Raw genomic sequence first — 144,179 nt, 5'->3', positions numbered from 1 at the left:
CGCTATGCGTTTCTTATCTACATCTTATTGGTCCAGTAGTGGTTGTTTTAGGCTAACAATATGGGTTGTTTGCTTATCATGGTTTATTTTGAATCTTTGTTGTGTCTTGTCAAATTTCACATTAAACATTATAAAATTCTTGACTTCAACCTTCCCCTGCATTCTTTATAATTGATAGTTTTTATTTCCTACCTGAAAGTTCCTAATTTTAACATTCCCACTTTCTAAGCATACTAATCTTAGGATGACATAAATCTATTTACTTGTCCATCCTTTTTTTGTGATTTTTAATATAGTATATATCAACATATGTTATAAATGTCATCTTACAGTTTCATCATTTTTCACTGAAGTCTTTTGCCTTTTTCACAAATTTTAAAATAATAGTTTTTTATATATGCCAATTTATTTTTGTTTGTACATATACTTGTATATACAAACATACGTGTGTGTGTGTGTGTGTATATATATATATATATGTGCAAATTCATGTGTGTGTGTGTGTGTGTGTGTGTGTGTATTTGCTCTAAACTATTTTTCCTTGATTCATCTCATATGTAAATCTTATACACAGGTCTGTAAGTCACTATTTTTATTCTGGGATTTGTGCCCCTCCTACTCCTCCACCCCTCACCCCTGTTACTCAGATTGCATAATTTCTACTCATCTGCCTTTAAATTTACAGGCTTTCTTTTATGCTGTCTCCACTCAGGTAAATTTTTATTTAAATTATTTTACTTCTTAGTCTAGAATTTCCATTTGGTTTATTGTTTTATTTTATTTTGTTTTATTTTATATTTATCTGGTTTCTTTATTCATTTGTTAAAATAATTTTATTTCCTTGATTTTTTAAATGTTTTAATGTTTATTTTTGAGAGAGAGATACAGAGTGAGAGTGGGAGAGGGGCAAAGAGAGAGGGAGACACAGAATCTGAAGCAGGTTCCAGGCTCTGAGCTGTCAGCACAGAGCCAGCTGCAGGGCTCAAACTCGCAGACCATGAGATGGTGACCTGAGCCAAAGTCAGACGCCTAACCAACTGAACCACCAGGGGCCCCTCCTTGATTTTTAAAATAAATCTATTTAAAACTTGTAGTCTAAGTTCAACATCTGAAGCATAGTGGGCATGATTTCTACTTATCACTGGTTTAACATAAATTGCATGTTTTAAATTTGCATGTCTAATGATGTTAGATGAAATACTGAACATTTTAAGTTACATTTTATAGATATCTCACATTGTGTTTCATCCTCAAAGAGAGAATCTTCACTTTTGAGGAATTCAGTTACCGTTTGAATTATTTGAAATTTGTAAATGGTTAGGGTAAATCAAAGAAAACCCAGAGAGATCTTTCCTGAGCAGGTCTAACTTAGGAAGACAAAAATCATATGGTGTCACCTTCCAGGTCCTAACAGAATTCTCTAATCTAAGATAGGATGGTTCTAGAATAATTATATCATAGTGTGGCAATTCTCAAAATGTAGTCTGCTGCACTCCAATACGCTTTCAGGATATCTGTTAGTTTAAGCCATTTTCATCAATATAATATGTGGGATTTTTCTTTTTTAGCCTTTTACCATGTTGGCATTTATAAAGATGGCCCTTAAGCATTGGCTGATAAATCTGCTGATGTCTTCTCAGAAATCAAAACAGTGGCACTAAACTGTGCTAGTAAGTATATATTCTTCAGCTTTACATATCTACATTAACTTTTACTTGTGAGTACACTGGATCAGTCAGTAAAGTTACTGATTTATTAAATCCTGTAACTTTGAGCATACTTTTGAATATCCAGCATGAGAAAATACACAGGATAGTGCTGAATACTGAAGAATGATAGGTTTTTGGAGAAAATCTTTTGGATACTGAGTTTGAAACTTAACCAGGCACTTTTTAAATTTTTTAATGGAACATCATTATGACTTAAAGTGGCTGAAAGACAAATTATATTTAGTCAGACAAGTAGTTTGTAGAGTTTCCCAAAAATTAACAAAGTGAGCCCATGCTGTCACTCCAAAGAAAATAATAGGCAATATTTGTTTTTCCTTATATCATTTGAGATATTTGAAGAAAAGAAAGAATTTTTGAAAACTTTCATCTTCAACTAGAGGATTGACAAAACTAAGTGTTCTCATGAGATCCATACAGCTTTTAGAATTGTGAGTTTCTACAGTGTATAATGAAATATATCAACATTTGAAAGAGCTCCATCATTCATTGAACCCAAGTGGACAATGCCTACTTAATGTTACAAAACCATATGTATGGAAAGGATCCATTCATTGATATGATCCCAGCTTCCCCTTCACAACTAGTCATAAGAAAAACCAATATTTTATTTGAAATGTAGAAAGGATATCCAAAATTATCAGAAAAATAGATTAATATTTCTCCTTTTAAAACCACACATGTGTGTGAAGCCATATTTTCCTTCAGATAAGTCTATCAAACTTATCAAACATATCAGACCAAATAAAGAAGGCAGACGTAAGAATACAACTAACTTCTTTTAGGCTAGTTATTTAAGTCATTTGCAAAAATGTGAAATACCACTTTTCTCAATACACTTTCGTTTGTTTTGGAAAATATCATTATTTTCATAAAATTATATTGTTTACATTCTTTTTATTTTATTATTATTGCTATTTTAAATGGATTAATAAGTAAACATCCCTGAAATTTTTCAGTTTTAATTTTGAATATGGCAACCCTTTACACCTCAGGTGTATGCTGAGGTGTTAATGAAATGTTAATGAGCATCCCTTCACTGAAAACCAACATCCACTGACAAGGTGCTTCACCAATCCTGCTCAATTTGAAACGTCTCCACTCTGTTCTGATCCTTGTATCAGGTGCTATGTGATGAGTTCTAGGAGGTTGTACCAGCTTATTTAAAACCCAGCCTGCAGCCAAGAACTGATGGGTAATCCCCCTCTACGTGGCTTCCTTTTCTGCACAGCTAACTCCTCTCCAGTGCCCACCATACATACTCCCACTGTTTCAGTTGACCCAAACTTTGATCTCTGCCTCCTCAGCTCAGCAAGATTCCTATTCTCTGTTCATATTCCACTTTTCTGTTCTCTCTTCACCCTGGGTCGGAAGTGGTTCTGAGGCAGAGAACTGAGTGAAATTCTTCCAAGTGGTGCTGACATGAGCTAATATTAGCCACTGGCTAAAACCCAGTACACCATCTATCTTGCCTAGTTTTACAGGTTTTTTTTGGTGAGAAGAATTGCCTGACGCCTTTAGCAGAAATCAAAACTTTTTCATTTAAAAGTTTATGCCTGGTGCATAGCCTCATTCTTGGCACATTATATTCTGAGAATCCATTATCAAATAATACATGTATATATGCATGAATAAACACATAGATAAACAAACAAAAGAGATGGCCAAGTGCCCATATTTAGTAATGAAATCATTTCTCTTGGTCTTAAATTATGACTATCTCTCTCAAACTACAAAGGAGCAATGAGGTGGGGGATTGACGAGACCAAAGGGTTCAAGTTGCTTTTTCGTAATTGATTTTTCTTAATTAAGATAATAACTTTCATACATTAAAATTCATTTTTAAAATCTAGGTCTCTGGATTATAACTAACTCATACAGTATTGTAACCACCAATACAGTCAATACATAGATATTTTCATAATCAAGTTTCCTCATGACCTTTTATAGTCATCGCCTCTCTGTGCCCAGATCCTAAAAAACATTGATCTATTTTCTGTCCTTCCTTTTTTGTCTTTTCAAAACCTAATATAAATGAATCAAACAGTCTCTGATCATTTTATTCTAGTGCTTTTTCTCAGCATATTGCATGTAGTATTTATGTTGTATCAGTGGCTTGATCTTTTTATTAGTAAGTATTATTCCACTGTACAGATGGATCCCAGTTAGTTAATAATACAAATGGAAGGATATTTGGCTTGTTTCTTTTTGTGGGAGATTATGTATGGAGAGCTAAAACATAAAGCTATGATTTTTGTGTATGTGAACATATGCTTTAATCTCCCATGGTTAAATATCTGGAAGTGGAATTCCTGGGTCACATGGCAAGTATATACTTAGAGTTCTAAGAAATTTCCAAACTGCTTTTCAAATTGGCTAGATCCTTTTGAGTTCCTAACAGCTTCTTTTAAGAGTTCAGTTACCCTTGATACTTTATAGCATTTTTATCATCAGATTTAATTTACGTATTTATTGTGTGTAAAGTAGTGTCTAGTTCTGGTTTTAATTAGCATTTTACTTTCTCTTCCCCTTCCCAAGTTGTTTAAGCCCTCCCACAGGAAGAAGATCCGGGAAGGGGCTTTATGCTCTTCTTTGAGGAGTGGCTGATACCCTCCTGCAGGCTTCTAACCCTTCAGTCTCCTGCCCTTTTTCCAACCTTTCCTGGAAATGCATTCCCGCTACTGTAGAAAAGAACCCATGATTGTGTACAAGCTCCCTTTGTGTCTACAGATTCAAGAAGATCTATCCACTCAAACTATATCACACTTAATCTTTAGTGATTTGTCTTAAAAATTAGCTAAATAAATTTTTAAAAAGCAAGTGAAACATGGGCGCCTGGGTGGCTTGGTTGGTTAAGTGTCTGACTTTGGCTCAGGTCACGATTTCACAGTTTGTGGGTTTGAGCCCCACGTTGGACTCAGTGCAAACAGCTCAGAGCCTGGAACCTACTTCAGATTCTGTGTTTCCCTCTCTCTCTGCCCTACCCCACTCATGATCTCTCTCTCAAAAATAAGTAAACATTAAAAAATTATTTAAAAAGGCAAGTGAAACTTTGTTAATAGGAATTAAGGACCTAAAAATGAAGGGATATACTATGTTCATGGATTGGTTGTTTTGAGAGCATTAGGATGCCCCTTATCAATTTGTACTATAGGTTCCATACTATTCTTATAAAATACCAGTAGATTTATACATAAAATTTGACAAAATTATTCTAAAATGCATTTGGGAATGTAATATACATACAATACATACAATAGTAGAAGCATTTTTGAAATGGATGAGTAAGGCTGAAAGAAGTATAATATAAAATGTCAAAACATACAGAAATAGACCTAAACATATACTGTTCCTTGATTTTCAGAAAAAGGGTCCATGCATTACAATTGGAAATTGAATATCACTTTAAGATATAGAAAAACAAAATTATATCTTATGGAAAAAAAAAGAACCTGTATTTATAGCATAAAGGAAAAAAATCAACTGGAGAAGGAGCACAGACCAAAATATAAAAACTAAAACCCTATAACTTGTAGAGAAAAATACAGTAGAATATTTTTAAACACCTTAAAGTAGTCAAATATTTATTAAACAATACACAGAAGTCACAGATAACAAAGAGAAGGTGGGATTTTATAAAAATTTATGCTGTTCAACTAAGGCACTGTGAATTAGGACCTGTGTCCAGAACATATAAAGAGCATTAACAAATCAGTACATAGGATGCAAACAACCTAATGTGGGGGGTGGGGGCAAGGAGCCAGAGACTTGAATGGTCACTTCAGAAATGAGACTACCCAAGGGGTATGTACATGAAAATACATTCAAGACTATTACTCATCAAGGAAATATAAATGACAACTGTAAGGAGATCATTGTGCTCCCATCACATGGTTAAGGTTGTAAGTGCTGGAGACAAAAAAGCAACTGGAATTCTCAGACATTGACTGTAGGAGTTAAAATGGTATGCCATGTTTAGAAAACTGTGTAGCAGTTGTTAATAATGTTATATATAATATATATATATATATATATATGTTACATATATAAAGTGTATATATATATACATATATATATGTCTCTCTAACATTTCATTCCTTCTACTCCTATGTACTACAAACATGAGAAAATTATTTCCAAAATGATTGCACACAAATATTGCATACAAATATCCATGGCATCTGTGTTAATAGCTAAAAGCCAGAAAAAAATTGTTCATAGATAAACATTTTACACGTTCATAAAATGATCTAAAATGTTTTATGGTTAAACTTTAGGAAAGTCCAGATTAATGCACATTTTTGCAGTAAAACTGTTGTAAAATAGTGGCTTTGATATAAAGCATGAACAGTAGGGTCACCCACACACCCCTGAACTGCAAGAATGGCAAGGCTGAGAATGTGGAAAAGTAAAGCTTAGGGATCACGACATTTGTCATGATTGGTGAAGCAAAAGCAGTATCATTTTGGGTTAGTCGAGGAGACGGAATTTGATATTCACTGGAACAATGCAAAGGATACGGAAAAAAAAAAAAAAAAGACTTGACCAGTTGAAAACAAATCTGAGTTAATTATGTCAGAAGCTAGTATAAGCAATATGCAGAGCAAAACTAAATAGGGCCATGTGTTTGTGGGAGTCTCGAATTACTTTATATATAAACATGGATTCTTTGGAAGTAGCCCTAAGATTCTATGGGTAATAAGTAAAGAGAGGTGTTTCTTTTAAATAATTCTGAGCCATAGCAGTACAATGAGCTCCACAGACACAGTGCCAGGGCAAGTGAGAGCCAGTCGAAGACTGGGCGACCTGTGCCTTGTGGGGGAAAGTCATTCAACATGGACTAAGGCGATCCTAAGAAGCTGGGAAGCAAAATGTCATCATATGCATTCTTTGTGCAAACTTGCAGAGCGGAGCACAAGAGGAAGCAGCCAGGTGCTTCAGTCACCTTCTCTGAGTCGGTTAAGAAGTGTTCAGAGAGCTAGAAGACCATGTCTGCTAAAGAAAAAGGAATATTTGAAGATGTGGCAAAGGTGGACAAGGCCCACTATGAAAGACAATACTGAGAATCCCCCTAAAGGGGAAACAAAAAAGGAGTTCAAGAACCCCGGGGCACCCAAGAGGCCTCCGTTGGCCTTTTTCTCATTTTGTTCTGAGCATTGCCCAAAATTCAAAGGAGAACATGCCTACCAATCTAAAGGAAAGCCTGACGTGGCAAAAAATTACAAAAAAAAAAAAAAAAGAGGTCATCAAGTCTGAAAGAAACAAGAAGAAGAAGGAAGAAATGAAGAAGAGGAAGATGAAGAGGAGGAGGAGGAGGAGGAAGACGAAGAAAGTGATGATGAACAATCTGGCTTTAGCACAGTTTTTGATCCATAAAACATTTAACTGCCCTGTACACAAGTCACTCCTTTAAAAGAAAAGTTATAACGTAAGGCTGTGCAAGATTTGCTTTTAATCTCTCTGGTAGCTTCTTTTGTTAACACTCTACCCTGTGTGTCTTTGGGTAGCCCTAGTCTGGTGGTATTTTCCATAGCTGCTCCCTCTGCCCAGTACAGTATGGGGGTTATATATTGGCCTGGGAACTTAAAGCAGGTTCTGGTTGGTGCACAGTGCACATGGGTTCTATACGGGGATGGTAATTTGTCACCTTCAGTCACCTCTGATGCAGCTTATGCAAAATCATTGTTGTTCTTTTAACTGAACACCATTCTGTAATTGCAAAAAAAAAAAAAGTTGCAGCTGTTTTGTTGACATTCTGAATGCTTCTAAGTAAATGCAATTTTTATTAAGATTGTTTTTCAAAAACGATCCTACCTTTTTAAGTCTATTATTATTTTGAATTCTCTTTCACTGACGTATAAGTGATAGAAAACTGTGGGAATGCATTTGAAAGTCTGAGGCAATTTATATGGTAATTTATGATTTCCAAATACACCCCTAAATATTTTTGTATGTGTTCTATTATGAGAGAGCAACTACTACTTTACAACTGCTTCTGGAAGAATGTCAATAGCACGCCCTCTTTGGAAACAGGCTGAACGAGACGCATGGCAGGACTTTAGGAACACTATACAGAAAATTCGCCCCTCCTAAGCCTCACAAGCCTACCATGTACTCTTGCCAAAACCCTGCCGGAAATGAGTCACGACTGTACATCGATTCGCCAGGTTTTTCATGCCATTCTGTAGCGTCATCTCTTGGTTTCTCTTCCTTAGCCTTCTGTCGTTTGTCTTGTATTTCTCCTGCTTCTCTATCTTAATCTCGCTTTTTTACATTCCTGTGCCTCATCTAATTTTTCATCTTCTCTCCATTCATGTTGGAAGTGATGCATTGCTATCCACATGCAAATGCTACTTTGAGAAGGGAAAAAGTGAGTTGACTACAGTTCTGATTAATATACATACACAAGAAAGGCAACTATTATTCATGGAGGACAATGTCCTTTTAAGTCCTCACCACTGCCCCCAAACAGCATTATATGATGACAATAAAGGGTGACTGCCAGCGAAGAGAGAGAGAGAAAGATATAGAACAGCTGGCAGTATGTTTTTCAATTTTCTTCCATGAAAATGACTGGATTTTCATTCACTTTCTTCATTAACTGTAACCCTTTTCACTCCGTGGAAAAACATGTACTTCAAGAGTCAGTAACTATGGAAAAAAGATTAAAAGTAATAATAATAAAAAAAAGACAGACTAGGTTTCCTGTTCAGATAATTTTGAAAGCTTTACTCAAATACTACATTAAAAAAAATAATGAGGGGTGCCTGGGTGGCTCAGCTGGTTGAGCGCCCAACTTCAGCTCAGGTCATGATCTCATGGTTTGTGAGTTCGAGCCCCACATTGTGCTTGCTGCTGTCAGCGTGGAGCCTGCTTCTGATCTTCTGTCCCCCTCTCTCTGCCCCTCCCTTGCTCATGCTCTTTCTCTCTCTTTATCTCAAAAATAAGTAAACATGTTTAAAAAATAATGATGTGAAACCTGCAATGTATTCATTAGTGTCTATCCATTGAATGTCTCACCTTAATATACATTCCTGGATGGATTATTTGGGTTTGGCCAACATACACAGGGAAACATGTGACAGGCACTTATGGTTCATGATGTCTCCAACATGTATTTTAATATTTGTATATGAGATACAATACCTGACAAATATGGCATTATATGTTCACTGGAATGTGTTTTGTATCCATAATATGTACATCAGCCTTTGTGGTCGATATGGATATTTTTTATCCTAGAACTCAGTCATGCTCTATGAACAATGATGTCTTCTGAAAAAAATATTATGTGTCTATAATTGACGCTGTGTGTTTCTAGTTCATTCATTTTCAATAGTGAATGCTACTCTGTCCTTTGAGTGTAGGAGAACATATTCATTGACTCTCATTCTAATGGACTTTTGGGATATTTTAAGTTCACAAAGGCTGCATGGAGTGTTCTTTTGCCTCCTCACACTGCTGTTGCACAAGCGGAAGCTCCAGAATGTTGACCCTTCCTCTTGTGAAATGGGAAGCGTTTAGAGAGTTTTAAATAGAGGAGCTACATGATATGCCATATTGTTTAAAAGACTCATTCTATCTACTAAATTGAGAATAGACTGTAAGAAAAAAAGAGGCGAAAATAGTTTGGGGGTGATTCTAGTACATGGGGAAGGACATGCAATGGACAAATATCAAAGAGGTAAAATGAATAAAAATTACCAGGGCTATAAGAGAAGGAGGTACGTAATGTAGTTGCAAAATGGTAAAATCTCTGTCATTCTGGGTCCGTGAATTAGTATGAGGAGCAGGGCACATATAGGGGGTAGATTAGTCTGTTTTGTTCATCCACTGGACTCTGAGATTTCTTTCTTTCTTTCTTTCTTTTTTTTTTTTTTCCTTTCTTAATGTGGCATAACCTGGCCTATTCTGACAGACGTAGTCATGGTTAGTATTGCCAGGATTATTTGGTAGCCAAAGGGGTAGAATTCCTTTAGTATTTAAAATACCGGGTATCTTGGGGCTCCTGGGTGGCTCAGTCGGTTAAGCGTCCGACTCTTGATTTCAGCTCAGGTCATGATCTCAAGGTCGAGAGACTGAGCCCCACGTTGGCCTCCGCGCTGAGCATGGAGCCTGCCTCAGATTCTTTCCCTCACCCTCTGCCCCATCCCTGCTTGCAAGTGCATATGCACGTGCTCTCTCTCTCAAAAAAAATCAAATAAATAAAATCTCAGGTGTGTTATTGTAAGGAGTTGTGGTAGGTAGAGTTCTAAGACGACCCTCAAGAGTTGCACCGCTTGCTGTATACTCTTACACAGGTGAAACTCTGCTGTAGTCAGGGTTAGCTCTGTGGCACAGGTAAAGGGGTTCATTTTGATGTAGTAAGTGCTCCAGATCAGTTGGAGCCAATTCATCTGTTGGTCTTGAGTTCAACAAAGGGAAAATAACATGAGTTGGCCTGACTTAATCAAGTGACACCTTTAGAGAGGAACCAGACCCTAAAAGAGACATTCTCCTTCCCACCTGATGGAAACAAAGGTTCAAGCTGTGACGCAGATGGTCTGAGGTCTTTAGGAGCCAAGGGCCCCAGTCCTACAACCACAAAGACCTGAATTCTGCCACAGGCAAGGGGTCTCAGAATTTACGTTAAATGGCAGCTACTTCACTATAAGATCTAAATGGATTAGTGCCATAGGTGTATGGTGGCACTGAAAAACAAGATGTGACACCAAACACGGAATGTCAAGAGACAAAAATGTAGCCTATTAATGGCCATACTAATTTTGTCTTTGGCCAGTTGTTTGCTTCCTCATTTTCTATTAATGATCTAGTTTATGGCCACTTATTTAGACTAATTAGGCTTTAAATCATATATACTTAGATACTGTTTTTTTTGTATCTACCCAGGCTTGGATTTATATAATTTATTTGGTAGTGGAAATGAATCTAATTGTACATTATTGTAATTTCTTAAGGACTAAAACGCACTACTGATCCTTAAATTGCAAAGCATGTGGTCTTAGTTAACAGCCCGTTGGGGATGATTTGAATATTAAGTTCAATGAATTATATAATATGTTAAGTAAGGGAGAAGCAAAACAAACAGTCGAGCAAATTGCAATTTTAGCATGTCACACCCTCTACAAAATTGCAATTTCTCACTTGGGGATACTCTGTGGGACACAATACAATATCTTCAAAGATAACCCCCCCATAATGTTTTAATCCACATGATATAATTAATTTATAGTATCTGAGTTAATAAACTATTTTTGAAATATAAGCATAGTGCTTTAAACTTTAAAAAACTCTTGCAGGTTGGTAATATCATCTTAAGTCAAAAGATGGTTAAGGTAAGATGGTTCGTGAGTTCGAGCCCCAAATCACACAGCCAGTGCGAAGCCTGCTTGGAACTCTCATTCTCTCCCCTCTCTCTGCTCCTCCCCTGCTTGCGCTTTCTTTCTCTCTCTTTCTCAAAATAAATAAATAACCTTAAAAAAAATAAAACAGGGGCACCTGGGCGGCTCAGTCGGTTGAGCGTCTGAGTTCCGCTCAGGTCATGATCTCACAGTTTGCGGGTTCAAGCCTCGCATCGGGCTCTGTGCTGACAGCTCAGAGCCTGGAGCCTGCTTTGGATTCTGTGTCTCCCTCTCTCTCTGCCCCTCCCTTGCTCACGCTCTGTCAACCTCTCTCTCGAAAAACAAATAAACATTAAAAAATTTAGAACAAATAAAATAAAAACAGTAAAAATTTTAGTAGTGTACGTGTTTATAAAATTGTTAATATTGGCTTTTTGTCACTTCAGCAAGCTGGTAAGAAATTTACCCTCGATGAGCTTCAATTTTCTCACACCAGTAAGACAAATGAGCCCAATCTCAGCATAATTGTTAGGTAAATGTGTGTAAAGTTGAACATAATTTTACACACTGAACATAAGAGGCTGTTCAACCCCCTGACATGATTTCTCTAGCTTTCTTTTCCCTCCTTCCTTTCTCTGTTCTTGTCCAAGTCAGGGCACAGGATCATCTGACATGGACAATCCAAACACACGCAGCAAGCCAAATCCTCTGTCCGTGGAGTTTCACTGTGTGTCAAAATAGCAGCCATTTCTACAAAGTCTGGAAAAAAAGTCTCCCTACATTTCTAAAGGTAAATGTGAAGGCATCATAGTTGCAAAGTTAATTTTATAATAAAAATAGTTATTATCACATCTGACTAATAACTGAGAAACAGATTATTTGAAAATTGTGACAAAACAGTATGTGTCTCCTCGTTGACAGTTTATCAACCTAAATTAGCCCAGGCAGAATAAGAAGATCACAACTGTTTTATATATCAGGAGAGAGTTTAGTAATACCCATACATTAATTTGGCAAAGTCTGTACACTAATTCCTGCAGGCAGAGAACATAGCTACATGTTAATATTTTTCATGAATTTAAGTATTTGGACTATAACAAATAATAGGTTGTTTAAAGGATTTAGATCAGCTCAACCAGCATCTCAGAAATATCCGGACTGCACATTTTCACCTGAGAATTCACTTTGTGAGTGCTCTAATACAGACCTTATCAAAATCTGGCTGTGAAAAAACAATGGAATAAGTGTTAAGAATACATAACGTGTTTCTCACTGAAGTTCTATTCTTTTGTTAATGTGAAAAGAAAACCAAAATGTTTTGTATTCTGGATATGTTACTGACTTCTCGGTAAAATAAATAAATAAGTAAACAATAAACAAACAAACAAACAAATAAATAAAATATTTTTTTAACTGCATCCATATCAAAATTAGTTGTGTGTCATTCATTTCCAACAACTTCAGGGAACTGGGACATATTAAGGACTAATGCCTGCAGAAAAACATGTAGGCAGAACCCTACTGACAGTTCCAAATGGGAACCAAAGCCTGGCTCCCACTGTCGAGGAAGTGTTGAAATAGGGGGTATTAAAGCTATTAGAGCAACTAAAGGAAAGCAATGTCTGTCTGGATTGAGTAGTGACTTTGGGAAAGGGGGTATGTTCCGAGGATGAATTGATCTTTGGATAGTCTAAGAAAGAAAGGGTAGGAAAATATGTGAACTCAGTTTATTGTTAAAGCAATGTTAAATCACATTTTATATATTAAAAACAGGAAGAAAGATAAATACAGCAAATGGCACCAGGGAGATGAGTTGTGAAGTCGAAGCTAAACACACAATATTACCCTGCTACTACTTTCTTCTCTATAACTTTATTTTCTTCTGGCTCTTTGGAGAGACTCAGTGGGCACTAATCAGTCACTGGCCACTGGAGAGCTCATGTCAATCCACCGCTGTGGTTTCAAAGAAGCAAAATTTCAAAACCTATGAACATGCCCCTTATGTAATTTAGTAGAACTTTAAAGTTCTAGGATGCGGTTAAGATGTTGAATCCTATCTTACTAGAATGGAATTTTCCTGGCTTAACAAAGACTGATCCCCAATTTTCAAAAAGTGGGCAAAACATTTAAGAGACACGTCATCAAAACCATGTATGAGTGTAATAAGCCCATGAAATGTATCTTACTTCTTTAGTCATAAGGCAAATGCACATTAAATCACAATGTGACATAAATATTCACATAGTCGAGAATAGTCAACATTGAAGACTGGCAAATCAAGTGTTTGTGTGGATACTGGATGACTAAAAGTCTCAAAAGTTGCTCATGGGAATGCAAAATAGTATAATTACTTTAAAAATCTTTGTGCCCATTTTTATAAAGATACGATTCCCATAAGACCCAGCAGTTTTACTCCTAGATAATTACTGAAGAATAATAAAAAACGTATATGTTCACATAAAGTCACATACTCAAATATTTTTTGCAGCATTACTTAAGGTAGCCAAAAATAAAAAGAGAATTAAAAAGGCAACTAATACCATCAATAAGTCAATAGCTTCACAACAAAAATAAATTCTAGAAAAAGTAGAATTCTCAAAAATATGAAATGATGGTGACAGAAACCATCAGAGATGGTGCTAGGGTGGGACAGGTGACTGGCTGCCCAGGTGCACAGGGGACTTCATAAGTGACCGAAATATTGTCTTATGATGGCAGCCTCGTCTGATTGTATATTTCAAACGGTTGACTTCTATTTTATGTCAAATCTAAAAATAATAATAGGGCAAAATTGTACAGGCTAAAATCAACATGCAGTAACACCTAACAGAGAAAATTAAACTGTTCTCTTATGTACTTATTATTTCTAATCAGTAGGTTAATAGAAAAGTCCACTTCTAGTTTATTCATGCTCATTTCCCTCTTATCATCACTTTAAGGATTATGATCAGTAATAAATCCCTATCCAAAGTGTATTCCGATCAAGACCCTAGGCTAACTTCCATTAATCAGAGGCCCTTTGAAATGCAGAAAAAGAAACTAGTTTAAAAGCCACTCACCAAACACCTGAAACATGGATCAGTTTAAGGTTAGCGTGCTGGGTGTAGCTTTAACAAAACGTTATAAGCATGGAAATTGTTACAAGTGACTCTCAAGTCTTCTTTCCCCAATTACACCTACCCTACTGCAACACCATACAAATTATGTAACTGTGATTATAACTCTATACAAATGTGCACACACACAGATGCGTAAATGTGCAATGTAAATATACATTATCTGTATGAGGCGGTGATGGTGATGGTAAACTCACTTCTTACACCTCCATGTGACCCTCTGTAGACAAAAACAATTCTCCAATGTGACCACAGGGACACAGTGTCCCTCAAAAGACAGAGAGAAGGTTGTACAGCGAGTCCAGGAACAAATAAAAGACAACGGACACACTGAGCAGGGACCTAAATTCCATCTTTGAAGTCACATCTTAATGCAGACACCACACTTGGGTTTTGGTTCCCCAAGAAAAGCAGCAGAGTGACAAGATCACTAGCTATCAAGAATGAAAGAGAACTATTAGTGATCATGCAGGAGGGAGCCTTGGACCCACAGGTGCCCCTTCTTTTGACAGAGCTATTAATAAGTCAGTGCACAGAAAGAGGCAATCTTGAACTTGAGTTTAGAGGTAAATCATGGAAAGAGATGAACTGCGACGCAAAACTAAGTGGCAGGGATATTTTTGCTGTGGCTCCAAGAAAGTAATTATACTTTGGAGAGCCTCCAGGGTGTCAAGGGGTGGTGAGATCTAATATTCAGTTTAGCTGACACTGTCGTTTGCTCATTGTTGTTAACCACCTGTGGGAGATCATGAGAAGACATTTACGTTCAAATTCAAGTTGATACAAGAAAGAGACGGTGAGCGCCTTCCATGACAGATGCGATAAAAGTGACACTGAGAATCAAGGTGAAGACAAAATTCCTATCCGGAATCATCTTTAAGAACATGAACCTCCTTAACTATGGAGATATAATGAGCAGGATGTGATTTAGAAGGCTTGCATTAGGATATGTTTTTGAAGTACTGTAGTATGCATGGACAGAGATACAGTTTTCATTGAACTCTTGGTAACACTAAGCATCTTTTCAGTAGCAAGTAATCATTAAAGTCCGCAAAGCACTTACTGATGTGGCTCTTATGACAGACAAAATCATTTACATTTAATATTTAATCAAAAACTTGCTTGGCATAATTCCTGAAGGGTACTTTCAGGCAGATGAGTAAAGAATGATTTTTAACTGCATAATATGGTAGAAAGAATGTTGAGAGCCTTGCTTGTAGAAATTTCGGAGAGAAAATGAAAGCTTAGTCAAAAAATTTTTTTGATATAGTTTACATCAGAATAAAATATCTTGAATTTTTATAAAATATGTTTTATATTCTAGGATTGCTTTAAATATTTTTCTAGTTATTCTGAAATTTATCCCTAAAGTTATATACTGTAATTCCAACTGTAGTATTTTATACCATATTTCCAAACCTAAAACAAATTTCAATCCATAGAAAGGTAATGTATTTATAATCTGATAATTTGATTTTGTGATCATTCATATCATTATCATCATAAGAGCATTTTTCCTTTTAAATTATTTTGAAAATTTTTTTCAGATTCTGTTATTTAACAAAGTGAATAACTTTATTTCTACAAATCAGCTGATGGAAGTTCAAGGATTCTTCTAATTACATAGTAAATAAAATACATTGATTCTTTTCTGATTTACATCTGAGAATACTTTGTGCTGAATCATTCATGGTGAGCTTTCTTACCATGTAGCAATGAAATTGCTTGCTGATAGATCTATTCATTTAATAATTAGATGACAATTTCACATGTATTGTCTGATATTTTTAATGTGAATTATAAGTCACCCTCTTGTTGACTTGTGAATAATCTACCATAATTGGGTGTGCTGTTGCTGTTCTTGAATGACAGCACCCGTCCAATTTGCACTAGGATGTATGGAATATAGAAGAGACACATTTTTAGAAATGTTAAATGAATACAAGAGTGTTTAACAAGCAAATTCAGATGACATTTTGTGGATTTCCTTATAAGAAAGTTTACAGAGTCTGACCGTGGGGACAAATAAATTTTAAATAAAAAGAAGAAAAACTCTTTTTCAAGAACGACTGAACAATTAATATCCCAAAAAATTGTTAGGATATTTTAATAGTTCCTATGAAAGGTCAAATGCTAACCTGTGCTGTTATTTTAAGGAAATAAAAGGTGTTTCATAGAGGAAAATCAACTAAGGGAGAAATATATCATATTAACAGGGCATTTTATTTTAGAAATAAACATAACGCAGTAATGTGAAATATTCTTTTATTGTTCATAATCAACTACGTTAATTTAGTGACTAGCTAATAAATCAACCTTTTAATATATGAATATATAAATTATTGAATATTGGATTTTCTACCATAAAAAGATTTTACCTTTTATGAAAATAATTGGTTTCCTTATTATATATAACTAAATTTAAAGAAGCTACTGCAGTGTTTGATACTTTTATAGTTGTGATTGGTCTACTCTATCTCAACTTGTAATAGTAGGAGTAACATCATAATCAAATAACAATTAGACCCGTAAATTAATATCTCACAGTGCTTACTACATGGAAGATATTTGTTAAATGATACACTCCTTTATTTCCAGTTTCTCCATTAATAAACAGGTCTCTTTTAGCTGCAGTTTATATTCTCCTCTTTGTTGGGTAAGGTAAGGGGTATGATTTCCAAATGAAAAGAAAGCATTTCAAAACACTGCTCAATATAAGAAAATATTACTTAAACTACATAGCAATGCACAGCACTTAGTTTCGTATGGAATAAGGGAAATCTCATTCAAATTTATAAGCCATTTGTAACCTCTGATTTAATGTGTTTCATGTTAGTAGCCTGTAAACATTATAAAATTTGAATGATTCCTATTATTTCAAAAGTCGATTTCAATTTTATAGGCTGAAAAATGAGATTTAAAGCTAGGGCTAATAGAGTATTGGAAAAAATTCAACTACTTGTGATACGCAAATTTATATAAAAAAAGAGACATTTTTTTCTTATCAAAAAATGGATAAGAAATAAAAGGTAAATTAGCAGTTTAATACCAATGGGTTTCTCTAAAACTATAAAATATTTAAATTATCTGAGTATCTGCATGAACTTAGTGATAGAGGTATAATATGCTTTGTGAAATCCAAAGAAGATCAATGCCCCAAAAACAGTTTGTAAAGGACCATGTTACCGCAGGTGTGACCAAACCTGCTTTGGATTCTGTATCTCCCTCTCTCTCTGTCCCTCCCCCACTTGTGCTCTGTCTCTGTCTCTCTCTCTGTCTCACACAAATAAATAAACACTTACAAATTAAAAAAAATAACTTGAAATAAAAAAGAAAACTATATGTAATTGGTAAATCTGAAAAAAAACGAGAAAATTTTAAAATAGAAATTAATCTGTTTTAAAGTTTCAAAAGAAGTTTTAATGCTTATACGATTTTAGAATGGCCAATTTTCTCAGTCTGAATAACATGCATTTCATATGAAACTTTTCTATCAGTTTCTAATGTATAGCAAAGGAAAATACTATCCAGGGAGCCAAAATATAAACCCATTGTATATAAATAAGTGAAAGTATAGCAATTTTTGGTGATAGAAAAGTCAAATTACCTGTAAATAATTTGCATGTTACTGCAAGATATAAAAACAAGTTGATAAATATAGGAAATGTAACATCTTGGTAAAATAATTCAAATTATCTTCCTGTGGACAAGTAGCTAATCCCACAATTTACAGGTATGTAACAGAAAAGGATTAATTTCTTTTGATTTTTTTCAGATCAGTGTTCAGATAGATTCTGGCCGCCATTTAAGATTCCCACCACATGAGTGTTTTCTGTGGTATGAATACTGGATCTTGGGGAAATAAATTAGGCACTCAGAGCTTTATCACATATTTTCACATAAAAGATGCATACTAACTGTTTCCTATTATTGTGACTTGCATTTGTCAACAATATAGTTTTCTTGCCTTATTTAATATTTGTTATTAAACAACTTACCTTGATAAAGACTGGGAATTTTGCCTTTTGTTACATGTATCAATAAATTAATTAAAAAGTTCAGAATTTCACATGCCTATACCTCCCAAAGAGGTGAGGAGGTAATTCAGAGATGTTTTAAACTAGAAGACAGGAGTGATGACACATATATATAAACTCCCCCAGAATGTAATTAATGCATGCGTCTTATAAACAAGTTGAGAATTAAAGTCCCCTAAGTGTTAGTGAGACACTTTATTTTTAATTTATTTATTGTTTATTTTTCAGAGAGACAGAGAAAGCCCATGAGTAGGCGAGAGGGGCAGAGAGAGGAGAGAGAGAGAGGGAGAGGGAGAGGGAGGGTGGGAGGGGGAGAGGGGGAGAGGGAAGGACAGAGAGACAGAGACAGAGACAGAGACAGAGACAGAAAGAGAGAGAATCTTAGGCAGTTCTACTCTCAGCACAGAGCCCAGTGCTGGGTTTGTTACCACGAACCATGAGATCATGACCTGAGCCCAAATCAAGAGTCGGACGCTTAATCACCTAGATGCCCCATTAGTGAGACATTTTATAATAAATCCACAATAATTAATAAAGCAACACAGATTGCAAATGGACAAAGGTTTTTATGCTATGATGTTTCAATAAAAGATTCAGAACAATTTAACATGTTAGTTCAAAAACAGACTTTCTAAATCACTGTAAAATGACTTAGTTCATAAACTTCAAAAAGAAATGTATTTTCTACTGTTTTCCCCTGAAACAACTGTTGTGGAAAGGAGAATGTGAAACAGAATTACATAACGGAAATGGGCAATATCAAAATAGATCTGCAAAAAGCTTTTCTGCCGGATCACCTTGGCAATATTCTACATAAATTAGGTGTCCTTTATTTTCTAGTATTCCAATGCAAATAAAACATGGACCTTTTGTCTGCCAAAAATAATTTTAGAATTAATTCACAAAAGTAAGCAGATTTTAAATAAACAAGAATTGTCATTGACTATCTCTGTAACATGGAAAAAAGTTCTTCCCGTCTCCCCTTCTTTCATCTCTAACCTTCAGGAGAGTCACCTCTTTACAAACTGTATGGTTTGAGGGGCGCCTGGGTGGCTCAGTCATTAGGCATCCTACTTCAGCTCAGGTCTGTGGGTCCGAGCCCCACATCTGGCTCTGTGCTGACAAATCAGAGCCTGGAGCCTGCTTCCGATTCTGTGTCTCCCTCTCTCTCTGCCCCTCCCCCACTCATGCTCTGTCTCTCTCCAAGTGTCAAAAATGAATGTTTAAAAAACTTTAAAAAATTGTATATGAGAAATAAGTGATTACTGTTTGTGAATGCGCTTTACAAACTTGAAATTGGTGAATATGTGTTTTATTTATTACATAGTTATTACTTACTATTGCATATGTATGCAGCAGAATTTGGTTGTTTTGCATCTGTTCAGTAAATTTATGTTAACCTAACCCCAAGAAAGGGGACACAGACATCTGTGCCATCCAAAGTAAATAGTAAGGTCTCATGCAAAATAAACCAGAGATTACTTAGCCTTGGACAGTGCAACTTCCTGCTGGATCCTTCAAAAAAAACTTGAGCAAAAAAAAAAAAAAAGTTTACAGTGTAATGCTTTAGAGTCGTATAGTTTGTAAGGCAGTTTAAAGTCACCGGGATCTAAAACTACTTCCAATCATCAGAATGGTCGATCTTCAATAATTGCTCTTGATTGAGTCATGGTTGCTCAGACTGGCCGGCCATTCTGTTCACGCCACAGCTAGTTGAAACTTACATGTCTGTAACTTTCACGTGCATGTCTGTAATCATAATGTTGGCACCTGTGTCTTTTCCGTGGGGTCGGAAAGAGAAAGTGCGGTGCAGGTACCACATCCAAAAGGCATTAACTAACAGGGGGACCAGAGGAAGTAAGTCAGGACAAAACACTGCCCCCTGGAGGTTCCAAAATGTATGTGACAATATTTTCCTCTGACAATTTTAGTTTTTCAGGGTCCTTGACAAAGTTTGTGGAAGTCTGTATGTAGCTCGTTGAGCTTAGCGTGTAAGCAATTTTCATTCATAGAATCGCAGGTTGTGAAAGGTCAAAAACAATAACACATAATCTAATATTCTTCATGGTAGTCTCCACGCACTATCAAACACAAATATAATTGAATACGGTTTACGAACTACGCGGACAGCTCATGAGCTCTTATGTGCGGGGTGGACTGGGGAAACCACGTAGGCAATGTTTCAGGTAAGTGCTTGGTCTCACAATGTCCGTAGAGCTCCCCAAACTGACAGGTATGGAATCTGAGGTGGCGGCAATCCATTTTGGAGAGGGGATCAAGTGGATAGCAAATTCAGTCATGCGGCTTTGCTTAAAGTGTTAAAATGAGAGAACAGTCAAGTGAGCGTTTTCCATGTAATTTTAATCAATTCGGTAAACAAGCAAATATGTAGCAGGTACTTCAATAAGGGCTGGAGTAGAGAAGTGAAAAAAAGACAACTTTTCTGCCCTCATCGAGCTTATCTCCTAACGGGAATTACATATTAGCCGTAAGAAACGAAAGAACATTTATGATGGATCAGCGTGAGGAGCCGACAACAACAAAATCAGAATGGGGAATTAGTAAGCTGGGCAGTACTGAAAATTTTCAGCCGTCCTTCCTGAGAAGGTGACGGGTGTATGGAGTTGAATGATGTTAAAGAGCTTTCCAGGCAGAAGGAAGATGGCCCAGACATTGAGTTCAAGAAATGTCTTGCGTGTGGCATAAACAGCCGAGTAAGTAAGGAGATTACTTTGCCAAGGTGAGCTAAAAGAGGAAAAGTATCATAGTACACACAGACATGGAAGATAATGTAGTCATATCAATAGCTTTGGCTTCAATCTTTTATGAGTGAATTTAGGAGTATTTTGAACCGAGACGGAACATGATTTGGTGTATGTTTTAAAATGATCACTTTTAATGCTATCTTGAAGAAATAGAGAGGGAAAACAGGTACTAAAGGCAGGAATACTCTTTAGAAAGGTCTTAGAATGTTCCAGCAAAAGCTGCTGGTGACTTGTACTGGGTGTGGGCAGTGTTGATAGAGATGCGTTCTGATTCTGGGTACACCGTGAGGGCATAGTCAAATAAACTGTAGGACAGATATGAAGGAATCAGAAGGAATCAAACATAGGAGGGATATGAAGGAATCAGAAGAGTTGATGTCTGGAGATCTAATGTACACAGGGTCACCATATTTAATGACACTGCATTGGATACTGGGAATCTGCTAAGAGATTAGATTCCAGGAGCTCCTATGCCACTCTCCAAAATAATATCTCTATGAGAAGGTGGATATGTTAATTAGCTTGACCCTAGTAATCATTTCACTGTATATATGTGTATCAAATCACGTACTGCTTAAAAATATGCAATTTTTATTTTAAAAAAGACAGAAGTCCTAACAACATTTCGTATACTGGTTTGAATAATTCAGTGAGAGGTAAATTGATAAACCCAGAGAAAAAGGAGTTTTTCTCAAACAAGAAAAAGTGGATCTATGCGTAAGAAGAGATGCAGATGTCAGCTGGACGCAAGAAAAATTTACCCAGGAGAGAAGGTAGAAAAAGTGGGCTCAGATGCAGGGGGTGACTTGCTTCTCAAAGTTTTTTATTTTAACTGCCTTCAAATTTTTAGAGGAGCAGGAAACATGATGCCATCTGAAGGTAGGAGTAGAGAGTCTGAAGGAAAGCTGAAATCCTTAAATCCTCACCTGGTAGTGTGAGACAGAAGTGCTGTGGAAAGACCACGGGATAGCCAGGGGACATCAAGTGCCCATTTGAAGTCACTGACCACAAATTAAAACAGCAGACAACAATAAGGAAAAAGTTACACTTAAAAGACTCGTGGCTTCTTCAGAAGAACGTGGTAGAGGAATGAAGGAATAAACCAACCTACGTTATTTACATGGGAGTGATTATAATGATGCCCATGGATTTTAAGCCTGGAAATTTAGGGAATTTCGAATATGAAGGGTATTTGCGATTTCTGGGCTGATAGGCTGTGACAAGGAAAATAGAAGTTATGATGCAATTGAATTTGTGAAGGTGAGCTGCCAGAGAAAGTTTACTGGAAGTTTAGCAGAAGATGAATGGAGAGCGAAATGTCTGAAACAGGTTATACAGGGGTCCCCGTTATTAGTAATGGAGAGCTGGATTGTGACCAGCTCCTCATTACGTTTAGGGTAGGTTGGAGGACACAGTCTTTAGTGGAGAAGAGGTGAAGGAAATGAGAAACCAGTGGAAGGCTTCTCTAACTAGATATGGAACACACCCACACACTCGCATGCGTGTTCTTACACACACAGATACTCACACAATCCTTCCAGGAGGGCCAGCGTGGCTGGGAGCTTGGAACTGACCAGTCTTATACAGTGTAGTTGAAATTGAGTGTTTTTATGAAGAGGGAGCATGCAAAAGAAAGAGAATTCTTACACCCCTCATGCCCAGTTAAGAAGGTTGCATGGGAGGGGGGGGGGGTGGTGGCAGGGAAAGCATCAGTGGGATGCAATGAAAGTAAGAAGAGCGAGTTCACAAAAGTGGTTGCGGGGAATTGAGATCCTGAGGGAGGAAGAAGATGAAAAGGTTTCAGAAGCTGAGGAAGTGTGAAGGGTGGGCAATATGGACACATGTGAAGGTTACAGTCTGAGAATGAAGGGCTCACTGAGGACCCTCAGTGTCCTAGGGTCGTGGACAGGAGCAGAAAATAGGGTGAGATGAGCTCAGTTTTGGAACTGAGTTTTACCATCTGGAAGATGGTGGAGCAGCTGTGTGTCCTAAGAGGGCAACTGGCAGGTGGCAGTTCTTCCCAAAGCAGGTAAATTTCTAGGACTGCTGCTTCACAGTTGCTTATAGAATTATGGAGTGCAAAAATCACTTATTTCTAGTTCTCACATTTCTACTTCCTATGACTACTCATTCTTCTTAGATTTAGAAACTTAAGAGTTTTTCAGGTTTAATGTATATATATTTATTATTTTTTAAAGTTTGTTTATTTATTTTGAGAGAGAGAGAGAGAGAGAGGGAGAGAGAGAATCCCAAGCAGGCTCCATGCTGTCAGCACAGAGCCCAACTCAGGGCTCTATCTCACCAACTATGAGATCGCGCGACCTGAGCCAAAATCAAGAGTTGGTTGCTTAACTGATGGATCCACCCAGGCACCCCAATATCTACATTTTTAAAACATATATATTTAAAGATATATTTAAATCTAAATGTACACACACACACACACACACACATATGGTGAGTAGGAAAATTACAACTGTACTTTAGAAATAATTAACATCTTTAAAATATTTAGTTTTTCCTTCCAGTGTCCTACTAAATGTTCCTAGTCATTTTCTCCTTTTGTAATAGGACATTGCAAAATGTAAGCCAATTTACCTGTAAGTATAGTATAAGGTACAAAATGTTTCACTTTCAGTAACGACACATGAACATGAACACGGTTTCAGCCCAGGTTCTTCCTAGAATACCGCCTGGGATATCACTGAGAATATCACCTCCCTTAGCAGCTCCCAAAGGAGGGGTTTTCACCCACAACGTGCAGCTGGTTGTATTCTACAATCTGCTGGGCATACATGGGGGGAATGACCAGCTGTGGCTGCCTGTGTACCAGTTACCCCAATACTCGGCGGGATTATGGGAGATGCATAGTTTCTTCACCCTTAACAGTCACCCTGGCATAGAATAGGTCAATGTCTACTAACTAAAAAATCAAACAAACAAACAGAAAAACTAGGAGTGTTTCTAGAGAAATAAACTGATTTTCTTCTCTGAGAGTTTGTTCTCACAAGCATGATTGTCCCAAGGGTCTGGGCTGAAGTCCCTGTATTCTCTCTGATTTATTTTACAATTGCTAATACAGCCTACTAACAAAATTCGACTGCCTTTAAAATCACTGCATAAAAGATGATAATGAAAATGAATATTTATAAAACTCAATAGCATATTTTAAGGCAAAAAGACACAAACTACACCTGACAGTAACTGACATTTGAAATAATTTTCAGGTTTAGATGGTGTTGGTCTCTTTGCAATTTTTGTCATTTGCCATCTTTTTTGAAAAATTAAATTATCCAAACTGTTATCATTCCAAAATTAGGTACTGGATGTTATCTTCTGCTATAAATTTTTGATAACATATTAAATTAATCACAACTGCTCTTTATGAATGGTGAATGATAAAAACATACATATAAGCAGAACACTTAATTATCCTCTTTTTCATATGTAGTGGCTGTGTCTTTTATAAAATTATAAATAACAACCTACAACTATTTCTAAACAATTTTCTGATTTTCTAAAATAAAATAAAATAAAATAAAATAAAGTAAAGTGAAGTAAAGTAAAATAAAATAAGACAAAATAAAATACTTTGACCAGGACTCTTTGGAAGAAATGCCTGATGAACTGACTTGAGCAGGGCAGATAAAAGATGATAGTGGAAGGGGGGTGGGGGTGCCTAGGTGGCTCAGTCGGTTGAGTGTCCGACTTCAGCTCAGGTCATGATCTCACAGCTTATGAGTTCGAGCCCCACATCGGGCTCTGTGCTGACAGCTCAGAGCCTGGAGCCTGCTTCAGATTCTGTGTCTCCCTCTCTCTCTGCCCCACTCTCACTTGTGCTTGGTCTCCGAAAAATGAATAAATGTTTAAAAATTTTTTTAAAAAAAGAGATGATACTGGTTTATTCTGTTATGTCAAAAGACAATTTGGTGTCCCCCAGAAAGGATGGGGTTATGCCAAAGGGACAGAGGATGGAGCCAGATCTGGGTCAATGTAAACAACCCAGAAAAATTAATTATAATAATAGATTATAAACTATTTAACATTTTGAAATCCATGAACCTACAGCTATAATAAGTCTTTAAATACATTTAAATAAAAGATTTTAGGATGCTTACTTATAGTAAAATGTGACTGCCAACAAGAAAATTCATGGAGAATACTTGAAATAGGAAAACATTACTTTGTGACATCATTGTGAAGGTTGGCTCAAACCCATGAATGAATGCTAAATTCAAAGGAACATTTTGGTGCAGATATGTAGATGATCTTACAGTGTCTTTCCTCAGACTGTTAGTTATATGGAAAAAAAACCCTCAAAACTCTCTAGTGGGTAAATCTAACATTTGACCTGATGATAAAAATTAACATCATCAATGATAAATAGATGGGTATCAGATGCCTCAAGGTATGCTACGCTGAAAAGAACACAACATGGCTTAGGAGTATACAAACCTGTAATGCATAACCTACATTTAAACATGAGGAAACATCAGTCAAACTCCCAATAACATTTTATTTAAAAAAAATAAAGAAGGGGGCGCCTGTGTGGCTAAGTCGGTTAAGCATCGGACTTGGGCTCAGGTCACGATCTCACAGTCGGCTCAGGTCATGATCTTGCAGTTCATAAGTTCAAGCCCCTCCCATGATGGGCTCTTCACTGACAGCTCAGAGCCTGGAGTCTGCTTTGGATTCTGTGTCTCTCTGTCTGCCCCTTCCCTGCTCACACTCTGTCTCTCTCTCAAAAATAAATAGATATTAAAAAAATAAAATAAAATAATAAACGAAGCATGATTAGATTTTAAATAATATCAGAAAAGATAAAGAAAAAACTTTGGGGATGGTTCAGACTAAAAACACTATAGACAGATGGCAGTTAAATGCAATATGTAATCCTAAATTGGATCCTGTCTTGAAGGAAAAAAAAAAGCTACAAAGGAAATTATAGGTCCAATTGGGAAAAAATGAAATATGGATGGTAGATCAAATATTCTATTCGGCAGCTGGGTGGTTCAGTTGGTTGGGCATCTGACTTCGGATCAGGTTATGATCTTGTGGTTCATGAGTTCGAGCCCCACATCAGGCTCTCTGCTGTTGGCGTTGAGCCCCCTTCAGGTCCTCTGTCTCCCTCTCTCCGTGTCCCTCCCCACTTACGCTTTCTCAAAAATAAATCAACATTAAAAAAGTTTTTAGTAAAATAAAATAACCTATCAATACTACAATTATTGAGTTGATATATATATTGTAGTTATGTAACAAAACTACATATTAGAAAACTCTACCTGATGATAGTATGTTCCAAAAAAATGTTCAGTTGCAAGCTATAATCTTCTTTCCTATATAAGTCCAAAGAAGGATTATATTTTTTGCTACTCTAAATATACACTGAAGTGTTTAGAGGTAAAGGGCCAGGATACATGCAACTTAATCTAGAGTGGTTCAGAAAAAAATATATGCGTTTGTATTTTTTTTAATTAAAAAAAATAAAATTTTTTTGAGATAGAGAGATAGAGAGAGAGAGAAGAGGAGCAGAGAGAGGGAGACACAGAATCTGAAGTAGGCTCCAGGCTCTGAGCTGTCAGCACAGAGCCTGACACAGGGCTCTAACTTGTGAACTTTAAGATCATGACCTGAGCTGAAGTCACCCGCTTAACCTACTGAGCCACAGAGGCGGCCCTGTATTTATATTTATATATACATGCAGACATATATACACATGTATAAACGAAGGAGAGAAGGAGAGTACAGATAATAAAGCACACAGTAAGATTATAATCATTGAATGGGGGTAACGCGTATATGGCTGTATGACCTAGTCTTATTCTTGCAACTTTACTATTAGTTTAAAATTCTTTGAGCATAAAATGTTACAAAAAATGTTTTTAAGTGACTTTTGCATGTGCCCTCACAGAGGCATTAAAATTATGCCAAAAGTTGGAAACTGATATTTCATCTGGAACTATGTATCTTTCCAAACCAGCAAACTTGGCCTTCCAGTAGATCATCTCAGGAAAAAGGAGGACTCGAAGTTGTTGGGTGACATGATTCAGCATTTGTCAATAGGTCAAAGTTCAACTCCATAGTCTTTCCCCTCCTCAGCACGCTCAGAGAGTATCCCTATCAACAAGCATTAGCAGTTTTTGAATAGTAAACATTTGACATAAAATTATTGAATTTTGCATGTTATATGCAAACACTTTAATTTTATATGATAGTTCCAAATAATATGATCTGAATGTTTCCATCTCCTATGTTCCATTATAATTTTAAAGGCAGATATGCAATATTTTTACCTGAAGTATTTACTTCCCAGTGGGCACCTGCTATCTATCATCGTATTACATAGTGGAAAACTCCCTTGTGTACCCTGCCCTCTACTCATGATTTTCCTAGTTAAACTCATTCAGGTCCATTTAAACAGACTCTGAATTGTACTATCATCTTCTAGTTAGCTCTCTGGACCCTTGTCATTTGGATAATATGTTTTTCTCTTTTCTAAAACATTTCCCCAAGCATGCCTACAACTTTGCATGTTAGAAAACTCTACCTGATGATAGTATGTTCCAAAAAAATGTTCAGTTGCAAGCTATAATCTTCTTTCCTATATAAGTCCAAAGAAGGATTATATTTTTTGCTACAGTTCTGCTTCTTCTGAAAGCTTTTATAGCAATAGTTTTACTCTCTTTTTTTGTTATTGTTGTTGTTTTTTTTAAATCCAATTCCACGCCTCACATTTTTGTGTTTTCTAACACATTGAATAACATGCCTGTGCAAGGTCTATCTGATTGACTGGTTGATTGATTGGAGTTCCTCATTATCCCCGTATCCAATTTCCAGTTACCTATTTGCCATAGGTGACTGATTTAGTGCATTTGGTATGTATCAGTGAAGTTATGTTCTGGGTAAATAGCATAATGTTTGCTCAACTACTTTTTAAAATCTATGTATGCTTCTTAGCATATGTCTAATCTGATATTTTTAACCTCTGAATAGTATCCCACAGTGTATATGTGCCTCATTGTAATTAATTATCCTAACAATGATGGACGCCTGAGTTGCCACTTTCACTACAACCACCACCACAAATATAAAGATCAGTCTTCTGGATGGTTCCTCATGAACCCATGCCAAACTATCTACCCATAGAATGTTAAATATAGTAAACATTGGATTGGGACAACTTGATCTGTGAGTGCTCTGGAAGATGAGCAAACATTTCTAATACTTGTTAAAGGAGTGATGTCTTGCAATACGAGTAGTTTATGACGCCAAACATCACATGATCACAACTGAACCGATGGTTCTTGCAGTTTGCTTTGATATATGAGTGCTTTGGATTACAGACATGTTTCTGGAATGAGTAATGCTTGCATACCAGTGTTTTACTGTACTTTAACTTGGATCAGCAAGTAACCATGCAATGCAGACTAAGTAAATAAGAGCAAAAGGCTTACCTCCCCCCAGCAAAAAAATAAATAAAGTGAGGGAAAGAAGAGCATTAAAATTGGAAGCACCTGAAAAATTTTCCCCAGAAATTAATATTCGAACAATGTCAAAAACAATGTTCAGTTGTGAGCACAACCCACAAATCAGAAGTTTAGTCACAATTCAAAAACCTGAAATCAGCTTTATGACTGTAAAAACTATTTTTAAAAGTCTCATTTAGCAAATACTAATGATTGGGTAAAAATGATCTTACTTAGCAAATACTAATGAAAAATCAATTACCTCTGGATTAAATGTCTATTGAAGACATCAGTAAAAATGTCTACACCTTTATGGAATGGTATGGTGGTTATAATTTTACTGTAAAATTTATTTTAAACTTTTTAATGTTTGTTTATTTTTGAGAGAGAGAGAGAGAGCACAAGCGGGGAAGGGGCAGAGAGAGGGGGAGACACAGAATCTGAAGCAGGCTCCAGGCTCTGAGCTCAGCACACAGGCCCCAACTGCGAGATCATGACCTGAGTTGAAGTCGGATGCTTAACTGGCTGAGCCACCCAGGCGCCCCTGTAAAATTTATTTTAATAGCAAACCTATATATATATTTCTATTCACAGAAATTTAAAAAAGTAAATTCTCAATTTGTAGAGAAATCAACTTTAAGTATGCTTAATCATAAAAATAAATGGATAAAAATGTAAAAATATAGTGTGAACACTATTTGTTAATGTCAACATTGGTTTTTACTTTCCAGAATGTCATTTAAACCTAAAAATTCTATCAGATAATGTGTAGATACTATAAATTTTGCACGTCACCATATAATATGCATATTCTACCCATGATAAACACTATGGTGGGCATTTTAAAATTGTGCTATATAATTCCCACACAATTATGCTGCACTGACATATTGGAATAGTATGTGTGGTGACTCAAAAATGCCTAGTTATGGCTGCAAGAAAAAGAAAAAAAACACTTTATCAAACTTGTCAGAAATATTTTTTATGAGACTCACAAAAAATGAAGAGTTTGACATTTACCCATAAATTTTAGAAAGGACACAAAATATTTCTCAAAAGTAAAATTGTCTTTTCTCCTAGAAGTGCATAGACACTTTTGGATATCCAACAAGGAAAAGGCAATTAGGAGCAAGACAGGGTCTTTTTCTTAAAGTAAATAACAAACTTACCCAATGTCTTCTCTTTTGGTGACCTTATCTGATGGATGGAAGCCACTTTTAGATTTATTTAAATATGATTTTAAAATATTCAAGTAATATATATGTATATATACACATATATATTATATAATATAAATGGAACATATATATATTACTTGAATTATTACTATGAATATATATATTCAAGTCATACATATATATACATACATATGTATATATATATATATATATATATATATATATACATATGTATATATATAACATAAATGTTAGGTGTGAAAAATAACATTACAAACAATTTTGAACCATTTACCAAGCTAAAGAATAGGACATCACCATACATTAGCTATTTGTATAGCATTCTGTAATCATATGTTCCTTCATCCCCCAAATCGTCACTATTTTGTGTTTATTATTCTCTTGCTTTTCCTAATGGTTTAACTCTACGTGTATTGCTTTATGCAATGCACTGTCTGGTTTTTAGCCTTATGCAAATATTATTGTATGTTTTCTTCTATGACTTGTCATTATCTTTCATTAAATTCTCATCAATATGTTTGACAAATTAGCCCATACTGATTATTTTTGCATATTTAGTACAATCTGTACTATGTTGGTTAATAAAGAATGAACATCTGTTCAAATCTGTACTTTTCGTTTTTGAAATATTCTGATTTTTTTTCTTTGTTTTTGTAGGGACCTTTTTTATTCCTACTGATTTATAGGAAATGTTTATTCCAGGGCCTCAATAGATGAATTGTCAAAACACACTCATGTGAAACATAGAGCTTACTCAACATAAACATTACTAATAAGTCATGGGATACAAGCTGGAAGCAAACACAGACCCAACATCCTTCACCTAAGGGAGACCAATCCATCAGGCGCAGGGTCGAAATAATGTCCATTTCTCCCATGCTGTGACACCTTTCGGTTTTCCAGTGACAGGTGAATATAGAATACTGCTGGTGAAATGTTTTCAAAGAGATCTTGCTTGGTTTGGAGGGCTTCCTCGTTGTACACCACATCAATCCAACAGATAGGAAATATATATGTGACTGAACATCCATTGTCCACACAGTCAAATCCACAAATTCCATAAAACTCCCCTCCAAATCCATAAATTATGTTTTTATAATAGACAATCTAGTCAGACCAGGTATCACATCATAAAAAGGATTTGATTTTTCGGTTTTTTGTTTGTTTGGTTTGTTTTACTTTATTTTTGTTTTTAGATAAATTTTGCCAAGCGATACCATTCTGCTAGTAAATATTACATTTACATGTTTCCACGAATGTGTGGTCCAGGCTTGTCATTGTCTGTGTCCCACCAGGAAAAGAAGATATCATGGGTTGACTCTTTCCTCCTACTTTACATTTTAGGTTAGCGAGATTTTGACATTCATACGTACTGAAAATATGTCTTCAAGCATTTTGGTAGTGTATTTTGATGGACAAAAACTCTTACTCTCAATATAGTTGAAACTATCAATCTTCCCCCTACACACATTTTGTGAACTTGACTTAACACCTATGTCTTCTTATGATGTGAAAGGTTTATTCTCCACATTTGTTAATCTACTTGCAGCTGGATTTATGTATTCTAGCAGAGGAACCCAAGTGTGGGTGCACGGTGAGTTATTTGAAACAGCAGAAGTGAGGACATGAGGTGTGTGACGGCAAGGTGCCATTGGGTCATTCCACAAGAGGCTCGGAGGACATGGGGACAAGGAGCAAGTTCTGTTGTGCCAGTCGTGCTAGCCGCCATGGCACTGTGACCCTTCATGGAGTGTCCTTCCTCATTAAATCCATATGGCACCTGAGTGCTGTCTCTCTAACAAAGATAGAGGTCTCCTTTCTGATGCCTGCAAACCTACGACTTCTGTCTCCTTTGGAGGCCATCATTAGCACCAGACAATTAACCACTGGGCAACAAAACATGTCTGCTATAATTCTCAAACTCATGGAGCCCAAAAGACTCATTGGAGATTGAGAAACTCACCAGACTCCTGACCTAATATCATACAGTATGTATTTAAATGTGCTCTCTTCCGAATATCTTACGCTTTATATTTTAACTCACAAATCTTAAGCTTATTTCTATAGTTAGAGCTGGACTTGATGCAATAGTGTTGGCATTCCATAATGGAAACATATGTGTTATTTTAGAGTGTTCTTATATTACTCAAAATAACGCACTTGAAAACCTTCATAAAGCATTGTGCTTGTTCAGTTAAGGTCCACTCATTACCATTTACAAATGATCTGCATCCGAATTCCTGCCAAATATTTCTGTCTCCCTGAGCCTGTCTCCAACTGTGCTGCACAATAACACTGCTTTTATAATTAAATATTCTCCTGGAAACATCAGCTAAAGGGCATTAATATTTAATTACTTCATGCCCTATATTTTGTATGTTACAAAAGCACCATAGGAGTCCAAGAGGCTATTTTTTTCTTTACTGGAATCTCAACCAAACTTCCAAAGCTATCTCTTTTTTTCACAGCTTGGACTCGCTTACTTCTTCTGTTAAACCCTTCCATTATTTTGACATTTTCTTGTAAATCAGAACTACACTTCCCCTCCTAGACAAGTTCTTTACCGAAGTGCAAGAAACTGTTTTACTTTTCTCATTTCTCACTCAACTCACCGGCAACGCTCATTTGTTCTTTTCAGACAAAAGAGTTCCCCACCCAATTGACCCAAGGACAGGTTGCCTGCAATACGGCCTGTGCCTTCCAACACAGCCTCTCCTCCGGCACCCAGAGATGCGGTGAAGCCATCACAAGGAAGGGAGCTCCTTGCACCCACCTCATATCCCAGGAAGACGTGTCGGAACCACTGCAACTACATTTGATTAAACACCTGATTACCGGGTGGCTCCTACGTGCAAAGCGTGTACCTTTGAGGTCTCTGCTCATGCCCAGTGTTGGTATTTGTGGCCCAAGGGGCACATTTCAAGGGATTACATCTAATATCTGTAGCCCAGCATCAGGGAGAAGGATGAGTCCTGTCAATTCCTCCCGGGCACTAAGAGGGATATACTTGATTATTAATTTAGGTAATTGTCATGTCAAGTAGTGTCCACGCATCCATTTTCACTTCAGAGAAAGCTGTAGTAGAGGAAAATGTACTTGTAATGACAACTTGAAATTGAGAAACAAAAAGAACCTTGTTAACTAGTTGGAACAGAGATAGAAATAAACTTAATGAAAAGTGAGTGTAAGCTTTCCAGATATAAGATTTTAGCATTAGGGCATTTATTCGCCACGAAGTCAAATAAGAGACCTGAGAAACTTCACTTCCGATAAAACGTGTTGACAATAGTAACTTTAAATTGTTATTTGTGGAAAGCACCTTTCAGTCATGGAGACTCAATCAGAGGAAAGACTATCTTTTTTTTAATGTTTATTTTGTTTCTTTTGAGAGGGAGAGTAAGAGAGAGAGTGAGCAGGGGAGGGACAGAGAGTGAGAGAGGGAGAGAGAGGATCCCAAGCAGACTCTGTGTGGCTGACAGCAACATGGGGCTCAAGCTCAGGGACCATGAGATATGACCTGAGCTGAAATCAAGAGTCAGACACTTAACCGACTGAGCCACCCAGGCACCCTGAGGAAAGACTATCCTTAAAGGAAGACTGTAGTTGCAACTCTCAAAGCACCAAAATGCAGTTCTTAAAAACGGTGGTATCCCACAGGCAAAGCCAACAAACTCTGCAACAAGGGGCTTCCTACAAGGATAGAATGTTCCTTAAACTGCATTTGGCATGAGTTCATACCATGAACTAAAAGGGAATATAGAGCTGAGTGAGAAAATGTACGCTCCTTTACACCCGGCAGAAATTTCAGGAAATAATACAGAGATCTAGAGTTTTAATTGTGAGAAATCTTGTTACAGTTGGTTTGTCTTGGCTGAGAGAAGTATGACTATAATAACACACACACACACACACACACACACACACACACACACACACACCCCTTAAGATACCAGTAGATGCTTCACTGTGACACAGAGAATTTCTATTAGCTGATACAACTATGCCCATCTTCTCCCTGATAAAGGGATCACCTTTTTCAAAAAAAAGAAAAGAAAAAGTCATATTGAATCCATCAAATTATATAGGAAGATAAACTCTGGGGGAAAAAAAGAAATAATTTCCTGGGGGAAAATGCCATAAATTGTCAGATTCAAATTATGGAATGTGTTCAAAGATCTTGGCGAAAGTAGCAACATGCTGGGGGCAGAAATGTAACAACTGTGTAAGAGAAGGCGGAGCTGAGGGGGGCATGTGGGGCAGGGAGGCTACAGTGTGGACAGTGGTGACTATTGGAAAAGAAAAACAGCAAGAATAGAGTCTTTAATGAAACCAGGACAAAGAATAATCAAATATACTGAAATCAGAGTAAACAAAACATACCTAGCACACTTTCTTAGAAAGGAACAAGACAATTCTCAATCCCATCAAAGAATGCAAAAAGTAAAGTAGTATACAATAAGGATATCACAATAGAATAAGATCAGATGTTAAATATAATTGGAGAAAACATTTTAGTAAGAAAAAGGCCAAAAATTGTTAGACAGGCTAGGGATTTTTCTTCCAAATAGCACCTAAAAGCTGCTCATGGGGCGCCTGGGTGGCTCAGTCGGTTGAGCTTCCAATTGCGGCTCAGGTCATGATCTCATGGTCTGTGAGTTTGAGCCCCATGTCAGGCTCTGTGCTGACAGCTCAGAGCCTGGAGTCTGCTTTGGATTCTGTGTCTCCCTCTCTCTCTGACCCTCCTCCGTTCATGCTCTGTCTCTCTCTGTCTCAAAAATAAATAACATTAAAAAAAATTTAAAATAAAAAATAAAAGCGGCTCATAAGTAGATATTAAATGTAAAATGCAAGAAAGTTTTTAAAAAGAATGAAACATATACAATGAATACACTAACAAAAAAAGTCATTGTCACTATATTTGTAGTAGACAAGGCAGTCTTTAAGATTAAATAATAATGAGACACAAAGAAGAATATTTCCTTATGACAAAATACTCAATACAAGAAGTTGTAATTCAAAATTGATATGTTATGAAATGACCAACGATAAAGGTAAAATTTTAAAAAGGAACAGAGAAATTCAAAATCATATGTGAGATTATTAACATACTTGTCCCAGGAACAGATAGAACAAGCAGTGGTTTATTTGTTTGTCTTTACCTAGAGTTAATGAGAATTTTTTGGAAGGTTTACACTTAAGGTCCATGATATGTTTAAGTGATAACTGTTGCTTTATATTCAACCTAATAATTTCTTTGTATACACATATGTCAAATTATGGTTGTGGATTATATTAGTTCTTATGGCTTTTCAGTTGATTAACTTGAATAAATATTCTTGATAGGTAATCATAAGGATATATGCATATATATCTGGTAGACAGATTTTATCAAGTTAAGGATAGTACTATCTTGATAAACATTTGTTTCCTGTTGTAATTCAAGAATGAGTGTTACTTCCAATAAATGAATTTCCAGCAATTATGAAAGTGTTCCTGATTGCTTATGTTTTAAAAATATCTAGTTAAGAACGTTAAATGTTTCCATATTTAATCACCTTTCATTTTGAAGAGTAACTCAACTTAGTCATAAAATAATCATCTCTGTTGTTTAACCCAAACATTGTCTGTTGTTTGGATATGATTATACTAATGATCTAGAATGTGTTAACATGATTTGCATGTTTTTATGTTTTTTTATAATTTGAAATTAAAAAGAACAATTGAGATATAAACAGTGGAGTAAAGCCAGTTTTTAAAATGTCTTTACTCTAGTTGAAATATATACATTTCTGGGGCACCTGGGTGGCTCAGTCAGTTAAGCTTCTGACATTGGCTCAGGTTATGATCTCATGGTTCATGAGTTCGGGCCCCGCGTCGGGCTCTGTGCTGACAGCTCAGTGCCTGGAGCCTGCTTCAGATTCTGTGTCTCCCTCTCTCTCTGCCCCTCCCCTGCTCGCTCTCTCTCTCTCTCTCTCTCTCTCTCAAAAATAAATAAAACATAAAAAAAATAAATATATACATCTCTGTACACATTTTCAAATAAATAAGCAGCAAAAGATTACCAGGTAGGGGAAGACAGATTATTTAATAAAAGGACATGGGGCAGTCAAAGAAAGATTACTAGTAGGTATTAGATAAAATGTTGATAGACAAAAGAAAAAACATGAGTAAATTAAGTTATGCACAACTTGGTAAATAACTTTGGAATTTAACCCCTTTTTTTGAAATACAAAGCCTTAGGCCTGCCTGATTTCCATACCTCCAGAAAAATTACACACACACACACACACACACACACACACACACACATTCCTTAAACTGTAGCATCACAGAAATAGGTAAAAAATATAGGATAATTTGGGAGAAGTAAGGGGGATTCATATATAATCCATCAGCACAACCAAATGGCATGAAAAGCAATGTACGTTTTCCATATTGGGAAGGTACGAACACGACTGGTTTGGCATTTATGCAAACATATCAGGGCACGAAGGAAGGAAGGCAAGAAGGTAGGAAGGGAGAGAGGCAGGGACAGATGCATAAGTACCAGGGTGTAAAACTAAGAACAAATCACACTGTGCCCAAAATGAAGAGCATCATCCATCTGTGCTTCATACTAAAGAAAACTTAATATAGGTTTAAATATGAGATAAATAAAGGGTAGAATTTAATGATCCAGAAATTGCAGAGGAGGGAAACACACTAGAGCAAAATGAATAGCATTATAGGAGGAAAAGATAAAAAGGGGATTACACAACAGAGTGAGCACAGCTGAAAACCTCATTAATGACATAGAGGAATGGCCTAAAATAACCACAATTGAATCCATATGAAAATAACAAAGCCTTTGGGCCAATTAGAGAGAAAACCCTAGAATAACAAGACAGACAAAGATAATCTAACCCAAAGATAATTGGGAACCTTGAGGTAGCAAGCCTCACAAAGTCAATGGAACACTTCTCTATAAACATAATAGCATATTTATTTTTTCTAGAAACATAGTGAAACAAAATTACATATTAGAAGACCAGTCAACAATCCTAATACATGGAAAGAGAAAATCAGCTATGCTCTAATTAATTTACTTAATGTGATGAATTAAAAACTCAGATATTCAAGTTTAAAACCTGGGTCACTGACAAGACTGAGGCTTGGGTAATGAGGAAGGCGCAACAAACTATTCTCAAAGTTAGCAAGAAACTTAATCTAAAATAAAATGAAGCATTTTTGTTGTTGCTGTTGTTTAAATGAACCAATATTTACAGTGCATGGAGTGGAACACCAAAGTAGCAATTGCATATTTATTTCGTTGTCAACCATGCCGCGTAACATCGCATCAGTGTTATCCCTGTACTGATGGAAGTACTCAATATATGCACAATGAGCTCTGAATAAAATATTTGCATTTTAAATGAGCTGTTAAATCAATTTATAAGTGGAGGAACTAAAATGTCAGACAATTAATTATATAGTATAGATACACAAGAGAATCTTTTCAAAAAAATTGTTTAACATTTATTTATTTTTGAGAAAGAGACAGAGAGCATGAGGGCGGGAAGGGACAGAGAGGGGGAAACACAGAATCCAAAGCTGGCTCCAGGTTCTGAGATGTCAGCAAAGAACCTATGCGGGGCCTGAACCCATGGACCTTGAGATCCTGACCTTAGCCAAAGTCAGACGCTTAACCAACCGAGCCATCCAGGAGCTCCCAGACAATTTTTTAAATGTTAATTCTCCCCACTTTATCTACAAATCAGGGCAACCCTAATCAAAGTCACAGATTTTTTTTTTACAGAAATTGGAAAGTGGATTTAAAAATGTATGTGGAAAGCAAAGAATCAAAACTCAAAGCAATTTTGATGCAATAGAATGAAAATTTTTGAAAAAAGAGAATGCTTTAACCTATCCAGTTTCAAATGTATTTCAAACCTGCAGTAAACCAGGACATTTGAAATTGGCCTAAGGTTAAATTTGGAAAAGTATAAGAATTCAGATATCTTCTCCTGTTCAGTAAATTGCCTTTTGTTTTGCTGATGGTTTCCTTTGCTGTGCATTATCTTCGCTTTTTATTTTGATGTAGTCCCAATAGTTTATTTTTATTTTGTTTCCTTTGACTTATAAAACATATCCAGACCAATGTTGCTATAACCAATGTCAGAGAAATTACTGACTGTGTTCTCTTCTAGAATTTTTTTATGGTTCCAGGTCTCATATTTAAGTCTTTAATTGACTTTGAATTTATATTTGTGTATGGTGTCAGAAAGTGGTCCAGTTGTTTTTTGTTTTTTTGGGGTTTTTTTTGCATGTAACTGTCCACTTTTCCCAGCACCATTTATTGAAGAGACTTTTTTCCCCACTCTATATTCTTGTCTCCTTTGTCATAGATCAACTGACCATATAAGTGTATTTTACTTCTGGCTTCTCTCTTCTGTTCCATTAACCTACATGTCTATTTTTGTGCCAGTACCATATTGTTTTGATTACCACAGCTTTGTAATATATGCTTAAAGCTGGAATTGTGATAACCTCTTGTTTTGGCCTTCTTTCTTAAGACTGCTTTAACTAAAGGCAACCTACAGAATGAGAGAAGATATTTGCAAATGACATAGCCAATAAAGGGTCAGTATCCAAATACATAAAGAACTTACACAGCTCTACACTAAAAGGACAAACAATCCAATTAAAAATAGGCAGAGGAACTGAATAGACATTTTTCCAAAGAAGATATACAGCTGGCCAACAGACACATGAAAAGATGCTCAACATCACTAATTATTGGAGAAATCCAAAACAAAACCACAATGAAATATCACCTCACACCTGCTAAAATGGCTAAAATCAAGAAGACAAAAACAAGAGTTTGTGAGAAGGTGAAGAAAAAGAAACAGTTGTGCATTGTTGGTGGGAATTTAAATTGGTAGAGCCACTGTGGAAACTGGTATGGAAATTCTTTAAAAAAAAAAGCTACAAGATAGAAATGCCATTTATCCAATAATTCTGCTACTAGGTGTATACCCAAGGAAAATGAAAAGACATATGCAAATTTGAAAAGATATATGAAGTCCTATATCTATTGCAGCATTATTTACAATAGCTAAGCTATGGAGGCCACCCTATGTCCAGCAACAGATAAAAGGATAAAGAATACACAGCATATGTGTATCTACAAAAAGGATGAAATTTTGCCATTTGAGAAAACATGGATGGACCTAGAGGGTATTATGCTAAGTGAAATAAGTTAGACTGAGAAAGGCAAATACCATATGATTTCACTCATATGTGGAATCCTCCAAAAAGTGAATAAACAAACACAAAGTGGAATCATACCTATAAATACAGAGAAGAAGCTGATGGCTTTACGAGGGGAGGGGGTGGGGGATGGGCAAAGTGGGTGAGGGGGAGTGGTCAGTACAGTTATGGAATGAATATGTCATAGTAGTAAAAGGTATAGCATAAAGGATAGAGTAAACGACATTGTAATAGTGTAGTATGATGACTGATGGTAGCTACACTTGTGAGTACAGCATAATAAATATAGAAGTTGAATCACTGTATGAAACTAACATAACATTGTGTGTCAACTATACTCAATTAAAAAGTAATTTTCAAGGTACAAAAATGTAGATTCCAAAAATTGTCCTGCACCTATATGATCATCTGCTTTTTGACAAAGAGTCTATGGGAAACAATTGGAAACAATTGTTTTTTCAACAAATGCTTGAAAACTTTCCCCCTCTGTCTTCTCTACCACCATTTTCTATTCAAGATCCTCTTACCTCACTTTTCTCAAAAGTGTGCATCCTCTAAGTTTACATCAACTCTAGAAGCTCTCGTCTCCTTCAATGTATTCAATAATAATTTTTATGGTGAACCTCAAATCCTAAATTCTGGCCTCAAGATTCCTTTATGTCGGGGTGCCTGGGTGGCTCAGTTAGTTCAGCATCCAACTTTGGCTCAGGTCATGATCTCATCATTCGTGAGTTCAAGCACCGCATTGGGCTCTGGGCTGACAGCTCCGAGCCTGGAGCCTGCTTCGGATTCTGTGTCTCCCTCTCTCTCTGCCCCTCCTCTGCTGGCACTCTGTGTCTTCTCTCTCTCAAAAATAAACACACATTAAATTTTTTAATAAGTAAAAAAAATGTCTAAGTAGTTTGGATTTGTTTTTTTCCTTTATTATTTGTTGGTTTTACTTGCATGTTTTCATGCTGTGTTTAGGATTGTCATGACTTGATGAATTAAACTTTTTTTACCATTATGGAATAAATTCTTTAACCCTGCTTCTTACTCTGAATTCAACTTAGTATTAATATATCCACTTCAGCTTTAATTTAGTTTTTATTTTATTCTATTTTAAATTTTATTTTTATTTGAGAGTGAGAGCAGGGGGGTGGGGTGGAGGAGGGGAGGGAGGGAGAGAGAGAGAGAGAGAGAGAGAGAGAGAGAGAGAGAGAGAGAGAGAGAATCTCAAGCAGGCTCCATGCTCAGTGCAGAGCCCAATGTGGGATTTGATCCCATGACCCTGGGATCATGACCTGAGCTGAAATCAAGAGCCAGATATTCAACCAACCGAGCCACTCAGGAGCCCTAAATTTGTTTTTATGCTATATCTTCTTTCCACCCTTTTACTTTTAATCTATGTGTATTTTCATATTTGAAGTATGTTTCCTCTAGAGAGTAATAGAGATATCTTATATTTTTGTACAATCTGATAATCACCATCTTTGATTTGGTAGGTGTAAACTATTTAAATTTAACATAAATACCAATGTATTAGACTTGGATATACTTTTTTTTTTGTCTTATACTTGTCCTATATGACCCATGTTTCTTTATTCCTGCTTTATTTTGGAAAGAGTTCAACTAATTATTTTTTTTAATATCCACTAGTGGCTTATTAGCATACATTTTACCATTTGCAATTCTAACCTAATACAATCTATGTTCAAATAATATTATACCATTTCATCTGTACTACTGTTGTTACATTTTACTTCTAAATATGCCATAAACTCCCTAAAATATGATAATTATTTTTGTTTAAAATAGTCAACACTTTTTAAATAATTAAAACCGAGGAAACGATCTCATTTTCCCTTTATTTACAATTACGATCAGTTTTTGGGGTGCCTGGGTGGCTCAGTTGGTTCAGCTCTTGATTGCTCTGGATTTCAGCTCAGGTCATGATCTCATGGTGCAAGATGGAGTCCCACATCAGCATCTGGGCTGACAGCGCAGAGCCTGCTTGGGATACTCTTTCCTCTCTCTCTTCCCCTCCTCTACTTGTGCTTGCCTGCTGTCTCTCTCTCTCTCTCTCTCTCTCTCTCTCTCTGTGTCTCTCTCTCTCAAAAAAAAAATACTTAAAATGAAATACAATTACCATCAGTTTTTATTCCTTGTGTAAATCCAAATTTCCATCTGGTATCATTTCTCTTCTGTATGTAAAAACATACACTTCAGTATTTTTTTAACTTTATTTATTTATTTTGAGGAAGACATAGAGCATGAGCTGGGGAGTGGAGGGGGGTGGGCGGAGAACCCCAAGCAGGCTCTGAGCTGTCAACCAGAGCCCAACATGGGGCTCGGTCTCACAAACTGTGAGATCCTGACCTGAGCCAAAATCAAGAGTTGGACACTTAACCAACTGAGCCACCAGGAGCCCATACTTTAGTATTTTTTTAATGAAGTTTATATAGATATATGTTTTTCTTTTTCTTTTTACCTTTATATTTGAAATATATTTTCTCTTGGTAAAGAACTCTAGGTTAATCAGTGTTTTTGTATTTTCTTTTATTTTATTTATTTTATTTTTACTTTAAAGATGCCACTCCATTCACATATGATACTAATAATGAAGTTACACCTGAGTTTGACAGAGTCTCTGGGTTGAGTAGAAATTGGGAAGAAACAGAACAAGTCCTTTACCTGTGCCATTATATGAGGTCAACAAAATCAAAACACGAGGAAACCCTATAGCTCAAATAACACAGGTTTTTAATGAGAGAATTATAAGGAAGAGATAGGAATAGAGGGAAACATCGAAAGATTTACAGTTGAAAGACAACCCCTCATTCCCCCTTGCCCCAGACCCTGGCAGCCAACATTCTACTCTCTGCTTTTATGCATTTGACTATTTATTTAGACACCTCAAACAATGAAATCATACGGTATCTGCCTTTCCAAGATTAGTTTATTTCACTTAGCTAAATGCCCTTAGGTGTCATAATGTTGTTGCACTTGGCAAGATATCCTTTGTTTTTAAGGCTGAATAATGTTCCATTATCTGTATACACCATACTTTTTAATCTATCAATGGACAGTCAGGTTTTGTCTATATCTTGACCACTGTGAGTAATTCTCCATAAGTATGGGGTGCACATATCACTTCAAGATACTGATTTTAATTCTTTTGGATATACACCCAGAAAAGGGGTGGCTAGATCATATGGTAGTTGTATTTTTAATTTTTTGAGGAAGTTTCATACCGTTTTCCATAGCAGCTGCCCCATTTTACATTCCCATCAATAGCATGTAAAGGTTCCAATTCTTTTGTTTGATGTTTTTGATAATGGCCATCCTAACTCATGTGAAATGATTTTCTTCTTGTGGTTTTAATCTCATGTTGAGAGTTCTTACCACACATGTATTTATACAAATGTAAAAACAGAAAAGCAAACAAATAAACAACAACAACAAAGGGATACCTGAAAACATTTGGAAAGGGTCTATTAATTATTTAACTAATTAATTATTTCAGGTCTATTACCTTAATTGTAATAATAATTTTATGGATGTAGGCATATGTCCAAACTCATCAAATTGTCCACATTAAATATGTGTACTTTTTCACACTTTATCTCCATTTTAACAAAGCCAGACAACTTTTTTTAAAGACTGACAAACGTCTGGGAGCCTGGGTGGCTCAGTTGGTTAAACATCTGACTTTGGCTCAGGTCATGATCTTACGGATCCTGAGTTCAGGTTCCCTATAGGATGTGCTTGAGCCCCGCTTCCAGTGAGCTCCACTTCTCTCTGTGTCTCTCTCCCTCTCTCTCTGCCCCTCACTCACTTGCACCCTCCCTCCACCCCCCACCAAAAAAAAAAAAAAGACAAAAATGTCTGGGGTTTTATTTGTTGGTGTTTAACGACAAGAAAAAAATGGTACTTATTTTGGGTTACCAATGTATTTAATAAGTAAGGAAAGAATTCCACTAAAGTCTAGGTAATAGTTATATGTAAATTAAAATTGTGTTGCACAAAATGGATTACGTTTGAGAAAAGTGAAAGGGCATTTTGCACTATGTGGCACAACTCTATTTCTCCACCTGGTGGTTATGATTTTTTCCTTTTTTATCTCTGTTTTATCTTCTAGTTTTATAAAAACAGCAATAATAATATTGACGAGAAAAATCGTTTAGGCTGTTCTTTTATATTATTTTTTGAATAATTATATAAGAAAAGATTGTACATAAAGCCTTTCAAATAATGCCAGCGGAAAGCTTTGCTGAAAAAGTAGATAACTGCATTATTAATAGATGTTTTTCCAACAACAAATATTTAGTTTAAGTTCAAAGCGAGAAAGCCAGAATTTATGTGTATAATTTATGTATATATTGGCTTCTCAAGATATAATTTTAGTTGAGATGAATGATAGATGTTTGACAGATTATTTATAGATGATAGCTAGTTAGCTAGCTGGCTAGGTGGTATTAGGTGTCTCAATTTGCTGTTATTCTTTGCAAAATTAAAGGCTGTAATTTTTGGTTAAAATATAAGCAAAACTTCCAATTAAGTGAATATGTTTCCCTTTGAATACTTGGGTCCCATATTCTTGTTAGTAATTAGACTGATTAAATTAATTAGATTAATTAGGCATAAGTCTCTGCTATCAATGAGAGTTTCCAGTTACTCATGCTACCTCTGACTTCTTGCCCCCACTTGGTATACCGCTACCTATGGCTCCTGTTTCAGACAGCAATTTTTTCTCTGTCCCACACCGTCAAATTTTACTTGTTCTTGGCCCACTCCCCCTTAGATGTTTTAATGCCACCTGTTTAATATAAAAACAATTTACATTGATAACAATAATAGCTATAACTTTTAAAATGTATACTCAGTGTTTAGTACTCTCAAAGGGCTCTGCATGTACTATATAAATTATATAAATTAATAATCAAAAAAGTACTAGACAACTAAATTCAAGGGGCTTACATCACTGCCTGAAGGGGAGAGAACCAGTAAGTCACCAACCATGTCACTCTTACTGCAAAGCTGCTGTTCTTTCAACCATGCTGTGTTAATGGATGATGCCTTAACATTCTGATATGAATATACACGCCACCAGCAGTGATATCCCTATTACCAAGGCTAGCCTAAGGCATTTACTCAACTTGGAACAACCTCATTACATTTGATTATATTACAGATTTTGTTATATTCATTTCTTCAACTTAAAGACCAATCACACTAAAGCTAAGGACACAGGGGAAAAATGCCACTTAAATACCCGTCTCCATTTTCTGAAGTTCCTCCTGGAAGGACTCCCACAGAGAAGATAATGGTGGTGTTTACTGGGTCATCTTATCTCAACCCAGGACTGGGACTTCACTTACTTACCTTAACTTACTTTCTCTTTCTACTGTGTGTGTGCCTGGACCCAGGATCCTTTATATTATCTCATTTCCCTTATGGATCCTTTCCTCCACTCTCTTTGTCCCAAGGCTTAGGATGAAACCTCCCAATATTAAAGTTGAGTTATTTTTTAAGCTTATTTTGTTCTCAATTCTGTACCTATCCTCCTGAAATGTTAGAACTTGGATTTTACACACTGTCAATTCCAATTTTGCAGCTGAATTCTTGACTTTTCACAAACAGTAGATAATAGAAGGATCCTGGGATATTGGAAGAGGGAATAAGGGTCATGTTCTCTCCAGTTGGCTTTCCATCCCAGTCAGCTCTGGATGAGCAATAGTGTTGTTCCCCGCAGTATGAGCTGTACTTGTTTCCATCAGTGCAATGGTGTCCATTTACCATCTCACCTTCTCATGGGGGTCATGGCGATGACCCTACACCTCCCACAGGGTGCTCACTCTGGGCTTATAGTCAATGTCCTGTATCCCTTGAGACCCCCAAATGCTTCTTGCCTCTGTGAGAATCTCAAAAAATGTACTGCTGATCAAAAACTTGCTATCATTTTTACTGAACTTTGAGTTCCCATGACAATCCAATCTGGAAAATTTGGAGTCTATACGCCTCTTCCTGTATCTCCTGAAGAAAACCAGAATATGAGGCTGGAACATTCAGTATCAAAAGCCAAATGTCTCTTGACAAATGTCTCTTGACATCTGCAGTAGAAGTATGCAAAGGTCCTAAATAATGGATTCCACCACAAGATGCCATTTTCACTAGGGTTTGCCATGTAGGGCATATAACCTTAGGGATTTTAGATCTGGGATAAATTTCAAAGATTTTCAGGTGAGCAGATCATTGTAGAACCCATTTTGCCAGAGAAAGTAAGCATAAGGGTATACATATACCTTGTAAAATAGTTACCAAATTCTAGGATGTTGCTAATTCCCTGAGGATCTACGTAACATATGAAACATAAATTGTGTCTTCTTTCTGAACCCATAGAAAACACAAAGGCAAAGCCTGGAGCCTATAGTTCATAGCGTCTTCCTCAAAGACTTATCAATCCTATGTAAAAATTATGCAATATTTCCACCTTACTCATATATCCACTCTGCCAAGACATCGTATATTTTTCTAGTTTGGGGCAGGGAATTTTTGCCCTTGCTTACAATGTGTTATTCCAAATCCTTGCATGAATCTTTCCTTTGATTACACTTTTCTATGTAATATATATATATATATATATATATATATATATATATACATGTATATATATATATACACACATTTTATATTATAAATATATATACATTTATATATATAAAATATTTATTTTAAAAAATTTTAATGATTATCTATTTTTGACAGAGAGAGAGAGAGAGAGAGACAGAGCATGAGCGGGGGAGGGGCAGAGAGAGAGGGAGACACAGAATCCGAAGCAGGCTCCAGGCTCTGAGCTGTCAGCACAGAGCCCAATGCGGAGCTCAAACTCACAGACCGTGAGATCATGACCTGAGCTGAAGTCGGTCGCTTAACCGACTGAGCCACCCAGGCACCCCTATAATATTTTAAATTTAATACTAAATATTATGTAAGTTAAAAAATAATATTTAATGTTTATTATATTTTATTTAGTATTTGCTAATTTAACATATATTTAAATATTTATAAACAGCACATAAATGTAAGCTTATATAAATATAAAAATATACATTTAATATATACATGCATATAATTATATATATTATATATACATATGTATTTTATATACACGTATATCCACGTATATTATATACACACAAATATACATAGGTGATGTTACATTCCTTCTCTGAGAAAATAACACACAAAGGATGAGCTAAAGACGAGGGAAAGGGCTAACAGGGAAAGTGGAACTATGACTAAATATATATTTTTGTCCTTTCTAGAAACTCTTCAATAACTTCCTGTTGTTCTTAAAATAAGGCAAAATACTTAGCATATATGAGTAGGCATGGCGTGGCCTCATCTTTGCCTACTTCTCCAGGTTTGTCTGGTCCCTTGTGTCTCTCCCTTGTTGTACTGCAGCCTCAGGGATCTTTAGCTCTCAGGATGTTCCTTGCACTTGTAGCACATAATTCTCCCCACACACCCTGGCCTCCACCTGGAGGGTCTCTCCTACCGACGCACTCTTACCTGCCACACACATATGCACTCTCCACCACATTACTATCTACTAACCCTCCAATGCAAGCGTTTTTCTTTAGTAAAAAAACATTGCCCCATGAGGTCAGGTCCCTACATTGATGCTTTTCCACAGTGGATTCTAAATGAACGTTCAAATGATAATATTGTCAATGTCACTAAATGACCAGTGTTTTCCTTCAATGCTTCATGGGATGCCCCAAAAGGCAAGGACAACATCTGTTTGCTCACTATTTTATCTCAGCCCGAAGTATAATGGTTAGTACTTAGTCACATGTCCAATAAATCTATATGTTGAATGAATGAGTGAATCAGGGCATCAGTGACTAAAATGACTGAAGAAGACCTTGGAATAAAACCTCTCCAAGTTTTTTTTTTTTTTTTTTTTTTTTCCTGGAGAAGGAAGAAAATGTTCCTGACAATTTTATTATTGGAATAACAGCACAGAGCATGTTTGAAGAACACAAAACTATTTCTGATATTTATTTTCCTACTAGCCCCTTTAATTTATGACTGTAGACATGAGTGCTATATGGTCACAATTATCTTGTATTCAACATCCATAATAATTTCATTATGCCATTCAGTAATCTCTTGATTGTTTCTGAGAGCATTGTGTTTCTCCATTTTTAAACAGCTTTGTTGAGATATCAACATTATCAAATAATTCACCCATTTAAAATGTGCAGTTCAGGGGCGCCTGGGTGGCTCAGTCAGTTAAGCGTCCGACTTCGGCCCAGGTCATGATCTCACGGTTTGTGAGTTCAAGCCCCGTGTCAGGCTCTGTGCTGACAGCTCAGAGCCTGGAGCCTGCTTCAGATTTTGTGTCTCCCTCTTTCTCTCTCTGCCCCTCCCCCACTCACGCTCTGTCTCTCTCTCTCAAGAATAAATTAACATTAAAAAAAGTTTTAAACTGTGCAATTCAATGATTTTAACAAATTTACCAATTTGTACAATCAAAAACACAATTTCAGAATACTTTCATACCAAAAAAGCCAAAAAGAAACTATCAAAAAGAAACTCCCGAGACTCAGTAGTCAAAAAGAAACCCCCAAATAACCTGAATGCCCATTTGCAGTCATTCCAATTTTCCCCACCCCTCCCAGCAGCTCTCATCAGTCACTACTGTACTTTCTATGTCTATAGATTTGCCATTCTGACATTCGATATGAAGGAATCATGCAATATGTGATCTTTGGTGAATGGCTGCTTTCACTTGGATAACTTTTTTTCAAGGTTAATGCATGTTGAGGTATGTGTCCACAATTCATTTCTTAATATTGCTAAACAATATTCTATTCTATGGATATACCACATTTTGTTAATCCATTTATCAGTTGATGGATATTTGGGTTGTTTCTATTTTTGGCTATTATAAATAATGATGGTATAAACATTTGTGAATAAGTTTCTGTCACATATGTTTTCATTTATTGTTGGCATTTACCAGGAATGTATTTGCTATGTCATTTGATTATGCTGTGTTTACCCATTTTGACTTACTTATATTTTGTTTACTCATTTTTAGAAATTGCTAGATTGAGTTCTAAAGTGGCCATACCATTTCACACAATCTCACACAAAACACGAAGTTTCTAATTTCTTCACATGTTTGCCAGCATTTAAAATTATCTCTTTTTTATTATAAGCATCATAATCATCACGATGTGGTGTCTCAAGGTGGTGGTGATGAACATATCCCTAACAGCTAATTGTGTTGAGCACCTTTTCAGGTACCTGTTTGCTCTTTGGATGTTAGAGAGATGTCTGTACAATTTCTTTGTCCATTTTTAATTGGGCTGTTTGTCTTTCAATTTTTAAGCTGCAAATGTGCTTTGTGTAGTCTGGATATAAACCCCTGATTAGCTATCCAATGTAATGTCCTCCGCACAAATACGTACCCCTCGTAATTCTTACAACCTCTGAGTATGTTATCTTATGTGGAAAAGAGACTTTGGAAATGTGACTGACTTAAGGCTCTTGAGATGGGAAATTATCCTGCATTATCTGCCCGGGACCAATGTAAACACAAGGGTACTTATGAGGAAACAGGAGTTCAGGAGAGTAAAAGAAGGAGATGTGACAGAGCAGAGGTTTGAAATGATGCAATTTCTGGCTGGAAGGGGTTAACAAGTCATGGAATTAAGCGGCCTCTGTAAAGCTAGCTGGAAAAGATAAAGAAATGGATATTCCAATACACCCCTAGGAATACAGACTGCTGAAAACCAGATTTTACTCCAATGAAGCCCATTTGGACTTTTAGCCTCCAGAAAAGTAAGATAAAAAACTTGTGTTATTTTAGCACCTTCAACTTGTGTTAATTTGTTACAGCAGCAACAGGCAACTAATATATATGATTCACAAATATCACTCCCATTCTATTGGCTGCCTGTCCTCTTTCTAGACGGTTTCTATGAAGAACAAATTTTTTTCATTTTGATGAAATCTGGTTAATCTATATTTAAAATTTATTTCTTGAGCTTTTAGTGTTGGGTCTACTAAGGCTTTCACTAACTGAAACTGATAATGATTCTGTCCTACATTTTCTTTTAACAGTTTTATAATTTTAGCTTTTAAAATTAGCATAATTTACTTTGTGCAAATATTTGGGACATGGTGAGAAGCAGGAATCCAAACTCATTGTTGCTACTGTTGTTGTTGTTATTATTATTATTATTGTTTTGCATGCAGATAATCTTGCATCACTTGTTGGAAAGACTATTGAGTTTTCTGGATTTTTGAAAATCAATTAAAGACGGATATACGAGTTTATTTCCAGTGCGTATAGCCTTTCTTTGATCCATATGTCTCTATGGCAGCACCACACTGTGTCAATTACAGCAGCAATATAGTACATTTTGAGATAGGAAACTGTTAGTTCTCCAACTTTGCTCGTCTTTTTTAAGATTATTTTGGATAGCCTATGTTTCTTGAGTTTTCACATTAGTTTTAGAAACACTTGTCAATTTATACAGAGAAGTCAGCTATATTATGACACTGATTTCATGAACTCTGTAGATCAATTTGGTGAATGCTGCCATCTCAATATTTTAAGTTTTCTTATACATGAACATTAGACATATTTTCCTTTATTTAGGTCTTTCAAAAATAATTTCAACAATGTTTTCTGTTTTGCTTTGTTTTGTTTTGTTTGAGAAAGAGAGAGAGAGAGGGCACAAGCACAAGCTGGGGAAAGAGAAAGAAAATCTTAAGTGGGCTCCATGCTCATTGCGGAGTCTAACATGGGGCTTGATCCCAAGATACTGGGATCATGACCTGAGCCTAAATTGAGTCAGACACTCAAGCGATAGGAGCCTCATGAACAATAATTTGTACTTTTAATGTACATAATTTATAGATATTTTCTTAAATTTATTCCTACGTATTTTGTCCTTTGTTATGCTACTGTAAATACAACGATTTCATAATTTTGTTGACGAATTGTTCATTGTTAGTTCATAGAACATTTATTTTTATATATTGATCTTGTATCCTATAATCTTGCTAAAACTGCTTATTGATTGTAATAGTTTTTAATGGAATCTGTAGATTATGGCATCTGCAAAAAGAGAAAAGTTTTAATTTTTTCCTTTCCAATATGTATGCTTTTGAATATTTTTCTTGCCTAATTTCCCTACGCAGATATTTCAGAAGTGGAGAAAACATTTTGGTCTTGCTCAGATCTTAGAAGGAAACCATTCAGACATTTGCCTTTAAGAATGATGATAGCTGTGTACTTTTTCTAGGTATCTAGGTATCCACCTTAATCGTTTATGGCTCCTATAATAAGTCACCATGAACTGGGTGACAGATTTGATATCTGGTGAAGTTTGATTTCCTAGTTCATAGATGACCAACTTATATCCCTGTTTCCTCACATAGTGGATGAGTAATAGCTCTCTGGGTCTCTTTTACCAGTGCATTAATTTATAAGGGCACCTCATCACCCCCTAAAAGCCCCACCTCATAATATCATCACACTGGGGGGTTAGGATTTCAGTATGTGAAAACTGGGGGGAGGAGGGAATAAATATTCAGTCCATAGCATTCTACCACTCGCTCCCCCAAATTTGAATCCTTCCCACACTCAAAATATATTCATTCCATCCCAACAGCCTCAAAAGTCTAAAATCTAATTCCAAAGTCTTATCTAAATATCATCTAAAACATATATGGTTGTGACTCAAAATATGATTCATCTCAAGGCAAATTATTCTTTAGCCATAAACATGTGAAGCCAAAAAAGCTATATGCTTTCAAACTACTCTGGTAGGACATGTATAAGGTATACATACCCATCCCAAGAGGATGAAATAGGGAAGAGAAAGGGGGTAATGGGTAATGGCTGATCACACCACACTACCTGTGCCATCTGTGCCTTGCCCATGCCATGGCTTTCTGCCAGGGCCCCAAAGCTCTACGTAGCGTGTGTGTTGGCGGGGGAGGGGCACACCTGTGGCTCTCTGGGGCTGCCCTGTCCTTTAAAACAGGCAGACAATCATGTCCTCTATAATTTTGCTGTCTGGGCCTGAAGTGGGAGCAACAGCTCTGATGATCTCTGAGTCACCTTCCTGGTCATTCTTTCCTTGTCTTGAAGAATAGCACCGGGCTTCTGTCCACTCGGTTGATCCATACTAATCTCCTTATCAAATGTTTCCTTGGACACAGCCTTTGTATTCTCATTTAATGCAATATGGATAGTTTGAAATTTTTTCCACGTCTTTTAGTTCTGCTTCCTTTTTTTGTACCAATTTCATCTTTAAGTAATTTGTAATTTCTCACATTTTATTATGAGTAGTCAGGAGGAACCACGTCTCATTTTCCCTACTTTGCTAGAAATTTCTTCAGCTAAATATCCATTTTCATCATGCACAAGTTCTATCCTTCATAAAACACTAGAATGTGAACACAATTCAGCCAACTTCTTTGACACATTATGACAAGGATGACCTTTCTTCCTGTTTCCAATAGCATGTTCTTCATTTCCACGTGAGACCTCATCAGAATGGCCTTTACCAACTATATTCCTACCAATGTTATAATTGTGAGATACTTTATACTCTAAAAAGACAGAAGCTTTCTCTGCAAGTCTTTCTTTCTCACCAGAATTGCCCTTAACAGATTGTTCATGACAGTACAGGTTATTTTTCTTAGCATGCACTTCAAAACTCTTCTATTCTCTACCCATTACCCAGTTCCAAAGCCATTTTCATATTTTTAGGTATTTGTTACAATAGCATCTCACTCTCAGTACCATTTTCTCTCTTAGTCCATTTGGGTTGCTATAATAAACCACCACAGACTGGGTGGCTTAAACAAGAAATGTTTCTTTCTCAAAGTTCTGGAGGCTGGAAAATCTAAGATCAGATTCAGTATCTGGTAAGAGATGTTCCTCAGTTCAGAGATGGCTGTCTTCCCACCCGTTCTCACATGGCAGAAGGGATTAGAGAGCTCTCTGGGTCTCTTTTCTAAGAATACTAATAGTAGTCATGAGGGTGGAATCCTCATTACCTCCCAAGGGCTCCAATTCCTCATACCATCAGACTGGGGGTTAGGATTTCAACATATGAAATTTGGGGGCACACAAACATTCAGTACATAGCAATACTTTTTATCAAGTTGAGAAAATTCCACTAGGAACTAAATCTAAAGAATGTGTGTAGACAGGACGCCTGGGTGGCTCAGTTGGTTAAGCATCTGACTTCAGCTCAGGTCATGATCTCCCAGTTGGTGAGTTCAAGCCCTGCTTCAGGCTCTGTGCTGACAGCTCAGAGCCTGGATCCTGCTTCAGAGCCTGTGTCTCCCTCTGTCTCTGCCCCTACCCTACTCATGCTCTATCTCTCTCTGTCTCTCTCTCAAAAATTAATAAACATAAAAAGAAAAAAATTTAGAATGTGTGTGGAAATATTCTAAGCTCTTTGATTAGGTACCAAGAAAATTGTGTTGAGGACAATAACAGATACACTATTTTAAGTAAATTTATCCTAACTAAAAATACTCCCTATTTTTTTTATTACACTGATTACAGATTTGTACATCTCTCAGAATTGCCACTTTTATTAATCCCTCTCCATTTCCCTTCACCCTCCAGTTTACTCAGTCTCACCGGAAGTAAAGAAAAGGGCTCAAAAGTAATCTTTTTCTGAAATGTTGCATATTGAATGAGAGATAGGCTTCTAAATGTGGCATACCTACAGATAGAGGGAAAAATAACACACTAGTGAGAGTTTCAAGTGAGCCCTCTCTTTATGTTAGCACTTAAACTATTGAATTGCAAATGAAATTCCAGGCAAGATGTGATACCTCCAGTTTCATTTAACAAGATTCTTTAATACTCATGAGATTCATAAGAAATTGGATGCTATCCGAACAGCAAGGATTTGTAATAATGGCCCAGGTATTATGAGGATTAGAAGAATCTGAATGAACAATCCCTTAGCTCATAACGAAAATGATAAAGGATAAAAGGTAGCATTAAGTGTTCAGTGATGTAGGATAGTCACTGTAGGTACAGCTGCATCAAATTAAAGTCACTTACTTGATTAGTTAGCTAAATAAAATAGCTTTTATTTTGTACCTACATAAATAATTTCATAAGTCACTTGGGGCCTGTGTATTCTAAGAATAAAGTTTTTAATGTAGTTACAATTTTTATTGAAAAATATTATTTAATATAGTTTCCTATACTTCCTCCTTATTCATTGTGAAAGAATTTTATGAAAACAGTGGATGTGTGTTCATCCTGGGAAATTCAAATCAAATGTGTAGTCAAAATTTTATTTGCAGGCATATATCTGATGGAAATATTCACCATTATCAGTGGACAATGAGCCATTTTTAAAAGTTCCTCTTATGAGTTGTTAAATGTTTCAACTGTCCTCCTTGGGGAAGTGCTTTCAGTTGCTGAGTGGTAGTCTACATTACTTATTATTCATGTAATTTAACTAATTCTATCTAAAATAACCTTTCTATTTAAAATAACCATTTCTTTTGGTTGTTGGAGCTGTTGAAGGCTATTGATGAATTAACTTAAAAATCCAGGAATCCAGTCTTACATTTGAAAAGTTCAAGTAACCTAAGGTCTTCTAATATGTTTCTCACTGTAGTATGGGATGGTATATGGGTTATACAGTGGCAGAGAGAAAGTATTAATAACATACCAGGAGCTACTTTCTGACCTCTCCTTTCCAAGGAACATAGTTTATCTTGTGATTAATAAAAGACAGACTTAGGAAGACACTCTTTGAACGTTAGGGACTTTAAAATATTTTGAAAGTTTTTCTAGTACATATAATTTCCTTTTATTTAGCACATTATCTAATTCCATGAGACTCTGGACTGAGCATAAGTTTCTCTGAACAACCCAGCCTTTGTTTGTAATGACCTTTGAATCCCAAATACCATAGGTGTAAAGAGATACTCTTGACTCCATATTATTGTGATGATGAGAGATAGAAAGCCCAGGAGCCCAACCAGATGAACCAAGATGTATGTCCTTCACTTGAAACAGGACTGTGGTTTAACCCATTTCATCAGGTTCTGTCACTCATGGTTTTTATCCTTTGGTTGCTGCTACAGAAGCAATGATACAAAGCCTGGTGTGGGAAAGGACGAAGGGACAAGGATAAGGTGCTATAAGCTAGTGATCATATAAGCTGTCTAGGAGGTCAGATGGGAGGATCTAGAAATCCTCCAGAGATCCAAAATTTGGAGATCCAAAATGGCTGGAAATCCCGGAAGTCCCCAGAGTTTGAGGCTACTTTGTGTTTCAAAAGCAAACATCATTTTAGTGTTTCTCTAGGAGACACAAATCCGTCAATAACCAGTTTGCATTAGAGGTGATGATATATAGAAGGGATCATGCTTTCTTCAGAAGGCATCACAAAGGGGCATCCAGGTGGCTCAGTTGGTTAAGCATCTGACTTCAGTGCAGGTCATGATCTCACGGTTCATGAGTTGAGCCCCACATCAAGCTAGCTGTTGTCAGCAGCAGGGCTCGCTTCAGATCCTCTGTTCCCCTATCTCTGCCCCACCCTGCCCCTGCTTTTGCTCTCTCTCTCTCTCAAAAATAAACATTAAAAAACATTTAGAAGGTATCACACACAACTATGTACTGAAAAAAATGCACAAGTATGATCACTTATACTCAATCACTAACTCCTTCTCTCTCTATTTGACATAGGAAAAACTGGACACCCAAGATGTTAAATTTCTTCTCAAAAGCAGATAAACCAGTAAATGGTAAGGTGGCTTATTAAGTAAGTCTAGAAACTGGTTATAGACTATTGAGGTCACCATGCCACAGCTACTACAGAGACTATCATAGAGAATTCTGTGCATGATTCTATAGGCCCAACTCATTCCCATTCTCATTGCAACACTAAGGAAAGAACAAGGTATACGAGAAATCAGCTGAAAATGCTCTTCACATATATAGTTCTTTTGGCTTCTATAAATGTATCTTAAGTCTAACAATAGCTATTACGCAAATATTTAACACTACCCATAAGTTCTATAATTTCAAGTTGTTCTGGTAATTATTCATGTTGAAAATTGTTATTCATCTATTTCAGATTGGTGGAGATTTAAGCCAACTATCATTGGATTTTTATCATTCACTCCATCTGTTTAATGCAAATTCCAGGCTTCTACTTAAAACTCCCGATTTTCAAGGTAATATAAGACAGCGGAAATTCTAATGTTCTCTGGAATGTTTTTCAAGGCATAAAAATCAAATCTGAAAAGAAATTGTTCTTAATTTATTTTCTCAATCTTCTCAGTAGAGGTGATAAAACTATGAGCTAGTTTGCTAAGTACTGTAAGTCTGAGAAAGGTGTTGAAGGGTAGTATAGAATCCAAATTAAGGCATGAGGACGATAATAATTAACTATAAAACCACTTAGGAGAAAATCTTCCCAGCAGTATAAAAGTGTTACATGGAAACAGCAGCACACTTTGGGCCAAACTGCAGTCATTAGCATATATTACAAAGAAATGTTCTCACCTGTATTCTTATTAGTCTAGTATCACTTTCGTGTATGTAAAACATAAAGATAAAAAACAGCTAGATGCAGAAAAGCTAAATTCTTCCCAATATTGCTCGCATTTTTCAGTCTGCAAACACCTCAGTCTAATGAATCTGGAAATGGAGAGGAAGCTATCGTTATAAAACAGTAAGCATGGCTATCAGGAAAACGCCTCAGATAAAGATCCAAGGAATTGCATCTAGTTTATCAGAAGTCTCTGGATAATATGAAGCAATGAGGCTTCCTTGGTTCTCATCCCTCAGCAAAAAAATATTTCTGAGGGCACTACATTCCTATTTATTACGTGGACTATTCATTTGCCAATACTTTAGGGAGGGTCTTTGAACTGTAAAAGAAAATTGGCTCTTTTTTGGAATCAACTTGGTTTAGCAGGCATGCTGTTTCTCAATAGATATTTTGCATTGATCCCGAGAAAGACATTCTAGCCTTCAATCCTAGAGGAATCCAGCTGGATGCCATTTCTTTATGAAGAGAGGCAAACCAATAAGTGCATCTTTAAAAATTACAAGTCCTTTAGTCACTTCTGTTTTTTCTTTATAGAACAATTTCTTCAGTGATCTATTAGGCAGAGGGTTAAACACGCTGTGGAATGCCATCCACATCTTTCCTAATCCACAATCAAATAAAAATATATACTGCCCTCAGGGTTCAACTAATCTTAAAACAATCTAGACTCCGTGGGGAGACCACGTTACTAAAAACAGAAATATGACCATCTTTTTACAAACGTCTTACATTGTGAAAGCTAAACACATATGTAATAAATACATAGCAAGCAGCTTTGGCTTTCTACGGCTGTCTAGCTTGTCTCTGCGTCAAATCCACCTGTCCCTCCATGGAAAGACAAACTTGAAGTCAGAGTTTACTCACTCTCAGCAGTATAGATGGGGATTCCTAACTCCAAGAAGTTGGTTTTACTAGAATGTTGGTGGTTTGTTTATTTTTTTCCCTTCTGGCTGAATACAAACACATTAAAATATATTTCCTTTTAAGTTTGAAAAAAGCAATCAGAAAAACTTAACCACTTCCTTATCTAGTGAACTTCATTGCAATCTTAGTTTTAATGAGACATTTTCCTTCCTGATCTCAGTCACCTGAGGTGATTCTGCTCAAATATGAAACAAAGTCTCATGGTATTTAATACACATATATTGCAATTATTAATTAACTTGCCCACCTTTCTTAATCACCTAGAAGCAAGTAATTGGTGTTTTTCTGACTGTATTTCCAGTAACTAGCACATTCTTGGCATACAGTACCAAATGTATGTTTCTTCTTTAAACGAATGATTGAATAAGTGAATTAATTGGCATTTTTATACCTTAATTTCTTCAGATGATTTATTATCCTAATTGGCAAACTTAAGTCAATTACACTGTTAGGAGGAGAAAAGGAAGTATAGAACAATTAGCCCTCAATAACATCAATTTATACACAAACTAAGAGTATGCTTTCTCAAAATCCTTTAGTTGAATTTTTATCTTCTCAAGAATATACTGGTCATCAATAATTCACAAATTCATAATAACAACGATGTTGTATTCTAAAACACTCCTAAATAATAAGTGTTTAATAGCTTTAATAATATTATTTTTGAAAAACAGCTAAGTTACTATATGATACATGAAGTTTTATTGGAGTGAAACACTACAGTAATAAACATGTACAAATTTAATAGATACAAAAGATAAAAGATAACTAATAGCACATTTAACTATATGATCATTTTTTTTCCAAACGGACAAATATGTCAGAGCATAAGAACCACATGATCACATCATTAGTGCTGGGGGTCTTGTAGCACTTTGTAATTAAGATAGAACAAAATGCTATATAAGCCGTATTTACTCATATTTATTTAGCTAAGTAGGTAATGAAGCATATGCAAAATATAAAGAGCAAAATTTAACTCTGTGGCAAATCTGATCTGTATTTAAATATTTGTATTTGTAGGTAAATATATCATATATGTGCATTACATATATGATACAAATTTAATTTTGTGTCCATTTAATCTGTATTTGTATTTTACGTGTATGAACATCGTGTGTATGTTTATTCAGTATGGGTGAGTATGACAGAATTCCCACAAACATACCCTATTATTGCTGATACCTGATCACTCAGTTAATTCAATTAGTAAGAACGAAGCTCTTTATAGAGAAAGAACGGACAGTGTTTGAAAGGTAGCAGAATTGAAAACATGATGTATCAATATGATTCACAAATATAAATTAATAAAATTTAATGACTGTCATCAAAATAGATCTTGTTTGAAAAAAAATCTTCATTTCTGAATTATTTACCAATGGGTCTATGCTTTCTTCTTTGCATGATGTGACTTTGTTTCAGGTTACATTCTCAACAATACTTGAAAAAAGTCATAATATTTTTTGTTTAAGCCTGGGTGAGTTAATAGCCAAAAGGAGCTGGTGCTTTCTAAATCTCTAGAACAGAATTTCACTTGTTATCTTTACAAACTTTGCCAATCCAGATTAGGTTTTCATCACTGTGTATCAGTATTATTAAAATGACATACTACTAAGGTTATGGTAGTATTTCAGTGTAATGTCTTTCATCCCAGTTTACATTCCGAATCAACTGAGTCCAACATATCTGAAACAATTTTAGATGATCCTTCTTTATGAAGCACTCAATATAGTTTAGGGACTATAAAAATATGCATCCATTTCATCAAGTGCAGACATTTTGGAATCTTAATAACTGAATGCGTATATTTCACTAGAGAGTAAGAGAAGGCTAAGTCCCATAAACACCTTACATAAACAATGATGATTGACTTCATATCTGATCAAGGCCAGTGTCACAGGAGGAGGCCTCAGACTCACAAAAGCCCCACGATTTGAGTTTAATGTTCTGGGTCACTGTCTTGAGTTTTGAAGGTGAAGTTCAATGGGACAGTGGAGGATTCCCTGCGGCTTGGATCCTTGGTTTGTGCATAGTGTCCCCTTGTGCAATCTACCTGGTATGGGTTCCAGCCTGCCTGCTCCCAGATCCCAGATTTCCCAATGACATTGGACATCCCTTTTCCTGCTAGAGCCACATGGCCACCTCTACCTGCACACGCCTGGGGAGGCAATCAGGTCACTAGGGGCTAGGGAACATTTCTACCACTGCCCTTTGCCCTGAGGTGGGTCTCGGACAGACATACAGGGAACGTTTAGAGTTAGGTGCTAGGCATGCTCTGAGTAGAGGTGGGAAAAGTAAATACTTGTCCCTGCCCCAGGATACGAATATCACAGCACAGTCATATCCATGAAAATGACTCAGTGGAGCCCTCATCTACCACTGATATACTTACTGGTGGTGGCATTTCTGGCGTGAAAGTTGCAATCCCATGGGATCCTGTCTGTCCTGGGCTGGGAACAATGACTTCCTTGCCCTGCCTTGTGTCCTGAATTTTTATTTTGCTCTAGATCCTGAAAAATATGTTGCTGTCCCCGAACTAATGTCAGAATAATATCTACTATAAAGCACAGGTATATAAAATCTGACCTCTACACCATGAAGTAAACTATGCCCCCCCCCGAGGGGTGGTATCAATTTTTGTACAAATAACATAAGGCAAGATATTTTAAGGACATAGAAAGTGTTTAACTGGTTACTTAAGGAGACTGAGGAAATGAAAAGAGTTATTGAGCAGAGAAGATCAAATTTGAATCTGGCCTCTTCACAGTCGAGTCAAGTTTAATAGGTAGAAACAACACAGAAAAAGTTGTGCTAGGTACTGGGAGCAAAAATGGGTATCATTAAGAAAGTTGGAAATCTGACAAGTATGTCGTACATCTGCCTGGTTGGGAGTGGAGAATGCTGGACAGTATGAGCAGAAGTTAAGACATGGAGGCTGTAGAGAGTTGGGACCATCAAGCCATTACGTACTACAGTAACCTCACAAATAATAGTCACTATCAAATATTTAATAGAGGCACAGCACGTCAATCATATTTATAGCAAATATTTCAAAATTGGATTATAATTGCTGGCCCGAATTCCCAATAGCATACACAGCTTTTAAACTAATCTTTTGTGATTAAGCGTAGAACCACCATTTTTCTCCTCAATATCAAGCTCTCAGGAGCCCTAGCTGAGCTAGAGATCTAAGAGATGAATGGAATTTAGCAGATGAACTAGTATCTCTCTGGTCTTCAATGACTTCAAATTTAACTAAATTTCTTCCCCCAAATGAGGTATGTCAGATGCATGAATTTGTCGAGAGAAGGCTGCTCATGAAGAATTATCTTTTATTCCTTACCGATGGTAAAGAAAATAAGTGGACTAAAATTTCAAGTGCCATATACTTGATCCCTGGTGAGTCTGGATGCAAGGATTTTTTATACACAGTTGTCTGGCTGTAAGGCAAACTTTAAGTTCACTAAACGTATTCTAACATGGCTGCCACATAACAGAGAATAGGTAAGAAGAAAGGTCTACACTAATTATAAACAAGGACACCTGAATGTTTTGATTTCTTGACTCAAAGACACAGTAAGTAGACCATTTGGATTCTGCTGATGCCTTAATGTGACTAAAGCCTATGGAGACTTCTGAGGTAACATATTCCACATTAAGAAAGTCATTGGCTGTGATTGTGTTGAGTTTGTGTCTACTCATACACAACTGGCAGTGCCATTAATGAAGTTATGGAAATCATTTGCTATTAAAGGATCAAGAAGAGGCCCTGGGTATTCAGTTCACTCGAAAAATTTCCTGTAACCCAATGATCATTGGAGCTAAAACTCAGATACTGACTAATGTCTCATTGATTTTTAATGACACTGAGCTTCATTTTTCAGTACAGAGTGGAGTTTAGGGTGCTGGAAAAACCCAGTAGCACAACTCACCTACTCAAAATATTGATACAGATGCTTATGGTGTTATTTTATGAAACTACAAAATCTCAGACCAGTTGAATCATTCAAGCCTAACGGAAGTCATGTATTACCTAGAATCAAGGGACTTGATCTCCACACTGGGGTGTGAGAAGCAACTGTTTAAGTCATAGGAAATTGTTCAGACATTGTAGAAATCTGGCTTGGCAAACACCAGACTGATTTCATTTGAGGGGGAAAAATACTTCTTGTATTTATTTATTTACTTTTTTTAAATTATTTTTTTTACAGAGAGAGTGTGTGTGTGAAGGGAGAGAGGGGCAGAGGGAGAAAGAGAGAAAGAACTTAAACAGGCTCCATGCTCAGCAACACAGGGCTTGATCTCATGACCATGGGATCATGAACTGAGACAAAACCAAGAACCTGCTGTTCAACCAAACTGAGCCACACAGGCACCCTGGGGGGAAAACATACGTCTACACGTTCTACTGTTAAGCATCATTTAAGTGCTCTGCCTAAGGAATTATTTCATAGAACATTGTCAAGAAAGCTATGATACTGGAAAGTTTATTTAAGTTCAAATAGAAGGAAAATTAACTGAAATCTTAATTTGTGTCTTTTCCCTCCCCAGAGGCTCAGAAAGCACTTTTCTCTGCCTATAACACTCTTCACAGATGCTCCAGTTGAGATTTGGGAAGGAAAACAAACGTCACTCAGGTATTCCAATCGGACAGTTTCAATGCAGGCAACAGGAGACATTACACACGATTAGAGTATCTTTGAGTCCAAATAGAACCACTGCGATAAGTAAACATTTTTAGGATTTCACAGTGATGCTTCTGTGAAACTCAAGAATTTCAGTGATGGGGGTGTTGAGGAGTTAGATGGTGTCAAACTTAACGCCCTGCTGTATCAAAGCTCACAATCTTCAAGCATTTCTTATCTGCAAATGTGTTGCCTAAAAATGAGATCTGAAGATAATGCTTTCTCCATCTCTTCTGTGATAAATCTCCTGTGAATCCCTCTCACTGGCAGATTCTGACTTGGAACTTTACTGGAAATCAGAGAAAGGTCCTTCCTAGAGTCTCCTCTGATGAGCCAGAGAGATTCTAAATGGATGCGTTAGGGATGCTCAGGTACCCACAAAAATCCCAGCTCAACTATGTCTTTGTCAACTCAGCATCCATACATGACCTTTTAAAGAAGTGTGAACTACTGAACAATTACAAATTACATTTTCTTTCTGCCTACCATGTTCCAACTTTTCCTCATAAAATCAAGGTTCACTCCCACAAGTCTTTGTACCCCTATCCAGAGTCATCCTTATTCTTTTCTACCTCACTTAGAAGGCTCTTCGGGATGCCCGGTAACGCAAGGACAGCAATGAATGTAATCGTGTTAGAAAAGAGAATCTTCTAGAAAAGAGAAGAAGAAAGTGATTAGAAACATTGATTAAAATATAAAGCTGGTAAAATATACTCTATCTATGAATAAATATTTACATGCATATGCGCATGTGTGAGTGTGTTTGTATAAGGAGAGAAATGGGTTTACTGACTGCAGCCCTGTTCTCATCTCTGCAACTGTTCTCATGGTCCCCTAGTTCCTCCAGTCAACATTTCTTTTAGTTTTGGGAAGTGGGTTGGCTTATAATATTTTCATTACCTAGCAGACTGACCTCATACTTTTGTTTCTCATGGGCTAAGTCATGCATGTTTCCACCTGTGTTGGTTTGCTGTTGCCTTCTAGGAAGATTTACCAGTGAGCACAGGAATACAGTGAGGGGTGCCCTCAGGGAATGCTCCGGTCTGCAGCTATATTCCAAACCTTCTCCTTGATAATCAAATCAATTACTGAAGTCTATATCATAATTCCTCTCATTTTTACTTTTGACACAGCAGCATGAGGGACACCAATGACAAGCTAGCAATCTCATCTTCCAGCGCAATTGTACTATTTTTGGCCCTCTGATGGAAACATCTCTCCTTTGATCACTAGGATATTTAGCCCAGTGAACCCCAAAGCTGAAGGGACAATCTTGCAAATGGGAAATGAGGGCTTATTGTAATGAAAGGAGCTTTCACCCTTTGATTTGCAGAACCAAGTGTTCTGTCACTAGGAATAATGGCGCTGCATATGGGCCCCAAGGAGGATGCATCTACATCATCTTGTAAGCCAACACCTGAGCCAGGCAAGTTGTCAGCAGCATATGGTGCATGGATGATGGGTGATGTGATTTAGAAGAAGCCTTATTAGATGTCCAAAAGGAAGGTGAGTGGTAACATGAGCTGAGCTGAGCAGAGTGGAGAAACTGGTGCCTGGACACACAGTGGAGCCAAAGCAGGAGAGGGAGGAGAGGAGGACTCAGGATCACTGGTTGGCAACGGAGGGACCAAGCAGCATCTGGGGGAAGGAAAGGCCGGAAGAAGGATAGATTTGTTGGATGTAATTGATGTTTCTGTTTGGTACCTACTTAGTCCAGGTGGGGATATCAAACAGTCAGATGGTAGGTTATCACTGCTGTTTATGTTCACACTCACAAGTTGACCATAAACTCAGACAGTCCCCTTTAATTTTCTTTAATGTATAAGTAGCATAATAGAAAGCCCTTGATGAAATACACCTATTTCATGAAAAAAGCATCCCCTGTATCCACAGCTAGAAAGTCTTTTTTAAAGTAAAGAGATCTAAAATCGTGTGGTAGAACAGTTTTCTATTCTACGTGGATAGAAAGGATTTTAACAATTCCATTTTATATTTTGTGAACTCAGAAATATTAAAAACCAAGTGAGGCTTTTCTTACATTATACTCATTCCAAAGAAACAAAAATGCTATATTAGAGCAGTCTAAGTATGTTAGTGAGTATAATAGATCTAGGATATTATGACTGAGAAATGTCAGAATTAAAATGTAGAAAATGTCTTCTTAATATATGTGGTTGTATCTAAAAGTTTTAAAGGGCTCTATTAAATGCTCCATTTATTAAGCAAAATAAATATATTTCATTTTTTCCTATCACTCTACTATTTCATAATGTGCAGGGAAAAAAGGCAAAATTATTTTAAATTTATATACATGTATATCAGTACATGTATTCATTATCCCCAGGGAACATGAAAAAGAGTAGGTATAATAGAAATCCAAACAGATAAGAAACAAATCATGATATATCATACAAAATTGTACAAATCATACCTATCCTGTATATAATTGGGTTTACATTTGCCTACACAAAAAATTATGACATGAAAATATCACCAATATATAGACAAAGCAGACAGAACACTTCACTAGCTACTGTCATTGGTCTAAATGAGAAAGCTTGTGCTTGTAATCTGGTATATAATTCAATATGTCTCCTCTCCCATTCCCGCTTCCCCTAGGGAAAAATGAGACTTGGATATTTGTTACAATGCCCCTAAAGTGTCATACTTAAACAGATGTTATGAAGAGCTTCAGAGTCTCATGATACAAGTATGTCCCATTCATTATTTTTCCATAAATAATCTCACATACTCAACTACCTTCTTGTCAACAGATCTGGCAAGACTCTCTGGATCTCCACCTTTTCACACAAGTTTCCAGGAACCCCAGGTCCTTATATTCCAAAAGAGGGAATTCTCCTTCTCCACCCAATCAGCTTCTCCACCAAGTAGAGAGAAAGGAAAGGTTTGATTAGTCTACTGCTGTTACTACTTTTCTACAGGGCTGATAATTGGCCCCAAGCGACTCCAGTCCGGGTCCAAATGCAGCTGCACAGGACCTCAAGGGAATATGAGCCTCTATCAGGAAAGGGGACTCCAAGTCTGCAGCCATGCAGGGTATGCTCAGTTCCCCAACCGGTTTCCCCATTAACCTTAATAAGAATGGAGTAAGCATTTTAGACGGCATTTCCCTACTTGTTCTGGGATGCTAGACTTTGGGGTGGTAAGGATATTTTTTTAACTACTAAAATTATCTAATACTATTTGCATCTACTAGGCAATGTGACTGTGATTACTTTACTTAGTGAGGTTCATCTTATGCATCAAAACTTGCTGAAGCTCGCACAAGACTACTGCCCAAATGGTTCTAAGGGGTTCACAGCTGAACTCTGATGGAGGAGTCGGGTGGCGGCAGCTGAGTGAGATCTATGTGCAGTGACTGCATTAATTATATTCACAATGTTGTTCAGCTTTCTATTTCCAAAATTTTTCATCACCCCAAATATAGACTGTGTCCTTCAAACACAATAACTATTCCTTCTACTCTCCATTCCTAATAACTTCAAATCTGCTTCTGTGTCTATGGATTTACATATTAGTTGATATGAAGGGAATCAAACAATGCTTGCCCTTTTGTATCTGGCATATTTCACACAGCATAATGTTTTCAAGTTTCATCCACTGTGTGGCATGTATCAGAAACTTCTTCCTTTTCATGGTCGCATATCAGTCTGTGTGTGTGTGTGTGTGTGTGTGTGTGTGTGTGTATTCTTCCCACATTTTGTTTAATCATTTATCTGTTGATAAATAAGTCTTTGAATGTGTGTGTGTGTCTGTGTTTAGGTATGCATTAAAAAAAAACAAATTACACAATAGATTAGAAAACTAATGTGGAAGATTAGAAAACTAACTATGGAAGGGGGTCAAGAAAAACTTTTTTTTTAATGTAGTAAAAAGGGGATGAGTGTCAGATAAAAAAAACACTATGCACAATATTCCCTGTGAAATAGACTGCATTCTAACACACATACACACAAATGCACGATTAACATAATTGATATTCATTTAGATGATAATCTGCAAACCTCCCTTAGAAAAAATATCTTGCACAATAGACAGCATGATTCATAAGTCCTCAGATGCACCTAACTTTCTCAAAATAAGGAGATTATAAAAATTCAATTAATTGGGAACTTTAAGACAAATAGCAATGGTAGGTTATGGAGTTACACCTCCATGATGGCACTGAAATATGAAGACTAAATTTGGTGAGTTGTTCCTTCAATAGTACCAAATTTCAATTTTGCTAATTCTCCAGGAACTTCTATTTCGAATTTTTCTGACATACATACATACATACAACACACACACACACACACACACACACGTGCGCACACACACTAAAGATGCTAGAGAAATCGGTTTCCTCTTAGTCCTTGGCTTCCAGGGTAATATTTCCAGTTGTAAATGACAGAGAAGTACAGATGAATGTCTCTTGTAACCACTTCAGTCATCTTGTGAGAGCTCTGTCTGAATCAGCTGTGCAGAAAACCATCCACTCCCAAAATGCATTCAACCAGATGGAATTCTACTACTACTTGGCTGAACATGTTCTTCAGAAGGCAGAACTGATTAAATATATCATGTTTTCTGACATTAGAAGAGGCATTCTACCCAGTGGACCATGTAGGGGGAAAAAATCTATTTCATATAAAGTCTTGATCTAAATAAGTGTCAAAAATGCAATAAAATCTTCTCTACCAAAAGAAATGGGGGCTATAAATAGGGATTTCTGTTCTTTCTTTTCTGTTCAGGTCAATATGGAAGATGGTGAAAATAAAATATGGTGATTTTTCTCTGCTACAAGAGTTTTGCAGTTTTATGATATTGGAATTGGGTCTTGCTCTTTATGTACCTGCTTTAGAAAATCACCATGCTAACCTACATGTTAAAGGTATAATTTGCACAGAATTGTCCTTTCATTGACTTTCCATTTCGTGTTAGAAAATGTTACTGCTAAATCATAAAAGTGAGCCAAGTGTCCTTGACCTTCTGCTCTGGTTTTTTCCTATATTCTCTTCTTATGGAGTTGATTCTAACTTTTGACTACAGTTTTCACTGAATTCAAAGTCAATGTTAACAACCATAATTTACCTCATAAATTCATTTTCTTCTAGTCAGCCTGGAATGATTCAGTTAATATTCCAAAGGAGAGTCCTCGTTCCTTTCCTTAACCTTCATTTCTTCCTATTCTGACTTCCGTTAGTTTGTACAATATATTTTTTCAATTAGTGTTCCATATGTTCATTGGCCATATACAAATAGTCCCAAATTCTGCCAACATTGCCTTATACATAAACAAGAAATTCAAAATAGATGATCTTTGAACTGTATTCTAACTCAAATATGACTTTGTATTTTCCTTGAAATAACTCCTCTCTCTCCCTATCCCGTCATTTATCTGAGGTTATAGTCTTATCAATTTTTCATCTGTCTCCTCCTCCTATACCACCTCCCCTAAGTACAAAACCACTGATGTATTTATCATCCTGAAATTAAAATTTATCCATTTTTATCATACAAACAATCTTCACATAGCTTCACAGATTTCTATAGGATTAACTTCAGAAAATATAACCTGATTCTATTTTTCCTATTCCCTTCTTATGCCCACTTAAAACAATCAGTCCTAATTCCTTATTCTGTCTTTTCTTCCCAGAATGTTCTCCCACGTAATTCCCATTTCTCATCTGAAAGAAAACTTCTTTGAATTTCTATTATATGATCATTTGCCCCATTATTTTGACTATATCTATCAAGATATCTATCGATATATCTATAGATATCTCTCTCGAGATATCTATCTTCAGAGATATATCTATAGATAGATTAGATTAGATAGATATCTTGTCACCTAAAACTATAGGTTCCTTGCTATTAAAAATATTTTTATAGCTCCAACTGCATCTGGGTCAGTTTATTTTTCAAGCAAATAGCACTAAGATAACCGAGTATCTACCTAACTAGTCCACGTATGTATATCTTATCCACTGTACTGGATCTTAATTTCTTACATGGTAAATAGTGACCAAAACCAAATAGATCCTGAGAGGATAAATGCATGACCTACTTTTTTTTTTTAGTAGAATTACCCATATTTAAATGAGTTTTGGGATAGAAAATGTTGTTAACTCTTGAAGTAGATTTACCGGCTCATATGGGACATGCTTTCACGGGGATGCCTTTAAGAATGGCAAACATAACAGATCCATAATGTCCCTTCACAAGTATTCTTGCAGTCTTAGCAGACAATTCTAAGACTCTTATTACATCTTGGCACATGAAAGATGCACAAGCATTTTGGAGTCCCACTGCAAAATGTCCTGATATTAATGTTACTGTTCAGTACAGACTTCGATAATGTATTAAGAACTGTATTGGGTAATACAATAATAACAAAATACAATGCTAATGAAACTTGATGAATGGACTCAAAACTTCCCCTATTGCTTTAACAGTATATTAAGGACACTATAATACAATAATGATACAGTGTGATGGATGAGATCCATGTTATTATCCACACTTACGTGTATAAAAAGAAAGTGCCTTCATGCAGTTCACACTAAGTTGAATATATCAAATGCTGTCACTGTATCAACCAAAATATATGTGATCGTTTGCTGACTTTCCCTCCTTACACTCATTACTTGGCATGAACCTATTGTAAATGAGCCTGAAATCCTTTGCTCTTTTATAGAAAAGCACGGACATGAGAGATGCCATTTGAGATGCTTTCCTGGGATAGATTTTAGAGAGTATCCTCAATCCTAAGATTGTTTGCTTCCAGTCTTCAGAATTGCTTGTAATTTTGGTAACTGGACTTGAGCAGTAATAGGCCTCTTTTTAAACTCCAAGTCTCAAAGTCTGTGACAAGAAATTCTAAGAGAAAACTTTGTTAGTGAATTGTGTTGGAGTCAAAAAGAATGAAAATAAACATCAGAATCATTTATCTCCAACACAAATCAACCCTTTCTTCTGACTTTCTATTAAAGTTGATAATATCCATCAGACACTTAATTTCAAAAGCCTCATATCAGCCTTTCACTGAGCCCTTTGTACTACCCACACCTAATCCATTGCTACTTTCTAGCATATAACCTTGCAATAGCTCTCTCATTTGTGTCTTCCTTCCTGTCTCATTCCAAACCCTGCCCTTATTTTGCAGCCTTTTTCATTTTTAAGGTTGAATAATATAAAATTGTAAACAATATAAAATTTATTTTAATCTAAAATAAAATAAAATATATATAATATAAAATGTTATATAGACTATAACATTATATATATATATATATATATATATATATATATATACACACACATATATACATACACACTTTCTTTTTACTCATTCACCTGTTAATAGAGATATATAGGTTGTTTCCATATCTTGGTTATTCTGAATAATGCTGTTACGAATACAGGAGTGTATCTCTTTAAGATCCTGGTTTCAATTCATATACATATCCAGAATTTCTGGATTATATGGTAGTTCTACTTCTAAATTTTTGGAAAAATTTCCAAACTGTTATCCATACCTGCTGCACCATTTTACAATCCCACCAACAGTGATCAAGGGTTCTAATTTCCGTACCTCCTAACACTTGTTATCTTTTGTTCTTGTCCTTGTTGTTGTTTTTGTTTTGGTAATAGCCAACCTGACAGATGTGAGATGATGTCTAAGGTAGTTTTGATTTGCATTTCCCTGATAATTAATGTTGTTGGGTACTTTTTAAAATACTTGGTCCCCATTTGTATGTCTTCCTTAGAGAAATGTCTATCTAAGTCTTTTGCCCATTTTTAATTGAGTTATTTGTTCTTGCTATTGAGTGGTAGGAGTTTCCTATATATCTAGGAAATTATTATTTTATGCCATATATTATATGCATATATTATACTTCATATATATATATATAATTTGCAAATATTTTTTCCTTTTCCATAGGTTGTCTTTTCATTCTATAGATTGTTTTCTTTGCTGTACAGATGCTTTGTCGTTTGATGTAGTCCCACGTGTCTATTTTTGCATTTGTTGCCTGTGCTTTGAATGTCATATGCAAGAATATACTGTCAATACCAGCGTCTAAAGGATTTCCCCTGTGATTTCTTCCAGGAGTTTTATGTTTCAACATAATCAATGGTGAAAAATTGAACGTTTTTTTTTTTTCTCTAAGATCAGGAATAAGATAAGGATACCCACTCAGAACTTCGATTCAACACGGTACTGGAAGCCTGACCCAGAACAATTCAGTAAGAAATAAAATAAATCAAAATCAGAAAGGAAAAAGTAAATTTATCTCTGTCTGCTGTAGACATAATTGGATATGTAGGAAAGCTTAAAGACTCCTCAAAAAGGTTGTTGGAAAAATGAACAAATTCGGTAATGTTGCAAAACAGAAAATAAATGTAGCAAAATAAGTTGTGTTTCTATATGCCATTGTGTGTGTGTGTGTGTGTGTGTGTGTGTGTGTGTGTGTGTGTGTGTTTGCGATAGTCATTTTATTGTTCAAATACCTAGTGGATTTGTTTGATCACAAAGTCATGTACAAACGTCAGGTCCCAAGACTCAATGACTTCCACAATATTGCTGGGATGATCTTTCAAGGTTTTGTTCTTTTTATTCCCTTAATGCTTTATTCAGACACTTAAAAAAAAAACATATATTTTACCTATTTTTTTATGGTATCTCCTACAATTTGAAAGACTCTCCCCAAAAATTTTCATTTCTGGGAATTCTACATATCCTTCAAGCCTCATTCAAATAACTAATTCTTATTCTCTCTCTTTCACAGGCTAACATATTATTAACATCTTTTTTTGTTACTTAGGCTGCTCTTTCTTACATTCTGCCCATTTAATTCCCTTAGTGATATCTCCTGGTATTGTCTGCCACCAAATTTTAAGTCCTTTAAGGATAGACAGTGTGTATGAATAAATAGTTTGGCGTGAAGTTCATAGTTACCTAGAGTATTTGAGTGTTATTAAATTATGCCTATGGTATAACCAAATGTTTTATCCAGACCATAATTTATAGTACCACATATAAAAGCTTACTTTCTTCATATATCTAAACTCTACCACCTTATAAAGGACGATTCTGTTATTTTTTCCTTAAGAAATATCCTTAAATGAATGACCACACAAAATGCCTCTTTTTTAGAACTGGTAGTTTTCTATAAAAATTGGACTACTGATGTGAGCCAGTAGATGTGTCTTTAGTCTTCTAAATATTTGTGACTTGTATCCACATTTAATCTATATATTCTCTGTTAGTCTCAACCACCAAGTAGTATATTTCTGGCAAACAGTTGCTAAATATTTTGATCATTTTGTTTATTTCAACAAATGATAGTCACAGAAGAGCAAAAATTCTTCCAGTGTCCTAAGATAAATGGGTTACGTGGTTCAGTGCTGAATACGTAGTTCAACTCTCTAAACAATTATGGCATTCCACAATGTTTTAAGTGTCTATTTCTACTGTCCATTCAAAACAGAAACAAATTACCAACAGCCCTGTAAAAAAAAAAACAGTCTCACAAACAGTAAAATACGTGCAAAGCAAAACCACAATAAAACATAATATTGCACTTCTGAAATTAAAAAAAAAAAAAAGGATGATTAAGACCAAGCAGTGATCATAATCTACACAAATCATGATTCTCATGTTTGTTGTTGGGAATGTAAATTGGTATGGCATATTTGGACTGCATTGTGACAATATTCACCACAACTTAAAATTAGTGCCCTATGAACCATAAAGTAGACTCGCAATGATAGAGAACCCACTGAGGGCTGCTGGAGGAAAGAGGGCAGGCAATGGGATGGGCTAAATGGGTGATGGGTATTAAGGAGGGCACTTGTTGTGATGAGCACTGGGTGTTGTATGTAAGTGATGAATCATTAATGTCCACATGAGAAAACAATATTACACTGTATGTTAACTAACTGGAAATTAAATAAAAACTTGGCTAAAAAAAGAATAATTGAGAAAAAAATAGTGCCCGATAACTGAGGAAGACCACCATTGGGTATATATTGTTATGAGATTTGTGAGCCACGGATTCAAATAAAGATGATCCCTGCAAAAGTATAATTTATCAGAGCATTTTAATTAAACTATGTGTTTTGTCTCCCATCTAATATGTATGTGTGGTTGACTCTGGGGCATGAAACATACAGGGTACAGATTTTGTTTTAACCTTCATACAGGACTGGTACATTTTATGATTGCTTCTATTTTCTCTCTGATGGAATTATAATCCTTGCATCATGGCCTTTTGACAAGTTGAATGCACACTCAAGTGGTATTTGTGATGTGTGAGAAGAAGCTTATAACTATGTATGGTTATGGATGTCCACAGACTTACTGTCGTGATCATTTCATCATATATACAAATATCAAATCAAATCATTATGTTGTGCACCTGAAACTCATATAGTGTTTTATGTCAATGTACTATAGTTTAAAAAAAAAAAAAAGCTCAATTCTGGTCCCAACAGTTATCTTCTTCCCTCTTCCATGGGACAGCTGTGTCCTTTGTAAAAAGTCTACTCCTTCAATTGGAATTGCGTAACAAGGGAGACGTGCAGTTTATCTACATCAAACCAAGCACTATAGAACATGAATAAAAAATAAAAAAATAAACTTTTTTTTAATCTATTGGGGTTTATGAGTTAGTTGATACTATAGCACCACCTAGTTAAAAAAGGAGACATGCGATATGTAGTACAAAAAACGAGGTTTGTAAATTGAGTCTAATTGGGTCTAAGATATGAAGTCTACTCTAAAAATACTGTGAATTTACTCAATTCATTCAAAGGATTCTGGTAAACAGAATCCTTGGTAAACAGATGAGCATAACACAAATGATTTTCTCCTGGGAAGTCGACCATTAGACCCCAAATGGCTCAGAATGAACCTCAGATCTGTAACCACAGAGTCTTATATCCTTTTTTATTTTGCTGTTTAGTTGACCTCTCCAGAGAGATGCTTTAAATAAATTATAATAATCTATTTTCTGATGAGCTTGGTAATGATGTAATTTTCCTTTCTCTTAATTTGAGTACCTCTTGTGACAGTAGCTTTCTGAAAATATTTCCATCATGAAAGTTATTTACTCTCGCATAATTACTCATTTAATTGTGTTTAGAATAAATTGACAGCGAATTTGTTGTCAAATGACACCTTATAGATCTGCAGTCACAGTGAGAATTTTCCAGTCGCCTTACGTTTTCCCAGGCCAAGAAAAATGGTTGTAAGTTTGGATTCTAGCAACGGTTGTATCATTTGCCTTATTCTTTAGACTTTCATATCCCTTGGAAGATATTTGTTAAGATGCATATTTTATTACATAGACTGAAAATTTAAATATGCATATATGGCTGCATCAAATTTTGTCATATTGTAAATATCACTTTAGACTGTTTTATTCTTTTGTTTTTCCCATAAGGCATTTGGTTTCAAAGTTTTCATTCATTACGTTCAGGCTTTACTTGTGTTTGGAAAATTTTGTCTTTTTAAACTATTGCTTCAAAAATCTATAAAAGTTCTGATGAAATAACATCATGTTTCCAAATCTTTCTTGAGAATCCCCCAAAACGTTTAAATACACTCATATCCTCGCTCTAATGGATAAATATATATTTAACCTAAGTTATTTGAGGAAAAGGTGAAATTATCCATCATGAAACACAAGTGACCAAAGAAAAGGGCGTCAAATCACGACTGTTTAATTTCTATTTCACTGCAATCAGACAGAGTTCTTCATAATCAAGGACAATGTGTTTGCAGTGACACCATGCATTTGGATTCTCCACCTCTCTTGAGCTCTCTTACTTGAGCTCAAAAGTGCATAAAGCCTTATTGGATGTAGTCTGCACTCCTCACCCTCCCCTCCCCGCCCCTTTTCTTTTTCTCTCTTTGTGGTCTCTCTAGAGGACCTGCCTTAGCAAGGCCTTGCTGCAGAATGAGAAGGGCAGAAAGGAAGCTCCCTCTTGGGTGACTGTCCTCTGAGGAAGCCTTGGCGTTGGCTTCAGTGCTCTTTTTGAGGTCACGTAATCTATTAATTACAGCGAGATGGCGTGAAAATAAACTGGCTCAATGTGTTTGAAAATCAACATTCTCGGGGTTCCCCGGGTGGCTCAGTCGGTTGAGCCTCTGACTTCAGCTCGAGTTCGAGCCCCGCGTCGGGCTCTGTGCTGACAGTTCAGAGCCTGGAGCCCCCTTCAGAATCTGTGTCTCCCTCTATCCCTGCCCCTCCCCTGCTCACATTCTCTGTCTCCCCCTCTCTGCCCCTCCCCTGCTTGTGCTCTGTCTCTCTCTGTCTCAAAAATAAATAAAAACATTAAAAAATTAAAAAATTAAAAAAAAATCAATATGCTCTCTACTAGTTATACTGTATTAATCAAAATGTTAGTCCTCACTCTTGTCAGCCAAGACACCCTGAGGCCATGTAGGAAACCACTCCCTTGATTTTTGAGAGAATCTGACTCAGATTCCTGGCACGGAGTCATGTCCTTCCTATCATGTCTTTGATTTCAGCATTTTACATGGCCCTGCTTCTCACTGAATCACATTCCTTCTGAACAGGGATTCTTAATTTTTTTTTCCTGGCACATTAAAAACAAAACATTTTCCTGAAACAGCTTTCTTAGTAAGTATGTTACTTCTAGATTTTTGCAAGTTATTATTCAATATTTTGAATGATTTATAAAATTAAAAAGTACATAATTTACAGAAAACCTATTTACAATTCTAGAAAATATACATTTAAAATGTATACATATATATATATATATGTGTGTATATTATGTGTATATATTTGCCAGCCTCCTATTTAACTACACCTGTACTTTTCACCAACCCTACCCTTCTCCTGACTTTCAAAATAATTTTTTGTTCATATTCAGGTTTCAGAGATTATCAAGGGATGAATCCACACTAGCACCATATACCGCCTAAAATAAATTCTGGCAAATGCAGTTTTACAACATATGCAAATCTTTTACATAGATAATTTACCTTTGTTTTAGGTTAAAATCAGATCACATTATATGCTTTTTTCCTGAGCCCACACACATTTGCCTCCTACTTTGTAAGAGCTGATGTGAAATTATTTTTATAAGACCTTCAGTATTGTTTTCTGGAATCCTCTAAGATACTAATAAGTCAGGACAACCCAGGGAGTTGCAGCCAAGATCCACAGGGGCTTGTGTTTCCAAATGGGGTTGGTTAAAAATGACAACTCCATTGGTAGTTGATTCATAGGAGAATCATGGGAATTTGATGAATAATTCACAAAATGCTGCATATATCTGGATCTATTTTTTTTATTTTATTTTACCTAATTTAATTTAATTTAATTTAATTTAATTTAATTTAATTTATTTTATTTTGAGAGAGAGTACAAGCAGGGGAGAAGGGCAGTGAGAGACAATCTTAAGTAGCTCCACACTCAGCACAGAGCCCGATAACATGGGATTTGATCCCACAATCTTGGGATTGTGACCTGAACTGAAATCAAGGGTAGGATGCTCAACTTACTGAGCCACCCAGGCACCCCATGAATTCTGTTTTGAAACAGCAACGAACTATTACATATTGGAAGATTTAATCTCTTCTGGGTTACAAATGCCTCAGGGAAATTGTTGAGTGTGGTCCAAATTTTCTGTTTGTTGGGATTAATACCAAAGTCATGTCCAGTATATCTACAAGGGCCAACATAACAACACTTCTTTTCCCCAAGTCTCAAACTGCTCCTCAAGATTGTGGATCTTCTATGTTTCCACCAAGTAGGCATTCATTGTGAGTTTTATTTTGATGCTTTTGAGTTACTTCCTAAATGAGGATGAGGGGTATAATATAAACATAAATATAAAACAAACAAACTACTGTCCTGGGCCACATCCCTGTCATTCTTCTAGGTAATTCTCCTTATATTCCAATCTATTGCAGTCTGTCCTTCCATCTCAAGCAGCTTAATTTGGAGTTGTGTATTAAGAAATATCCCTACCTTTCTAAAAGTAACTGATAAATATATCTCCCTGTTTTTATATGATTATCAATAAGTTGTTACAGTATCCATGTAATCTTAAACGTATTTCCTTCCTTTTTTTGTGATAGTTTTTTCATTTATATCAAAATACAAATTAGTTGCAATTAACAAAATCTCGCTGGTCACTGTACATTGTTACCACATTATCAAAGGCCATGTAAGATCACCATACCAAGCACCAAAAAATGGCAGGTTTGGTGCCTACTGGGTGATGAAAAAATCATGAGTGATAGGGTTATAGATCAAGTGACAATATTGTATATGGCTTTAGTATGAATTTTCATTTGTACTGTTACCCTAAGCTTTGCCTCCTAGACTGCTTACTGTACCGTAGAGAAATTATGCATAAATGTACCAACTAGAATTATTATTTCCCTTTTCCTTTTAAATTCATGCTTAAAATCAAGGACCAAAGACAATCAACTCTAGTATATTCTGACAATTATTTCTTGGAGCCTTATAAGCTAATATAAACAACTCACTTGTAATCAGTTCACAAAGTGAGTTGCTTAGAGTAGTTAATGAGTGCTTTTAGCTGTTTGTGTTTATAAACCTATTATTAATCCATTTCAATAAAATTATATAATCCCTAACCCTATTAAAGAATATCTTCAAGAAATCTAGTGAAAATGTTTTCCTCTTGGTGAAGATAAACGGGGGTTCTTTTGCAACACATGCTGTTGCCAGTGACTCAGGTGTATAGGGCTCATTTCCAGGTCTAAGCAAAAAAAAACAGCTTTGCTTTCTTCTGAAGTGTAACTACCATGGATTTCAAACACCTAGAGATATTTTAATTAGATTTCTTTTTATTTTCCTTTTTCTGAAAGGAAAATGATTAAAATTCAAGAAATCAAGTTGTTTGTTTTCATTAAGCCATAATGACATCCTGAGGACATTTTATTCTTTGTGTCTCTCAGATGTACCATATTACCCAGAAGTCAAAGAAAAGGAAGACGAATACAGAGTGTTTTTTGTGTATAAAAAATTTCTTCCCAAAATGTTCATTTTTGAAAGTTTTGATACTCAATGAGGAGAAAATATGCTGTGTTTTTCATTACTGGCAAGAATCTGCAGGTCACTTGAAATTAGAAGCATTCAGATAGACAGTTACGTAGATGTATAAAGTAATATTCTGTTTTGTGTAGCCTCTCTTGGAGAAAAAGATGTAAAACTGGGAAAGAAAAAGAGATTTCAGGAGACAATATTCTATTCTCCATGTTGACAATGAGACAATTGTAAGCCTAAGTAAATGAATCCTAATTTCCATATGATTGAGTTTTACAAAAGCTGGATATCTATCTATCTGTGTCTCTATTTGTGCTCCTAAAAATAAAGTTGTCTTTAGGTTAAACCTGTTTGATGGAAGTACAGGAAAACCTTGGTTTGCAAGCATAATTCATTCCAGAAACATGCTTGTAACTCAAGGCGCTTGTATGTCAAAGCCAGTTTCAAGAACCGTTGGTTCAGTTGTGATCATGTGACATGTGGCATCATGTACTACTGTCACATTGAAAGACATCGCTCATTTATCAAGTTAAAATTGATTAGAAATCTTCACTCATCTTGTGGAACACTCACAAACCAAGTTACTCTCAATCCGAGGTTTTATTCTATTCGCCTTCATTTCACCATCACATTCAATAAGCCAGTGCTATAAGCAGTATTTATGGCGAATATTTTTTACAATTTTTATTTAAATTCCAGCTGACATACAGCGTAATATTAGTTGCAGGCGTAGAATTAGGTGATTCATCACTTACATACAACACCCAGTGCACATCACAAGTGCCGTCCTTAATACCCATTACTCATTTAGTCCAAACCCTACCCACCCCCCCTCCAATAACCATCCGTTTGTTCTCTGTGGTTAAGAGTCTGTTTCTTGGTTTGCCTCCCTATCTATTTCTCTCTTTTTTAATCAAGATTCAAGTTACTTAACATACAGTGTAGTATTGGCTTCGGGAGTAGAATTAGTGATTCATCACTTACATATTACACTTGGTGCTCATCCCAACACATGCTCTTTTTAATGCCCATCATCCGGTTAGCCCATCCTCCCACCACCTTCCTTCCAGCAACTCTCAGTTTGTTAACTATAGGTGAGAGTCTCTTACGGTTTGCCTCCCTCTCTGTTTCTATCCTATTTTATTTTTCCTTCTCTTCTCCTATGTTCACTTGTTTTGTGTCTTGAATTCCACATACAAGAACTTTAAGAGACAAAACAGATGAGCATAGGGAAGGGAAGCAAAAACAATATAAAAACAGGGAGGGGGACAAAACATAAGAGACTCTTAAATATAGAGAACAAACAGGCTCGCTGGAGGCATCGTGGGGGAGGGGTAAATGGGTAAGGGGTATTAAGGAAACTACTCCTGAAATCATTGTTGCACTATATGCTAACTTGGATGTAAATTAAAAATAAATAAATAATTTTTTTAAAATTCCACATATGAGTGACATTATATATTTGTCTTTTTCTGACTGACTTATTTTCATTAGCATAATACATTCTAGTTCCATCCACGTTGTTGCAAATGGCAAGATTTTTTTTCTTTTTTATCGCTGAGTAGCGTTTCATTGTATACATAGACACCACATCTTTATCCATTCATCAGTTGTGGACATTTGGGCTCTTTCCACACTTTGGGTATTGTCAGTAGTGTTATTACAAACATAAGGGGACATATGTACCCCCTTCAAGTCAGTATTTTTGTATCGTTTGGATCAATACCTAGTATTGCAATTGTTGGGTCGCAGGGTAGTTCTATTTTTAACTTTTTGAGGAAACTCCACATTTTTTTCTGGAATGGCTGTACCAGTTTGCATTCCCACCAACAGTGCAAAAGCATTTCCCTTTCTCCACATCCTCACCAACATCTGTTGTTTTCTGAGTTGTTAATTTTAGCCATTCTGACAGGTGTGAAATAATATCTCATGGTGGTTTTGATTTATATTTCCCTGATGATGAGTGGTGTTGAGCATATTTTCATGTGTCTGTTAACCATCAGGATGTCTTCTTTGGAAAAGTGTCTATTCATGTCCTCTGCCCATTTCTTCACTGGATTAGTTAGTTTTGGGGTGTTGAGTTTGGCAAGTTCTTTATAGATTTTGCATACTAACCAATTATCCAAATGTCATTTGCAAATATCTTCTTCCATTCCATCAGTTGCCTTTTAGTTTTATTGATTGTTTTCCTTTGCTGTGTAAAAGCTTTTTATCTTAATGAAATCCTAATAGTTCATTTATGCTTGTGTTTTCCCGGCTTCGGGAGACATGTCTAGTGAGAAATTGCTATAACCAGCAACAACGAGGTTGCTGCTTGTGTTCTCCTCTAGGATTATAATGGTTTCCTGTCTCACATTTATATATTTCATCCATTTTGAATTTATTTTTGTGTGTTGTATAAGAAAGTGGTCCAGTTTCGTTATTTTACATGTTGCTGTCCAGTTTTCCTAACACCATTGGTAGAAGAGACTGTCTTTTTTCATTGGATATTCTTTCCTGCTTTGTCAAAGATTACATGCCCATATTGTTGTGGGTTTCTTTCTGGGTTTTGTATTCTGTTCCATTAATTATGTGTCTGGTTTTGTGCCAATACCATACTGTTTTGATCACAACAGCTTTGTAATATAACTTGAAGTCTGGTATTGTGATGCCTCCAGCTTTGCTTTTCAAGATTTCTTTGATCATTCAAGGTCTTTTCTGGTTCCATACAAATTTTAGGATTGTTTGTTTTAGCTCTGGGAAAAACGCTGGTGGTATTTTGATAGAGATTGCATCAAATGTGTAGATTGCCTTGGGTTGTATGAACATTTTAACAATATTGTTCCTCCAATCCATAAGCATGGATTATTTTCCATTTCATTGTGTCCCCTTGAATTTCATCAGTGTTGTGTAGTTTTCAGAGCACAGATCTTTTACCTTTTTGGTTAGGTTTATTCCTAGGTTTTTTGGTGCAATTGTAAAGGGGACTGATTCATTGATTTCTCTTTCTGCTGCTTCATTGTTGGTATATATAAATGCAAAAGATTTCTGTATGTTGATTTTGTATCCTGTGACTATACTGAATTCATGTATCACTTCTAGAAATTTTTTGGTGGAGCCTTTTGAGTGTTCTATACAGAAGTATCATGTTGTCTGCAAATAGTGAAAGTTAGACTTCTTCCTTGCTGATTTGGATACGTTTTGTTACTTTTTGTGGTCTGATTGCTGAGGCTAGGACTTCAAGCCCTACATTAAATAATAGTACTGAGAGTGGACATCCCTGTTTCGTTCCTGAGCATAGAGGAAAAGCTCTTAGTGTTTCCCGATTGAGGTTCAGTTTTTCATATATGGCCTTTATTGAGGGTCTTTATCATGAATGGATGTACTTTGTCAAATGCTTTTTCTTTATCTACTGAAAGGATATATAGTTCTTATCCTTTCCTTTATTAATGTGATATGTCACATTGATTGATTTGTGTATATTGAACCACAGTTGCAACCCAGGAATAAATCCCACTGGATCATGGTGAATGATTCTTTTCACATACTGTTGAATTTGATTTGCTAGTATTTTATTGAGAATTTGTGCATCCATGTTCATCAGGGTTATTGGCATGTAGATCTTTTTTTTTTTTTTTTTTTAGTGGAGTCTTTGTCTAGTTTTAGTATCAGGGTAATTCTGGTCTTAAAATGAATTTGGAAGTTTTCCTCAATTTCTATTTCTGGCAATAGTTTGAGAAAAATAGGTATTAACTCTTCTATAAATGTTTGGTAGAATTCTCCTGTGAAGCCATCCATCCCTGGACTTTTGTTAGTGGGAGATTTTTGATTACTGAATCAATTTTTTTGCTGGTTATCAGTCTGTTCAGGTTTTCTATTTTCATTGGTTTCCATGTATTTTTTTTTTTTATTTCTTCTTTGATTCCTTGGTTGACCTATTGATTCTTTAGTAGGATGTTCTTTAGGCTCCATGTATTTGTGGTCTTTCCAAAATTCTTCTTGTGGTTAATTTCTAGTTTCATAGCATTGTGGTCAGAAAATGTTCATGGTATGATTTCATATTTTTTTGTACTTGGTGAGGCCTCATTGTGCCTAGTACATAATCTATCCTGGAGGCTGTCCCATGTGCACTTGAAAAGGATGCGTATTCTGCTGCTTTAGGATGAATATATTTGTAAAGTCCATCTGATCCAGTGTGTCACTCAAAACCATTATTTCCTTGTTGATTTTCTGCTTAGATGATTTGCCCATCGATGCGATTGCTGTGTGAAGTTCCTCTACTATTACCTCATTATTATCAATAAGTTCCTTTATGATTGTTATTAATAGTTTAATATATTTGGGGCCAATTATGGGCATATAAATATTTACAATTGTTAAACCTTCTTGTTGTATAGCCCCCTCCATTATGATATAGTGCTCTTCAGCTCTTGTAACAGTCTTTGGTTTAAAATCCAGTTTGTCTGATATAAGTATGGCTACTTCAGTATTTTTTTTGTTTTGTTTTTGATGTCCATTTGCATGAAAACTGCTTCTCCATTTCCTCACTTTCAATATGCAGGTGTCTTTAGGTCTAAAATGAGTCTCTTATAGGCAGTATATAGATTTTTTTTTATCCATTCTGACACTCTCTATGTCCTTTGATTAGACTGTTTAGTCCCTTTACATTCAGAGTATTTATTGCTAGATATGTATTTATTGCCATTTTATTACTTGTTTGTGGTTGTTTCTGGAGATTTTAACTGTTCCTTTCTAGTCTGTGTCCCTTTTGGTCTTTTCTTTCTACTCAAAGATTCCCCTTTAATATTTCTGGTAGGGCTAGCTTAGTGGTCATGAACACCAGTTTTTTGTTTGTCTGGGAAACACTTCATCTCTCCTTCTATTCTGAATGAAAGACTTGTTGGATAGAGTATTCTTCGCTTCAGATTTTTCCCATTGAGTACATTGAATATACCATGCCACTCCCTTCTGGCTTGTCAAGTCTCTGTTGACAAATCTGCAGCTAGCCTTACTGGTTTTCCTTTGTAAGTTAATTACTTTTGTTGTTTTTAATATTTTTTTCTTTATTAGTGTATTTGGCAAGTTTAATTACAATACGTTTTTGTGTTTACCTGCTTTTGTTGATTTTTTAAAAGTTTTTATTTATTTCTTTTGAGAGAGAGAGAGACAGAGACAGAGACAGAGAATGAATGGAGGAGGGGGAGAGAGAGAAAGAGAAAAAGAGAGAGAGAGAGAGAGAGAGAGAGAGAGAGAGAGAGAGAGAGAATCCCAAGCAGGCTCTGAACTCCCTGCTGAGCCTGACATGGGGCTCAATCCCATGACCACGAGATCATGATGACCTGAGCTGAAATCAAAAGCCAGATGCTTAATCAACTGAGCCACTCAGGCACCCCTGGTTTTGTTGACTTTTATAGGAGTTCTCTGTGACTCCTGGATATGGATGTCTGTTTTATTCCCCAGATTAGGGAAGTTCTCTGCTATTATTTTCTCAAATTAATTTTCTGTCACCCTTTTTTTTTCCTCTTCTTCTGGGACTCCAAGATATGAATGTTATTACATTTGGTGGAGTTACTGAGTTCCCTAAGTAACTCATAATCCATAATTCTTTCTCTCTTTCATTCAGCTTCATTAGTTTCCACTATTTTATCTTCTATATCACTTATTCACTTCTCTGCTTCTTTCATCCTTATGGTCATTACATTCAGTCTGTTTCAAATTCAGTTATTGCTTTTTTCATTTCTGACTGATTATTTTTTAACACTTTTATCTCTGTCTTCAGGGCCTCCCTGAAGTCCTCCATTCTTTTTTCAAGTCCAATAAGTATCCTTATGATTGTTGCTGTAAATTCTCCATCAACCATATTACTTACATGTTTTGATTAGATCTCTGTCCATGACCTTATATTGTTTCTTTGGGGATGATTTCCTATGTCTTGGCATTATGTCTAGGTCTCTGTCTTCTGTGTTTTAGAAAAGCCTATTCTGTTTCCTGTTCCTGAGAGTAACTTATGAAAAAAGGTCATATAATGTCCAGGGACTGGTGCTTCAGGGAGTGTCTCTGGTGTGTGTGTTGTGTGCTTCATTGCTTTGGTTTGGCTGTTCTATCATTCAGGTCAATCATCTGCAGAGGCTCTCCTTGCCTGCAGTGGGCAGTGTTTTGATGTTGGCCACAGTTTGGTGAGTTTTAACTAAGTGTTCTGTGATCTGCTTGTTAAATGAGACCGGATGTTACTTCTCTAGAATTGAAGACTTGCAGAACTCTCTAGTTGGAGATGTGGTGTGTGCAGCGGTTTCTGCTGGTCTTCTGGGGAAGGGACCCACTTTGCTGGAACTGAGGCTAACTTGACGGAAGAGGGCAGTACCAGAAGAGTGCAGGGGGACAGAGCATGGTGTAAGCATGTTAGGCAGCCAGTGCTCATGCTGTGCTGTTTACTGACACGGTTTATGCTGAGGGGCAATGGAGGGAAATAGCGCCAGCCAGCTCCTTTTTCCATGGAAAGGGATCTCCCCTGCTTGCTGCTTTCAGGGAAGGAGTCCCAGAAGAACAAATCATTCCCCCTTGTGCATCCCCGGCATTTTTCAGATCACCACTTTCATGCTGTCTCCAGGCTGCTTGCCTGCCAGAAAGAAGCAGCACAGTGCACTTTGGGCTCTATCCTAAACAAGCCAACTGACTTGTAAAACTTCCGAATTTAGGGATGTGCTGTTGTGGGGAGCTGCACCGATCTTGCACTCGATCGTGTGGGATTGAGCCCTGCAACAGGCTCCACACTAAGCCTTAAGATTCTCTCTCTCTCTTCCTCTTCCCCTCTCTCCCATCACTCTGTGTCTCTCTTTCTAAAATTAAAAAAAAAGAGGGGCGCCTGGGTGGCGCAGTCGGTGAAGCGTCCGACTTCGGCCAGGTCACGATATCGCGGTCCGTGAGTTCGAGCCCCCGCGTCGGGCTCTGGGCTGATGGCTCGGAGCCTGGAGCCTGTTTCCGATTCTGTGTCTCCCTCTCTCTCTGCCCCTCCCCCGTTCATGCTCTGTCTCTCTCTGTCCCCCAAAAAATAAATAAACGTTGAAAAAATTTTTTTTTTAAATTAAAAAAAAGAAAAAGAAAAACAAACCAAAAAAATTTATCTCTTTTTCACAGGAATCTTGATTATTTCAATCATTTAGAAAAACACCTTCTAAATTAATTATATGCTCCAGATCAGGAGTTGGGAAAATATAGCCTGTATGCTATTTTATAAATAAAGTTTTATTGGAATACAGCCACACCTATTCATTAACTTCTTGTCTAAGGCAGTTTTCATACTACAATGGTAAAGGTAATTGTACTGACAGAAATCCTATAGCCCATAAATATCTGGCCCTTTGCAGAAAAAAGTATGCCAACTTTTGCTATAAAGATCATGAATTTTATATATTATTTTTTTCTGTTTTCTGAATGGAACTTTTTACTATAATTTTGTAAGGCATTGCTATCAACAAAACTACCTCAAATTCAGTGGTATGAAACAACAATGTGTTACTATTGTTCATGGTTTTGCATTTCATTTAAACTTTATTCTATTGTCAGAAGAACTCAAGCATGCAGATGTGGGCTGAGTCAGTGTCCCTTAATCTGTAAGAGGCCAGGGATCAGCAACTTTTCTGTGAAGGACTAGATGGTAATTATTTTAGGCAAGGCTCTTCTGGGCTTTTACAAGATAGAACAGAAGTGTGCACATCCCCTTGGGTCTAGGTTTGGGTATTGATGATGAAAAGTTGGCCACATTCTTTTGGCCAAAGCAAATAATAAGGGCAGCCCATATTTGAGGGCTGGGAAAATAATCTTCAATTCTTGATAAGAAGAGCTGTAAAATCCATTGCAAAAGTTAGATACAGTAAGAGATTTTTTTTGAGGGGCTATTTTTGTAATTCTTGACTGTCATACTTTTCCTATTCTCTCTCCTTTACTCTACATTTATTCACATACCTTTCAGCTACATGTAGTAAATACCTCAATCAAGATGCAATAAGGAGTACTTGCACATACAGAGTTCATGAAATTGGAACTAAACGCAGTAGCAGCACGTAACTTTTCTCATATCGCAGAAGAGTGAGTGGCCTTTTTCTTTTTTTTTTTTAATGTGTATTTATTTTGAGAGAGAGAGAGAGAGAGTGAGCATGAGCAGGGGAAGGGCAGAGAGAGAAGGAATCTCAAGCAGGTTCCGCACTGTCAGCACAGAGCCCCACGTGAGGTTCAATCCCACGGACCACAAGATCACAACCTAAGCCAAAATCAAAAGTTGAACGCTTAACCAACTGAGCCATCCAGGTACCCCATGAGTGGCCATTTCTAAAATCATAAACTTTATTAATGGGAAGAAGAATGAGAGTGGATATTTGGCATCCTCTGGTATAGACACTACACGTCTATTCTATTGATGTTTGACACCCAAGTTCAAACCCCACTCTCCTCCCACTCTCTTCCATTCCTCTCTCCAACTTTACCAGACATTTGTAAGGTATTGACCTTTCTCTATGAAACCCTGTACTTGAGTGGGGGCAGACTGGGCTAAATCCCCAGGGGTTAGATACTGGCTGGCCTAAGCCAGTTAAGGTCCTGGCACTATTCTAGTTAGTTATTTGTTAAGGGCAAGGGCATAGAAGACATTTTCTGGAGATTGAGGAAGGTGTGCTGGTGTTAATGGGAATAGTTTTATAATAATTGAGATGAGAAAGAGAGATGATTTATCTTCTGGGTTTTGCTATGTCAGAATATGGTGTCTTGAGCTATGACAGCCATCTTCTGGAAATTTAGGCTGAAGACATTGCCAACATAAAACAGCATAATTGACAGATTAAAAAAATAGTCTGAGTGTTAATGATGTCACTGAGCTATGCAAATGTACAGGTACCTAATTCTGTTCTTATGTACACGTATATTAATATATTATTATCTGATTAGTTAAGAAATTATGTTTTTTCATACTTGAATTCAAAAGCATTCTAACTGAATTCACCTTACTCAAAGCATAATAATAACAACAACGACGACGATGACGACGACGACGACAACAGTAGCAACAACAAAAACTGGATGTAAAGAAAGTCTGGTCTATGAATACCAAGTACTCAAAGGAGGAAAAGTATGTTAAAAAGGGATAGAGTGTGGGATTACATGTTGGGTGGGGTGGGTGACGAAATTCAAAGATGAAGCTAGACGGAACTTTAATTCACCATTAACACCCATGACAATCCAAAGCAACATCTAATTCTATTAGAGTTTTCATGGAAGTGAAAGGCCTAGAGTAGAAAAGTGTATCAACAAGTTGCACAGAAGGATGGAGGGATAGACCTTGTAAAGAAAGTTCATGCCTCTAATCCAAAAAATAAAGTGCACACAATATTTCAAAAGCAAGACAGCTTTTACAACTGAGACAAAATTTTGGTCAAAATCAGACTATCCAAAAATGTAACAGTGAATTACATAGTAAGGGCTAGCCTTCTTAAATCTTCACTATGCAAGGTCAGATTTAAAGAGAGGCTACAGTTTCATGTGAAAGTCAAGCCTGCCCAGCTGGTAAGACAGGAGGAATTCAGAGCGGGGGCACCAAGAAGACTCTTGAAGGTGGTTCAGATCTAGAGCACGTACAGTGATGGCCCTTGAGAGAATGCCTACCATATGTACAGGTGAATGTCAATATCTCTCAGGATAAATAACCAAGCTTTTAAAGACTGAAGAATAATGGAGGCATGACACAAATATATTAGAAAACCATGCTAGTGTATTCCCACTCTCAAATGGTATAAAAATATTTTAATATGGGATTGAAAATCCCCCTTTACATTTTTTTTTTAAATTTTTTATTTATTTTTGACAGAGAGAGAGAGAAAGCACAAGAAGGGGAGGGTCAGAGAGAGAAGGAGACACAGAATCTGAAGCAGGCTCCAAGCTCCGAGCTGTCAGCACAAAGTCCCACATGGGGCTCAAATTCATGATCCGCCAGATCATGACCTGAGCTGAAGTCGGACGCTTAAAAGACTGTGCCACCAGGCGCCCCTGAAAATCCTCCTTTTATTTAAACCCATTATATGTTTCAGTTTTCAATATTTTTGACAATTACCATAGTATGTATTTTTGTGGATATTTATATGTTGCTTAATTTCTATACTAGACTGTAACTTTCGTAAGAGCAGAAAATTTACTTCCCATATAGGGAAGGGTCCCTAAAGAGTTCCTTATGAATGTGAAATTTTCTCCATTTCATCTTAAGGAAGGGGAGGAAACAGAACTCTATTTTACATAAAGCTCATACATAAAAAAAATTGAAATTGTGATAGGTAAGTAAGATCCAGAATAACATTTTATCTGGCTTTTGCTTTACTCTGGAAAAGGTTAAATGTGGCCTAAAAAGACGTGAATTAACATCCCATCAAAATATTTTAAAAAGGAAAACAAAAGGACTTTACTTACTTCGAGAAAACCAGTGGCATCTGGTCTAGCGTGATATAAAAACGAAAACTATAGAAAGCCTGGGTCTCCAGGAAAAAAATAGCAATGTCTAAAATCAATAGGCACTTGCCACATTGTAACAAGGATATTGTATTGATTTTTCAAACGTCAGTCTGTGCTCATTTAGAAACTTACTATTTGGTGTATGTCTATAGACTTTTATTAATATATATGTAATATAATATTCAACTTGCCAGCTATCCAGATAAATGATTTGTAACTGTAATGATCAGCTATACGTCCACATACCATATGAAACAATGGGTTTCTCTTACAATTGCTGTGAAATCTTCATATTATGATCCACTTTGTTACCAATAGTGCAGACACAGAAACACACACACATTAAGAGTAAACCTCAGAATTTTAAAATATGATCAAGTGTTGCTTTCAAGGAAGCTTTGACATAAGCATAGATCTTCACAAAATATTTTGGGCAAAGGTTACTGAATATATCATTGGCTATCCTTACTTTCTTTTATTTTTAATTTTTTTTTTTAACGTTTATTTATTTTTGGGACAGAGAGAGACAGAGCACGAACGGGGGAGGGGCAGAGAGAGAGGGAGGCACAGAATCGGAAGCAGGCTCCAGGCTCTGAGCCATCAGCCCAGAGCCCGACGCGGGGCTCGAACTCACGGACCGTGAGATCGTGACCTGAGCTGAAGTCAGACGCTTAACCGACCGAGCCACCCAGGCGCCCCAGCTATCCTTACTTTCTGACTAAATTTAATAGGGTATTTTGAGAATTGAGTGTCTCTGCTTACATGGTCATATAAAACCAGCAGTTTCCTTAAAAGTCTGAAATCATGATTACAGAAAAAGATAAAATTAATAACTTGATAGAAACCACTGGGCCATGTCAAAAGTACTTCCTCTCACGAAATCTGGTTTAGAAATTTTAGATAAGATTGAGAGAATCCATTACTATGATTCTACTGCGGTACTGTGGATACATATTATAGAACTATTCAAAATAGCTATCTAGAAGTTAAAAGTTATCCAACATTCAGTCGCATTCATTTTTTCCTTTTTAATTAGATAAGCCATATGTTTGTACCATAACCATTTAAAAAATAAATTAGAATAAAAGCAATAAAGAAACATTAACTGAGATCTTACAACCTAGATATAACATTATCATGGCAATATATTTATAGATACTTTCCTAGATATATGCACACATACATAAACCCATAAAATTCAATGATAAAAATATGATTAAAAAATCCATTTGTCTCCATCTATATCATAAATACTAAAAGAAACTACTAACTGCTACTGTCTAAACTGAGAAAGGCAACACACTTTCTTCAACTCTACTCATTATATGATTGCTAAAAGAACAAGAATCACATTAGTTAAAAGAACAGAATAATATAAGTATTTTACAGCATTTATTATTTAGTTTTTTCAAAGATGTTTTATCCTTTGCACTATGGTAAATTTAAGCTAGAAGAATGACCTAAACTAATTTGAAAGATTACTAACTCTTGATCCTTTCACAATTTTGACTCCCTTTTATTCAATTCTTTATTTTGACAAGTCTCTCAGAAGTCTACAGTTACATCTTTAAGTAATGTTTTATCACCCTTGTTATCTGAGTGTGTCTGGACACAGTGAGAATGTCTAGAGTCATCAATATGTGCATATGTTGGGGGTATTTTATTCTTTGGAAAACTATATTTTCTATTTTTCCTTATTCCCATTCATAGGTAGCTCTTTTTTGTTTTTCAAATACATACATGTGACCTTGTTTCTTCTTTTTATCCCCGTACCATAATTTTTTTTAAAAAACCTGTGTCTGCGTTCTTTCCACTTGTTTGACTGGTATGCTGGAATTCTCTTCACTTTATGCACCAAAGGGAATTTCTTACCACACATTTTTGTCAGCTATGTTTTTCGGTTCATCTTCAGTGGCAGTTACTAGAAGAAAGGATCTAAGATCATGTCCTGTATTACATGTACTATTTTCAACTATATTAAGTGATATGAGTTCATACCAATGTCATCTAATCTAATCCAATACTACATGTTAGCTTAGCCTTATCCCCTTTGCTTGTCTGTAACCTCCCTCAATAACAAGACACTTCTATTTGGATATTAAAGGAAATAACCCCTCACCAAAAACAAAACAAAACAAAACAAAACAAAACAAAACAAAAAGACAGAGAGAGGGAGAGAGAGAGAGAGAGACACCTAACTTTCAACTTCTGTCATTCATTTATGTAAATTTCAATTCCACGAAACATGTATATGGATTCAGAATTAATACATAATCCTTCAGGAAAAGACATTACCTATTTGAGTACTGTGCTTATATACAATTCCTTTTGCCTTTATACTTACAAAGTCCACTTATTTCTAAAGTTACTTAGGTCAACAACTCCCCCACACCCTTCAGTGAGCCAATTTAATATATTTATAAACATTAGATTATCTTCTTGTAGTGTGCATTCTGTCCTAAGATCCCCCAAACTCTTAAGTGTTTTGCATACTTTAAGATTCAATTTTGTGCTGTAAAGTTTTATGAATTTTGAAAAATGCGTAAAACATATCTATTGGGAAATAATATAAGTGCATATGAATTTTAACTCTATTATCCACATTATTATTATATTAGAAAGAGAAAATAAAATAAAAATTTTATTTGCCTCAAAGTAACTATCCATTGGGAGATTCTGTTATTAATTTCATATACATAAGTATAATTAAGTATAATTATAAAAATTAATTTTTAAAAAAGTTGCCAAAGTGCAATAAAACATGTGTTCATTGGGAAACAGTACTAAAAAATCTTGGTTTATTGTCTGTGTTTTTCCTTGCATCTGAAAAATAAAGATCTTCTTTTTAATTGAATTAGATCACTATTTTTGCATAAATTGCCATATTATGTAATGAAACATCCATATTTGAACTGATATAAATTTTATAGATATATCCTGGTGATTATTAACATCTCAAGAGAAGAAACCTGTAGTGGATTCAAGTTACTGTTTTTTTTTTCCCAAAACATCATAGATAAAATAGTTAAGTATTACACTCATTAAGATTAATCTAGTATATTTGTAAATAAACGTGATTGTTTCATACCACTACTCTATCTGTTTGAACAATTTTTCAGAAACAAAATTGATCTTGGCATTTACATTCAGAGTTATTGGCATTATGTCATAGAATAACACTGCCTTAAAAGATGAATCACATACCGTATTTCTGCTGTGCTTATTGATTATCCTTCAGCATATAAAGAACTTGTAAGGTTAAAAAGCATTTAAAGATTTATTACCAGTATTGATCTACTTTTTTTTGTGGTGCTGAAAGCAAATATAAGTCCAGTTCAGGCAAAAGATACAGTAAACATTATTGTTTAAACACCAGAATTTAGCAATTTAGGGGATGTTTTCACTATATCATAAAATGTATTATTTGCTACTGGTTACATATATGGATTCTTATTTCATTATCAAGATTTATCACCTTGTTGGTGCTTATTATTGATTTAGTAAAAACTAAACAAATCTCAGCTCCAGCCCATGGAATGTTTCCTTGATTATGGGTACGCTATTCTTAATTCAGCTTAACCAACCCAAAACATGATATGGATAATCTTTTAGAATGGAATAAAAAATACTCTTTAGCTCTATCTCTACTTCATCTATATCTATATCTAAATATTTTGTTTTCTCTTTCAATACCTGTGTATTATATTTAATGAAACTACAATGTATCTGCATACCATATTTTATCACATTTATCCCATGTATATACTATATATGTACCTACATACATATATGTATATATATTTAAAATAATTTTTGTGCATAAAAACACATACTTCCCATATGCTCTAGAGGGCTAAAATTTTAATGTGATGTTTTAAATACATCTTTCTGTATATCTAGCTTATATTTTTTATGTGAACATTACAATCATTACTCGAAATTAGAAGTTGAGTTAAGAGAGCTGAAACACTTTCCCTCCGTAACTCTGGACCTAAGACCAATGGAAAATTGATATAATTTATCACATTAGCACATGTAGGGTGTGGGTACAGACCACGCTTTTAGTTTTTCTTCTGTACCAAATATACAGTTCTCATACTATATGGATTAAGTAGGCCAGGCACAGCGTTTTAATCAGGAAGCTAGACATTTTCATTAGATAATTGATATTTAAAATTGTATCATGTTCTCTAAGAATAGTCGTCTTAGAGATGACAAAAACACATCTGTACAAACAGAACTGGAAGTTGCTTCACGCATTTGTAATATCCAAGCTATTGAGTGTTAATGGCCTTCTCTGAAAGAAGTACATATTTCTCTTAAACATGGCAATGTTATAATCATGGATAAATGGTGTTTATTATGCACTTTCACACAACTAACGCTTGATAGACATAAAGAAAATGTTCAAAAATTCTCTAGACTCGACAACCAAAGGAATAGTGAAAATATTTCCAATTTCTTTTATGTAAATGCATACCCAACAGGAAAACTGGAATATTTCTGAAAAGCAGTCATAACATATCAATTGAAAGAATTGCAAATCAAACAGACATGGATCTAATCTGAAACCAACATCTGTAGGAACGAAAAGCCAGTATTTTGAGATTACTCTTTAAATGTTGTAGCATATAAGATCACTGCTTTTTGAACTCTGAAAATAGGACCTCCACCTATGACATTTTTTTAATATTCTTTGAAAGGTCAGATAAATGTCATTTCATATTTCAGACTAAGTGCAGATGACCAGCTGTATCTGAAAAGTGATTTCATTACTTTCCCTTATCCAGTGCTCACATTCCTTCACACTCACCAAGATGTGGTCTGTAGGCTGTTCTCACCTTTCCTGTTTGTGGTGGAGTCCACTTCGACCTCCTCTACCTCTCTGCCCAGACCATTTCATGGTCAGCAATTTCATGTGCTTAAGAAACCCATCTCGGTCATTCTGCTGTCCCGTGTCTTGGCAGCTGCAGACTACGGGTCGACTGCCATTCCCACTTCTGCTTCCAAAATGCCAGAATTTGTGAAACATGTTGCCCTCCCTCACACACACTTTTTCTTTTTTACTAGAAAGTAATACAACCTAATCAATTAGTCCCATAGTAATGGACTGAACATGTGATGTCCTACAATGGTTCTATTTTTTTCTAATCAGCCTTGTTCTTAGTTCCCAGTGTACTGCTTCTAGACCTTTCTCAAGAGCTGCTTCCAAATCTCTTCAGCTCATTAAGCCCTGAGGATCACGTGTGTTTTCCTCTTCCCCTTTTAAGTCCTTTCTGCACACTTTCCTGAGAAGATCAAGAACATTCAATGTGCTCTCTCTCAACTTCAATTATATCTCTTATATTATGTCTTTGTGATTTCAACATTTTTTTTCACTTTTTTTTTCTGTGTGGAGAAAAAGGAGGAGGAGGACGGGGGAGAGGGGGAGGAGGAGGAGGGTGAAGGAGGAAATAAATTTACACATATATAATATATACATTATTTATAATTAAATATATATAATATATAATATATAATATAATTATATACACACACATACATACACACCACCCACATAAACACACACACATGCACGTGTGCATATACACATACAGGTCACTCCTGTTTTCCAGAGAGAAGCTCTTCGTTTGAGCATTTCAATTCCTATCTTTGCTCCAAAGCTGTGCTCAGTACTTCTCTCATATTTTCACTTCTTCCTCTCTACTGGGTCCATCTTTTGTTAATATTCCTACCTTTGCTCCCAACATTACAACAATGAAAACAAATAACATACTCCTAAACTAACGTTACTCTCCTAACTTATGCTACCCTTTGTCATCACACATTAAAAGAATCATCTATATTGATTTTTTTCTGTGACTCCTAGTGACTCTCTTCTGCTCACCATCTTGTAAAAACTGATGTCACCCTGATCATCATCGCAAATTTATATGTTGCAGTACTTTCTTTGTAATTTTCTTTAGTATCAAAAAACAACTATTCCTTCCATCACTCTTCTTCCACAGACATTAGACTCGCTAGTTTTCCATAATGTATTTTCGAGGTTTTTGTTTTGTTTTGTTCTTTTTTCCACTGATGTCTTCTACTTTTCTTCCCACTCTTTCTCTCTGAATGTAAATGCTTTAGAAAGGTCCACCTGTCTTTATTATTCACAACTCTGGCAATTTTCTCATCATAAATCCTACAATCATCTGTTTTAGAATAACCAAGGGAATTATGGACCTGTAGAGTCCTGATTCAGATCTACCAAATCAGAAAACCTGGAGAAGTGCCCGAAATTCTCAGTTTCTAACAAGCACTCTTAGTGGCTATTATTTACCCCATGGATCAAGAATTATTGCTGCATATATTCATCCCTTTGATTTTATTTAATTCTGTAATTTATTATACCACCTCTATGAGGACATCTCTAGAGTTTTATCCACATGCAGACCTTATTTTTTAAATTCTTGCTCCATACTTCCAGCTGCCAGATGGCTATTATCATTGATAGTCTCTATCAATAATCCCATCATGTCATATATACTCAAATTCCCCCATTTGAGATTACTGTAGAATTGATTAAAAAATTTCATTGGAAACCAATATAGATGTATTTGTAGAATGTAGTTGTGACAAGCTGATGACAAGACAAAGAAATAGCCAGGTTTATTTGCTGTAGTCTTGTCCTCAACATGAAACAAGTTCTGTTTTGCTTTGTTTTCATGATCATGATTTCTTCTCATCTGCTTTCGTAGAATTTAATTACTTCTAATCTTCAAAATATATGGATAATGGGCTTCTCTAGATTTATTACACATTCCAAGAATTAAAGAGGGCTCAGATAGTGCTTGAGTGTCTATAGTGTATTTGTGTATTTATAATGATAATTGAGATTTCAATTTAATTTATGGTACAGGACACTTTTTAGTCTCATAAAATAGTGACTTTTAAAAAACAGTGACTTATTCAATTAAGCTCTTGATCACTTAAAGAAAAATAACATCTTTATATGTTGCTGTGTTTTGAATTTCCTGAATACAATACTCAAGCAACACATACTGCATATTAAATAGCAACTTGCCTCAGGACACACAGTGTTAGATTCATATATTCTTACATATTTTCGTTATGTTTGAATAGAGTCCAACATTTTTATAAACCTTCACTGCATACAATGGCTAGAGAGATAAAAGAATTATTTAAAATTACCATAACTGAGGGTGGATGTACTTTGAACATCACTATCAAAATTTTATACGCAGATGTGACATTCATCTGTCCATTGTTATGAAAAGAGAAATTTGAATTTAAGGAAATTTTGCACACTAAAATTATGGCCTCAAAATGTGTATAGTAAAAAATAACCTTTAAACATTTTCATGATATATAAGACAAATTTTAATGTTCTGTTACAAGGTCATTACACCAAAAATGCATTAGAATTCAAAGGACAGTATGTGCAACTTTCCCTTGCAGTGTACCCTACTCTAATTAAGAATACTTAACTTTAAAATTAATAAGAAGAGAGACATTTGCATCTTATGTCATAGTCCAAGTCATTCAGTAAGACAATACATTTAGCATCGAAATTACTCACTATCTCCATGCACAAATTGTGCACAAACAATAGAGCTGTTATTTGTTTCCAGTAAAATTACATACAATAAAAATGTGATGGATACGGAACCATGCCTTATAGCGGAAAAGTTTTATTGGAAATTGTAAGTCTTCCCAATGCACATATGGCCATTCTACGGTCCTTGTTATCTAATGGATTTCTATTCCAATATGCAGGTTAGGCTCACAATACACATCAATTTTATTAAATTGTTGCTACATTCTGCTAAAGAACAATATAACTATTATTACAAAATGCCTATTCTACATGTTATTTTGTCACAATTGGTGCAATAACTTCATAAGTATTAGTATGCTCTAATTAATAACTTCAATTTAAGCTGAGACACCTGCCAGAGGTAATCCAATATATCTAACCAGATCGATCTTGCTCATGAACTGCTGATAAAATTAGAACCTTAATAAAAGTGAGAAAAAAAAATCTCTTTTCCTGGACTTCCTAGAAGCAGTGAATACAAAACCATTTGAAACCAAATGCTATTAAGAAATAGTTTCACGAGATTGCAAATAACCATCATCTGACAGTTCCTAATCTTATGTATAATAGGAAATTTATTTCTTGTGTATGTACCTGGAAAAAATATAAATATGCAGAATACATTGTAGCAAGGCTAATTGATCAATGAATAGACTTCCCAACAGCAAACACTAAATATACCAAAACAGTACCTGTCTGGGCTACTTTTTCTCCTCAAAAAGAAGCCATGTCCATCAAGAGGGAATGTGGTGGGTTAAACAATATCTCCTTCCAAAAGATGACCATGTAATGGACAAAAAGATGTCAAAAGAGTCCTTGAAATACGTTACCTTACATGGAAAAGGGTACTTGAGACGTTATGTTAAGGATCTTGACTTTGGGAGATTATTATGGATATCTAGGAGGCCTACTAGAATCACTGAGATGTTATAAGAGGGAAGTGCCTTGATTATGGAATCAGAAGGCACAGAGAGATTGGTATTTGAAGACGCTAAACTGTGGGCTTGAAGATAGAGCAAGGGGCCAAGAGCCAGTGAATGCATGAGGCTTCTAGAAGTTGGAACGGACAAGAAAATGCATTATCTCCCAAAGCCTCCAGAAGACACGTAGACCTGCTGACACTCTGATTAGCTCAGAGATATCTTGTCTTTATTTTAGCCTCCGGAACTATAAGTGAATACATTTCTGCTGCTGTAAGCCATATATTCTGCCTCTCAGTAGACCATCGCCAGAAAAATAAAATTTGATGTAGAATAGAATAGTTCAACTTATTATTAATTTAATTCATGTCAAATATATGGTCCCTGGAAACACACAATTCCCTGGATTTGTGGTGTGTGTGGTCATTATTTGATTCTGCTTATAGCATACATACTCTAATACAGAAAGGCAAAGATAAATATCATCATCAATGCTTTACTTATGGGTTTAATTATAATGTATTACTGATATGTGATACATTGCACATGCATTCTAAGAAACCCTACTCCGAAAAAGCAGGGAGCAGAATTTTATAGTCACAAGATAAATATGCCCTGTTCTCATGATCCACACTAGTAAATACGATTTGACTTTAACACTAAGTGAGTTATTGTTCTGTATAGCATCTGATAATCATGGCCTCCTGAAAAAGCACTGCCTGGAGAATTTAGAAATTCTAATGTTTTTGTTTGCTTCTGAGAGATCCTCACTGCATAATCTTTGAACACTCACTTCACCTCTGGACATCTCAGTCTCCTCATCTACAGCATTAGAAAGTAAGACGACTCCTGTATGATTCTCCATGAGTCAGATGTTTACAATATGATGAGGCAAGCCTAACAGATCCAGAAAGAATGGCGGCGCTCGTATTTTTCTCCCAGTACAGGGCACTACAATACGTAATTGAGGATGTGAAGAGTTAGTTGTTTGCTCCTCAAGGTTCAGCACAAGTGAACTGGAAGATAAATCCCAAACTATTTTGCTTAGAATCACAACCTAACTTTCATTTGGTTTATAATATAACCAACTGTTGGTGCCTTATTTGACTACTGCTTATATTATAATTGTCTAGTGGTACAATTTTGTTACGATTATTTAGAAGAGCAGTCAGAAAACCAAGAAAAACAAAATTTTGAGGCTTAACCCTCTACTCGATCCCTCACATCAATCAATATGTCCTCAAATTGCTGCTCTCCAGACCTAAGAGTATACTGAGGATGATATAAATTATCAGGAACATGAGTTAAACAATAGGCAATATATCCATTTAGCTTTATAGCATATACATAGAAAAATGTCAGATGTAGACAGAAAAATATGACCGATTTTGACATCCATGAGATCTTTTTCTCCCAGCTTCTCACGTCTTCCCCAGAGTGTGTAATTAAGCACTGTGAACTTCCCTTCCTTCCTTCCTTCCTTCCTTCCTTCCTCCCTCCCTCCCTCCCTCCCTTCTTCCTTCCCTCCCTTCCTTCCTCCCTCCCTTCTTTAATAGAATTACAGGCTTTGACATCAGGCAGCTTGAGTTGTCTCTCTCACTCTCTCTCTCATCTTTCTCTTGCATCTCTCAATACATGATAGACAGACAGATGTGGAGGCAGTGATGGAAATAGATACCTTTCTGACTTTCTCAAATATGGCGCGAGCCTGAAGGTAACAGCTGAAGAGTAGGCATATCATTTACTGGGCTAAGTCTCCTGTGAGTTGCTGTGAGAGCAATTCTTGGGGAAATGAAGTTTATGCTCAGACCTGAGGGATGACAGGGGAAGATGGCCAGACAAAGTGGTGGAGGAAGGAACGGCAACAGGAAGGAAGAAACTTCTTGGACGTGGTGCTCTATGTGCACAAGCGAGAGTGCCAGAGAACTTGGCATGCCCAGGAGCTGACTGTTACTCTCTTCCTCCGGAGTGTAGATCATGGGAGAAATGAAGGTGGCAGACGGGACACATAGGAACAAAATAATAGCAATGCAAAGAAATAACGACCCATGATAACAATGAACTTGTTCTCTTTAGCTGAGATCCTACACTTTCTCTCCAGCATGTGTTCTCATAATTCAGTCAATTTCTTGCACCATCAGTGCTCGGTCCTACCTGAGACACCTGTACTGTCATTCTACCAACAGTCCTAGTGGCTACGCCTGGGGGGAACTGGAAACCAGATTGACTGGCAATTAGTACTAAACTTTAATAATCCCCAGAAACTTTAGGGAAGAGAAAAATGATGTAAGTTTATTCAGTTGTTATGAAAACATGTACTTATGTTTCAGAAGCAGGAACTTTCAAGCAAGTTAGTCAATAAAATTAAGACACAATGTTTCTGTTTCATGAACTTTTGTCATTAGAGTCAAAACTTGTTTGTGACGTGGTGTCTATCGCGTATCCTTAATATTCCTTTTAATATTTTGTTATGAAAGTACTATTTGGTTATGGCAGATAAATTGGGTAATAAAGAAAAATAGTATTATATGATTATGCCCTCCTAAATTATTTGCCTTGTCCTTTTGTTTTTTCCTTTGCCTTTTTAATTCAAAATAGATTTCTGCATTTGAACTGAAATGTTTTGACTTATGGAATATATTTTATTTTAAAAGTCAGAACCTATTATATACATTTCTATATTTTTAAGGATTGTGTGCACATGTGTATGCATATTCTGATTTCTCTATAGAATATAAAAGTATTAGCACTTAGTATTTTCAATATGGTCCATATTCAGTCAAGAAACTACTGTCAAGAACTATCAACATTATAGAATTTAATTTCTAAAATTGTATATTTTGGAAGTGATTTACTTCTAAATATTTATAAATAGATGGCTTGGGAAGGTACTAAATCAAATGACTTCAAAGACAATGCCTCTTATCATGAGAAAAATTTTTCCTTCGAAAAATGAACATGATTCAGAGAGAAAAACAGGCATACAACAAGCCTATAACAAGAGAGAAAACATTGTGTTTTCTCTTAAATAAAAATAAAAAATATAGCGTATAAAGAATGTAGGAAAATATTTTTTTTTATTTTTAATCTCACCACTGTTGGATTTCCATGAAACTTAGAATAAGAAAGTACGATTTTGCAAATTACGCATTTGACTTGTTTTTACCCTTAAAAGAACAACTTAAAATACCATTTATTGCTCATTAATAATATTCAGAAGTGACAGATAAAATGTGTATATATTCTCCAAAAGGATTTTGCCCTTTTGTGATAAAGGTTCTAAAATTGAATATTTGTGCCCTGGAATTCCACAGAGCATCCTAAGCTATGGGAGGAGAGGCCAGTGTGTTCATTTTAGCCATCATTTTTCCAAATAAACCCCGGTGCTTCTTTCTGTTAACACTTGAATAATGCAGAGCCTTGTATAATGCATTCTGTCTTCAGAGTTTTGTTCTATTACACCGAAAAGAATCACTTATATGAGTTATTTACTGGTGGCATACTTAGTCACGATACATATGTAAAAGTATTTATGATTTGTATATAAATGTTGCATGTATGAACACAGACACTTGACTTCTGACATACACACACATGTATATGTGGGGCTCCTCCTTGTCCCTTGGACCTAACATGTGTCCCACAGATTTACAGCTGACATTCTCTGTGTTTCTGCGACTGTCACGAACACCGCTGTCTCACGTACCGTGGGCCAGGGAACTAACACATCTCGGGAGCTGTCCTCCAACAGTAACTCCAGGAAGCTGGTGAATAAATAGCTCAGCCTTCTTGCCCCATGAGTGAAATAAGTCAGAGACACCTGTTTTAGACAAATCTCCTAATTCCAGCCCTGTCTCTCTGCCCCAGTATGAGAGTCCAAGCATCCACCAGTGGTACCCAGCTTCAAATCACACCTGGACTGCATCTCCCTACTCTGCCCATGTTGCTTGCTCCTCCGGACAAACTCCTCGGTGGCTCTGTGTCAGCTGTGGCAAGATGCAAAATTGAGACCTCATGTTTGTCTTTTTAGCATGCCTCGTGAATAAGAGGTTTCCATAGACCTCCTCAAGGTTTCTACTTTAATGGTGTCTTTCTCTTGTTCTCTTCTCCATCCTCAGGAGTTTACATTCTCCACCTGCCTGTGTTCTTTCCTCCCTTCCCTCACCCAGAGGAAGAGTTAAGTGTATGTAAACACGCACACACACACGCGCACACACACACACACGCACCCACAGGCAATATATGTGATTTATCATATATACAATATACTCTAGCTGTCATATGTATAAGCCTATGTGTGCATATATCTGTATCTGTTTACACTTAAATAGCTGTACATAATCTATGTTCATCATGACAAGTCATATACACTTTTTACACTATGTTTCAAATCACGCAAGCCTAAAGAAACGGTTGTGAATTTCTGCTATGTGAATTTAGTCTTTCCAAGGTATCCCTAGTTACTCACAAGGCTTTGAGAAATAAGTTGTAAAATCAAACACTTTAAAAGTCACCAATTTTGAAGGATTAAAAGTTGATACGTTGTGAAAATATTCATTGCTATACATCAGTGACTCTAGCATGGCATTAATACAAACATAAGGGATCATATTTTTCCATCAGTGGGGTTGTTTTAATACAAATATATTCTCTGGAATTGCAATATTCTCTGGAAAAAAGCATATTTGTTTTTCTTTTGACAAATTAATACGGCATAAAAGACCGTAACATTTTCATAAAGTGTACGTTTAAGTGATATGTTAATTATTTTATGATAAAAATAAATTAATTCATATGTTTAAATAATTTCATCTTTCAACATCGAAACATAAATTTATTCATACTTTATGAAGTGTACCTTATACTTCCTTAAAGTTAAATAGGAAAAATAATCTTGCACTGAAATAAGTTAATTGGTTATAACCAAACACTGGTTTAATCTTTCTCAGGAATATTTTATGTTTATGTAGACTTACATAGGTATTATATAAACTGTTACTTATTTGTTGTTCCTTTCAATGTTGAAATTAATTCTTACATTAAACACAGATCATTTGGCATATTAGACAACTTACTGACTCAGAACATAGAAATTTAAGATTTTAGAAAGCAGGGAAGAATATTCAATAATATAACATTTTTCTAAACTGCAAAGAATCTTTGTATTTATATCAGGTTTCATCTTTTGTGGCTACTTATTTTTACAATGCATTTTTTAGAGCTGTTGTACCTGACATTGTTATATTCACTGCCTACAATAGAGCATTTTAAATTCCCTTGTTCAGAAACAAAACTATATCACCTCTAAATGACACAGATTCATGAGGATAGATGACAAATGTACAAAATAGGACTGTCAATTGGACCTTTGTCCTTTCACAAACAGCAGATAGATTAAACCTACAAAAAATGCTTTCTGTGTTTTCGAAACACAGAATTGCTTGGAATATTTGGAAAGTGCAGAATTGCCTTGGGGATCATATTTCTCTATCTATAGAATGACATTCTACTACTGTGATATTATTTTACTTTATGCAAAATGATCTGTAAATTCTGAAAAACTCACTGATTTGAAATGTTTCTCTGCCAGACGTTTAAGCCCTTGGATGTCCTTAAATAAGCAGCTTCCAAATTTTGCAAGTTTCTTGAGTTTAAGTACACTGGGAAGAACATTTAATCTCTGACACATACACACAAACAGGAAATGCACATTCAAAGAAAAGTATGAATCACTTTTTCTGTATCTACAGGAAATAGGCTATTTTTTAGTTCCTGGAGATTTAAAATAAGTAATGCCAAATCTCAAAATATTTTAGCATATTATAACCATCACTGTGTTAGTAAAATTATTAGGAAATGGTCTAGGGCAATTTATGTTCATTCAGAGTGTAGGTGATGATTGGAGAGCTTGGCAAAGGAATTCTTGTACAAAAACTGATAAAAATGTTATTTTGCCCATCTCCAGGAAATATGTGTTAAATATGGCTTTTCAGTCAATGGGAGGTAATTGCAAGGGATTACAGATCAGGAGAAGTGAGACTTGTGGATATTTCAAATCTCTTCTACTCCGTTGAGGGCAGTTTGGTCAATGATCTTATTCTTCTACTGAAGGCCAGCTAGCTTGTGGTCACTGCCCTCCACAATAACTCCCCTAGAAATCATTGTATGTCTTGCCCTTGCCCCTTCAGAGCAAAGCATTTTCACAACTTTCTTCTGTGACTAGTTCCTGAGTCCTTAGCTAACCCTTCTGTTCCCTTATCCTTATCCAAACTCTTAAAATAATCACTTTAAACACTCTCTTCAATTACTCCCTTAGGAAATTATTCATCCATTTCCTGCCAAGAACATCATAATACACATTATGTTTTCAGGTTCTATATATGGCACCATGAAAAAGCACTCACGACTGGGAAAAGTTAAAACCTCTAGGCTAAGAATATTAAGAGTCCTATTTCCTTTAAAAACATCTTGTAATAAAATGAAAAGTGACCAATAATGTAATTAGATACTCAAACTCAGAATGCTGGTTTACAACGACATCATTTGATCATTTAACAACCATCCAATACTTCTGTGATGCACTACATGCAAAAAAAATGAGGTGAAGAATAAAAGGATGTTTTCTAAAGCATATGTTATTCATATTTCTTGTCGTATAACTTGAGATTTGGGAGTTGTGTGTCTTGACTTTGAGCTACCTAACCAAAGGACTTTTATTTTTATTGCTTCCATTTTAAGAAAAGTGTTATCAGTATCTTTCTATTTGACATGGAAAGATATCACTGCAGGTCAATGACTACAAAAGTAGATAATAAATGATGAATCTGACATTTATTGCCAATACTAATAGTGGTCATTGTTACACTAAAATTTTGAAACATGCATTTCACTTATCAGCACTCACACTGGCTATAACAATCCCATCATGAAAACTGAAATGTGGGATTAAAATTGAATAATAACGAATCAATGAGTATTCTCTACAAAACACCTACTGAAAACTTAAATGATAAATAACGAATTATATTATGGTTCTTCTCCACTGTATGTTTTAGAGTTTCTTTTCAACAAAATGACAGGTACTAATTAGAATTACAAGAGTATGAGAAAGAAACGTGGTTTTCAGGTACTGATTAATACACATATTGTTACTGAATTTTTCAAAACTTAACTGAAATTGAGCAGATGGAATATAATTTTTTGAAAACAAAGACTCATGAGTTTCCCCCAAATCTATAGCTGAACAATTTAACTAGACATTTCAAATAGATCCCATAGTGATCCTATCATGATTTTGTCATTAGAGACTCTCTATATAATTAAAGTTAATTTGATTGTCTTAATAAATTATTTGATTCATTAAAAAATATGATGAATTAAATATTAAGAAATCAAAAATGTTTTGGCATTGTGTAGAGGCAACTTAATTTGTTTGTTCCAGGTAATCTGAGTGGGAAAACAAAAATGTCTACTGTGAGAATTCAAAGCCCACCTTGGCTAGGCAGCTGAAATCTACATATCCATGTCCCATGCCATTTCTTTCAGAAATAATCTTCACCGGGGTTTAGTTTGCTAAAGTGCATGTTTTAGTAAATGTTCACAGTAATTGTTTTATGTTATTTCATTCATGTCGACTATTTTTTTCTATAGTCATAAGAATAATTTTCACATATTATTGAATCAGAAACACTTGAGCCTGGGAAACTCAACCATCTAGATCTATTGACTTCAACCTATTTTATTGTCTTAATATTTAATTATTTTGGAAAATGAAGAAGGTCTCACATATTTTTATTAGAAACCTGAATTTTCATTTAAATAGTTGATATGCTCACATAATTGCTGAATGTAATGAATACTGCTATATGTAAGTAAAAAAAATCCAACATTCTTCTAATTTTATCTAGCTGAATCCTCTACATACAACAGCAACTTGATTACTGCCACCATCCATTATATGTTTACACACACACTCCACACATACCATGTTTAATAGTCAGGATTTTGTGTTAATCCACCTTCTCTTTCAACTTCTGTTTATATTTAATCTCCTCCCCCAAAATATATTACAAATTGGGTTAGCTAATTATGAAACACGAAAGATAACTGTTATTTGAAATGCATTTCTATTTCTCAATGAGACAGATGAAAGATTTTTGCCTCATGTTTTTTTTTATTGCTCTGAGAACAAGACAGGTCTCAGCACCTATTATCTAAATTCATACATTGGTTTGCAAGTTTAGAAAATTTATTTACATAAGTACTTTAGAATTGAAGGAGTATTTTATAGCCATATAACTTTAATTTTTAAATTATTTTTAGTTTATACAACACACTTGCCCAATGATATCTGACTCCTGATGAGTCCTTTAGCTATAGTTTTAATATTGTTGAAAACAATGATTTTAAAGCATTATATCTGCCATAAGACTTGTTACCTAGACTTTAGAATATTTTTCTTCACATTCTGGGAAATATATCCAATAGTTTTTATTTGTAAGTATAAAATTATTATTAATTTTACATTTACGATATTATTTTGGGACACTTATTTATCCCAATTATACCCAGAACTGGGGGAGACAACAAATATTGTTAATTTGCTGTTGTTGGTAATATGTTTGTATCTTTTCATAAACTTTAAGAGCATTTTCTGTAAAATTTTAAGACTGAAGACTTTCCTCATTCAGTTTATGAATTAGTGGCAAATTTGAAAAGATCTGTATTTCTAGTTGTTCTCTGAGTCTCTTCTCACACCCTCTGTCAATGCACCATAATAGAAGTCAGGATGGATAAGGAGTATGTCTCAGTTAAAGTCAGAGAAGTATGCTCATGAAAAGCAGAGCGGGAAAGAAGAGTTAGCAGTATATCTTTGGCAACAAGAGTGTTTCCAGGCAGGCCAGTGGTGAGAAATTATGCTAAAGAAAACAAAAGTTTGTCCAGTTTTCCTTAAAGCTATACATGCATGTGTACCCTTGGAGAGATTTTGTGGGCATCCAAAGTGATGCATAGCCCAATGTGATCTCTAAAAGCCACTACCTGAATAAATAGGGGTTGATTTATTGAATCTTTCTAAGCAACCATGTACACAGTTAGTATCAAGATTTGAACATTCTAAGCTTGCTCCTTTCAGACCCTTGACCAACTGGATAAGTGCTTCATCATTATCCAAAATGGACAACCAGGTACGTTGCCTGAATCTCTACCCAATAGGAAAATATCTCTTCAGCCCTGTCTTTCCAGATCACTTCTGAAAGAGACTTTGTTTACCCGCAATTTTTGGTGTTTACTAATATACTGAGACCATAACTCTATGAAACATTACATTAGAACTACCGTGAGAGGGATATATGTGTCTGTCCACCATTAGATAAAGACAAGGACTTCAATGATTACCTAATTCTCATTTGCTCCTACAATTTACCCCTAACAGGAGGCTCATGAAGACTTTGTGTCTATAGAGATCAACATCAGCTCATGCCTTATATACTACAGCCCTCAAAAATATGTATTTTACTTTCCTCAGCATAATGCTATATGGCGAAAAGCTCATAGAGCTCTTTTAAGGAAGACTGGAGTAACCACCTTCACTATGCTTGCTGAGGTAATGTAAGATGCAATTCAAATCCACTCCCCTGTCTCCATCCCACTACCTCCACTTAGTATCAGATTTTCCTCAACTAAGCTTCCAAAATGGAAAATCATAAAATCCTCCATTGGTTTCCCATTACTCTGAAAAAAATAATCAAGATTCCTGGCACTGTGTACTAGAAACTTCATAACCACTTTCCCCGTAGCTTTGTTCCTGACTTACCATTCATCCTCTACTCTCCATGCAGGGTACATGTTTTCTGAGGCCTCAATGAAGGCCTCAATATCAAGGCTTAAGACACTGACCCTTCTACCTGAATTATTCCTTGTTGCTCCTTTTTTTGTTAATTTGCCATTAGAAACACTCTCCCTGTCCACGTAGCATACAATGCATAATCACAAAGTTCAGTACATTTTCTCTCTCATCCTATGCTGCAATTTGTAGGAATGCAGAGATGTGTCAACCATATTAACATTTTGTCACCAGCTTACAACACAGAACCTACCGTGGAGCCCCCCCCCCCCCACCATTATTTCATTTAGGAATTGAAATAATGAATGCATTAATCACTGTAATCACTGGTATTGATTGTATGGCAGCAGATTTTATCAGTGGTTTTTAGTTTTCACATCCAAGTGCAATTTTTCTTCTCAAAATTGTTTGTCATTTTGGTCTTACTTTTCAGCTGTCTAATAATGTTTTACAACAGGGAGGAAAAGTCCAAATCACTCCCTTTAAGCGTACCCTAAAGTATTCAGAGCTCCAAGCCATTTTAGCCATTTGAGTTCTGGCTCTCTAAGAATATAGTTTACACTGCTACACGAAATATTTTATCCCTGGAAAAACAGAAAATGGAAAGTACAAAATGCATGTTTCCCTTGCCTATAAACAAAGAATCATTTTCAGTAAACCTTGTGCCTTCTTTATTCAATATTTTTTCCAGACATTTGTCAGAGTTCAATATTCTACAGCATCTTTGCACTGGAGAGCTTGAGTGATCTAACATTAAATCAATGATTTTATGGCTGTAAATAAAAGAATGATTTAAAGGACAAAGTACTAAAGTGATTTTTTTTAAATTTCTCCATCTTACTCCATAAAATACCACTAGATATTAAAATAATTAACACAATAAAATTATAAACTGTTCTTTGAAGCTAATTTAGAATAATAGTGAAGTTCTGATACTAAAAATTACATCTTAGTAATTGCTATTATTGCTTATTACTAATTGCTTAGTAGTAAATTGCTATGATTCACAGTAAAATGTATTTCCATTTATTATGTTCAGAGACCTAAATTCTACATGATGGGTAATTCTATTTATGTTTATTTTTACCGATTGGCAGAGTTAGCAGCTTACAAGATATGGGACATAAGTGAATGTGTTTCTACTATTTATTTAAAGGTATGCATATCCAAATGTCAGCTAATCTTTAAATCCATAAATATCCTTTACTGTGTGCCTCAAATCATGTTTATAATCATCATGCTTTAGAGATATGAAGATCACAGAAATCCTACTTGTTTTTCCTTATGTTTTGATTAAATTAACAAACATGTCTGTGGATGCGGATATGGACTTTGGATTCACGGAAACATAAAAGTGGCATTAGTTGATAAGGACCTGGCTTTTACTCTGAGAGGAATGAGAGGCCATTGGAGTATTTTGAGCAGGAAAGTGACAAGGCCTTACTTATATTTTGGAAGAATCTCTCCAATTCTTATGTTTTTTTTTAAATTTAAAATATTCTTTAATTTTTTTTTATTTCTGAGAGAGAGAGAGAGAGAGCAAGGGAGGGGGAGAGAGAGAGGGAGACAAAGAATCCAAAACAGGCTCCAGGCTCTGAGCTGTCAGCACAGAGCCCTACGTGGGGCTTGAACTCACCAACCATGAGAACATGACCTGAGCTCAAGCTGGAGCCTACCAACAGGCACTTAACCGACTGAGCCACCCAGGAGCCACTGATTCTTATGTTTAATGCAGATAGAGGAAAGACAAAGTCCAAAGCATATCTAGGAAGGATCTATTGTTAACAGGTCAACTAAGACACATTAGTGGTATGAACCAGGGTGGTCATGGCAGAAGTTTTGAGAAGTGATGACTTTCTAAAAATAGTATGGAGACAGAGACTCCAGGATTCGCTGCTAGTTTAGTTGTGGAGTGGGAGAAAAAGAAGTGTGATATGGATAATCCCAAACTATTTTCATAGAACAAATGGAAGAACAAATTTTCCATACATACAATGGGTAAGATAGATAGAAGAAAAAAAAACGTAGTAATTAATCAAGATTTTTATTTCCACTATGTGAAATTTAAAATATCTATACTACATCTAGTTACAGAAGTCATGTAGATATATAGCATTTATTGGGAAGTCAGGGCTGAGGATATACCTGTAAAAATTATTTCATATAGTAAAGGTTATGTACTATAAACTCACTCCCAAAGTATTATTAAAAATTTATTTTTATCCATTCATCTTCATTTACCCATGTATCCATAAATCCCATTTAGGGATTAAAATGCTGTTACCATGGGGCACCTGGGTGACTCAGTCGGTTGAGCGCTGACCTCGGCTCAGGTCACGATCTCGCGGTTCACGAATTTGAGCCCTGTGTCAGTCTCTGAGCTCTGTGCTGACAGCCCAGAGCCTGGAGCCTTATTCAGATTCTGTGTCTCCCTCTCTCTGTCCCTCCCCTGCTGCTACTTCTCTCTCTCTCTCTCTCTCTCTCTCTCTCTCTCTCTCTCTCTCTCTCTCTCTCTCTCAATTAACACACACACACACACACACACACACACACACACACACACACAGGCGATTACCTTTAGTCAAGCCTTGTAATTTCTGATTTAAAATAACAGATTCTTAGGGCACTTGGGTGGCTCAGTTGCTTAAGCGTCTGACTTCAGCTCTGGTCATGATCTCATGTTTCGTGAGTTCGAGCCCCACATTGGGCTCTCTGCTGTCAGTCAAAGCCCACTTCAGATCTTCTGTCCCCATCTCTCTCTACCCCTTCCCCACTTGCATTCTCCCTCTCTCTCTCTCAAAAATAAACATTTAAAAATAAATAAATAAAATAACAGATTCTTCCTCATTCTTCATGTTTCTGATCTTGGGTCATCCAACTTAACATCTAGTACTCACCATATTTATCTTTATGAAGTAGAAAGTTAACTGTCATATCTGGGCCCTTCACAATCCTTCATTACTCTTCTATCATACTTGTATTGGATTTAGAAGTCTCTAAAAATTCAAAGTGCTCTTCAGCCTGAACATGCATTCAAATAAAACGGTATTAACATAATCTCGACCCATGATTAGAGTCCAGCTTACGCCAAGCCAACCTGATGGAGGATATAGACACCAGATGCACTTACAGTTCCTGAGTGATGCCGACCAGCATTCAAGGTTGAGGCTCACTGTCTGAAGCTCACTTCAAAGGCTCTTCATAACTTGGCCTCATCTTGTGGAGCTCACAAATCATGACTCACTTCCTCAAAAACTCCCCTCTAACTGTGCTTGACAAGCTTCCTCATTCTCACACACATCCGCACATTTCCTTCTTCCTAGAAAATTCCCTTTCCCTGTTTTCACCAACTTGACTAATTCTTTTCTTTCTTTTTTCTTCCATCTTTTAATGTTTATTTATTTTTGAGGGAGAGAGAGAGAAACAGAGCATGAGCAGCGGAGGGGCAGAGAGAGAGGGAGACACAGAATCTGAAGCAGGCTCCAGGCTCTGAGCTGTCCGCCCAGAGTCCGACGTGGGACTTGAACTCACAAACTGTGAGATCATGACCTGAGTTGAAGTCAGAAGCTTAACTGACTGAGCCACTCAGGTGCCCCTTGACTAAATCTTTTCTACAGGGCTCATCTCAATCCTTTATTCTGACTGGTCCTCCCAACTGCATTCCCTCTTACCCATAAGGCACCGCAGACCTGTTGTGAGCATTTCTCCCACCTGTATTGTAAGTCCTTTGAGGATAGAAGACTTTTGCCTTACTCACGTTAGTATGTAGGACAATACTAGACACACAGCAGAGGCCCAAAGTAGTTGGTATAATGTCCTCCTTCCTGAAGATGGCCCTAATTACTGAAACATATGAATCTCACCCTATATAGCAAGGATGGACCACGCAGATGCAATTATGTTAAAACTTGGTGAAGGGGAGATTTTCCTGGACTATGCAGATGGGTACAATTTAATGAGAAGGATCACTATAAAAGAGAGGACGAGGGTCAGAATCATAATTAAGGGATGTGACAACAGAAGCAGAAAGGGGAGTGATCTGGGAAGGGGCCCAGGAGGCAATGGATGGGGTCAGTCTCCAAAAGCTAAAAAAAGGCAAAGAAACAGATTTTTTCCCCCTAGAAGCCTCCAGAAGGAACCAGCTCTGTCAACATCTTGACTTTCACTACAAGACCCATTTTGAAATTCTGACCACCAGAACTCTGAGATAAATATCTGTTATTTAAGCTACCTAGTTTGTAATTTGATACACAAGTAATAGGAAACTAATGCAATGCTCAAAAGTTTATGAAATTGACTAATTTTTGTCAATACAATAGGCTTCTATAAGATTTGTTATACATCATTTGCATTATATAAATCACTTGCAGGGCTATGAATTACAAGTCTACCTACAAGCTCAAGTTTAACAACATCTAATTAGGTGTGTTGCTCATTTTTTAAAGCAGTATATTATTGCCATTAATGGACCTTATGTAAAGTAGGGGCCATGACCTATGTGCTACGGCTGATCTTTACACAGATGAGGCTGACACGGAGCCATCCTTGCTGTATTGCTGCCTTAATCTTTGGTTTTCAAGCATGCCTGAAAATAACAATTAAGCTCAATTTTAACTTGTCTCCTCTCTTTGATCTTCTGTTCGACCCTGAAGGACTTTTCCTGGCCCCTTTCTTTTGACAGCAATTGTCACACAAGATGGTTCTCAAGATGGTTCTAAGATGCATCGTGTTAAAGTATGTGATTTCAAATAGGAACCCAAACTGCAAAACCAATAAAGACAAAATATAGGCTGTGTCTCTAACGGACTAAGATTCAGAAATCCTTTGGATAGAGGTAGGGCGACTTAACAATAGTCTGGAAATAACCTCTAAGTGTAGACGTATTTTACTGTATGAAATTCTCAAAAGTTATGAATCCGTGAGAGCTTAATTTCTATTTACTTTGAATTTTCCTGAAAAAAAAAAGTTTGTTAAGGCAAAATGTTATGGAAGAAATCAAACGAGTCTCAAGGGTTAGCCTCAATTTATAAAAGGAAATGCCTATAAAATTTATTATATATCACCTTCCCGTGTCTTCTGCAGGATCTTTCAATCTGCTATTACGCACACATGATTTCCATAGTACCAGAATGGCAATAAATACTGCTGGAAAATCTATTTTCTCACCAACTTATTGAACCCCTTTCATGATTTATGTTCAAGCTGGACCCACCGAGGAATGACAACAATAAAATCTAGCCCAGAGTAATGGAGTCACTGGGCCATGGTTTCCTTCACATCCTCTGTGCATGAAAAATCTGAGACTTGCCAGGTAAAAATCTAGATCGGGATTTTTTTTCCCCAGGTCTGTCTGTTGAGTTTTCCAAACATTTACAATTACTGAGCTATATAGAGGATCACTCTTCCCAGGGGGTCCTTTTCGTGGTCCACGGGTCATTTTATGATTTGGTATGTAGCTTTGTGTTTTGTGTCTCTTAATGATAATGGTAGAAGCTAGTACTCTGAACTTTGTTCAGTAACTGACATTTGAGAGCAATATTTCTGAGATCCCTTAGTCCTGACATATTCACAGATATCACATGTAACTATTGTACTTTTATTGAATGAGGATAAAACATATTGCTTTAAATACTTCACACAGATATGTGTTCCTTTTCATGTGCAAATTTATACTTAATGTGCCTATTTCTAAATTGTCTTCAATCTGCTATTTTATTCTTATTTCTTTTAACTGGGAGCTTATCCAGTCAGCTTAATTGCTGTGGATTCTAACATTGTCACCTCAAAGCCCTGTAATTAAGGCAAGGGATGTATGAAATGCTCACACACACACACACACACACACACACACACACACACACACACGTAGAGTAAAATCATCCTCTATGACACGTAAATGAAGGTAAAAGCATATCAATGTTTTCAAAACCAGTATTTTATAATATCTTTACACACATACCTAACCTTTAATAGCTAAGTGTTTAACTAGCATAATTGGTTTTCATTACTAGATATGGGTGGTATTCTCAATACAGCATTATATGTTAAATATTTGTTAAAGGAAAGCTTTATATATAAAACAGAATAGCACTCTAAGCATTAGAAAAAGAAGATTTAGAAAACTTTCAATCTCTATCTCTTCTGCGGCATATAACATTTTGTTTTCAAATAGCCTTTGATACAGATCTTTTATACAGGGTTTTTTTTTTTTTTTGGTGGGGGGGTGTGTTTGTGTCTTACCTTTGTGAGCTGTTGATAGGAAACATATATGTTATGTTTTGCAATGACAGTAAAAGCCACTTTGCCCTATGAACACATAATACATAACATAAGACATAGGAGAAAATTGTAAAACAAAATATTAGCTATATTTTCAGATACAAAGAATATGTGTCCAAATTCTGTTTACAAATGTGGAAGGTGACCGGATCAGTACTCAGGTGAAATATTGTGGTTAATATTTAATTTAGATAAAATAAATTGAGAGTCAAATAAATAAGTTTTTTGATTAAATGAAGAAAAAATACTTTATCTCCTTTCCCAAATATATAAGAACATAAGCATAAAATGGTTCAAAGATGAAAAGCAACACAAAATTCACTTATAGTCCCCAATTAAAGGGGGTAAGCCAAAGCTTGAATCATAGAATTTTAAGTAATTAGTATTTAACTGATGTTGGGTACTCTTGAAACCCCTTTTATGTATTGTTTTATTTAATCCTCAAAATATCCCTATGAGGTAACTGCTATTATTATTACCATTTACAGAGGATTTCACTGGAGCAGACAGCTTAGGGAACTTCCCATAAGAATTACAATCTTACCCAAACCAATGAGAAAATAAAAGGAAGGCTTCATTGCAGTGGAGATTAAACTATATTTTAAGTCATTGAAAAAATATGCTAGAATGTAGAAATTTACCCAATTATTTTATAATGATTTTATTAAGATGCTATTATATGTGATTAAATAATAGCCTATTCAATAAACATTACAGATGAAATTGGCTTCTCAGAGGAAAATGCAGTTAAATTCTAGCCTCAGAACATATGTCAAAGTAAATACAAGAGGGAATATGATAAAAGTAAAACCTTTCATGTGTACAGAATATTTTTAGCAAGAAAGAAAAATTCATAATTTACAGATTTGTAGGTATAAGCATTAAATATTTCAGTTTTATGGGAGATACTATATTTGAAATCAAAGGTCAAATTTATACTAGTCAAAAATGTTTGAAAACCATTGTTTACTTTTTAGAATATGTATATAAAAACTTCAGTAAGCTGATAAGAATAAGGCAGAAATAAGAGAACGAGAGAAAATATTAATAAAATAAGAAAAACAAGAAGTAAAAGATAGTGTCAATCAGAAAACAGGCAACTCAAAGGGTTCATAAAATAAGGGAAGGTACCTACCTGGCTAGTAATGTATCACATACAGATTCAAATAAGAGCATAAATGATCATTTTTGCCCCCTGTATTTGGGTAGCGGGGTTGAAGGGGTAGAGATAGAACACAACGGTAGAAAAGAAAACCAGTCTCATACACTGATGATGAAAGTATGAATAACCATCATGTTTTCTAAAGTAATTGGGCATAGTCTTATCAACATTATAAATTCATAGTAGATTTGCTTTGTAAGCCCCACGTTTGGAGTCTATTTCACAGAAACAAAAGCACTGATACATGACTGTGTATGCCATGTTACGTCTGGAAATATCTCAGTCCAGGACGCCTGGTTCCTGTTGTAGGACAGACTACATCTGCTAAATGGCTAACAATTTTTACCCAAAATGTCTGTGTAATATAAAGTAGCAGGAATAAAGAGTGCAGATACTAGTAGAATTTAATGAAGTAAATGCAAACCATCTGTGAGAGTCTTAAAATCTTTTGGAACCTATTTTATTGAAAATAACAGATGGCCAACTATAAGCTAAGGCAATATTGAAAATTAAGTAATTTTGAAATAAAGAAGATCACAACCAAAATTTTACTCTGTAGAGTTATTCTGAAACTTCAATATGGATATTTACTTCAATAAGAAATCAAAGGGCTGTTGGCCACTCCCCATAGACTAGCAGAGCAATGTTTGATTCATGAGGCAAAACCTGGTGCATATATATATATATGTGTGTGTGTGTGTGTGTGTGTGTGTGTGTGTGTGTGTGTGTATATATATATAATCACACTATATTTTGGACTGTTTCATTTCATAATTGTGTTTTTACATCACATTCATTTTATATGTTGTATTGTCTTAATCATCCTTTAATAAGATTTCCAGATTGATAGCCTTAAATGTGCCCAAATTAATTTGATGACTGGTTGGTAAGTGTCTTATTTAAAGCATTTTAATATATAATACTAATCACTGGACATTTATTATGGGCTTGGAATTGTAAAAGCTTTACATATATAAAGTTTAACCCTCTCAGCAGTCCTTTGGAATATATGCTGTAGTATGATCCCAATGTTGCCCAAGGGAGTAAACCAAGCACAAAGAACCTAACTAGGTCACTCAGCTACTAAGTGGTACTCAGCTACAGTGGTATTTGAATCTAGAAAATTTGTTCCAATACTCACTTAGCCTCTGAACCACATTTTCATTTTCAGAAACCCAACAGTACCTCGTTAAAACTCATTCCAATAAATATTCCAATATATAATGCTGTACCCATCACTGAGGAACTTTAACAAATGTTAAATATTGTTAAAATTGTTAAATAACAAATATTTGAATCCAATGTCCGAACAGCAGGGGCATTTCATTATTTAGGTTGTTGCAGAAAGGATTTACACAAATCATATGGAGTCAAGTCCTTTTTCTGCAACACAGTACTTATGTGATGTTAAGAAAGATGCAAAATTTTTCTAAGCCTTACTTCTCTATCCAAAGGAAACTGAATGATATCTGTACCATAGAATTCTTATGAGGACTAAATGAATTAATAGACAAGAGAACACCTTCTAAGCAAACCTACCACATAATGATTTAGAGAAGAGCCATGAAGATAATATGGTGCTCTTGGATACCACTCAAACATCTTAACATTATTAGGGTGTATTTGTCCCACTTTAGGAATCACTACTGATGTATTATTATTAACTAACATCCCTACTCTATCTAGGTTTCCTTGGTTTTCACCTAATACCCTTTTCCTGTTTCAGGACCCTGCACAAGACACCACTTTACATTTACTTGTCACGTCACTTGACTGTGACAGATTCTCAAAATGTCCTTGTTTTTGAAGACCTCGACTGTTTTGAGGAGTAGTAGTCAGGCATTTTGCAAAGTGCACCTCAGTTAGAAATTGTCTGGTTTGCCTCATGATTAAATTGGTATAATAGGGTTTGGAGAAGATGACAAGAAGGAAAGTACCGATCTCTTGACATCATACTCAGGGGACATACATGCAATCAACATGACTAATCACTGTTGACATTAAACTTGATCCCCTGACTGAAGTACTCAGGTCAGATTTCTCCAACGTAAAATCACTCTACTTTTTCTCCTTTCCCAACCATATTCTTTGGAAGGAAGTCACCAGGCACAGACCACACTTAAGAAATGGAGTGTAATGCTCTACCTTCTTAATAAAGGAATATCTACACAAATTCTTTGGACTTCTGAGCAGACTTGCTCATTCTCTCCCACTTACTTATTTATTCAATCATTTACTTATATCAGTATGGACTCATAACTATTCATTTCATAATTTGAGTTCTCATCCAATACTACATGCTCAATTTTTTCCAGCTTTGCCCATTGGTAGATCTTTCAGTTGACTCTTGTATCTCTTTGTCATGTTTCCATCATTAATCAGCCTTAATTTTAAATGACCTATTTATCAATTTGCATTGAAATTTTAAGTATACATTGCCATTAAGTTTTGTTGGTTTGTTTTACTCTTTTTATTCTTAAAAGAATTTAATATTATGTCCTGAGTTTGTATTAACTCATTCTAACCAATAATTTGATTACAGGAACAAATAATTATTTAAATTCAATGTTGGTGAAAGCTTTCTATGCAAAATGTCTAAATTTTATGTGAAAAATAGCTAACAAAATACACCAACTTAAAAAATACAGTAGGGGGCACCTGGGCTGCTCAGTTGGTTGAGTGCCCGACTTCGGTTCAGGTCATGATCTTGAGGTTTGTGAGTTTGAGCCCCGCATTGGGCTCTGTGCTGACAGCTCAGAGCCTTTAGCCTGCTTCCGATTCTGTGTCTGCCTCTCTCTTTGTCCCTCCCCTGCTTGTGCTCTCTTACTTTCTCTCAAAAATAAAGAAACATTAAATTTTTTAATACAGTATAATAACTTATAGATATCAAACTACAGCACATAAAATATATAATCATGTAGCTTATTTTTTCTGATTATCTAACTTTATTGGCACTGCAATAATTTTTTTAATTTTTTTTGATTTGTTAATTTGATCAAAATTAAAATGGCACACTCAGAGTGAGTGAAAATTTTAAAAACAGCATTATAAAAAAATATATGCATCTTTATCAATGGGACATACCCATATGTATTAATTTTAAATCAGTATTGATGATTTACTCAAAGTGACAACTACCTTGATTCAATAAGAACCTGTAAAATGATGAACGACTACAGATATATTTTTCATAAGAAGGCAAGGAAGTGCTCGATAAGAATGATTAAAGTGATATACAAGCTTCTAAACCTTTTAGAATAATATGCATCACCCCCCTCCAAAAAAAGGCATGCATAATACCTCCTTATCCTTTGTACAGAATAATATAATATAATGTAAAATGCAAATTACCAAATTAGGCAACCTCATTTTTATTGTCTGATTACTATGATATTTTTTATATTTATATCCACCTATTTTATAAAGTTACTTAACATTCAAAACGTAATGACACAGACATATCATGATCTAACTGCTACAGGTAGCTATTAGCTTGTTGGGTAAATTCTACGGTTGATTCATTTTACTTTTGCAGCTGAAGAAGCCTCATGCTGAGCAGAGAGGGATATGATTGGCTCATCAGCCCTGCTGGAAGCTTCTCTCTTGTGTTAGCCTTGACTTTTATAACCTCAAAACAAAGTGCTAATATTTTACAATTAGTAACAACAAAAGAAGAGAATAACTGAAAATGAAGTATGTGACTGAAGTGTTCATTTTAAGTCATGATTTCCGTAGTTCATTCAAAACTTTAGAATTGATTCATTTGCTTAATCAATTGCTGGCAATGTGCAAAAGACAGGAAAATCTGAGCTTCTGTTGTGGAATTGTTGAGCACCTATAGTAGCAATAATATTTTAAAGGAGAAGGAAAGTTCAAAGTCGAGGAATCTTAAATGTTAACTATGCGTTTTTGCTTCAGACTTTTAGAACGGAGTGTCAAAACCTCTACCTGGCATAATCAAACTCATGTTTTTGTATCCATATTATTAAATATAATTTTTAAAATTGCATGGTGTATTTGAAAAAACTGTATTTTGAATAACTTATAATTATCAAAATAATTGCAATATATTCTACCCAATTAAGTGTGTGTATTTTGTGTAAGTTGGATACTGTGAAAATAAGCCAAAGATCTAATTTTATACTTAATATTATAATTAAACATTCTTTCAATAATCTGTTGTATGACTACACAGGCATCTATTAATCAATATTTATGCCAATAGCCACATTTACATTTATAAAATGCTACAATAAAATATTTTACATATGCCTTTGTAGCATTGTATGAGTACTTTTTACTCAAGAAAAAGAAGGCAGTTATTAGGCAAAAATTATTTATAATTCTGAATTAAAATATATTATCAAAATATATTAGAAAAGGTTCTTACCAATTTATATACTACCATCAGGAGTAAAGAGAAAGTTTCAGTTACATGTTTTCATATTATTTGTTATCTACTAATCTAACAGGTAGATATAGTATTTTACAAAATTAAGGATCATCTACTTTTGGGTATGATGCATTTGCTTGTGAAAGATTTATATCCCTCTGGGGGCACCTGGGCGGCTCAGTCGGTTAAGCTTCTGACTTCGGCTCAGGTCATGATCTCACGGTCTGTGAGTTCGAGCCTCACATCGGGCTCTGTGCTGACAGCTCGAGCCTGGAGCCTGCTTTGGATTCTGTGTCTCCCTCTCTCTCTGACTCTCCCCCATTCATGTTCTGTCTCTCTCTGTCTCAAAAATCAATAAACGTTAAAACAAATTGAAAAGATTAATATCCCTCTGAAAACAACTGAAATGTAGGAAAAAAGGAGAACACAAGTGGAAATTTTCTCATAAAAGAATCAAATAAAGGGGCGCCTGGGTGGCTCAGTCGGTTAAGGGGCCGACTTCGGCTCAGGTCATGATCTCGCAGTCCGTGAGTTCGAGCCCGCGTCGGGCTCTGTGCTGACAGCTCAGAGCCTGGAGCCTGTTTCCGATTCTGTGTCTCCCTCTCTCTCTGACCCTCCCCCATTCATGCTCTGTCTCTCTCTGTCTGAAAAATAAATAAATATTAAAAAAAATAAAAAAAGAATCAAACAAAGAAAAAAGTAACCACATGGGATACATTGAAAAGCTGTTTAGTTCTCCAGGACTTTCGATATCTTAATCCTAGAGAAATCATGAGAGAGGGCAAAGGAGTGAGGCTGCTCTGGCAGCAGGGATTCTTATTTAGAATGTCCACTGTTTTCTACACAAAATAATTGGCATTCATTCAAAATAACAAGGTATACCACCAGAGGACCAAATGAGGGAATATAAAGGAAAGAAACCTGATACTGAAAAAATGACCTATGGGGTTCTAGATAATTGGCTTTTTATCAGGCAACCTTAAAAATCTAGGCCCATTATCATCAATAAGAATGACTAGACTAGTGACTTAGAAGACAAGTTAAGAGAAAATAACCAACTTGAAACACTTAAAGGAAAAAAGAAAGATAAAAATCATTTTTAAGAAGTATGAAATCCAAGGACAAAAGTAATAGAAAATTAGTAACTGAGAATTTACAAAATGAAAGACGTCTATAACATATTCAAAAATTCTCCAAATCCTAAGCAGTGTAAATATAAAGAAAACTACACTAAGGTACATCACAGTATAGTTGCTGAAAACAAAAACACAAAGAAAAATTCTTAAAAGCTCAGAATTTGCCATCAGCAACAAAGTTCTTAAAAGGAGCAACTAGTTAGCACTTGACAAGTTAACGTACAGGAATTTCTATGAGGAATTGCTGAGAAGAAAAGCAAGGCACAAAAATCATCCCTTTTTTTGTAAAACAAATTATGAGAAATTAGTCCATTCACATGACATGCATATCTGTCTACATAAGTTTATATAAACAGGGAGAAAATATGGAAAAATCATTCCTAGCATATTAATAAAAAGGCATGTGAAGAATGCCTTTTCCATATAAAATAGATTAAAAAAAAAACAAGGAGGGAAGAGCCAAAAAAAAAAAAAATTAAAAGGGAGGGAAATGTATTTGTAGAACAAAAACATATTTGTTAAATTTAGTATTTTATATAAATGTTTTTGGATGTAGGTATGAATACATTAAAAAGTAAAATAATCTCTACTAAATCTGGAATCTAATTCAAGGAATTGGGTAGCACATTTTTTTCTATAAGTACCAAACTTGTCATAGATACTAGTCAAATAATCCATCTGACCTCCATGATTTCAAGTAATGTACTGAAATTAGATTTTTGTGTCTATTTATTATCCTTATGTCTCAGGAAAAACCTAACTGACCTTAAAATAATCTGAAATTTTATTGTTAATATAGTATCTAGGAAATACTTTATCAACATTCCTAATTATGAACATTATAAAGTATTTGGATTTTATTATAATTGTTGTTGTATTAGTTAGTGTTGGCTTTGCTAAAATAATGGAACCATTTGTCACTCTCTCAGCATTTTATATGAGTTAAATGAATTTGCAAATATAGACACTCTTTGACAGTCTGAAACAATTTACTCATTTAGCCTGGAAATTTGTCTGACAAATTTCATGAGACATATATGCTAAGTCTTGCTTACAGTTTAACACTTTCTGTGGCAAGCTGGTGGTGAATTACAATAATACATATTTCCAAAGAAAAGCATTTATTGTATCCAGATTTCTAAACTGAATGTTTATATTATTCAACTAAATATTTACTTAGTCTTTTTAATTTCCCATATACCTGTTGCTATTTCCCATTACTATCCATGTAATTTCAAAATAGTCAGTTTGTCAGTATTCTCAAGCAGCTGACAAGAAATTACATTCTCTATTTTGGAGGTGGACCACTTGACTACTTCAATGAACTGTGCCCTGAAATAAGACATTTAGAGCCTTTTATTCTTATCTATGTCACCCTATTTCTCCTGTCTTTCCTATAATTTTTGATTCACAGTTTTATATTATTTGCTTCATGAAATAAATGCTGGATCTTTGTTTTTGCTCGCATGCATGTCATCATAAGGTGGCTGGCATCTCTGTTGTTTCATGGTTACACAGTGTCTCCCACTTGCTGTGTGTCCATTTGCTTGGTATAAGTCTCCCAATCCTTCTACTCCCAACTTATTTATTGGCTTTGTAAAAGACCCATCATCCAAAAAGGACAGGTGTTGGATTGTCCCTATTATCTAATCAATAACTTTATTCGTGTTTTGGGGGGGGGTGATTTTATCATGTTTTTATCTCTTGATTTGTCATCTTATTCCATGTTTCATCTATTAATTTTAATGCAGAAAATCATTGTTTGCTATTAGTCTTTATTTTATTTGCGTTGTACTTAAATAATTTGACAGATCCCTACACAAACTTTGCTTTTCTATTTGTTAAATGTTGGTATTATACGATATACTGAAACTTCCATAACTCCATTGAGTTATGATCTTTGGATTGCATTCAAGTAGTAACAGTACACTTCACGTAGGAGGCATTCAACAAATGTGTGATGATGTGATTTCTCCTTTACTTTAACTGTACTGAGACATGTGTAATACATTGATCTAATAAATATGTCAAAGAACATCACTGAAAAGAAATATTAAATTGTAATTTTCACCTATATAACATTTTAAAATTTAAGGAAAAGAGATGAAAAGATAACATAAAGTATAAAACAGTTTTGTGTACAAAAATATGGATTTGTTCAGTATGGGGGAAGGTAGGCCATTTAGACTCCTCTTATTGTCTTTCCCGTACCATCTAATTACTCTAATTGACTCAAAGTTATTAGTTTTCTCTTTTTGATTTGCTTAAGGCATGTTCTTTTTATTACTGAATGAATTTTAATATAACTACTAAATACTAATGTTTCTTTCTCTACCTGATAACATTCCCAAGTTAATTCAAAGATGACTACTGAGGTTTTATTGGATTTCTGCTAAATTATTTTCCTTTTCATAATTGCATTGTTTTGTCTGTCATATCCTGAATTTCTCCCGAGTATATAACTTCATATCTTCCTTTCACATTTTGATATGTTCTCATTTTAGGCAAATGGTTGATGGATACAGAGAGAGAATAAAGATAGATCTTGGCTATGACCAAACAAGAGTAACAATGGATAAAAAATTTAAAAAAAGAATAATTATTAATATGTCGGTTGCATACATGTTTGTTTCTTTAAAAAGAATATATGAATTGTTGATTAAAATCATATAATATCATTTAAAGATAATTCTATTTATTAAAAGATTCACTTAGTTTGCAATCAGATTAAAATAAACATATAATGGCAAAATTCAGTGTTACATGTGATGATAAGCACTGTGAACTTTATACCATTTATTTGAGTATGACTTTTACTGTTAGTAGTCATTGGTTTTGTTCTTTATTTGTACCTCACTTCTAGCACCTACCTAATCTGGCACATGCCATGATGAATAATAGAATTGACAAATCAGCAAATTATTTAATCAAGCAAAGTATTGTTATATTGTTATTTAGCAAATCATAATTCCATAACAAATTGTATTGAAAGTAAGAAGAATAAAAACTCTTTTTTGAAATATCTGTTTGAGAGGACACAGTCATATAAGTTAAAAAATTATAAAATTATGGTAAGTACCAGCAATCATACAACTCATAATTGCTATGATGTGTTAGAAAATGAGATCTTCACCAAGACTGTGGATGTTAAGGACTGAGCTGAGGCTTTGATCATAGGATTCTCATAGGTAAGTGGACAAGGCTAATGAAGATGATTGACATCAACCAAAGCATACGTGAAATATTTTACAAGATAGTTTGGCACAGTAACAAAGCACCAGGGGTGCCTTGGTGGCTCAGTCAGTTAAGAATCTGACTTCAGCTCAGGTCATGATCTTGAGGTTCATGAGTTTGAGCCCTGCGTTGGGTTCTGTGCTGACAGCTCAGAGCCTGGAGCCTACTTAAGATTCTGTCTATCTGTGTCTCTCTCTTTCTCTCTCTCTGCCCTTCCCCCAAATTGTGCTCTGTGTCTCTGTCTCTCTCTCTCTCTCAAAAATAAATAAAAAACATTAAAATTAAAAAAAATGTGCCAGTAATAATAGAGAAGTAGGTTGTTGGAAATATAGGGGAAAAATCAACATAGGTCATACATGCTAAGACACTTGAACTGCAATTTGTGGTTAATAACACAATCATTTATATTATTGGATTGTGTGGGAATACATGTTCCATGATAGTCTTAGAAATTCAATTCTGTCAATATGGTGTAGAAGGATATGGAAAGGGAACAAAGAATAAGGAGACCAATTAAGAGGTTAATTCAATATCAAAATGTCACAACTCTACAAAGGAAAGGAATGTTTTACGGTCATGCTTATACCCCCAGAGCCAGTAAAACTTCCTAGTGCCCAGTAAATATATGTTGAATGAATACATATGTTGAAAAGAGATTAAGTTTTATATTTTAGTTGTATCACTAACTATGTGATCTTTTGGCAAGGTATTAATGTATGTTTTGTCTTATGGCCAATACTGAAAACAGTCTTATATTAAAATTACATATTAATTTAGTAATAATTTTATTGCTGTTATAATTTCCACACAGATAAAAAATTGGCTTTCTGACACATTGACTTTGATGGTAGAATAGAGCATCTCCATTAAAATGTCCCAGAGGAGGTTAAATTATGTAAGATTAATGTACACGAGTACATATGAGATGTGCCAATGGAGATGAAAATCTAGAAACCATTTTCATAAAGACAGAAATAAAAAATACGAGAGTGATTGACATTTTCATTTCTGAGAAATGTCAACAAGACCCAAAACAAAAACAAAACTGAGCAGTTTCTTGTTCTTTGCAATTGTAAGACCTATTACCAGTTCCTGATGGTAGGTAGTTCAGTTTTCCCAAGTTGGTGTCCCAACTAAAGAAAACTAATTTTGTTAAATTACTCTCCTAATAATGGATTATTGAAAAATGGCTTCTGGAATATTTGATTATTGAATAGCATATTTTAATTATCCCTAGGCATGATTTAATTCGATGGAAGCACAAGATTTTTGTGAGACACAGAGGTCAGTGGATATATTTGTTTTTTCTAAAGAACTATTTATTTGGTGCAATAAATAAAAAGAAAAAGACAAATGTGAATTCTTCCTCTTTTAATCTACCTCTTTTTGCCTCAAGGAAGAAATTACTTTGATTCAAACTTTCTTCCTCCAATAAGATAAGGCTGATAACAAATATATTACTAATCAATCAATTTCATTCAAGACTCAGGTTTTGCTGCCTAAATGCTTTTGGTCAATTGAGTTGTTTTTATGTCAGCACACATTGAGGATTACAGTATCATCTACCAGTTACCAGTGCATCTTGGCACCCCATCCAGCCCTCTGAGAAAATCCTTCTCCAGATCTGGCCATCACACCAGAACTACTTTCCTTTTGGTCTCTCACTACCAGAATAGATCAGAACAGAGATGAAAATCTGAGTTATTTTCCTTTTATTAACTAATCTACATTGCAGAGCTATTTGGCAATACTGATAATATCATTGAATATTACAGAGACAGCTTAAGACAGTGTTTTTTTTTTAAATTTAATTTAATTATTTTATTTTATGTTTATTTATTTTGAGAGAGAGAGAGAGAGAGAGCGAGCAATCAGGGGAGGGGAAGAGAGAGGACAGAGAGAGTCCCAAGCAGGCTCTGCACTGTCAGCACAGAGCACAACACAGGGCTTGATCCCATGAACTGTGTGATAATGACATGAGCCGAAATCAAGAGGAGGATACTTAATCAGCTGAGCCACCCAGGTGCCCAAAATAGCACATATTTTAAACCAAAATATATTTAGAATCTGGACATTGTCATGGGCTGTGTTTCTTTGTAGAAGAAAGTAGGGGTACCATATCTGAAATGACCCAAAACACAAGCTGACTATTGTTGTAGATTTCCTTGTTATCTGAGTCCAAATGTTTCATAGAATAATAGCTTTTAAGTATCCATTATATGATTAACATCAGTGTAAAGTTATTTTCCTTTAAAAAAGATGCTCATTACACGGAAGTGAAATCGGTGATTCTTAATGTGATTTCAGTCCTTGGGCATTTATGTGTTTGGCAATGCCCTCGTGGGCCACTGTGTCTGTGAATATGTGTGACATAAAGCAATTGCCTTAATTAAGATTGTGATGACTGTATTAAGATTATATAACTTTTCTAATATTGTACTTCGGCCATATGCAACTACCCAAAGAATTTGACAAACCTGGGTTTTAGGATCTATCATATAGTTTAAATATTTTATATGCTCCTTGTTGATGGCACAAAGTGATGTGAAGTACTTTCATTCGATCCTATGAATGATGAAAGAGTTTCTGGTTTTCCTGAGACTTTAGGTAAGATCTAAGAATATTTGCCAAGATGTGCCTTGTAAATAAATCAATTCTTTTTACAACACAAGCTTTTTAGACAGATGGTCATTTAGAATTCAGTGTTTCACTGGGAAAAGGAAAGAACAGAAGAGGGAAAGGATAAAATAACATGTTAGTGCATATCTTAAGCCGCAGTAAACTCATTGTAAAAAGACAACAGGTCATAATATACCAGTGTAATGGAGAAATACACATATACTTTTGTAGGCATCGTTGAAAAATATTAATTAAGTCACATTTAACATATGAAAACTGAAACTCATTTTCATAATCTCGCACAATAACTATGTTTTTATTGTAATATTTTACCAGTAATAGAAAATGTTTCAATGAAAGGCATATAATTTGAGAGATTCGTTAAAATAAAGTAAATCAACATGCACAAATTATCCAGCTTAACATGAATTCTTAATTAAACTTTAGGCTAATGACATTTGCATGTAGTTGTAAGTCTGTGAGTATGATCTCATCAAAAAAATTCCATTATCTGATTTTGAGATTCTAGAGATGTAATAGTTCTTGTGACATTGTTACTATACCTTTTGGAGCAGTTTGAGGTTCATAGCAAAGTTGAGAGGAAGACACAGAGGTTTCCTTTATACCTCTTGTTCCCACATATGCATAGACCCTCTCCCCATTATAAACACCCTCAAACCAGACTGGTACATTTGTTACAACTGACGAACCTATAATGGCACGTCATTATCACCCAAAGACCATAATTTACCTTAGGTTTCATTCTTCAGGTTAGATAATCTACGGGTTTGGACACATGTATAATGCCATGCATCCATCATTATAGCATCATATGGATTATTTTCACTCTCCCAAACAGCCTCTGTCCTCTACCTATTCATTCTCCCTCCCCGACAGCCCTTGAACGTCACTGATCACTTTACCATCTCTACAGTTTTACTTTGTACAAAATAGTTGGAATCATGTAGACATTTCAAATCCAGTTAATTCAGCTAATAATGTACACTTAAGTTTCCTCCATGCCTTTTCATGGATTGATAACTCATTTATTTATAGCGCTGAATGATATTCTGTGGTCTGGATGGACTACAGTTTATTCATCTATTCATCTACTAAAGGACATCTTGGTTTCGCCTAAGGTTTTGTGATTATGATTAAAGCTGCTATGAACACCACGGTGCAGGTGTTTGTGTAGACACAAGTTTTCAACTCCTTTGGGTAAATGCCAAGGAGCACAGTTGCTGGATCGCATGGAAGGAATACATTTAGTTTTATAAGGAGCTGCCAAACTGTCTTCCAGAGTGGCTGTGCTATTGTGCATTCTCCCTGGCAATGAATGAGAGTTCTTTTACTCCACATTCTCACCAGCATTTGGTGGTGTTGGTGTTCCAGATTTTGAGCATTCTAATAAGTAGTGATATCTCATTGCTGTTTTAATGAAACTCAATTTTGAAAATAAGTGATTTTCAACTGCCTATATGCTGGGCATTTTCATGTACATTAGTTTATTTAATTACCAAATGTGTGTGTGTGTGTGTGTGCACATGCCTGTGTGTATGCATACATGTGTGTATGTATATATGTGTACACATATATGTGTGTATGCATATGTGTGTGTACATATACATAGATATATGTATACATACTTCTCCACAGAGAAAGATATTGAGACTCTGGGACAATAATAAATCCCCCATGGCCACATATCTAATGAAAGAATGATGCCATGCTGGATTCTAGGACTGAATATCACTAAAGCTCGTTTTCTGCATGACTCTTTCTTTGCAATGTTATAAATGTAAGCAGTGTATTGTGCTGGGGAGTCTAAAATATTCAGATGTGGGGTGTCTGGGTGTCTCAGTCAGTTAAGCATCCAACTTCAGCTCAGGTCATGATCTAACCGTTCATGAGATCAAGATCCACCTTGGGCTCTGGGCTGAGAGTGTTGAGCCTGCTTGGGATTCTCTCTTTCTTCCGCCCTCTCTGCCTCTCCCCCACTCATGCTCTCTGTCTTTGTCAAAATAAGTAAATAAACTTAAAAAAAAAAAACCACATGCACACCTACACACACACACACACACACACACACACACGTTGCCATTAATCCAAATGGAGAATTGTAACCTCAATTTTACTCCAACTTCTTAAACTCAGGTTCTTGGTGACACTTTAAATTTTATACCCGAAATCATGGGCTCTACACTAAAACAAGAGTCACAGGTGTTGTTGTTGTTGTTGTTGTTGTTGTTACAAAAAAGATTTTATCACAGAATTTATCGGATCTCCCAGAAATCTGCATTCTCTGCATCACACACATTAACACTTTAGCCACGACACTCAACAATAGAGAAGTTCAATGTCCCATTGAACTCCTAAATGTAGTAGTTGTCACATCATCATTGTATCAGACAAGAAGACGAACAGATTCTATGCTCTCAAGAAAATAGTTCATTCTACATATCTAAACATCCTGATCAGAGAATAAGGACAGAGAAAAAGGGGAGGTATTAGTTTTAAATTCCATCCGGAGGCTTAATTGTCTGGTGTGGGTGGTCAGAATGAGCACAATGAATTTGGTGGCTGCTCACCCAGAAACGTGTCCAGTGCAAGAAGGGTCAATGCATTTTTTAAAATTTATGGAAATGAAAGTCACCACTGACTTCCATTTCTCGATGGCACATCTGATAGACTCAGAGAAGAAATTTATTCAGCTAATTGTGCATGAAAAACATACTTGTGACTACAGAGGCCATTTCCTCTTGATCTTATTATTGTGTTCTGTGATTCCCAGTCGGCTTGCATGCCTATTATAAAGTCTGAACGTTTTAATACACGTAAAGTCTTTCATGCATCAAGATACTTTTAAGGTAGCACATTAGGTAATGGTGCCATTTCCTCTTCATTCATTGAACAAGTGGGGAATAAAAGGTCTTTTTACCAAGTGTGGAAGGCAGAAGGATGTCTGCCTCTCCTGCCGCAGAAAAGTCGAGTCCTGTTCTCGGGCAATGGTGGGTATGTTATATTGTACTATTGAAGAGGCATTGCCGATGTCATTAAGGGTAAACACTCTGAGATGAGGGATAGGAACCTGAATTATCCAGGTGGGCCCAGTTTAATCACATTTACAGAACCTGTCCCTGCTGTGGTCGGTCAGAGGGAGATATCACCATGAAAGAGCAGTCAGAGAAACACAGTGTTTCTGGCTTACAAAGAAGGGAGCCATGGGCCAAAGGAGGCCAGAGGCTTCTAGAAGCTGGAAAAGGCAAGGAAACAGATTTTTCCCAAGAGACTCCAGAAAGGAACCAGAAAGGAACCAGCTCCAGAAAGGTCTGGAAAGGATCCCAGACCCTGGGATTTTAGGCCCCCGAGCCCCGAGTCGGAATTTTCAGCGATGGCAAAGTAAGGTAGTGAATTTGTGTGTTTTAAGCTACCAAGTGTGGCAGTTTCTTATGGCAGCAACAGAAAACGAACACACACAGATTTTATCAGTAAGCCCAAAGAGAAACATGACTTATAGGTAGGCCCGAAATTCCCCTTCCTCCTCTCTGCCCAGACTTGCTTACACTTGAACTCCTGGGACAGGCCGACCCTGAGAGAGCTTCAACTGCTGGGTTTTCTCAGTCTGTGCCCTGTAGCTCCACTGGGGCCTCCCCTGGCAACCTGGGCGCTCTGATTCAGCTTGCTCCGAAAAAGCCAAATAAATCTACAAACACATCGCCCAAACCGCAGATGTGATCACCAGAGAGCCTGTTGTCTGTGTCAGGGATCCTTCTGTTCTCTCCTTTGTTTTTCTCATTGTCTGATTGTCCTCTATGTTCTCTATATTTTTCTCCCTGCAGCCACCTGGATCATTGCTTCGCAGAATTTGACTGAATCCGATCTCCAAGCACCTCGACTTCCATCCTTCCTACCGTCCTCACGAAAGCCGCGGTAAAAAATGGCTTGTCTGATGGAGGTCCTTAGGGGCCGCCATCCACGACTGCCTTCGATGTGTCCTCACCATGTGTGCCCCCCGGCTCCAGACACTCTTCCCTGGCAGCTCTCTCCGTTTTTCAACCAACCTTCCTGGATCTTCGGAAACCAAGGACTTTTCAACAGCCTTTCCTTCCCCGGTCATGGGAAAAGTGCCGTTAGCACTTTCTTGTCTCCTGGCTGCTGGCTTGGGTCTTTCTGGGACGTCTGTCCCAGCAGCGGCTGAAGGGCAACAAAGCAAGCCCCTTTTCTTCCTCATCTCCATAAGCAATCTTAAAGAAATGCATCTGTGGATTCCCCCTGAGAATGAATTCCTGTGCTCGTGTTTTAATTCATTTTAATAGTTTGAAGTTTCGGAGAGAATGAAATCCCCTTTCCCTGTAATTAAACCTGACATGAATTCTCAGCCTCCCACGACATATGTAGAGCACACGGGCTGCATAGTAAGAAATCTCAATGCTGAGAGCATTTCTAGCACGTTAGTGTTATTGTTTAAGAAGATAACTCCACTGAAGCCCCTGTGGTTTACTATAGCAGCCGAGTCATATTTTTTTTTTAAATGGTCAAAGGCTACAAACTTGTAGTTAGAAGTCGGGAAAGTTCTGGAGATCTCCTGCATAGCCCTGTGATTAGAGTTAACAATACTGTATTATATTCTTGAAAGTTGCTAAGGAACTAGATCTTAAATGTTCTCACCACAAAAAAATAAGTGATAATTATGTGACGTGACGAAGGGTTAGCTAATGCTATGCTAGTAATCATACCGCAACATAGGGATTCATCAAACCAACACTTTGATCTCCTTAGACTTACACAATGTCAATTATACCTCAACAAAACTAAAAATTCAAATGACAAGCGCACTGCAAAATGACTGAAGATTAATCGAGAATCGCTGGGGTTCTTGATTCTCATCCCTAGAAGGGCAATGAGTAGAGTTAAAACATCCACCTCCTAACAACTGTATTCCATTTCTTTCCGTGCCACACTTTTGCCTCTCACCTGCCAAAACACTATAGAAAACTCTCATTCTTTATCCTGGGTTTTCAGACCCATTCCTCCTTTTCCACTTTGAATTAGGCAGGCAGACCTGGCCTCTGTGACCTCCAAGCACCTGTCCTTCCTTGCCCGTTCTTGAGGTCAACATCACAAGCTAATTGGGGACCTGGCCAGGATGGAGGCCACGGAGGAGGTGGTGTTAGGAGGGGACAGAGGGTAGTGTCCCTTTACCTTTCCCCTCCTTCCCTTCTTTTCCGCTGAGCCTAGAGATAAACTTGACATAATACACATCAACAGAAAAAGCAGGCCAATTCATTTGACCCAAGTTTTATGTGGCCCAGGAGTCCTCCTTACAAATGAAGACCCAAAGGAGAGGCGAAAGCCAGTTGCTTCCCTAAGAGGGTGAATAAGGAGAGGCAATTGCAGGAGGTAAGTAAAGTCATGTTGATACCAGCCAGAGATAGGACTTGAACGAGGCCGTTGGCCAGGAGTTTTTAGGGTCTCAACTGCTCGCCCTGGATGAGAATGTTCTTACCTTAGGGCACAGGGAGGGCAACTTGAGTGTGGGAATTTCATCGGCTGCTTTTAGGAAAAAGAAGGAAGGCCACCGTGTTTTTCTTGCATTTGTTGTTGTTAAAGGCCTTTAACTCAAAAAAGTCAATATGCCAGGGTGACACGTTTTGAGATGGTGAGTTCTGAATTCCTTCCAATCTTTACAGATGTCACTTTCTCTGGCCTGGGGGAGTCTGGGAGGGGCCCCCAGAGACAACCAGTGGTCGTCAGTCACTTCTTGCCCAGGGTGGCTTCACCTCACGGCAGCGGTCTCCAGAGCCCCCTGCTCTCTGTGCTTTCCTCCTGAATGATTTCAACTCCCTGACTCCCCCCAAAGTAAAGGACACATCCAGCCAGTGTCCTAAATAGAGTCAGCTGCGGTGTTCACCCCATGGTATCGGATGCGAGTCGGGCCTGAGTAACATTCTAAGTATAACTCCTTCTCCCCACCTCCTCATTTTAAAAATCACTACAGCAGGGTGCCTGGGTGGCTCAGTCAGGCAAGTGTCCAACTTCAGGTTATGATCTCATGGCTCATGAGTTCAAGCCCCGCATCAGGCTCTGTGCTGACAGCTCAGAGCCTGGAGCCTGCTTCAGATTCTCTGTCTCCCTCCCGCTCTGCCCCTCCCCTGTTCACAATCTGTTTCTCTCTCTCTCAAAAATAAATAAACTTTAATTAAAACATTTAAAAACCACTACTATTACTGTTACTACTTGTATTATTATTGTTGTTGTTGTTGTTGTTGTTATTTGCTATTTTCATCCTGCTGGTGAAATTTTCTGGTATAACTACCTTCCAAAATCTGCCCACATCATCAAAATACTCACTGGAAACCCACAACAAGGATAACCCCCCCCTTTTTTTTTCTGCCTCAAAATACAGTCACCTAAGTATTAGTGCACGTCCAGGTTCTAGGTGGCCACGGTGTCTTTCTCTAGCACCCAACTTGCCTTTTCCTGAAGCAGCAATGGGGCTAGCTCAGGTTGCCTCAAGCAGAACTCGAACTTGACCAAATAAGTGAAGCAGAATTTGGGGTTTGGTTTTCACCGCTTTTCCCGTGGCACTTCTATGAGGCCGTTTCAGCTTCTACCCTGCACTGTATGTCACGGGCCTAAAAGTTCTGTTGGTTTTTCGGCTTTTGCTTTACTTATGAGCTGTCAGGGCAACTGTGATAACAATTAGGCACATGATAGTCATAAATTGTTACTCCTATGACTGTAGTTTAGCAAGGCCTTTAGACTCGAGTAATACATATATTTTTTCATAACATTTTTCCATCCCAAAGAATTAAATTTGAAAAGAGTGTAAAGTAATGAAAGGTGACACAGTTCAGTAAAAAACAGTGGCTGTATAAATCTCCATAAAGCAGGAACATATTAAAGTATCCAGCAGTCAAAAAAATATGATTACCTCCTTATTATTTGAGGGGTAGAAATTTGAAACGATAAATGCTTTCTGGTTATACTGCAACTCCTATTGATTCTGCTATTATATCATGAACTATAAAAAAGATACTTATGGGCTTAAAAACTAAACACATGATTACATAGGACATTATCGATTCTTATTCTTGACTTTGCATTTAGGAAAATTAAGTGATTTCTATTGATAGGAATTTACAGAGGACCTACCATCTATTTGTCTAAATAGTGTTTGAGTCAAATACACACTGTGTAAAGTAATGTTTGAATAACTGGATATTTTTGAAATGTTTTCAATGCTAAGAAAAGACAGCCACAAAATCAAAAAATCATATCTACTCTCTTTGAGGTTGTACCATTCTCCTAGGGTGTCCCAGGGAATCAAGCTCATTCATCCACAACGAGTTAAAGAAGACCAGATACCAGTTCGGCCAAACCATCTTTCTTCAGTGTCATTGGGGTGCTATTCATCAGAAAAGAACCTTTCGCAAAAACGTCTACAACCAACCTTGAACTTAGAGGTTTTTAGTAATGGAGGCATAGTAAAGAATGTTTAGAATCATTTGTAACCACTTACTTTTTTATTGTTTTCTTTTTCCCTCCTATGTTAAGAGTAGAAGGCAATCATGACATGGAATACTTATAAAGCGATAAAAAATAATGGGCCAATTCTCTATGCTGGGTATGGAAAGTTTACAGTGTTATATATTGCTGAATTTTTAAAAACCAATTTGCATAACAGTGTGTATATTGTGCATCTCTTTTTATTAAATGTGCACATGTGTGTATATGTGTTACAGAAGGTCCAAAGAGACACATGTGTGCCCTAACAGGCCTTACCCCTAAAGAGGTGGATTTTGTAATTGTACGTACTTTTCATTGTTCTAACTTTTCACAAATGTACGCCTTTTGTAAATAATAATAATAATAATAATAATAATAATAATAATAATATAAGTAAAACATTCCTTTTATTTCCAATTTAAATTTACATAACAATAAATGTCATTGTACTTCTCAAAATTTAGGTAAGGTGAGGAATGTACGTGAGATGTATATTTATCTGTAAGGGAATCTGTGGATCTTGTTTAGAATCCCTTGGAACATAGCTGTGTTTAAGACAGCAGCAGGGGGGGCGCCTGGGTGGCGCAGTCGGTTAAGCGTCCGACTTCAGCCAGGTCACGATCTCGCGGTCTGTGAGTTCGAGCCCCGCGTCAGGCTCTGGGCTGATGGCTCAGAGGCTGGAGCCTGTTTCCGATTCTGTGTCTCCCTCTCTCTCTGCCCCTCCCCCGTTCATGCTCTGTCTCTCTCTGTCCCAAAAATAAATAAATGTCGAAAAAAAATTAAAAAAAAATTAAAAAAATTAAAAAGACAGCAGCAGGGAAAGTCTCCATGTGGGAGTAACTTTGGCTGAAAAACAGGCAATAGTGGAGATGGGAGAGGAAAGCAGCCATGATATTGAAAGGAAATTTTAGTTAATTAGTTTGTCAGAATATATGGTAAGTGTATCATAGGCAGAAAAAATGTCCTATAAAAGCATGCTGAAATGTTGAGAAATATTGAGTTTAACAGGGAGCTAGGTCCCACGTTTTGGTGGTGATCAAATTCTACTTCAAAGAGCTAAGACTATTCATGAGCCACAGGTTTAGTTAGAGCCAGCAGTAGAGGAGATAAAGAAATGTTGGGGGTGCCTGAGCGGCTCAGTTGATTAAGTGTCCCACTCGATTTTGACTCAGGTCATGATCTCGCGGTTTGTGGGTTCGAGCCCCACATCAGGCTCTGCACTGATAGTGTGGAGCCTGCTTGGACTGACTGACTCTCTCTCTCTCTCTCTCTCTCTCTCTCAAAAATAAATAAATAAGCATTTAAAAAAAGAAATGTTGATTTTGATAGAATTTTACTGACAAGGGCACTTGCAGTGTGGTAAAGGGCTGCAGAAAATGACCATGGAAATGAGTATCTTTCTCTTAAGAAGATGCAGCAGGAAGTGGCAGCCCTTTTGTTTTTCCTCCTCATGTGATTTTTAAGAGCTGCATCTCTGAGAGTGACCTATGACCTGTCGCACCTTATGATCTCACGAGGTAACAGAAAAGACTGTTCGCGCTCAGTGCAGCATGTTTAGTTTCGGAATTTTGGTTTTGTCAGCATCTCTACCTGCATATTTACTCCAGAGATAGAGTTACCGATTATAGGGGCGCCTGGGTGGCTCAGTCGATTCAGGGTCCGACTTCAGGTCATGATCTCATGGTTTGTGGCTTCAAGCCCCGTGTCAGGCTCTGTGCTGCAGCTCAGAGGCTGGACCTGCTTCGGACGCTGTGTCTCCCTCTCTCTGTCTGCCCCTTCCCTGCTTGTGCGCTCTCTCTCTCTCAAATAAACAAACATAAAAAAAAATTGAAAGAATTACTTGATTAGAGTACTGAAGAGGAGGACACGGAAGGAAAAGGAAAAAAAATCATAAATCATCACCACATTTCTAATCCTAACTCATAATTCTTAGAGCATGTATTAATATGCAGAATAATAGCAACATAGAAGATTACGGGATACAAGACTCTAAAGAAATTATTACTGGAGTCTTCTTTGACATATATAGATATCTATCTATATCATCTATATCTGTATCTCTATCTATAATCTGTATCATCTGTATCTATATCTGTATCTACCTGTGTGTGTGTGTATGTGTGCATGTGTGTGAAATCATATAACCAGTGTTCTTCACCAAGGGTGATTTTGCCCCCATGAGGACACTTGGCAAAACCTGGAAACATTTTTGATTGCCACAAGTGGGGGCAGACTTACTAGAATCTAATGGGTTCAAGCCAGGAATACTAGCAAACGGTATATGTTTTATAGGACATCCCCTACAACAACAACAAAATCATCCAGCCCAAAATGTTATTAGTGCCAATATGACAAAATCTTGATACACAGATGAACAAAAATTAGTGTATATATATATATATATATATATATATATATATATATATATGATGATAAGGACCAGACCATCTCTGCTAGATACCTAATATCAATAAGAAACTCACTTAGCATGTCGAACTGAATTTGTATTTATGCTGTGAGTTACAGTGTTCATAGTTATTTATATTTATTTGCCTCCTTCATTCCTTCACATATTTTTGAAATACAGTCCATCTTTGGTTCAATATCCTTTTTTTTCCAGTTCTGCCTTGTTTAGATGGGGATTCATCATTTAAAATTACAAAATGCTTCCTGGAAAATTAACCTTAATGGACCCTAGACTCTAATTTGGGAGTTGGAAAGGACTTTCTAAGTTACCTAATCCAAACCTCATGTTTCATCGTGTGTCAGTCATTGTCCTGTCAAAAATCACAATCCTGCAGAGAGGTCCAGAAGATTTTCACAGAGTATGTATGTGTATGTGTGTGTGTATATATATATATATATATACATATATATATATATACATATATATATGTGTGTGTATATATATATGTATATATATGTATATGTATGTGTATATATATATATATGTATATGTGTATATATATATATATATATATATATATATATATATGTATATAGATACGTGGTCAGAGTTAGGGAAGCCACAGCGGATGGCCAGGCACCCAGGGATTAGTAGTGAGGAGCCATTCTATTGTATATGAGACAGGGCCAGGAGGGAAGATAGTTTGACTGGGGCCCTGTGACTTCTGGACTCAAAAAAGAGTTACCATCCTGCTGGAGTTGTCATGGAAGGAGACAGCCACTGCCAACCATAAACAAAACAAACCTCAAAGCAGAGATGGGGGTGGAAAAGGGGATACCTGTCCCCCACTCCTGCTCTTTGATCACCTGTCAACGCCTTTCCTGGCCTGAACCCAATGAGAAGCCACAGGAGTGCCAAGTGACGTGGTCATCAGGGTCAGACCTTTGTCGGGGAGGTGGGGGGTTAGGGAAACAGAAATATGTGGAAGAGAAGTAATGTGTTTGTGGTCAGACACCCAGAAAGGGCATATCCTGGGGAAGAAGGCAAATCGCACTGAGTTCCTGTGACTACATGCAATAATATTGCTTCTCCGCAAAGAATGAGAGATACTGAAAGAATGTGAGCACTGATGGAATGAGACAAAGAAGTCTTGTCAGGCCTCATTACACTGCATTAGAAATGTGGGGACAGCCAAAAAGATATGTTCTGCACGTGCAGAGGTGTAGCAGAGATGGTTCAAACTGTTCCACGAAATCCAGCGGCGAATGAGCCATCGTTCGCTCGGAATGAGCCATCGTGGGAACATTCATACAATGAGAATTGACAAATGCTACAAAAGGGGGCTTGATTTACTTTTCGATGTATTGTTTAGATTTAAAATGATGGAGAAAATGCTAGGAGGTCCAGATAAACTTAAAAATTGGTGGTGTCTGTACCAGCTACATCGTGAATAGGATCCCCCCCCTCCCAAAAAAAAGAGATTCTTCTTCCAGTGTTTAAAACTATTAACCAGTTCAGCCAAGATGTGGCTCATATTACTGATGAACCAGTGAAACCCAACAAATGTAGAGCTAAAGCTGAAGGCAGTTCCATGTTATAAGTAAAATTTGCATTAGGGGAAAGAACAGCTTAACAGTAGATTCAATATCAGATTTAGTAACAATAAATTGATTGAAAAAAGCTCATGAAGCGGCATGCAATTGGGTTTATCAAGTCGCAATTGAATTGCAAACCGAGCTTGGCTGCACGTATTAGGACTTGGCCAAAATCAACAAAAGTATAGTGTGAGACTCCATTTGCGTATAGGAAATTTACAATAAATACTACTTTATATTTTATAGCTTTTGGTAAATTGCGTGCTATGCATCCTTCATATCAGTAAAATTTGTAGTCAACTCACATCTATATGCATTTTTCCAGAAAGTTATTAAATTACCTATAGCTATAGAGCATTAAGCAATTTCTACAGATATAAAATATTTTCTACAAATGGCGGCACCTTCCGGATGTTTTATTCCTTCTGGATAGTGTTTATTCCTCTATCTTCACTTTCTCACAAGAGCTAGAAGTTAGAAACTGGTTTCCTTCCAACTGTAGCTTCTCTGCCCTATCATGGCACCTGGGCCTTGGTGCACACCTGATGTATATTTGTTAAATAAGTGGCGGAGATTTTGGAGCGTATTTATAAGACTGTTCCTGTGGAGAGAATTCCATAAGCAGGTTTACAAATGTCATCCAATATGTTCACTGGTGGAGCGAACAAAATACAGTTTAATAAAGCTAATGCTTTTTAAGTTAGTCTTTTTTTTTTTTTTCTTTCGCAGATCACTTTGGCTTAGGAAGCCTCGCTAGACTGCATGGCTTATTCGTCCCATGCCCTCTCAAATGATACTTAGAAAGCATTGTGACTGATTGGTACTGTTGCCCTAGCAGTAATATTCCATTAGAGATTTATGAAAAATAACAGAGGGGAAAAAAGTCCCATTCTTTTCCTTACATCATGACTATTCCTGAGTATCCTAAAACTGCCAACTGTCTTGTTTTATTTAAAGCACAAAAGGTTTACAGACACACAGGTAAAGGAGGAACTGTGAATTTCCATGACAGAAAATAGTCAAAAATTTCAGAAACTGCAGGGATTAAAAGATGTGGATAAATATTTATAAACGGGAACTCAAAAAAACCATAGTCAACAGAATTCTCAAGAAGGATTCTTCTTTGTGTCGTCAGACTGCTCCTTAAACTTTAGATCTAAGAAAGAAAATCGTTTTCATGCCTGCATACTTCCTAGTTTACCTGTACTTTCTGGAAATAAACATTCCAATATTGCCAAATTGGATTTTCAGCAAGTTTTTTCTTCACTAATGATATACCCTTTCGTTCAATCCGAGTTCTAGTCCGTTTCTATTTCCAGACTTGTATGATAAGTTCAAATATTGAAGATAGAAGTTGGTTTTAAGTATTAACACCTGCATGTCTTTAATAGCACTGACAATATCATTAACATGTCCTGATTTAAAACACGTTGGGTGTGTTTTAGGTAACTTCTGCAATGTTCTATGTTATCCGCACATCTCTCATTTCCATGCTATTTAGCACCCATAAGTATCATCAGTTAAAGCCACGGGTTCATTTTAGACACATCATAGATACACCCAGAAGTGCTGTTTTACCAGCTATGTGGATTAATTAGCCCAGAGAAGTGGACACATAAAATCACCCATCACAACAGGTAAACTCTGCCATGTCTTCCCAACGGAGTCTCAGATTTGCTTTAGAACAGTGAATGCTATATACCTCCTATCTTGGATCTGTTCTCAGGTGTTATTTCAGCAATCCCACTCACGTTGGGTTGCTGTCTGTTGGGTGCATGACAGACAAGGCTGTTCCTAACGTGTGCATGACAGAGAAAGAAAAAAAAAATAGTGCATCACATATTATAAGCAGGCAAATTAAATTTTATGAACTGGGCTACTTGTCTGAAAGGATATATCCGTATAATCTGTCAGTGCTTCAGTGTTGTCATTATGAGCAGCTGTTGTTTTTATATATAGTACTTTAAACATGCTAGGATTTTTTGTGGCATCCTCCACATGTTGCTTTTCTACAAACTAAATTCCCCATGTCAGCTTGAAAACAAAACTTGGTGTGTGTGTGTGTGTGTGTGTGTGTGTGGGTGGGTGGGTGGGTGGATGTGGGTGTGTGTATGTGTGTGTACACCTAGAAAGTAAAGACAGAATTCAGCATTATTAATTTCCTACAAACCCTCCCCAATGGGCTGATGTAGGAGAATTCCCTTTGTTCTTGCTCTATCCCCTTCTTTTCAACTCCAGATCAGTCCTGTACCAGGGGCCCTTGGGTACATGGATATGGACATCACAGCCAACAACCCATATTCGGGTTCTTCCTTCCACACGCAGTGTCCACTTGGCTCCCCTTTGGATTAGGGGAGGGTCATGTTGTCAGGAAAGAAGATTCTCAATAGGATAGATTAGGAAGTGCTGTGTAAATCCTGGATGTACACTCAAGGCCATCTGCATAGGGAATGCAAAGGTCCTAGCATCTCAAGTGTGTAACAGAACAAGAGGCATGGGTTCTGATCTTGTTTCCAGAGGAAAGGTACAGCCCAAAGTCAGCACACATTCCTTGAAAGAGCAAGATCCAGTCTAGTGGCCCTTTAAAACATACATAAGGGAATCTCTGATAAGGAAAGTTGTCTTTTTCACTCCAGATTAAAAAAAAATCTGTATCATAACAAATTGAATTAGGTTTACAGGAACCTGGAATTTAAGCTTTATGCCAGTTTTGCATGAAATTCTTAGAGAGTCTTGGGGAGGAATTCAGAATTACTGTGTGTGGATGAAAGCAGTATTTCTGGCAAAGGAGGGTTGTAGCAAACTGGGTTCTTGCTACCAATTATTTCCCCCTCCACATAACAGGAATACGGATCATCCTTCCACTTGTCATGTGTCTTGTGTGACGGTCCTGTAAGAAAAGCGCATCAGGCTGCCTCTTTGATTTGGGGATTGGCAGTACGACATTCTTTAGCCATATTCTGAGTACAGGACAGCCCCTTCAGTCAGTGTTTTCCAAAAAGAAAACACCTGGAGCCAAGCTGGGCCAAGCACATCAGAGCCAAGCAGAGCGGCAGCTGACCCACCGTCTCTGATAACATTAACAAAAAATAAATATTTGTTTGAGAGCCATTGAGATAATATATGTGCTATTAGCCACTGCTGTCTGCTCTTCCAAATTACAGAAGCAGAAACAGTTAATGCAATGAAGATGAGTGCAATGGAATTGAATTAAAATTGTTGATATAAATTTACAATTAAAAATTTTTTTCATTGGAATGGTCATGAAACAAATATTACCCCAGGAGCAATGATAACTCCAAGAGCTCAAATGATGGCTTCTAATATCATCCCCCTTTGTGAGGGAGGTGAGTCTGAAGAAATGGTTGAATTCCGGTCTGCAGCATAGAAATAACAAGTTGACCCTGAGACCAGGATGTACAAAAATCAAGCACCTTTTGATTGTGCAACATGGGAAGGCACTTCTCAGCGATTAACAGATTCTGGCAACCTGAAGGGAATGCCACCAGAAAAGTTGTAACAAGAATAGAAATTCTCATGTATTAAAAACATTGAATCAAGTACAATCTGTGTTCATAATGATATTCATATAAGAAAAAAAATCCTCATTATAATACTTGAGGAAGATATTCAAATTACTTATTACTTGAAAATAGGTAATTAGGAAGGAGTTTACACATTAATGCCGCCTTTCTAGAAGGAAATGGGTTGGCAAGGACGTTGCTAAAACAGAGCCCTTGTGCACTGTTAATGGGAATATAAATCGGTATAGCCAGTATGGAAAACAAAGGTTTAACACAGCTTAGAGATTCCTCAAAAAAATAAAGATAGAACTACCATACATGATCCAGCAATCTAACTTCAGCTTATATATCCAAAGGCAATAAAATCAGGATCTCAAAAGGATATCTGCTCCTATGTTCAATGCAACATTATTCACAGAGGCCAAGATGGGGAAAAGAACTAAATGTCCATTGTCAGGTAAATGGATCAAGAAAATGTGGTGTATGTATCTATATACATTGGAATATTATTCAGCGTTTAAAAAGGAGATATTGTCATTTATGACGTATGGACAAAACTGGAAGGTATTATGCTAAGTGAAACAAGCCAAGCACAGGAAGAAAAATATTTCATGAAGTCAATTATATGTGGAATCTGACAAAACAAAACAAAACCCCAAAAAAACAAATGAAAACAAAAAACCCTTGAACTCATAAAAGCTGAGAGTAGATTATTGGCTCCTAGAGACTGGGGCTTGGGGCTAATGGAAAGATGTTGATCCAAGAGTACAAATTTTCAGCTATTCAGTATGAATAAGTTCTGAAGTTCTAATGTACAGTCTAATGATGACTACAGATAATAATACTGTGTCACGTCATGAAATGTGCTGAGAGAGTAAATCTTAAGTGTTCTTACCACACACACACACACACACACACACACACACACACAACAAAGTGGTGACTGTGTGAGTTACTGGATTTGTTAAGCTGCTTGATTTGCGGTAATCATTTTACAATCTATACAAATGCCACATTGTACAACTTAAATACCTACAACTGTTGTCAATTCAGTCTCAATAAAACTGGAGAAAAAAAGAGAAATACACAGAATTGTTTAGTTACAAAGGCTAGTGCCAGAAACATAAATCTTTGATAAATTAAGAAACTTGAGAAAGAGAAAGAAAGAAAGAAAGAAAGAAAGAAAGAAAGAAAGAAAGAAAGAAAGAAAGAAAGAAAGAAATACAAGACTGGATAAACTGTCACTTAAAATGTATTTAAATCATTGTTGAATTACTCTGCTGTATATCTGTAACTCTAACAATATTGTATATCAATTATTCGTTAAGAACAATATATTTAAATTAGGAACATTTGAAAAAGTCTGGGTATTGGATAAAAATTTACTGAAATGAAAAGGTGGAGAATATTACCTTAGAAAGAGCAAATAAATAAAGAAGATGAACAATATCTCGTTTGGTTTTAACAATAGTAAATGCTAGACATAAGGGACAGAATGACTCTACACTTTGAAGTTTCACATGTTTGTCTATTCTTATTTTCTGAAGCTATCCAAGGTCATTAGAAAAAATATATAAATAAATGAATTGGTAAGAGTAAAAGATTTTGTCCATGGAAGAGCTCAGGTTAGAATCTTAATTTCCATTGTTAGTCTTGTGTCCCTTTCTCTGTACCCTACACTAGCTTAGTTTTCATTTAAACTCCTCCAAAAATGATTATTAGAGTTTAAAAAGTCAAACAGCATGCATGGGGCATTTTATTTAAGTTACGACATAAAGGTGTGGAACAGTAACACTTTGTGTTAAAAGAAAACAATCTGCTGTCATTGAAGTTGAGATATATCAATTAGGATTAACTAAAGTAACCTCTCCAAGGTTTTAGTCTGTTTTCTGGAATGATTGCATTACACAATTGCTCTGCTCTGTTTCCTCAGGAGGTCTGTATTTCACAGTAAAGCTTTCCTCTTCTAGAGCTGCAGCTTATTTTCCAAAGAGCCTCAGGAAAATTATATATAGTATGCCTATAATGACCTTAAGGATAGAATAAAAATACAATCAATGAAACCAAATTAGATTTCTATTTGCAAACAACTTTCCTCACAGACCAGCTGTACCTTAGTTAATTGACTGCTACAATCCTGCTTCTCTTTCCGTTTCTTTTGTTTGAGTGCCTCTAAGTAAGTTTTGTATTTAATTAGCAGAACTTCTGATGACCTTTTTATACATAACTACAAGTTCTTGATTAAATATTTTGTTATTAACTGTAATAATTATTATTAACTTGCTGTAATAGTTTTTATTATGGACACTAGGAAAATCTGTAATCCATTTACATATATGTTACTATTTCTTCACTAGTAAGTCTCAGATATAGGATAGCTGATTAGGATTTCTGAATACTTCATGCTTTCTGAGATTTCCTGACGACACCTCTTTTCAAGTTTTTCCTTCATATTAGAATTTGATAATATTTTTACTCTAAGCACCGAATTAAACTCTACCAGTTTTTTTGGCTCACTGATTTACTTAAGGTAGTATTCAACAACTTTAAAGAAGCAGTTTAATTTTATCTTTCAGTCTCTATCTCAGTGTCACTGTGATCTATCTTTTCTTACCACATATCTACAGTGCATCTAATTTTGTCCCACAAAACCCATTAATTCTGATATGAAGGTAAGAATTTGGGAAACATTTTCAAGCTTAGATGTTGAGTAGCACAAAACAAAATGGAGACTTCTTTCTTATCACGGATAGATACCATATCTGAAGATGCCAATCGCCTCTGAAAATAATACATTTTATCCAATTCTAAATTGGGAAAGATGATTACGTTGGCATGCTCTTTCTGTTCACATATTTTGATAATGCTTGAACCTGAATCACGGGATGCAATACGTATCTGCAATGCCTCTTAAGATTCTGGGAGCCAGATTAAATGTCTTCTCAGTATTACTCCAGATCTGTAAAAGGCCTTCAGTATTCAAACTGATGGTGGCTCAGCTCAAATACTATATTATCATTGGAACTCTTCATAATTATTAATCAAATGATCATTTCCTCTTGAAATTCACATAATATTTGATCTGTGGCTTGATTGCAAAACCACATTATATAATATATAATGCCATGCATTGCTTCACAGACTTCAATAAATATTGTGATATACATAATGAATGAAAGAAAACTTCTTTGATAATACTCATTATTGAATTACTGAAGTAGGTTTCCATATCTCATTCAAGTTGCCAGCAGAAGGAGATACTGGACATGAACAAACAATAAGAAAATGAGTGATATACATCAAATATCACCTGAATTTACTGAAATTACTGAAGTTATCATTATTCTAAGGAAAATTAGATCTGTGATACATGAGAAAATTTTCTAGTAGTAACCTAACATAGATTGTGCTGGAAAACAGACCACAACTCTTCTATTCAGGAAAGTAGTCCTAAAGATTGGGCAGGAATTATTGGATTCATCACTTCAACACTACTATTATTAAAACCACTCTGATCATTAATCTGAACCTCTCTCAAAGGCCTCAATCTACAACTATAAAGAGTTACAAAAGAAAGTAGGAAAATTTATTTTTATTCTTTTATCTCTAAAATATTTTTGGAATTTCCTTTCATTGTAACTAAGTGAAACTTTAGCAGTTCATTTACTTCACTATTAATTAAAGTACGTTATTAAAATAATGAAATAATTTAAAAAGCTATCATCTATTAATTGTAGGCTCCTTTGATTTACTTTAATGAACTTGTTGCGTACGTATGTAAAATAAGGCACAATCTTTTAGAGTAGTTTTAACAATTAGGTAAGTAGATGGATAGACGGGTGGGTGCACAGATATGCACATATGTATAACTATTATATTAAATAAAAATATCTAATGTAAATTATCAATGTATTTCATTTATTTACACATTCAATAAGTCCCATTAGAGAAACATTTATTTTCCATGTTAACAAATGTGAAACTTAATGATCTCACAGAAGTTCAAAGTCTATTACGAAGAAACATATAGAAGTAATAAATGACTTAATTATAGAAGATGGTCATCTTATTCCACATAACAAATGAATTCCGTTGTAGTGGATTTAAGGTACATTCATTAAAATTGCATTTTCTTTGCTTGTATTAAATGCAAAGTACTTTATCTACAAAATGTAATATGCAAATTAAATGAGCACAAATCTGCATCGCAGGGTGCTTTGAGGATTGTAAGATGGTCATGTACGTGAATAGAGATATTGCATCGAAAAAAGTGGTTAATAAACTATAATACACACATTTTGTATATGCATATATGTGTGTATCTATGTATGTGAATATATATGTGTGTGTGTGTGTGTGTGTGTGTGTATATATACACATATAGTTTCATATGTATTCGTATGTATGAAAGAATCACAGCTTTCTGTACACATGATTGAAAAGCCAGCTCTGTGCTATATCAACATAGCGGTTTGGCCAGCAAAACAGTTAAAGACAGATACAGCTTGTCTCTAAGTACGCAAACCTATGTAAGAGGACATTTTCATAGGCATCATTCTTTTTACATTGTACATTTTAATAACTGAGACAATAAATAACATGGTCAAAAGTTACGAAATATTTCTGCTGCCTAGAAATCTAGGGACTCGATCTAAGCCTGAGCCTATAGCATTTTTATAAACTATGAAAGCAATTATCCAATTTGACAAATGTTATTAAGTGCATTCTGTCTTCACAGATTTCAGAAATTCTTTTCATATTACCTAATTTTGTTAAAAAGCCAGAACCATCTTGTTGAATCTTACATTATTTTATACTAAATAGATTTTAGTTATTTATTTTAGTATTTAAAAAAGACTTTATACTTTAAGGAAGACATGGACAATTTAAATGCCACATAAAACTAAAATCGCCATCTAGAATTTGAATCAAAAGCTATCACTGAAGGTAACCTGTCACAAGACATGTGATTTGCTTTATTTAAAAAAAAATTTTTAATGTTTATTTTTGAGAGAGACAGAGCATGAGTTGGGAAGGGGCAGACAGAGAGAGGGAGACACTGAATCCGAAGCAGGCTCCAGGCTCTGAGCTGTCAGCACAGAGCCCCACGCAGGTTTCAAACTCACCGACTGCGCGATCATGACCTGAGCCGAAGTCGGAAGTCTAACCGACTGAGCCACTCAGGTGCCCTTATTTGCTTTAGATTATTAGGGACATTGTTATTTTTCACATTCCTATTTTACCAAAGACTCTAAAATATGTCTTTGCTAAGGATAGAAGGAGGAAAATTCCAGCAATTTCCT

The 144,179-nt window shown here is 36.0% G+C and overlaps 1 pseudogene; it reads left to right on the top strand.

Moving 5' to 3' along the window:
- Positions 1-6,562: 6,562 nt before the first annotated feature.
- LOC128312331 (high mobility group protein B1-like) lies at positions 6,563-7,103 on the top strand (annotated as a pseudogene).
- Positions 7,104-144,179: the final 137,076 nt, after the last annotated feature.

Source organism: Acinonyx jubatus, chromosome D3, assembly GCF_027475565.1.
Source record: "Acinonyx jubatus isolate Ajub_Pintada_27869175 chromosome D3, VMU_Ajub_asm_v1.0, whole genome shotgun sequence".
In the NCBI taxonomy this organism is placed as follows: domain Eukaryota; kingdom Metazoa; phylum Chordata; class Mammalia; order Carnivora; family Felidae; genus Acinonyx; species Acinonyx jubatus.
Note: the sequence above shows the minus strand (reverse complement) of the source record. Positions and strands in the feature narration are given on the sequence as shown.